We start from the raw sequence: 144,179 nt of genomic DNA on the forward strand, positions 1-144,179 counted from the left end.
GTCAGCAGAGTCTCTGGATTCCAGTATCTGGATTCCTCACTGCCTGCTGGCCTCAGCAGCAGTGGGCTGACATTTGTAGAGTTGAAGGGCTCCTCATTTGAAGGACTGTAATAATGAAATGACAGGAGGGAAAACAAAGCAAAAACCCTGATCCTCTCTTTGTATATTTAGAGATATGTTCAATGCAAAATACCAGTCATTTGTTCATCTAGTGACAGACATCATGAGGACTTTTTCTGAATTGTCCGTACTCAAACCTGCTGATATTTGTGTCTATTATCTTCAAAAGACGTGTTTTATCAGTGGGCTCTTCAGGATTACAGGGACGGTCCTCTCAAACCAAACAGGACAGAGCGACATTTAGCGAGGAGTGGAGTTTTCTCTGGAGGTAAAGGTCAGGAGAGACGAGCGCAGCCGCCTCTCCTCCGCGCTGTAAAGACTTAGTCCAGCAGCTTCACGGCTGAAGGGAGGCGACAGCAGACCGTCGCCCTGCTTCACTCCATTCTGCAGCTTTAAATAAGAATCTCCCTCTGAGCAGAGCCTCTTCCTGAAGCCTCTTCCTCTGAACTGACTGACCTCTTTTCCAGTCCCATTCCATGTCATACCATGTTCTCTGCTCCCCAAATGTCAGGCACGCTGTAATCCAGATTAAAAAAACAATCATCCCCTAACCTAGAATTAGTGAGGTATTGGTATAATTAACATGAAAATCAATCCAAAAATAGACTCACTGCAACAGTCGAGTATTTATTTTAGGATCATTCTGCTAGTACCTTGTTTCCTTCTTTGACATTACAGAGACAAACATGTCTTCAAATTAATTTGACATAATTCTAATTCTACTAATTCATTTTTTTAATCAAAATATCTGAGTGAAGCAGTCCGGAGTCGGGAAGTGTCTCGTACCAGTGGGGGCGGAGCTCTGACCCTTGCAGCTCTCCACCGGCTGCTCTCCACTGGCGGCTCACCACTGCTGCTCTGCTCTCCACCGGCTGCTCTGCTCTCCACCGGGCTGCTCTCCACCGGCTGCTCTCCACCGGCTGCTCTGCTCTCCACCGGCTGCTCTCCACCGGCTGCTCTGCTCTCCACCGGCTGCTCTCCACCGGGCTGCTCTCCATCAGGCAGCTCTCCACCGGCTGCTCTGGTCTCCACCAGTTGCTCTCACCGGCTGCTCTCCATCGGCTGCTCTCCACCGGCTGCTATCCACCGGCTGCTCTCCACGGCTGCTCTCCACCGGGCTGCTCTCCACCGGCTGCTCTCCACCGGCTGCTCTCCACCGGCTGCTCTCCACCGGGCTGTTCTCCACCGGGCTGTCTCCACGGGCTGCTCTCCACCGGCTGCTCTCCACCGGGCGGCTCTCCACCGGGCGGCTCTCCACCGGCTGCTCTCCACCAGCTGCTCCGGCTCCACTGTTGTCGGCGGCGGCGAGGGACTGGAGACACGGGGAGCCAATTTGGAGCTGCTCATAACTCTGAAGCCTCCTCCACATCGAGCAGAATCCCCAGGAAACCCGGACCCCCCGCTGGGCGCCTGCTGCTCGCCATGCATATTTCATGAAATCAGCGGCTGATTAACGGAACGAGAGCGAAGAGGCAAGTTCATCAAAACAATCGCTCAATATAAGGAAATATCTTTTTACTTAAAATATAAGTGGAGCAAAGTTTGGGATGAGATGTGACATTTTGCTGCATAAATCTGAATATTTAAGCGGGGATTGTTTGAGCACAGCGGCGCTTTAACATTTTTAAGCAAAGTAAAGTTAATTTGCTGTATTTTTCTCGGTGCTGGAAAAGTCAACGGAAGTTGTGTGAATTGAATTGTCTCTCAATTCTTCTCTTCTCGGGTGTAATGAAAGGGTGAAACGATGAGACCAGTTCACATCTCTGCAGAATTAGAATAACATTCATCAGCTCCTCATTACAGTAAACATCGCAGATGGCCGATTGCTGATGCCCTTAAAACGAGTCGCATTCTCTGAAAGTTCAGATTTTAACTGCAGGAGTGGATTCCAGCCTGCTGAGTTTCTGCAACTCAGATTTTAAGTGAAACAAAAACCAGAATTAGACACTTCTATTAAAATTAACAGAATAAGAGCATTTCTAGAGTCCAGGGTGAAACTTGTGTGTGTGTGTGTGTGTGTGTGTGTGCGTGTGTGCGCGACTGTGCGTGTGTGTGTGTGTGTGTGTTGTGTGTGTGTGTGTGTGTGTGTGTGGTGTGTGTGTGTGTGGTGTGTGTGTGTGTGTGTGTGCGTGCGTGCGTGTGCGTGCGTGCGTGTGTGTGTGTCCTCCAGTGTCTGGCTTCTCTCCAATGGTTTCAGGTTCGGCAGCGTTTCTTTCTTTGAGGGGGTCTGAAAGGTGGAGAGAGGAAACACTCTTTCTCCTCTTCCTCCTCCTCCTCCTCCTCCTTCTCCTCCTCCAGGTGGAGGTGGTCAGGTGGTGTGGTGCTTGGTTGGACGGTGTTCTCCTGGACGTCCTGAATGTCTCCTCCTCACACGTCTGAATCTAATATTAAAGCCAGACTGAACTCTGCTCGGTTTCCGTGTCCTGCTGGACTCTCAGAGGGACCGTGTTCAGAACCCGCCTACATCGAGGCGTCTTTCCTGATTTGAAGACCAACATGTCTGGGCGAAAGAGGACATACGGTTACAGAGTATCACAGCAGGGTCTTCTCTGTGTTCCATAGCAGCTTTCTGCTGCCATGCAGTGACATCTAGTGGTCACACATGGTATGTTTTGACCAAGTTTCTTCGGGATGAAACTTTCTTGACCAGCTGAACAATCCTGTAGCCACTTCCTGCCAAACTTGATCAGCATGTGAATTAGATGAGAAGGAGGAGTCCTGGACCAGGAGAATAGAATGATCTTTATTGTCATTGAATACAACGAACAGCACATTGTAAAGCAACGAAATTAGATGTGGCTCTCCATAAACAACATAAGAATAATTCAGTAGATAAAATATAATAAAAATGTTATTTGAATAAAAAGTAGGTTAGCAGCGACATATTGCAGTTTTGCTCCGGTTAGTCACAGTTATGTGAGGTAGTTAGGTTGGCTTACACCACAGGTTGGCTGGGAACCACTTGTTCACTTTCTCGTAGGGGAGGAGCAGTTTAAAGCTGTTGATTGGGCGCTGCGCATGTCTGTCAGTCTGGGGCGGTTGGAACCCAGAGCCAATCGTGTCAGTTCTAGCCGCTGACAGCAAAACCAGGAAGAAGAAGAAGCACTGCTGTGTTTACGTCTTTTGCAATGGCGCCGGACGATTATTGCCGTTTGTGTAAAGTAAATGTGAGGGAAGTGGACCCTGCATTTATGCACACTCAACAGATATGTTTGTGTGTGTGTGTGTGTGTGTGTGTGTGTGTGTGTGTGTGTGTGTGTGGGTTGTGTGTGTTGTGTGGTGTGTGTGTGTGTTCTTATTTATCCTTGTCGGGGCCAAATGTCCTCACATGATAGCAAAACGTGGAACGACGTGCCTTGTGGGGACCTTTTTCCGGTCCTAAGTAGGAGAAACAGTGTTTTCTTGACCATGTTGTTGTTACTGAAAAAAGTAAAAGTGCAAAAACATTTCTTTAGGGTTAGGCTTTGTTGTGGTGTGGGTTAGGGTTAGGGTTAGGGTTAGGGTTAGGGGCTAGACATGAATGGGAGTCAATGGACGGTCCCCACAAGGATAGAAATACAAGACTGAGTGTGTGTGTGTGTGTGTGTGTGTGTATGTGTGTGCGCACAGTCGCTTAGTGCCCGTCATTGTCTAACTTTACCCCCCCCCCCGTCCTGTGATTGGGTCCCGGACTTAGGGACAAATTCTCCCCTTGGTCGCCAGATTGCCCTGCAAATCGAAATGAAATGAGGGCGCAGGCAGGATGGGAATTCCTAGGCCATGAGGTAGTATTAATCACCCGAGTATTGCACAGGTTGAAGAGCATATTTTGGGAGGTTCACAGTCATTTGTGCTTATTTACGGTGGTAATGGCTCTTGGGAAAAAACTGTCTCTGAGCCTGTTAGTTCTTGTTTTGTGGGACCTGTAGCGTCTGCCGGAGGGCAGCAGGTCAAAAAGGCAGTGGCCAGGGTGGGAAGAGTCCTTGATAATGTCATTAGCTCTGCTGAGGTAGCAAGAGCAGGCACTGTCCTCCAGACTGGGCAGAGAGCAGCCCATGATTTTCTGGGCTGTATTGACTCTCTGCAGGGTTCTTCTGTCTGCTGCCGTGCAGCCAGCATGCCACACCGTGATGCAGTATGCCAGGATGCTCTCCACAGTGGCTCTGTAGAAGGACACCAGCAGCTTTTGTTCCAGATTGTTTTTCCTGAGCGCTCTCAGGAGATGGAGTCGCTGCTGGGCCTTCCCCACCACTGCTCTGGTGTTGGCAGACCAGGAGAGGTCATCGGAGACGTGCACCCAGGAATTTGAAGGAGTGGACTCTCTCTACACGATCCCCTGATGATGAGTGGTGCTGGGTCTGTGCTTTTCTTCCTGAAGACTTCCTTGGTTTTTGTGGTGTTCAGTATGAGGTTGTTCTCTGAACACCACACTGTCAGTTTCTCCACCTCCTCTCTGTATGCCGCCTCATCCCCCCCAGAGATAAGGTCAACCATAGTAGTGTCATCGGCGTACTTGACAATTGTGTTGGAGAGGTGGGTCGGTGAGCAGTCAGAGGTGTAGAGGGTGAAAAGCAGAGGACTCAGAACACATCCTGAGGGGAGTCAGTGTCAGTGTTAGGTGGAAGAAACGTGGTGGCCGAGTTTAACAGACTGCGGGCATTTGAGAGAAAGTCCATAATCCAGTGGCAGATGGAGGAGAGCCCTAGGTGAGAGAGTTTCTCCACTGGATCTCCAGGATAATGGTATTAAAAGCCGAGCTGAAGTCTAGGAAGAGCATCCTGACGTAGCGCCCCCTATGCTCCAGTGGCTCACGCGTGTGAAGTGCAGTGTTTATGGTGTCATCAGTGGAGCGGTTTGCCCTGTAGGGAACTGATGAGGGTCCAGTGTGGGAGATACGGAGTCCTTGATGTGCTGGGACACCAACCTCTCAAAGCACTTCATGATTACAGGTAAGTGCAACAGGCCTGTAGTCGCTGAGGCTGTCCACCGCTGACTTCTTGGGGATGGGGATGATGATGGAGGTTTTGAGGCAGGATGGAATGGTGGCCTGTGACAGGGACTGGTTAAAGAGTGTGGTGAAACCCCTGTCAGCTGGTCAGCACAGTCCCTGAGTACCTTCCCTGGAACTCCATCTGGACCAACCGCCTTTCTGGGGTTTACAGTTCTCAGCGCACGTCTCACTTCCTGTCCTGAGTGTCAGTGTGCTGTCGCTGGGTGCTGGGGGTGTGATGTGACTGCTGGGGGCCTACCAGCTTCAAAGCGGGCAAAAAAGTGGTTTAGATCCTCTGCCAGTGAGGCATCTGCACCAGCAGTCCCCAAGTTGTAGCCTCTGTATTTTGTTAAATGCTATATTCCCTGCCACATCCTCCTCGAGTCATTGCCAGCGAAGTGATCCTCAATCTTCCTCTATAGGCTGTCTTGGCAGCTTTAATGCCTCTCTTCAGGTCAGCCCTGGCCGTGCTGTAAAGGGCCTTATCTCCTGACCTGAAGGCGGTGTCACGATGCTTGAGGAGAGTTCGGACTTCACTGGTCATCCATGGTTTTTGGTTTGGAAAAACCCTGACTTTTTTGTTGACTGTGACGAAGTCCATGCAGTTTTTAATGTAGGAGAGTACAGTGTCAGCGTACTCCTGGAGGTCGTGATGTTCAAATACCTCCCAGCATATCCAGTGAAAGCAGTCCTGCAGCTCAGAGAGCTCCCTCAGCCCATGTTTGTATTGTCCTTGTCACCGGCTTTGTTTTCCTCTGGAGGAGGGTGTATGAGGGGGTGAGGGACAGACAGAGATGGTCAGATCCAGCCAGGTGGGGGAGGGGGGTAGCCCTGTATGCATGTTTGATGTTACTGTAAACATGATCCAGTGTTTTCTCCCTCTTGTTGCACAGTCCACGTACTGAATGAAATTAGGGAGTACAGTCTTTAGGCACGCCTGGTTGAAGTCACCGGCAACAATAAAGGCTCCGTCAGGGGGGGAAGCTGGGCAAGACGGAGCTTGAGGCAGGTTTTCCCGGAGTCTGTTTGTTCAGGTGTCAGTGGGCTGTGTGGAGGTAACGGTCTGGTTCATCGCACTGCAGGCCTGGCAGAGGCTCTGCACTGACTGCACGGCCAGACAGGATGGGTCAGCCGGCGATATGGTGGTGTGACACGCCGGCATGAACAAAGCTGTAGGGAGCTGCACAGAGCTGCAGGGAGCTGTACAGAGCTGCACAGAGCTGCAGGGAGCTGCACAGAGCTGCAGGGAGCTGCACAGAGCTGCACAGAGCTGCAGGGAGCTGCACAGAGCTGCAGGGAGCTGCACAGAGCTGCACAGAGCTGCAGGGAGCTGCACAGAGCTGCAGGGAGCTGCACAGAGCTGCACAGAGCTGCACAGAGCTGCACAGAGCTGCAGGGAGCTGGTATTAACACACCCATTCTCCCAGTCCATCCAGGTTATAACTCAGTTGACTGCCTCCCTGTTCCAGGTATGGAGTCCTCTCAGGTATGGAGTCCTCTCAGGCCTCAGCCTTCTAAAGTCTTCTTTTCAGCAGATATCCTTCTGATGAAGCGGTCCGCTGACAGCGTGCCTCGCCGTCGGCCATGTTTGGTCCCCCATCAGACGGAGCGGAGACGTGAGGCCGGGCCGCTCCGCCCCCTGCAGTGCCAGAGACTTTAACGGAGGTTCCAGAGTGCAGCACCACCCTCTCCCCTCTCCCCAGATCAGGGTGGACGACCCTGCAGAGTGAAGTCCGACCAGGGATAACACCCCCGTCCCCGGAGCCCGCCGGGGCCGGCGCTGTCTCTCTTCGCCGTCTGCAGGGTCCAGTGGAGCAGCAGTCCAGTGCTCCATTCATGCTTTGACTTGACCGCATATTACAGCTGATTACAGCCAGCCTGAAGCAATTTAACACACTGATCCAGCTCAACTCCAGCCAGCAGCGCACACACACACACACACAAATGGGAGCATCATCAGGCGCCTGAAGTTCCTCCGCCTGTAGCTGAAGGTCATCTGGCAAGTTTTAGATTTATGACTGTTTACACATATAGATATTCAAGAAGAAATGTGTCTTTTTGTCTTCCAGATGGACGATTTTCAGGATGATCTGCTCTCTTTTGTCTTTAAATTCATACATTCATAAGTTGCCTACACGCCAAGCTGAGTTTATCCTTTAAGAATTATTGAAATTTTGGTGGTATAAAAATGCAGTAGACAAAATTAAAAAAACAAAAAGCTGTTACAGAAGGCCTATTTTAAGGTCATTCCTATATCATGAACGCATTAATAATATATGGAATGTTGTAGCAGTTGTAGCTGTTGTAGCAGTTTTCATAATAAATATCCTGTTTCTTAAATAGCTTTCATAATTAATGTTATTTTGGTGGTCTAATGTTGAAGTAGACAAAAGTAGATGAAATGGGAATGTTTGCCAAAAAGCTTGTAGACGAACTGGGAGTAGACGGAATGAGAATTTCAGAGCAGACGAAGGCCCCGTCCACACGAAGACGAATCCAGAGCAAAACTCAAAAATATTTGACCAATTCACCCTGTCATCCACACGAATTTAGAACTCCGTGGATCTGAAACCGAACATTATTGAAACCAGGTCCCAGGGTGAACAGATCCAAAAAACTGTTGAATCCATGGCTCTGTATTTACTCCTCTTTTGGACTGTTTCCTGATACGCTGGCGTCGCGCTACGTCGTAACAAATGCACAGAACACTGTAAACAACAATAACAACGGCGCTGTGCAGTGCAGCAGACGTCCTGCTGAAGACTGAAGCCTTTTGCTGCTTTTACAGCAAAATGTTGCACTCCTTCAGCACCACCGGCTACAACAAATCAACATGGAGAGAATTTTTTTTGTAAATATACGCGTACATGGCAAACATTATGCCAGGGGGACACAATAATCGATCAGTTTCTTTCAACACTTCAAATTCTCACAGATACTGATAGTTTTTACAGCCTTTTTGTTTTCAGAGTCTTTTAACATTTTTATAAGACAAACAACATTTTGAAGTGGGGAAATGATGGCTTCTGCCTGCTGTTTTTGCATTTATGATTAAAGAATTTTGATTTTCGGATTAGTAAATTGATGATAAAAAAGCCGTCCTTCTTTACCTGTTTTCTGAAGAAACAAAAAAAACACATTTTCCCACCTCAAAGTAAAGTCCTTGTCTACATTATTAATTACAAAGCGACAGAAATCCTTCCAGAAGATCTTGGAGTCCTCACGTCCAAAAGAGGTGTTGAGTTGTTTCAGGGTGATTTCCACAGAAAGAACAGTTCACATCAACGTCCCTTTTATATTTTGTCATGAAGCGGTCAGCAGGATGCTTCAGGTAATGTTGGATCGACCACGAAAAAGATCACCGGCGGTTGTCAATGAAGCACCACCTAGCGGCCTGGCATGTTATTGCATCATTTCGGCCATTTTGAAAACAGTCATGTGGACGGTCATAAACATTGAATCACTCCATCTTTACGGGCAAACGTTTTTGGAACTATGAGCGTTTAGGCTTTGTGTGGATGAGGCCAAAATGGGCATAAACTGCTAGTCTGCCACCTTTTTCTGGCAGATCTCTCAGCTCAGGTCTCAGTGTTGTGTTGTCTGTTACTCTTGGAGAAATGTGCTTTAAAAAATAAAGTATGCTTTATTTTGAATTGTGGTGGTTTGTTGGACTTGATTGAAACCATACTGTGCCTATTTTGGCCCACAAACCTGGTGTTTAACACCCTGGTGCATTTACGTATTGATCATGCACGTTTTAAAAAGGGGGAGGAAAAAGGAAAAAAGGCAAAAAGACATATAAAGGTGGTTTCAGATGCTTAATTAATCAAATAGTGATTTTGGCAAAACAAATCCAAAAACCAATAGAACTTAAAGAAGAAACTGTACATACAGAGTTATTAATGGAGGAAACAATCTCATCTTGATGCATTTGGCTCCAGTGATATCGTCAGTCTTTCATTATACTAGAGTTGTGTTGCCAGCACAGAGTAATTTCTACCAAACCTCCAATTATTCAGTCAAGAAAGTATCAGAAACGTCAATCAGTGTAGAAAATCCTCTTCAGCTGAAAGGAGATGATGATGAAGGAGAAGTTCTCACCTCCGTCCACTTCCATGCACTGCTGCTTCTCTGGCCCCCTGTTAAGTCGCAATTTGTAATAACGGTGCATTTTGTAATAAATATCCAAAATGTAATATTCCTGTCATTTCATTTTGTAATAAAGCGCATTTTGTAATAAACTGCCCCAACACATTTGTGTAATAAATGTTGCTGCATTATGTAATAAGTTATTACATTTTGAGAAGATTATTACAAAATGCACTTGCAACTTTTTATTTTCTGCAAAATGTAATAACATGAAGCATTATGTAATAATACCTCTTTTTATTGTTCATCAAACAATGAACTTAGACAAGAGTGACTTGGAAGGTTACAGGAAGCTTGAGGCAGCCATAGCACTGCTTCTGAACTGTGTTGTTGGGACAGTGATGTGGAAAAAAATTGCATCTCAGTAGCAATTCTACAATATAGAACATTCCCCTCTCAGTTTAGGATTATGACCATATATGGAAATGCAGGTTCGACAGCAGCCCTCACCTCACCTCACCTCCTCACACTCGATCCAGAGTTCAGCGTGCGACCACAGCGATAGTTCAGAATCTGTTCAACGTTCCGTGTCTCAAAAGCTTGTGTTCCTAGTGATGGAAAACAACAACCACAGCGAGAACATCATGTCCCGGGTTCAGTCCCTGCACGAGGCGCTGTTTTACTACGAGGATGAGGGCTGAAGGCAACAAACACTGGGAGGTGCAGTGGAGCATGCTGAAGGAGAGGGCTGCTGAGAAGCAGGAAGCTCTGGTGAAGAAACACCAGCAGCAGGTCACCCACTCCAGACTGAACTGAGGACTGAGAAAGAGGCTCTGCAGGTCCAGAAGACAGAGCTGGAGGAGAAAGACCACCTGCTCAAAGAAGCCCTCACAGCGAAAGACCTGGGCAGAAGAAATACCAGCAGCTGAAAGCCCTCGGTGAGAGGATGAGGGCCGACAGCACCAGACACTGGAACCTGCTGAAGGAGGGCTGCTGAAAAGAGAAAGTTGTGACTGAACAGACGGGGAGCAGGTGGCCCAGCCGAGAGCAGAGATGGCTTCTCTTAAAGAGCAGCACAGGCCGGAGACTTTGGCTCTGTCTGAAGCCAACCTGGACAATAAGGCCCAACTCATCAAGGTAGAGACCCAGTCTCATTCATTTGACTGGTTTTTTTACATTCCACTCACCCTCAGCCCTTTTGTGTCGTTTGCAGATGAACTGGTTTGGAACGACGGTTTAGAAAGTTCCTCACTGAACATTTCACTATTTTCATTCCAGCTTACAAAGACAAACGGTGACTTGAGGCGCAGACACAAAGCCCAGGAGGCTGGTCTGGAGGAGGTTTGGCTGAAGGACAGCTACAACAAGAAGAGGAGCTGCTCCAACGAGCCAGAGAGGCAGAGCAGAGGAACCAGGACGTCAAGAGAGAGACGCTGGTCTGTGGCGCTATAACGACTCTGGTCCAGCTGGTTTCTCTCCAGCAGGACGGTTGGGACCTGAGAACTGTTCTACAATCAGAACCAAACAGCGTCTGAGTTCAATACAAACACTCCAAACATGATGTGACAGACGGCTTTATAGCAGCCAAACGAAGCAGGAAGGGCCAGAAATCAAGAGACAGTCAACACTGGTCTACAGCCTGGATTCATTACCAGGCTTTGTCTTTTAACTCGTGTTTTCTCAGAGTGGTTTTGAAGGTTCTCACTCAACATGAACGACACGGAAAGGAAAAGTCAAGTAGAAGAGGATTTACGAGGAGCAGACACATCTGCTCCTACATCTCACAGCTCCAGCCCTGCTGCGTGTCCTTCAGGAGGAGTCTGACGCCAGAAAGGTTCAAGAAGTTAACGGCATGTCTTCCTCATGTCAGATGATCTGCAGGCCTGAGGGATCGTCTCTGACAGAAGACTGCTGCGTTTCTCTGGAGACTGAATCAAAACCCTGCTGGCTGGAAGACTTGGAGCCATGAAGCTGTAAAACACTGTCCGTGTTATTAAACCGGTGTTTGGTTGAATTGTGGTCCCACCATGACGACACACTGAGGGATGAAGACTTCTCACAGCTCCAGCAGTAAAACGCTGCAGCTCAGCCGGACTGAGAGGAGAGAAGCTTCACCGTCACACCTCAGGCCGGAGACAACCTTCTGTCTTCACGGGTTCATAAATGGATTCACTCAACAAAACAGAGGATTTTTGTGTTTGACCTCAGAGTTTACTGTCCGTGTTTCTGAAGTCTGCAGTGACAGAAAATACTGTGACCCACTCATTTATTTAAAGCAACACTGAGGAACTTTCAGTTTTCGTTGATTTTGGCGGCGCCAGTGGACAAAGCGGTAGTGTTTTGCCTACTACAGTTCCCATGAGGCCTAGCGCGTGGCGTGGTAACATGCTGCTCCCGGTGGCGTGCTGTCGGACTGAACTCGCCGACATTTGTTTCCAGTGGCTGTGTGAAGGATGGATAGCGATGAGGTCAGGAATCTAATGGCGGCTAAACAATGTTCTATCATGATGTGACGCACCGTAAAGCAGTCCACACATGTGGAGTGTTTCAGTGAGCAGGGTTCCTACCACCCTCCTCACAGCTGCTCAGTCCAGTGAAAGCAATACTGACGCCCTCAGCCGTGACGGAGGGTCATTCAACTAGCTGTAAGTCGATGTATCATCACAAAAGATAGTAAAATGTTTTATTAAGGTTGAAAAGTTCCTTAGTGTCGCTTTAAAGTTACTCAAAAAAATGATTAATTGGATGAACACAATTAAAATGTGTAGGATTTCTATCCAAAAATATATGTGGCAGCAACTCAAATCCAAATACATATACACATGACAATACATTGAGATTGTTCAACTTATTTTGTTCCTTTAGATCCAAACAAAACTGAATTATTCTGTGTAAACCAAAATAATTGAGTAGTTCAATCCATTTTTGTTAAACAAGTCAAATAATTGGCTGCCCACTTGTAAGTACTTAAAATTGTTTTGTTTTTAATTCAACCTTGATATTATGATTATTCAGAAATATAATACTGTCATGGCCCATGTGGGCTGATGCTGCACAGGGAGTCTCAGGCCTTTTCTACAACCAGAGGCACTGGAGCTTTTCTGTTAAGAAGTAATGTTGGAGTAGTAGCAGGAGCAGATTAAATGCTCAACATTCCAGGTACGAAAGAAAAGTAACTGAAGTATTTAAATTAACTGAACAACAAGAACACAACATGAGCAACTACCAGTAACACTATTAACATCAGATCATCGAAATAAACCACAAAAACAATGTTTAAATCTTGAATATTTCATCCCAAACTCCCATGATGCATTGCGGCACTACCATCATCAAGGCCTCCACGACAAAGCCCCTGTTCAAACACATTTATTTTGAGTTGAAGAGTGGTACGGGGCGATGGGGGGCATAAATTACAATTAGGTCACATTTGGGAAGCAGATTTAGGTTTTGTTGCTTTAATTAGGAAAACAAAATGTTAATGTGTCAACTCCAAGAGGGGCTTGAATCAGCTTCCGTAACACCTTAGGCTCCATCAGTGTTTTAACTGAAGTTTCAGAATAAAAGCACTGTGAAGGTGAAAGTGTGAAACCTTGGTGTAGTGACGGGTTCTGACTTGTTGGCGTTGTGGCGGTCACGAGGACATCCTGGATTCTAAGCTGGACCAAACCTTTCCCAGTGCTGCCTCCATCTTCTCCACTGTGTGACAGATGCGTCAGAGCTGTGGGTGTGAGGTTGATTCCTGACCTGGAATGCCAGGACCTGGAGTCGCTCCACACCCCATCGCCCTGAACAGATCTCAGAGACTAAAAAACCCCGGATGAAATATCACTCATGTCTTGATTCCGCTGTATTCTGATGAAGGACAACAGCAGCTTGAAACCAGCAGTCTGAAGAGAAAGAGTCGTCTGAGCTGTTGATACAGTGACTGATGTCCAGTGATTCTGAGAATATCTCCCCGATCCTCTCACAGCCGTTCCCTCCACTGGTCCCAGATCAGGCGGCAGTGACGGTCGTCTAAATAAGGCGGTCAGCAGGTCCTCCTTCCTGCCCTCTCCGGGGGGTCGGGGGTCTGCAGGATACTGTTCACGACTAAACTGAGAGAGACAGTCTCTCAGGAGAGCTCTGTGATTTCCTCCTGGCTGAACTCGGAACAGCCCCCTCCAGGGCCTCCAGATGAGAGATCCTGAAGGAGCGCTGCTTCACCCTGCGGCTCCACCCGCCTGACCCCCTGCCCTGGACTGAACCAGGACCATGATCCCCCTCTGCTCCACTCCTGCTCAGCATGGTGATAGCAATCTGAGAAAACTGGAACACCGTTATTCAGAAAATACTTTTTTTTTTTTCCAATTTCCATATCAGACAACATCTGAACAACAGAATAATTAGCAGCAGAGGAGGAGAGTCTCTGCTTCCAGCAGAAAAGGAAACAGCTTGACTGTGTGTTAACAGAGTGGAAAATAATCTGACCTGCTGAAAGTGTTCCCAGCCTGTGGTTCTCAGGGCGCCGCCGGACGGCCTCGAGGAACGGTCATCCACCCCGATCGGGTCTCTGATTCACCACAACATGAATTCAGTTCCATTCAGCTTGATTTCTATCGCTCACAATGTAACGGTCATCTCAGAGCACAGAGGAAAACTCACCTGGTAGAGACAGTGGAACCAGCTGGACCAGACCCAGAGGAGACTTTCTGCAGAACCAGACTCTTAGACTCTTAGAGGTGGAGGCGTTCTGCTGTTCTGGTTTGAGATTGAAGGACAGAAAGAGAGAAGCTTGTGAGAGCACCTGGATGGCAGTGAGTGCAGAGCCACATGCTCCCCGCTCGGCTGGCCTCCCTCCGCCTGTTTCAAAGGCTCTGAGTCTGCGGCTTTCCCCCGGAGATCACACTCAGACTCCACAAATCTCACCCCTCTGCCGACGAGTCCCGCCGCCACCGCTGCAGGTCGGAACCTGACGGCAGACTCTCCCTCCCTGCCTCTGATCCCGCCAGCAGCTTCAGACAAACCATTTAAGAGATACATGCGAGGTCTTTAAACACGCGGCGGCGGGTGACAGGGGAGGCTTCCTCTGGAGGCCAACAAGCAGCCTCCGAGGGGTCAAGAGGTCAGGAGGAGGATGCAGCTGGAGGGTCGGAGAAGTTAGCATCAACAGCGGCACAGCGCTGTAACAAGCTCTCTTCACTTTCACCTTTCCATTTAGAAAGTCAAGCAAGTCCTGAAAGAGTCTCTCCTGACCCCTGACCCTGACCTCTGACCTCGGTCTTCAGGCTGAAGCAGTGAAGGTTACGTGAAGTGAGAAGCTGCTGCTTGTGGTCAAACACAACCTTCAAAAGCCCAGTGGCTGGGTCGTCCACACACACACACACACACACACACACACACACAATGTCCACAACACACACACACACACAACACAGGTTTTGTATTTCTAGCCTTGTGAGGACACTCATTGACATAATGCATTTACTAGCCTCTTACCCTAACCCTAACCCTGACCCTAACCCAGACCACCACACAGCCGAACCCTAAAGAAATGTTTTGACCTTTGACTGTTTTCAGTAACAACAACATGGTCAAGAAAACACTGTTTCCCCTCATTAGGACTGGAAAAAGGTCCACAAGGCACATCGTGCAGGTTTTCCTATCCTTGTGGGGACATTTGGTCCCCACAAGGATAGAAAAACGCACACGCGCGCACACGCGCGCACACGCGCGCACACGCGCGCACACACACACACACACACACACACACACACACACACACACACACACACACACACTCTTCTGCAGGAAGCCAATCATGACGGTGACAACATTAAAAAAGGATGTTATCTGAGTGTTATTGGCATTTCTGAGAGGAGAAGCGAGCTCAGAGTGAGATCTGATCGATCAGATGGAGACTGTCGAACCAGATATAAAGCAAAATCAATCATGAGAAAGAGAAGAGGCCCGATAATGGATCCTTGAGGCACACCGTCTTTAATCTTTGATCTGTGAGAGTCCAGACGTGCTGCTGGTTATTACAACAGCCTGAAAACTGGATTTATGAAGTTTGAATGAGAAAATGTCTTTGATGGATCCAGAAAACAACGACTGCAAACACACGTTTATCCAGACGAGTGGAGGTGTGAATTCTGGGATGTGAAAGATGTTAAAGCCATGCTGCCGTTTGTTCTGTTTCGGTTGTTCGTAGAGCAGAAGGGCAAAAGCTCGCTTGATCTTGATTTTCAGTATGAGTACAGACCGTGAAAGCGGGGCCTCACGATCCTTCTGACTTTTTGGGTTTTAAGCAGGAGGTGTCAGAAAAGTTCCCACAGGGACAACTGGCTTGTGGCGGCCAGCGTTCATAGCGATGTCGCTTTTTGATCCTTCGATGTCGGCTCTTCCTATCATTGTGAAGCAGAATTCACCAAGTGTTGGATTGTTCACCCACTAATAGGGAACGTGAGCTGGTTAGACCGTCGTGAGACAGGTTAGTTTACCCTGCTGATGTGTTGCTGCAATAGCAATCCCCAGCTGACCTCAGCAAACCAGAACAATGGGTGGGTAACTAGTGAGAACACAAGGGTCAACATCTTCAAAAAGAGGAACTGTGGCTGTTTTTAGAGACAAGGAGCTCCACGATGTTCCCAACCGAGCTAACTGTGGCTAAGTTAGCGAAAACTGCCAGCTGACCCCCCTGAAGATGGTAGACGAGCTGACTTTATGATAACACTGGCGATGGATGAAGAAATATAGTCGAAATCAGCGATTTTGCAGAGATGATGTCCCGCGCTGAAGCTCCCTTGCCGTGGCCCCCGCTAAATCGGTTGGATCTAAATAACTTCTGGAGGACTCCGAGCTGCACCATGTTTGTCAGAGTGAGTATACGAGCATGACACCTAGAAATAAGGTCCAGGTGTCAAAAACCAGAGTTGTCCTTTAAAGGCGAGCCAGAACGAAGAAGGATTCAAGGAAACATGCCTCACATCTGCGGTGTGGTAGGACATTGAATTACACAAACATTAAAGGGCCCCAACAACGTTAAAAGAACTTGAGCTCACAGAAGAAAAGAATAAGAGACAATAGAGATAAAACACATTTAAAGGATCCTTTCTTTTTTGTGTGCAGTTATTTTTCATACATTTCATACATGTCCAGGATGCGTTATGTTTTCTAAAAATGCCTTCTGTAAAGTCATTTACAGAACCCTAGTTCTGTCCACAACCTTTTTTGTGTACTGTTTGCATTGTAATGACCGTGGGGTCGCCATGACGCTTTGCATTTCGCAAGGCATGCTGGGACGGACTGTTCTGGGGCCTCACCTGTAAAGCTTGCGGCGCACAAAACGATCCCCAAACTTTGCGCAGCGGCTCCTCTGCGCCAAAGCAGGTTCCTATACAAATTTTGCGAAGGGAAAAAATGCACGTGACTTTGCGGTCCTCACCGCCAACAAAACAGCTGCTGTACAGGACCGCACAACTCAGAGAAACTACGTGGAGACGAAAAAGCAGAAGGAAACGGAATTGAAAGTCCTTTATTTGTCCCGCATGGGGAAACTGCAGGGCTGCAGCAGCAAGAAACGTAGAAAGAAACGTAGAAAAATACAAAGCCCAACCATAGAAGGAGAAGTTCAATATAATTTGTATGTAAAATTTGTAATTGCATAACAGGAATATACTGACCGACACAACAAATTATTCAAGTTAAATTAAATATAATGGAAATACAAATCGAAGACACAGATAATTAATAATAGATAGAAGCCGACAGATATAAATCAAACATAATTTACACCAAGATCCAAGACAGATATGATGAAATAAATAACAGACAGAGGTTCGATATAATTTAAATATACATTTAAGACAGACAGTGAGGGTGATGAGCACATGAGGGGAGACACTTTGAGGAAGTCATGTTCAGAGGCTTTGGAATGTTTCCATCCTGAACCCTCACCTTTCTACATCTTCTAAAATAAACAAAATAATAGTTCAAAGGGAGCAATCAGACACATCACGGAATAAAATACCTACAATGTCTTTGTCTCTGCACTTACAAATACCGACTGTCACTTGTAATGACGTAATTCTTCTCATGATACACACTTCAAATTGTTCTCAATTAAATGGCAAACTGACAGAAAAAATGCTTGCTATTTTGCCATGGCCATATCTGACGTCGGAACCCCGAAGCCTCTATGTGCTCCAGCGCATTAAAACCGTGTTGACTCAAGAGGCAATTTTGATAATGCATGGATGCACAACTGTGCAACCAATTTCCACTACATTTTATGTTATGTTTTTTTTTTTTTTAAAGGGCAACTCCGGTTTTTGGCACCTTGACCTTATTTATAGGTGTGTGCATGCTCATATACTCACTCAGACAAACATCGTGCAGCTCGGAGTCCTTCAGAACTTATTTAGATCCAAACGATGTAGCGCACTAGCGGGGGCCACAGCAATGGAGTGTTAGCGCTGGACATAATCTCTGCAAAGTCGCTCATTTCGGCTGTATTTTTCCTCCATCGGCGCTGGGTTGCCTTTCGGTCGGAGGGGGGCCTCCGGCGGTGTCCCGCGGCCTGGTTTGGAGCGCGCATCCGCCGGGCGGCGGAGATCTGGATTCTCCCGGCAAGGAGAGAGCTCCGGGCCGTCGCGGCGGGCCGTCGTGCATCCCGCGTCCGGCGTGGAGCGCGCATCCGCCGGGGAGCAGAGATACCTTCCTCCCAGCGAGGAGAGAGCTCCAGAGCGCGCATCTGCCGGGGAGCGGAGATACGCTTCCTCCCGGCGAGGAGAGACATCCAGCGGCCCAGCGGCCGCGTGTGAGCCGTGCGTCTTCGCCGGTGTCCGGAGCCTCCGTGGAGCAGCTGAGGGCCGTTTTCCAACTCGGCCCCTGGAAGTCAGACGGCGGGGTACCGTGACAGCCGAGGCCGACTCAAAGTGCCTCTCTGCTGGGGAGAGGAGCGCCGCAACGTTCCCATCCGAGCTAATTGTGGCTAAGTTAGCGAAAACTGTCAGCTCTTCAGCTGACCCACCTGAAGACGGTAGATGAGCTGACTTTATGATAACACTGGCGATGGATGAAGAAATACAGCCGAAATGAGCGACTTTGCAGAGATTATGTCCCGCGCTAACGCTCCATTGCTGTGGCACCCCCGCTAGTGCGGCTACATCGTTTGGATCTAAATAAGTTCTGAAGCACTCCGAGCTGCACGATGTTTGTCTGAGTGAGTATATGAGCATGCACACACCTATAAATAAGGTCCAGGTGTCAAAAAACCGGAGTTGCCCTTTAAGGTGTTTCTGCAGTGTTGAGACACTATGAATTATGACAACTCACCTTCAAGTCAGACCACTTTTTTTCACTTCAGCAGTAGTGGCCCGATGGCACTGACCACGTTGTGGTCATCTGCTCCCACTCCACGTGTCTCTGTTTGTCCCTCCACTGCTGTGTCCTCCAGAGAGGACAGCAGACCGGCTCTCCACCTCACCAATAAGGGGCCGCAGCATCACCTCAAACCTCCACAGCGGCAGATCCACCTGCATGCGGCGCGTCTCACCTGCCGGCCGACACTTGTCTTCTGCAGCGAGACGCTGATCGCCTTGAAAAGGAAAAGCTGCGTTACTCTGCTGAATGTGCGATTAAATTGTAATGCCATGATTATGCACACTTTTGCTCGTTTGGCTGATCATAAAGTATTTTTCTATCGTTTTTGTTCGTTTCTTTATGTTTGGAATAAGATTTAAAATGTTGCTTTTATTTGAATGCTGCAATCACAACCCGCCCGAATGTCATTAAAATCTTAATTTTTGACACGTCATCCGCCTGATCCACTGTTATCTGCAGGCTCCGCGCTGCGCCGCACCGTCTAATATACCCAAATTTCATTCATGAGTTCATCTGCATACCCATATATGGTGCCAAGGGGTGGAGTTGGTGGGGATTGTGGGTGGGATCGACCACCGTCACGTTCTCCGCAGGATTTGAAACTGTGACTTGGAAATTGCGAACAGCTGTGCGGCAGACTTTTTTTTGGCTCCTAAATTTTTTTTGCAGACAGAAGTTTGCGTTGCGTTCCCACGCACCATTATTGTCAGATTTTCCCACAGAGTTTCATAGGTGAGGCCCCTGGACTTTGGGGGTGTTTTAGGGAGCTGATCCATGTTTATGTGAGCAGCTGGATCACTTCCTCCTGCTGATCCAACAGTTCATAGAACTGACTTTCCAGGAATTGACATCCAGCCATCCATCCATCTTACAGATTTGTGTGTCAGATTATTTTAAATCTCTTCATCTGATTAGTTAAACTGAGTTTTTGACATTCTTCCACCAGAGGGCGCTGCTCTGAATTAACAAGGAAGTCAGCTGTACCTACAAGGTGCCAGCAGCTGCTCACTGACCATGAGAGACAGAGTCATTCACCATGACACTCTTCTAGAACTCCTGCTGTTTAAGTTGAGTTGTATCACTGAGTCTGGATCTAATCCTGATTTGTCCTCCTCGTCTCTGCAGTGGACGGAGGTCACCATGAGAGTTGGCACCCAGAGTCCTGTCCCTGTGCTGCAGGCCTGTGGACGGAGGGTGAGGAGAACTCTTTCAGGCCAGTGGATGGAGCGTGGAGATGCCCACCACCTCCTGATGGATGTGTCCATCGCCCAAGAAGAGGAGCTTTCGGGGCCGCTGACCCCCCTCCAGCTTCATACGTCCTTCTCGGTTGTTGTACGGATGTCTCGTTGGGATTCACGACGTTATTTGACATCCAGAAGACGTCCTGGAAGGAGCCAGAACAAACGGGTCCTGGGTGGTCCTCGGTCGCTGCTCTTTCAGGACGCTCTCTCACTGGTCTCCTCTCATACTTCATCTTGGGTCTGTGTGCAGCCTGCAGGGTCGGCTGCTACCGAGCAGGGGGGTCTGGAGGAGGGCCGGGCGGGCCCCCAAACAGCAGGACCCTGGAGGAGGACGCCGCAGTCTGCCAGTGCTCCCCGGGTTTCGCCAGTCTGCTGGGCGACCCCGAACACCTGGACTGCACCAGTAAGGACTGCTGAAGAAATGCTTGTGGCGCCTCCCTCTGGTCACAGTGTGAAACGACACAGCAGCCAGAAATCCAAAAACCCATAATAATTGTGATGATGATGACGATCACTGTGCCGCTGCTGGTCTCGTCTGTCTCCGTCTCAGAGTCCCCCTCCGCCCCCGTCAACCTCACCGGCCAGCGCCTCAACGCCTCGGCGCTCCTGCTGACCGGTGGCCCCCTCAGGACCCGGGGGGGCACTCGGACCTGACGTACCGGGTGACGTGCGAGGAGGAGGTCGGCGGCAGGTGGAGGTCGTGCGGGGTCGGGGTGGTCTTCCGCCCGGGAAACACGTCCGTCGTCGTCCAGGGACTGGAGCCGACTTTCTGACCTGGAATGACCCCAAGAACGACCTCAGCCGTCACAGCGACCCTCCTCAGACTGAGAATAAGAGTCTGTAAACAGAGACGGTATGAAGCCATTAAATAAAACACACTCCACATGTTCAAAGGCAAAAACACACTGGTGGTTCTCGTCTGGGATCCACAGGTCACATCTGGGGAAATGTCATCAAGCTGAGGCGACTTCTTAAAGATTACCTTTACTGCTTCAAACTCCAGGACTACTGCTCTGTCCAGTAAAAGATAATGGTGTGTGTGTGTGTGTGTGTGTGTGTGTGTGTGTGTTTCATCACAGTCAGCAGACCACGCACAGTGTGTTCACAATATGTTCACACACTGTGTTCGGAGTGTGTTCAGTATTTTGACAGTGTGTTTAATGAGTTCACACACTCCCTCCTCTGCCTCCAGCAATGTCCCGCCCACAGCTCGGTCTGATTGGTTGCACTCAGAGCTGGCAGGGCTAACAGCCAATCAGCAGTGAGAGCTGAATGACGCGGCTGGAGAACCACAGATATGTGTGCATCTCAGCTCCTGCAGGAGATTTAAAGCTCATTTCTGTTCGTACCTCAGTCCAGCCGGGGTTTCTTGGCAGGGGAGGCGTCGTCGTCCGGGTCTTTTTCGTCCCACCTCCTCTTAAGTGTCAGTCAGTGGACGGACGGATTGAACTGTTCACAGCTCTGTCGTCTTCTGAAAAACAGAATCCTGTGTTGTAAACTCTGCAGCTGGAACATCTGAGCTCCTTCAGGAGATTTAGAGCTCACTGCTGTTCTTACCTGAGACGCTGTCTCCCACCCCTCCATCAGGAGGCGGCGTCTCCCGGGATGGCTCCTCCTCCTCATCCTGCAGCTCAGAGCTTCCAGAAACAAGACAACAAACAGCTAGTTTCTCCACATTTCCTGCAGTAAAGAATCTCCACAGGGAGAAAGTTCAGATCAGTACCTGCTGCCACACCCCGAGTCTTCGCTGTCCCCCTCTGTCTCCTTACTGCTCCGATCAGAGCCGCTGGAGATGGGAGGACAGTGAGGAGCGTCGTCTTCCTCCTCCTCCACTCTGCCATCGGAGCAGCTCCTCATGAGCTGGCTGGACCTCTGCAAACTGAAACACAGTCAGTCACTGAGTTCAACAAGGTGAAGCGGCAGACGTCTGAGAGACTCTTACTAGCTGCCATGGCGGCTGCTCAGATGGCTGAGCGTCAGGAACGGGTGGTCCAGGATGGCGGACGGAGCGATCCGCTCACTGGGGCTGACGCTCAGCATCTTGCTGAGGAGGTCCACGAAGCTGGCCCGGTCCTCCAGCTCCGCCGGGACGTCCTCGGCCGGGGTGTCCTCAGGAACCTTCAGGGACGGAAGAAAACAACCAGAAGTCAGAAAAGACATTCAGACCATAAAAACAGGAGTTTTCCAGGAGACGCTTGATCACTCACCTTCAGAAGATCCCCGAGAGACGTGATGGGGCTCGTCCCGCTGGTGCTGGACTGAAGAGAGGAAACATTTCATTTAGTTAACGTGTCGATGATGGTAGTTTGGAGAAAATCTCCTCTGATCCAACAGCGTTCAGAGAGAATGGAGTGAGTTTTACCTTCAGAGTCCAAGCTCTCTCATCCCGGATCAGCGATGACCTTAAAGAACTTCTTGGTGTAATTCCCGAAGTTAAGCACAATGTCCGGGAGCATCCCAAGAACTGATACGATGACTTTTATCTGTGGGAAAAACACAGAGTTAAATTATACTTTCTGAATTCAACATCGTCATCAGAGCAGACACTGCAGAGCTGACCAGCTCCACCAGCTCTGAGTCCAGCAGGGAGAAAGGATGATCTGTATCAGAATGAAATATGATCCTACCATATCAGCCTCCGTGTCCCCGTCCAGCAGACGAACCCCGGGCAGCATCTGCGCCGCGACGCAGCCCAGCGCCCAGACGTCGATGGCCTCGCTTGAAGGGAGCTCCAATCAGCATCTCCGGAGAGCTGAGGACGACACAAACACACTTCAGTCACTACGAGCTGCTCAAACGCAGCTGTCAGCCTGCGCTGCTGACACAGAAGTTCCACATCTGGAGAACAAAGTTTGGTTTCTTACATGTATGGGAGGGTTCCCAGCAGCCTGGGGGGTCGCTGTGGGCCAAACCGAAATCAATGAGCTTGACCTGAAATGGCTGCTTGGCGTGATTCACGAGCATCACGTTGTCGGGCCTCAGGTCGGCGTGGATCAGCCCCACGCCCTTCAGGAACGAGAGGGCTTCGCTCATCTGAAACAGAGCGCAGAGCAACATTAAAACCTCCAGCATGTCCCGGACTCCAGGGTTCCTCACTCATTTCACAGAGCTGAAGACACACGTGGATCAATCATCAATAAACCTGCTGCAGCTCTTTACTCTGACTCAGAGAACAAAACTGTCTCAGGATGTTTCAGCTGGAATCATGAGGAAATCAACACATGAGAGAAAAACAGAGCAGGACACATTAAAGAAGGAAAGAAAGTCAAACCTGATGGACGATTGGGCGAATTTCCAGCAGTGCCAGAGAGCGATCGGCCAAGAAGTCACGGAGCGTGACCTCCAGCCGCTCGAACTCCAGGCACTGACGCTCACCGGCCATGAAGGAGTCTCATCAGCTCATCAGCTTGAGGCGGGACACCTGGAATCACAGCAGATCACAAGAAGCCTCGGGTCAGACTCAGTGGTTTAACGAGAGGAAACAGGAGAAATGTGACAGACTTTTCTTTTAACTCACCTCATGCTGAGAGTCGGTGATGGCTTTTCGGTCGCTGATGATCTTCAATGCGACCGAGCTCCGGTCCGGCGTCTTGGTGCAGAGGGCCACCGAACCGAAGGCACCGCTGCCCAAGATCTGCTCCAGCTGGTAGTCACAGGTGGGGGAGGAGAGGACCTCTCCAACCACGGCCATGGTGGATTGGCCTGACCTGCAAGAGAAGAGTTCGTTATACAGAGACACTGAGATCACAAATAAAATTCATTCAGCTTCAAATAGAAAAGATTCGTTCAACCAGAACAAGCTTGTTTTCAGACATTTTTTTCCTTGTGTGAGCGCCTGGCTCTGACATAGGTGAAGAGCGATACCTGTTATACCCAGACCCACTTCTTTTCCTTCTTCTCATTATATTTCTTTCACCAAAAATATTTTTTGACACATTGTAACTACATCTGGTACTTCACTGATACTTGTTTCTGTATTACTGCTACTTTAATTAAACCCTCCACTGTTACTGTGACTTTACTGATAATGTACCATGTTACTGGTACTTTATTGATGTTTTTAACTATTAGTGCTATTTTATTTGTACTTTTCTGCTGTTATTGGTGTTTTATTGATAGTTTTTCACTATCCCTGCTACTCTATCCTTTCTCCTGTATTGCTGTCATTAAAAAGGATCCTCGTCACTCTCTGTCAGACACGCTCATACAGTTAGTTTTGACGTTTCTGGGCTGGACCAAGTGGTCCATAAAGATCTGATAAACTCACCACCAGTCCCTGCAGAGCAGGAAGTCAAACAGTCTCCTCTGGATGATGCTCGGAGTGACTGATGGAACGAGGAAGGTAGCTTCCTGTGTGCAGCTGCCAAGAATCGAGAGAAAAGGAGCAGTCAGTTTTAGGACTAAAGAAGAACATGTTACAGGATATTAAACAAGTGTTTGACACCGGCTACATCTCCACATTAACACTGTACTTCTCAGAAAACTTCACATCCACACATGAGTTTTGGTCTTTTCTTGTCTCGAACAAGTGGTTTATAAAGTTCAGGTGAGCTTACCAAACTGTCTGCAGCTCGGAGGTCAAAGAAAAAGGCTGAAAAGCGCACACCAGGCTAGGCTAACACCGTAGCATTAGCCAGCTAGCAATATGCTCATATACACACACACATATACATATATACACACAATATATATATATATATAATCTATATATATATAATATAGATATATATATATATATATGTATATATAAACTGAGTATCAAAGTTATGAATACTGTGTATTACTGGTGTATACAGCTGTCATTAATATAAATACGTCAGTCCACATCCTCCTGAAGCGTTCATGTGTCCCAGTCTGCTTTAACAGTTAGCCTTGGGACTCCCGGAAGCTAATTCTTAGCGAGCTAGCTAAGCTAATGCTAGCACTCTTATGGAGGGTGTGACACAGATAAACATATTTTAACAATACGAGGCGAACATAATGAACTTACCAGGCAGTAAAAGAACAAGACTGCTCCACCAGGCTGTGCTCGTTGCATTTGAGGTGGGGGTCGTGGAGTTTGTCCCATTGTCCTTGTTAATATTGTGGATATACTGTTCTATCTTCACTACTGTGGATCCTAGAACACGGCCCATGATTATAAGGAACATTTGATCCATTCTATGAAATAATAAACTAAAAATCTGCTCTGACAAAGAACAATCATCATTCAACAACCTTGTGGGTTTAATTCTGATTTTTAATACAGGCAGTCACTGGAACACCTAGAAATTCCAACGTCAATTTAAAGGCAAGTTTCTCCAGGTCCTTTTCCCTGTCAACTCATACCAATATCAGTTATCAATAATGTGGTAAATTCAGAAACATGAATGACAGTTTGATTTTTTCAAAAAATACTGCCATACTTTCAAAAATACTGCAGCATTGGTTAAATGCCTTAATTTATAGTTTTATACTGTAAAAAAGACTTGCACTGTAAAAAAATGTTATGATATAGTTATATACTCTCACAGCACTATCAGAAAGTCCATGGACTTTCGAAAACTGCATGATTGATAATTAAGTCATGTCAAAAACACTACAGTACTGCTATAATACTATAGAAATTTGACATGTTTTTAAAAAAACTACAGTGATGTCCAAAACTTTTTATATACAGTTTTGTACTCTCAAGATTACTAAAATATTATCCAAGAGACCATGAAATGTAGTTTAAAACTTTCATCAATACCATGGTAAATAATATTAGAATGTAAAATAACTAAAATGTAGACTTTAATACTGTGAAAAGGATCATTGAAATGTTGTGATATACTGTGAACCTTTTTACAGTCAAATTACCAGGATGTAGTTTATTACTGTAAAAAAAACTCAACAGAGTTGTTCAATAAAATACCCTTGCATACAATATAAAATATATCACAGCATTTTGACAGTGTAAAGCTGTATATTCAGTGTGTTGGTAGTGTGTCGGGTGGGAATCTGAGTCCATCCTCCCCTCAGTGGAACAGATCCCTCTGGCTCATCACGCTCAGGATTCTGGGGGATTTGGGGGCGATGATATTGATTTCCTGGAACCGTTCTGGCAGATATCACTTTTCTGACATGTAGTTCATTCATAAAGTCAACAAGTCAACATGGTGATAATTTTAGAGAAATTCCAGGAGCAGGAAAACCTTTAATGTGGAAGTTTGACCATCCAGATTATGGAGCATCTTCCTCCTCTAACATCCAGAGCGACTTGACTGAAGGAGACAGACACAGTTCACGTTAGACATGGAAATGTTAGCAAATCAGTCTGAACTCTTCGGATATTCTGTCATCACTGAACCAAACTCTGAAACATTTGCACCTCGGTTTGGACTGAAGGCCAAACCTTGAAATATTTACATTGAACACACTGTCCCAGCCTTTTTGGAAGAGGCACTGAAGCACATCGTGCTCATCCTCACTGTTTTTCAAGTTACGAGACTGCGAGCAGAAATACAGCGTGTTTGACCGGGAGTTCTTGACCCTATTTTTGGCGACTCAGCACTTTGGTTTTCTGTTGGAGGGTCGTTCTTTCACAGCTTACATGGACCACAAGCCGCTGACGTTTGCCATGTCCAAGGCGACTGATCCTTGGTCGGCACAACAGCAGCGTCACCTGGCAGCTATTTCTCAGTTCACTACTGACAGACGTCACGTTGCTGGGAAGTCTAACGCTGTGGCGGATTGTCTTTCACGCGTGTTGGTGTGCCCTGTGATTCTCGGAACTGATTTTTCTGATATGGCCAAGGACCAGCCCGGCGACTAAGATATCCTTTCCCTTCGTTCTGTCGGTTCAGGCCTGAAGCTTGAGGAGGTGGTGATACAGGAGGGTGGTCCTACCCTCCTGTGTCGGCGGCGCGTTTTTGACTCAGTGCACGGTCTCTCGCCTCCGGGTGTGCGTGCGTCGGTTAAGCTGGTCAGTTCCTGCTTCGTGTGGCCCGGGTTGCGCAGAGATGTTAAGTTGTGGGCAGCTTCTTGTGTTGCGTGTCAGCGTGCCAAGGTGCGCCGGCACACCAAAGCCCCCCTTGAACCTTTTCCCATCCGGGCCAGGCGCTTTGATCATGTTCATGTGGACCTGGTAGGACCCCTGCCACCGTCGAAAGGTTTCACTCATGTCCTCACTGTGGTGGACAGGACCGCCAGGTGGCCGAGGTGGTTCCCCTGTCCTCCACTACTTCTGCAGACGTGGTTGGCGCTTTCCTCTCGGCGTGGGTTGCCCATTTTGGTGTACCTTTGGCCGTTACTAATAGCTTTAAAATGAAACTTTGTGCTTGAATGGAATATTTTAAAGCCTTTGTAAAGAGAGACAGCGTTTCCATCACTCCCAGCTGCTAGCATTAGCACCAGCGCTAGCTAAAGCTAATGGACTGAAGGAACTGCTCTGTTACTATTCCATCAAACCGCTGTTTACTGAAAGAAAAACATCATTATTTGAATGAGTCTGTCCTCCAGACCAGCTCTCAGAAACATTATCCTCAGCCTGTATTAACATTCCTACATCAATAAAGATGTGTTTCCTTCGTTGGGTTTTCTTCTCAAGTGGTTTTTTTTGCTGCTTCTTGTATTATTTCATAAATAAGAGAGCCAGATCAATCTTTCTGCTGTCTGTTTGACTTCAGCAGCTTTGAATAAAGCACTTTCCCTCACAGAGGGAACTTCTGTTTTAAATCGTAGATTTAACTGATTCTACAGTAGCTAATAGAAAACTCCATATCATGTAGGACGAGAATGGAAACCAAGCCTGATCGGTCCCGGTCGTCTCCCTCTGCTCGGTCCTAAAACCCTGGAAAGGTTTCAGCAGGATAAATCCAAGAGAAGCCTGTCCATGAGTCTTGAACAGGATTTTAAAAGGTTCTTTTAGCCTTTCTGCAGCCACATTATGACTCCAACATGCTTCAGATGCTGAACCACATTCTTCTGGCATCTCATCCACCACCTCAGCCTCACCACAGCTTCACCTGAGTGTGTTTCAGGTCATCAGCTCCGGCTGTGGAAATGCTGAACTCTTATGAGCCGGACTGAAAAGTAAGACAAACCCCTGGAGTCTGGGCGATGCAGACCCTGACACTTCAGTCTAATGTCCTGTTGAACTCACTTTCACTAAATGAATATAGTTTAATTTTTCTTCCTGTTTATCATTTTAAGAGGTGTCCTCTGAATCTCCTCAGCATTAAATGCTGATAGTGTGTGGGCATAAATGGTAGTTAAAATTCACTTTAAGAACCTGTCATCAAGTATTTCCTGGGATGTGGACAAAGGTTTCATTTTTCGTCTTACATTTATTCAAATTTATTCATTTTCACTTGACCACAGTGAAAAAATAAGTTGAGATACATAAATACAGTGAAATAATGACAGTTGTGGTTAATCTTTTTTTTATAGATTTTCTGTGTATTTCATACTTGTCCGCTCTTGGTTTCACATCTTAGGTTCATTCAAAGCTTTTCAACTTAATGTCCTTTTGGTAAAACATATAAACTCATTTTGGGAAAACTGAGAGTGACAATATAAATTTAAATAAATGAATAAATGAATATTTTACAAACTTGGAAAATACTACTAATCATTTCAGTGCAGAGGTGCTGCTGTCGTCCAGAGTCAGAGGAAATCTTGCTGAGCCTCTGTTCCTAATCCTTCAGACCCCCCCCTCCTCGGGTGGGCTGGCCTCCGCCCGCTCAGCCTGCTCCTCATTATGAAGGGATCTCCCCCGGAGCAGGGGGAGCTTTCCGTCCCTCCTCCCCCTCCCTCGTTTCCCCGCCCGGCCCCGGCGGCCCGGCCCCGGTCCGGTCCCGGCAGTGCGTCTCCGGTCAGAGCGGCTGAGAGGAGCGGCTGTGCGCTGCGCTGCGCTCCGGGACGCTCCAGGCTCCAGGTAACCGATTTTCTGGCACTTTACTGAGCTGAGAGGAGTTTGTGGGGAGCTCAGGTGGAGGAAGGTGGAGGAAGCAGACTTCTCTGAAGTTGGGTTCTGGCGCAGATGGAGGAACAGTAACAGTGCAGTAACTTTCAGCACTGAATCAGTCAGACTGTCTCGGTTTGTTTAAACATAAGAAGTATATGCGTGCGTGCGTGCGTGCGTGCGTGCGTGTGTGTGTGCAGAGAGGTTTTTTTTTCTTTTGTACAGAAGCATTATTTTCTTCCATGTTGGAAGAACTGCATGAGGGACTGCTTAAATATCAGCTGTGTGTGTGTGTGTGTGTGTGTGTGTGTGTGTGTGTGTATATCAGGATGTCTCACCTGTGGAGCTCCTCCCTGGGGGGTTGGATCAGTTTCAGTAATGCCCCCGCTCTTCGCTCTGTGCTGCAGATCTCTTGGCTGGAATGCAGAAACACATCGGTGCCAGACTGTATGGGAGCGGTATGGGGCGCAGAGCGGGCCTCTCAGGCTTTACTGGGATCAGAAACAGTTGTTTTGTGTCGTGTTTCCAGCACGAGGAGCTTTCAGGCATTAGAACGGCAGACCTCGGTGCTCTGTACGTCCTGCTGTATGTGAAGGATTTCCTCCTCCTCTAACTGTTCTTTGATTCAGGACTCAAGAAGAGGACGGGGCGTAGATTTCTCTAATAGATTGATCATCATTTTTAGAGGGCATGTCGTGTGGCTCCAGGTGACTTGTCTTTGATGAGAAGTGGAGAAAACGTCTCTTTGGTCTTAAAGGCTGCAGATGTGAGTCAGACTGTCCAAGGAGGACTCACTGACTGCACACCACCTGCTGAGCCGTCAGCACTTTCAAAATTAATCAAAATAATAATTCAAGATAAATTAAATATCAAGAAATCCTGATTTTTCCATTAAAGTTTTTTTTCTTTGAATCAGTGCCTCTCCTCGTTGTACCAGCCATACTTTAAACTCCACAGCCCGTCTGAGATGGCGACTCCTCCCAGAGGATGCGGACATGAAGGTAGTAAAGCCCTCATGACTTCATCCTGCCGTCGGAGGGAAATTGCTCGTTCCGTCATTTGGCGCGAGGCCTGAGTCGGCCGTGAAAGTGCTGGAACATGACGAGTCGTAGACATAAATCCATTCATTAGCCCCCGACCCCCCCATCATCATCAACAGCTAATTACTCCAACATGTGTGTGTCGTCTGGTGGAGCGCTCCTCTCTCAGGAAAGCAGCCTCTAATTAAGGATCTGGGAGTCTGGACCGTCACCAGTGTGACGCTCTGGATGTTTGGCTTCATGAAGACTGATGGAAACACGTCACTCATGGTGGAGGTCAGAAACCTGCAGACTTTCCACCAAATATACCTGCCTGGAGCCACAAAGCATGTTTTACTGCCATAATCAAGGTGGTGCAGCTTGATGCAATATAGAACAAAGTTTGAGCTGTAGTTATTGTTGAATTAAAAAGCTAATTCAGAACTGAGGACTTTCATCGTCTTTCTTTCGGCTCTTGTAGCTGTTTTACTGGAGTTGTTCTCTTTTTGCAGTTTTAGCTCTTTTAGCCATTTCAGATTTTAGTTCAGTAAATTGTTTTATTACATTTTACTTGCTTTATTTTGCACACATTTAACTATTTCAGGGTTTTTTCATCAGTTTTCATTGAGCCATTTTAATGGTTTTAGCCATGTGATCTGCTGGACTTGTTTTGGGATTGTTTTGTTATTTGAAGCGTTTTAGCTGCTCAGTGCTTTACTCTGACATCGTGTTGCGTTTGTTTCAAAAGGGAGTTTCTTCTTTCCACAGTCTCCTCTGCTTGCTCATTTGGGTTTTTTTCTGTGAAAGTGTCTAGAAATGTCTCTGTTGTGTACCTGGCACTGTTTAAATAAAGCTGAATTGAACTGGATTGACCTGCAGTTTCAGTTTTTGTGCTTTAAACCTTGAAAAGCATCAATGAGATGAACTGCAGAAGAGATTCGTTCCCTGCTCCGGTCGTTCCTGCTGGTTGTGGTTGGTTCAGTGTTTCTCAGAGACGAGTCCTCTGCCCTGCGTGATTTACATGTTGTCCCCGTCCCTGCTGGCCGGCACACAGGAGCCAGACCGAGCCACGTTATCGGGCTTCTGCAGGGCTTGATGATGAGCCAGTCGGCAGGTTGACGGTCGAGCAGGGCGGGCGGTGAAACCAGTGGGCAGTGAAACGCCGGCGTTGGTCCTGACTGAGCTGGATCCCCTCACGATGAGCAGCGCTTCGCTCATTCCCTGCAGATTTATTGACTTTTGACTGCAGAATTCATGGAAAACCTGTGTCAAATTCAGCACTTGGCCATTTGTTGCGGATGTGATTCCAGGAACAGGACGGTCTCAGTTGCATGAGGGTGTGTGTTTGCTTACAGAGATACCTAGAAGGCTGGAGGAAAATATGTCTAGCATTGCTGCTGACGAATTAGATATGTCAAGAAGGAATAATGTGTCCTTTTTGGATCATTATTCTCCGATGCAGAGCAGGAATGGGAAGCAGATTGTGTCGCCCAGTCTGTGTTTTAATGTTCTGTTTTGTTTTTACACTCCTCCTGTATCGTGGGAAACATTTGTTAAAGCAGTCTTAAGTAATTCAGAGAAGGTACTTTCCTTCAAGCGCCATCAGTTTCTCAGCAAAATAAGCAACATGAAGCATTTTGTTCGCAGTCGGGCCTCAGGGTCAGTAACAACACCAGATAAGAATGTGGCCGAGCGCCAGGTTTCATTATGAAATCCTGCATATTGATTTGAATCACTGTTCTCTGATGAGGACTGGAATGCAGTAAGAATGTGACCAGAAGTTGATTCTGTTGAGGAATGACGTCTCTATGTGTTTCTTCTTGAAGGTGCCATCCTTGAGGATCAGCTGAAGACCTTGGATGCCCCCTGTTCTTTATCCATAGTCTGACTTCCACTGGCCGCCATGTCTCCAGCCCAGGGAGTGCTGTCAGGATGTACTTGCTCTTCCTCTGCCTGAGACTGTGTCTGAGCCAGCGGGACTGCACCGGCGTGGACTGTCCTCAGCTGGACAACTGCATCGAGGAGGCTCTGGAGAGCGGCGCCTGCTGCGCCTCGTGCCTGCAGAAGGGCTGCACATGTGAGGGCTACCAGTACTACGACTGCATCAACGCTGGGTTCAAGAATGGCAAAGTGCCCGAGGGGGACTCTTACTTTGTGGACTATGGCAGCACCGAGTGCTCCTGTCCGGTGGGAGGGGGGCGGATCAGCTGCCACTTCATCAGCTGTCCCGAGATGCCGCCGAACTGCATCGAGGTGTTGGAGCCGGCGGACGGCTGCATGCAGTGCCAACGGGTGGCTGTGTTCAGAACGGGCAGAAGTACGAGGCGGGACACTCTCTCCACATCGACCCCTGCCGAGTCTGCCACTGCCCCAACGAAGGGGGGCAGCTGATGTGCTACCCTGTGCCCAACTGTGATCCCCAGAAGGTTGATGCCCATGCTGGGTGCCCCAACTGAGGACAATCCACCAGCAGGCGAGATACTTACCCCTACGGGTTTGATCTGCACCCCCACACAGATCAGACCTCCACGGAGTATCGCCCTCTTGTCAATGGAAACCTTCCTCTCTTCAAATTGTCACCACTGGATAAGGAAGAGCCAGATGACTACGATATGATCCTACAGACTTCTAGAGAGTAGTCCTCAGTCCCTGGTCCTCCCCACTCTATCCTCCTCCTCACCCTCTGCCTCTCACCCTTTAAACAAGGTTGTGTCTTTGTACCGAGAGTCCGTCAAACCCAACAGGACCTCTGAACTCCAAAGTCCTCCCAGACCCGAAAAACTGGAGCTGAGAGAGCGATATGGAGTTCATGACCATGCGGCAGGCGGTGTGAAAGAGAAGGAAGATCCTCTGGGAGTGGAGCGGAGCACTGCTGGGCCACATGTGGATACCACCACACCTGAGCGAGGAGACCGTGCCTCAGCAGGGACCGACTACAAAAATCCATCACACGCAACAAAGACACTGGACAGTGTTGTCTTTCCATTAATCAAAGAAAGGGTGAGTGTGGAAACCCAGAAGACCAGCATGAAGATACCGAAAGACTGTTCCCCTTTGGAAGACACTGAGTCCAAAGCACACCGTCAAACCTCATCAGAGGTTCCAACACCCCAAGGGTCGGACGCTCTGGTCAATGAGGGCCGTCCACTGAAGAGTAGAGACAGACAAACTGATCAGGAAAAAGCATCAGCTGAGGTGCATATTCCACTGTATGTTCCAACCACAGAACCTGCAGTCCATCCCCAGACAAGTCCTGCTGGTCCAACAGAAAGTCTGAATGTTTATAAGACTGATGATGAGGAGGAGGAGGAGGAGGAGGAGGCAGAAGAAGAAATTGTGACTATTGAGACGGTCACCAAGGCTAAACCTGACAGGACGAAGCTGCCACACACTGAGAGAAGTCATGAAGACGAAACGAGCTCCCCTGAGTCCGGATTCCCCGAAACCCCGAGGATATCCGAGTACCAGACGACCCCGGCCATCCCGTTCCGCTCTACCACCGTCCAGACATCGGTCGGGGTCGAACCAGGGGAGAATCGGCCCAGCGAGACGCCTGGAAGGAGCCCAGATACCTTTCACAGTCAAGGAAAGGAGAAGAAGGTGGAGGAGGAATGGGAGCGCCGCCCGGCTGTATTCATCAAATACGACGAAGGTGAGTCAAACACAGCCGACGACACTGCAAACCAGACCTCATTAGAATATTGAAATTGGCTCTTCTACTAATCCTCTTAGATGATTTGATGTATATCGCTATACAAAGTCCACTGGCGGGTGGAGTTAGATGACAGCAGTCGATTCATCCCGGTGGAGGAGGAATTACTCTACATAACCCAGTAACTCATAGGAGCGTGTCCAAAGCTGATGAAGCGTCTGTCTCTTACTTTACTTATTCTTACTTCGAAGTCTGAATGGATTACGCCACCCTCAATAAATACGGACAATATATATTGTTTTTTTCCAAACGTAATGAATATGAATTTCAGCAAATTCGAGGTAAAATGAGTGAAGCTGGGTGAAGTGAGTCCCGGTTGTAGCAGTTCTGGCTGTTGGGTTATCATGCTGCCCTGACAGTGGCTCCAGGTGTACCTGAGTGTGTCATTAAGTCGTTGACAGAGTCCCATTCACACTTCAGACATGAAAACATGCTGTAGAAAGCAGCCATCAGCTGAAGGTTATCAGATTCTCTGCGTTTTATCTCATCTCCAGCGGAGTGCAGCTTCAGTGAACCCATGGTTAAAGTCCAGGTGTCCATTTGTCTGCTCGGCTTTTCTCTGCTTCACCTTGCTGCAGTTTGCTTTATCAAGATGGAACCTTTCTCACCTCAATTATCTGTAAAAACTAGGAGCTACTTGCTGATACCGAGTACGAGTACACACAGCAGCTATCGGACTCCATATCGGTATCGGTGTATCCTCGGCAAAACTTTCCGGGCGGTTCATTTGAGATTTTTCATTTTCATTTCAGTGTTTCCAAGAAGGAGCTTTGGTAATATGTAAGTGAAAATGAGAGAAAGTTGAACAGTATGGCAGTCTGCCTTCCAGAGATTCATACTAAGATTCATACCATCTTTTATTGAGCCATTCCCCTAGAAAATGGTGGATTTGCAATTTATATCAGCATATTTCCACATTCAGATACTGTAGACGATTAAGGACTTTTTAGGGGAAATGTTTTTTTAAGTAGGAGTCTATAAATCCAGGGGAGGCGAGCCTCGTTTGGATGGATGTCCGGTTCATTTTAGTGCAGACAAATCTGAGTACAAAGGTGGAATAATAATGATTTTAACACCCCTGTGAGATAAAAGAAGTAAAAGTACATTATGAAATCATCATTTAATGAAGCATTCTTCACGGTTAATGATACAAGTTTCCCATTTGTGGATCTGCCTTCATGAGAAATGAGAGGATTTGGATTTTCAGTGAGAAGAGTCTGCTCTTGTTTGATGAGCGGCGTGGTTTCTGTTGTATCTCTGCTCTCTGTGAGCTCAGTACAGCAGTAAAACTCTATTTTACTGTACTGTGTGGAGTCCAACAGGTACATAAGGTCTATCAAGAAGCTTTCATGGGACGAATCAGTGATCAGTGGTCGTCAGAGGGAACACCAGCCTCTGGTTGAACACCTGGAGAACGACCACGGCTGTTTGGTTCTGAAGTCTCACATATTCTGTAATAACATGAGTGGAGTGTCCTGCAGTGCTCACATGAAGGCAGTCAAGCATTTAGCGTCCCGTTTTGCGTCCTGACGGCGAGCTGCTGTGAACCACGCCGCCTTTCTCCCCGCCCCCCCCCCCCCCGAGCTCTGAGGGCTGTTTTTCATCGCGTCGGTCCCCAGGTACGATGACAGGAGCGTAAATAGTGAGCCGGGGTTGTGTCTGGACCCGGGGTCCAGGGCTGGTCCCATGGTGACCGTCCAGCTGTCAGCAGCAGCATCCCCACCTTCAGCCCCCCCCCATAAATCCCCTGGCCTCTGCTCCGCCGCTGCCTCGGTTCCAGGCGTGATTCTGGGATGTGAAATGTTTGGTCGAGAGATTTACAAAGCGCCGCTGAGCTGTGCTGAGATGAGAAACCGATGATTTTCTTCATCAGAAACAGATTCTGAGTGTTTCACTGTTTCAACCATAAATATCTGGCCTAAGCAGTTTAGCAGTCGGGTGTGTTCCCAGTGATCTGAACACAGAGGAGGTTTTAGAAAGGTGTGTGCAGCAGGTCCAGCCGGGTCTGGACACACTGAGCCTGCTGTGTGTGCATGCAGCCAAACAGCTGGCTCGACATAGTGTTCTAATATCAGCCTGTTCATATTGAAAACATACTCTTAAAATAGCAAGAAAGAATTTACAGCCATAAATGGAGTGAATCCTGCAGAGTCTGTCTCGTAAACAGTTGTTTTTGAAAGCATCGGGTATGAAAGTGTTAGTTTTATCAAGAAATACCGTCAAGTTTATGTGTTATTAAAGTATTAGCTCCAGTTCTGACCTCTGAGGTGTGTGTTCAGGTGACCTCTGAGGTGTGTGTTCAGGTGACCTCTGAGGTGTGTGTTCAGGTGACCTCTGAGGTGTGTGTTCAGGTGACCTCTGAGGTGTGTGTTCAGGTGACCTCTGAGGGTGTGTTCAGGTGACCTCTGTGTCCGCTCTCTGATACCTCCAGGGATGTGTGGTGTTTAGCAGCTGATCATTTGCCCTTTGACCTCTCCTCTGGAGGATAATCTGCGGGGGGTTATCTCGGGGAGCGGCAGGGACTCTCTCCCTCCTGATAAAGTGCTTCAGACCGGCCGTGGATGACAGACAGGCGGCTGCTTTCAGTCCTCCAGCGGAGACAGAGGGACGCTTCGCCCCAGACGGCTGATAATGAGGCGTTATCGCTGCTGATGGCGCCCCGTCTCAGGAGAGCACGCCTTCCAGAACGCCACATCATTATTACCTTATTCTACAGAAGCAGAAACTATACTGTTGTGTTGCGGTTCAGGCTGCAGTGCTGGTTATTTGTGGCTGTGCAACAGCAACAATGAAGACATTTCTGGTGGCTGCCGCCTTGGACCTGCAGTAATTTGATGAAGTGCGCGCCCCTGAAGAGCTGAGCTGAGCTGGAGCAATTGATAGCTGTGATTATCTGGAAGTTATAAGACTACAAATTACTTACATTTTCAGTTGTTCTTCAATCCATAGTGTTTCAGTCATGTAATAAAAAGCCACAGTCTTTCTCACAGTGTTGTGTGTTTAGTTGTTTAACCTCCAAATCAAGACGGAGACAAATGAGGGTAAGTGTGAAGTTTAGTTTTACTCATTTCCTCTAAATTACCTCCAGATTTACGGACTGCCGGGAGGGAATTGTCCCCCCCCCCGTCCCCCCCGTCCCCCCCGTCCCCTGATCACAGCGTCTGGCTGTCGGAATCAAACCACAGCATTTCTTGTCGGGGAGCCGCTTCACACTCCGGCTGTCCGGACTGTCGAGGGCGCCATGGCGATAGATCAGAGCTGTCTGAGGAGTGTGTGTGGCTCTGACCTCCATCTGTTCCGGCTCCACTTTGTTTTGTGAGTCATGGAGACATGGCAGGTGGGGGGGACAAAAACAAAAACTCAACCTGTTTGATAAAATGCTCCAGAACACCTGCTAATGTCGCTTCTCACTGCGGCGCCCGCAGTAATGCTGATCAGTCAGAGCCGTTTCAGTACAGCGGCTGAAACATCTGCAGCAGCTGTGAAGCCGCCATGTCCGTCCGTCTGCAGCCACGAGGCGTTCAGAGTCTCCTCCTATCCTCTAATCTTGAACCGAGGAAGTAATTCAGCGTATCTGGAGAAGATCTGCAGCTGCACAGGGAGAACATGCAGACTCCACACGACACACTGCGTCACTGATCTAACCCCCCCAGTCTCAAACGACATAAGGAAACAGTTTTATCTCATTCCTCTCAGCACAAAAGGAACAGTCATCTGGATTTTCCACAAATATCCCGATCTTTTGGTCTCAGTGGATCAGTAAATAAAAGTCCTCGGTTTGAATCCTGCCTGTAAACCTGTTACCGCAACAACCGACTGGAGCTTTTCAGCCTGAGGATCAAAGTCAGTGATGCTCTTCAACGCGTCTGCTGTGGGAAGATAATGATGAAAAAACAATCAATCAATCTGTTCTCTGAACTCCAAGACTGGAAACACAAACAGCAAACATTCACCTCAGTTTAATGGTTCTGTCTGACTGGAGACGTTTTAACGAACACCTGCTGAGTGAGAGCGTCCTCGGCCTTTTCCAGGTGAGGTAACCGCTGGAGTCACGGCGCTTCAGTGAAGGCGTGCGCCGTAGAGCTGTAAAATATTAGTTCTTAAGGTCTATAAAAAGAAGACGCAGGGCTGTTTCCTCTCAGCAGGGAGCCTGTTAGTTCCTGGACTCTGTGGTCCAGATTCAGGCTCAGGAAGAGTCCCGCTCCTGGACGTCCACACTCAGAAAGGTTTTCACACCAGTGTCTGCCAGGTCTCAGAGCTGTGGAGGTATTCCTCATGTAAATGCCACTCGGAGCTCGCCGTCTGCCTGAACACTGCAGCGCTGCTTCATGGGATTTGAGCAGACTCTGGAGGCGGTGCGGTTCTGAAACATGGCTTTGATCTGAGGTTTGGGGGAAGAGCAGCCAGGCAGGTCTGCGCTCCGAGCTTCAGAAAGGAACTTCTTGTGTGTGCGGAGCGCCGGTAGAAATGTTTACGTTGTTTAAATGTTTAGCGGGAGCAGGAAGTGATCCAGGCCGCGGCGTTTTCAAGTCATCTGACGTTTGTCTTGGACATTAAAGCCTTTAAACCACAGCGATAACCAGGATCGGCTGCAGCATGCTCACCCTCACCCACATTTAGATGACAGAGGTTCCCTTTCCTGAACTCTGGCCCCAGAGCCTGAACGACCTTCACTGAGGCTGAAGCTTTCACCGTCGCAGCTTATGGGATGTTGCTGCCGGCTCATATGAAGCAGCGGCCAGTGTTCTGACAGCTTCAGTCTCACAGAAGCAGTTTGAGTCTCTGCTTCATTCAGCTCCTGCTGCTCAAATCTAATATTACGACTGTTTAACCAAACTGAACGTATTAAATAACTCTGTTGTCATCTCTTTCAGTTGTACAAATTACCATTTTTCATTGCAGGTGCAAACAAACAGACCCAGAGGAGTCATTAGAGCCACGGGCAGCGCTGTCCTTGACTTCGTGTTGTGTAATCTAAAGCAAGGCTAGTTTCCTCACCCACTCGCTTCCTGATGCTGATTACAGCCTTTGTTTTCTGCTTATTTATACAGACGAGCTCAGAACAGAACTGAAACGCAGCAGAGGTTGAGGGGGAAACAGCCACAGTTTTCACCCAGAACCATACTCCTCCTCCGTTTCCTGACAGGAGCTTGGTCTTCTTGGACCGAGCCCTCGGTGCACAGAGGTCATCAGTTTTATGTTTCCCAGTACTTTGGAATAATTGGGTCATTTGCATGAAAAGCAGTAGCAGCTCTGGCAGGAGGGATGAAGAGCAGACAGTGAAGACCTGAACCAGGTCCAGCCGCCTTCAGCCGGGATGTTTTCACTGACCTGCAGGATTTATTCAGACCGACGCTTCATGTTCCTCAGTCTTTCCATCATTCTATATGTCTTATATAAACGGGCAGTTTTAGTGGTAAACTACATAATTTTGGTTGTTGTTGTGGTAAATAAATGACCTTTACTGTCAGAGACGGTGTGAGAAGTGAGAAGACTACAGCGAGGATAAGCATGAAAAACAGTGAAGCTTGAAGAATGTGTTAAAAGTAAATCTTCTAGAGTCTGAACATTCCTGCATCCTGCTCTGCGTCTGTTTAACAAATATCCTGTTCCTGAGTGACGGGTTGCTGGACTGAAGCCGCGAGGTGAGTCAGTCTGGGAGGTTTACCTTTCTAATGCCGGTTGGAGGGGTTGAGGTGGTTTAAGAAGCAAACATGCTCATCACATTCCAGAGGACTTGGCCGGCTTTTGAGAATGCTCCTGTTTCTGCACCGCCTCTGGCCTGCCGCTGTCCTGCTGCCGGTTCCTTCTCTTGAAAGATGAAGAACTCTTGTTGAATCACTCTGAGATGTTGTGGGGAGGATGAGGCTCTTAGTAAACCTTCAGAGGTCTGGGTGTCCTGGCCACGGACAGTGATCACGTGACGCTTGGTGCACATCTGGACCATCGAGGTCAGACTGCTGACAGTTAGCCTCTGGATGCTAACGCTGCTTACTTCCTGGTTACTGTTCGCCTGCTTCCAGCTGGGCAGCTGATGTAAAACAGATCAGAGAAACAATCGGCTGGATTTGCCGACACCTTATAAATCAAAAATCACCAATATCTGATATCCATCGATCCGATCAGGTTCAGTACATGGAGGTTTGGGAAATGCTGTTTCAACAGCGTCATTTTAACGACAGATGCCCTCTTCTTCCTCTTCTTCCTCTCACTGGCTGGAGCGAGAAACGTTAGTCAGTCACTGTGTTGCAGAGCAGAGTGCATTATGGGTCTATTTCTCTGTCTTTGCTTCAAGGATCTCTGCGTGGCTACATTAGAAACCTCATGGCGAATGACCTGAGGTGGAGAAGTGGTAAGTTAACCATGTTAACCCTGACCCCTCCTCCTCCTCCTCAGCCATTCGCCACTAGTCCAGTTAATCCCTGGTTAAGGTCTAATTAAAGGCTCGGTTTTGAAACAGAGCTGGTTACTTTCATTGCTGCTGCTTGCTGGATCTGATGTTTTAGGAGAGAGCGCCCCGACAGGCCAAAGAAACCCGTTCTGAGCGCAGTCGATAAGCTCTATTATCCTCTGGCCTCGCTTGGAGATCTTGTCCCTTCTTGACACTCCTTCCAACAAATTATTCCTCCACAGCGATTCCACCGACAGTCTGATCATCCGATAGTGAAAATGAAAAGCCGACTATAACTGGAAAATGTCAGCGTGTCTCTGCAGAGTTCCGTGGGGAGAAAAGGCGTTTGGTGTAAAACTGTCTCTCCATCGCGCTGATAAGTTTCAGGAATCGTCTGACTTGAAAGGAAGTGAAACACAGCGGCGAACAGGGGAAAACAAACAGCCGTCAGATCCTTCCAGATGGTGCTGTAATCATCTCTCATTATCCAAAATGATTTCTGCTGCATTTCGTTTGGCACTTCTGGCTCAACCCCTCTCTAGCAGGGCTCTTCCCTCAGTCTCGGCTTCGCCGCTTTCACATATCTGCATGGAGGTAATGGTTCTCAGGTGCGGCATTATGCGCTCTCCCAGGTTGGATGATAATCTGCTTGTCGAAAGGTTGCAGGCACTTAGCAGATCTCCGAGATGGCTTCACAAACAGCAACCCTCCATTTAGCCAGACTCTCGTTTTGTCAGTCGTCCCAAAAAACATCTCCGTGTGTTTCTGAGGTTTGCCTCTGATTACAGGTAAATGTTTGTTCCAAACCGTCAATTAGAGGACTCCAGCCTTTCTCCAGGACGGGACGTAAACAGAACGTGACGGTGAGGCAGGAGCGTCGCTCTGCATCCACCCGTCCGCTCAGCGGCGGCCCTCCATCAGCCCCCGAGAGCCGACTGTCCTGCTGGCTGGGACATGGGGCGTGGAACCTGCAACCTCGAGAGAGAAATCTGTCTGCAAGGCCGCGTTTCTACAGGAGCAGCCATGATTTGGGCAGCATGTCGACGGCCTGTGCAGAGTTTGCATGTTTTCCCTGTGTGAGATTTGTTCAGGGATTCAATCTAAAAACCAGCTAATAAGATAACCTAACTGGTGAGGGCCTGTTTTAGCCCTGACAGGATCAGCAGCGTCTCAGTGCAAATGGACAACATTTGCAAAAAGAAGAAGAGTTTTTTCATCTATTTTTGCTTAAATTTGCTTCAACTTTTCAGTTAAAGAAGTTAAAAGATGGTCCCATTCAAAGAGTGACCTGCTTCCATGTTTCTGTGATACAGGCGGCCTGTTTCTCCTTTGAAGAGTCTTGTTTAAGAGCCTTTTGTCTCATCAACCCTTGAATGCCACAGGACGGCTTTTCTCTGAGTGCGGATCAGAACTCTGCCCCGCGTGATCAATGAGACGCTTCAGTTACTGCGTTGGACCGAGGTCAGACCTGCCGGTGAACTCTGTTCAGGACCAGCTTCTCTACACCTTAATGTGTTTTAGAGCCCGAGGTTGTTTGACCACAACAATCCAAACAATACAGCGGCGGGCGGCGCAGACTGCACTGAGAGCGTAGAGCCATCACTGTCCCAATATTTAAATAGCAGCCCTGAAAATGAAGGAGCTTCTCCATTTATCTGCCTGGGTCGTCCTCGATTCAGATGAATGTGAAATACACAAGGATGTGTGATCTCGTTATCTTTCCCTTCGCTGTGGAGAGGGTTGTGCTCTTCTCTTCACACAGGGTTTTCTTTACCATGATATTATTCCCAGCTATGAAGAGCATGTCTTCCAGGATGTCTGCTTTACCAGCAGCCGGCGTAGATACGCTGAATAATGGATGGCATTGATTCCCATCTCCGGCTACATTTCTTGCATATAACTCTACTTGATGGCTTACTTTTACAAATCTTAAGTGGATCTGCGGAAGCTGGCGGCTCTCGGCGTGCTATCTGGCTCTCTTTGTTCTCAGACGTTATCCGAGCCCTTTGGCTGGCGGGGTCTCGACAGCAGGAAGCAAACGCTCTAAATAAGAGTGAATAATGAAGTGGGCGGGTCCCTGGTCTGGCTCTTATCTGCGAGTGTGGAGAGACGGCCGGTTCTGCCTTTGTTTTCGGGCCGGGAGCAGTGATTTCAGCCGGGAAAGTGGGGCTTCCAGATGCTAATGGGGCTTTCATGCCTGTTTCGTGGGACTTAAAGCCTGAGACAAAGTCAACAAACACTCCGATCCGCCGCCTCAGCGCTGAAAAGAAATGTTTGTTTCTTCTTGAGCAGGAGTGGTAATCACAGCAGCGGAAAACTGGCGTTTTGTAGAAATGATCAAGGCGACAAGACGCCTTCCAGTTCAGTTCTGGTCAGATCGATCAACTCAACATGCTGCAACACTTCCTGGACCGGTCGTCATGGGGCCGGTGTGGACGGCGTGCTCTGTTTGGGCTTTGTGATTTACCATGAGGCCTCGGGGCAAACGTGCAACATTTTGGTCCAGCTGGGAAGCTCGTCTAAAATAAGTCATTTTTATAGCTTCAGAAAGAACCATGATGGTGCAGTTTGTAAAAGGCAGCTAGGTATGAGATCTACTAATAAACACAGAATGGAGGCAGTTTATCGTCTGACCTCCTCAGGAGACTGAGGAGGAAGAAAAAGACTTTCAACCAAGAAATCGGCTCTCATTGTAATAATTCAGTAATGCCACACAACAAATGCAGCAAAACCAGGCAGTTTTTCAGAAGCTAAACAAGTATTTTGGATGTGTAAACAGAACCGAAGTGAACGTTTCCCAAATAAAATACCCGACGTGTTTGTCCTAACCCTCACCTGAAGTGAAGTTTGTGTGTTTTGGATGTTCGAGGACTCTGCTGCTGCATTAAACACAATATAATACATGAATGTTCACCGAACTACAAAGGAAATGGTCACAGTTTCACAAGAAGCATTGTTTTTTTTTTTAAAACTGCAGTTCTTAAGCATAATGCTGAGTATCAGTGATGCTGCCATGAAAACTCACCAGCTGAAATCAGGAAGTATAGCTCTTCGTCATCATTGTGGTTGTGTTAAAACCTTCTTTGGGTTTGGGAAACTAGCCTACTGTCCTCAGAAAATCTGCAGCCGAAAGCAGATCCACCGCTGAACATCGTTCTTGGATCTGAGGAGTTATGGAATTCCTGAGCGGCCGTTTACACCACAAACACAGTTTTTCATGTAGAAACACCTGTCCCTCTAGATAAATGAAGATGTGGCTCTCAGGCCGAGAAAAGGAGTGTTTAGCTGTTTTCACCTCAAGGGCAATAAAGAGGAGGAAGAATTCTGAACTGTAGGTCAGAGCCTTATTTCATCCTTCACCACTGAGCCGTGACAGAGGACGACCTGGAAGCATCAATCTTCAGTTTGTAGAATCGCTGTCTGTAGGATTATTCTTTTGAAGGCCTTTTCACTTTCTGTTGATTTATTCCTGCCTGGCTGCTGGACTCGGCCATATAGGGTTTAAAGATGGGTCAGACACACGAATGTCCTGAAAGAGGCAGAGATATGAAGATCTCTGCTCGAAAATCAAAGCTTTGACGCTCAGAAAAGGAAGGAACTCCTCCACAGCTCCAAACCACTGGGAGAAAATCTCATGGACACAGTCCGAAACGCTGCTTGACCTGATCAGGAAATCTCGTCTTGCCTTCATCAGCTCTTATTTTATTCTTTGCGTTCTTCAGCTCCTCTATCATCCATGTCATGCGCCTGCCTGTTGTCCTAAAGTTCTGTTCGTATGGACACGTCTGGACGGATCAATCCAGACTTCACCTTCACAAAACTAAATCCTCAAGTCTGTGAAATCACCTCATCAAGTCCTGTGCTGTCCTTAGATTCAGTGAACGAGTTGACCAGAACTCTGCCCCCTGTTGGCCGATTCAGCTGCTCTCTCCTGCTGGTGAGCGCTCTCAGGTCAGAGGTCGTGCAGTTTGCATGTTCTCAGTTGGCTTTTCTGGAGTGTGTTCCTCCGGTTTGCTCCTCACTGCGGTTGTTTTGCAGTAGAAGGATTTATCTTTGGCTCATCAGCTCTGTGAAGGATTGGTTTCCACTGCTGTCAGCTGACGCCGCCTTAAATCCGAACCCCAACTTGATGAAGGTGGAGAGGACGGGTGGATGGCAGCGTGAAACTAGAAAGAAAAGAACTTGGACTGTGTGTTCGATATATTTTTGCAAGTCTAGATTTGGATAATGAGCCAACTATACACTGATTTGAAAATTACATTTTTGCAGTTAATCCAATAAGCAGGAGTTGCTGATACCGATACTGACGATACATCTTGCATCCCTAGAGCCAACCTGATCAATGCGGCTGGAAAGTTCAGTGGAAAGCTGAAACTGAACGGATCGCTGAGAATTGAAGACTTCGACCTCCTCATGCCGGTTTCTTACGGTCGAGGTTCTCGTTCTCGGGGTCATACAGGACAGCTTCTCGTTTCACAGCCTCCTCTTGCTTTATTTCATTTGCTTTATTTGCACAGGAAGTGTGTTGATGAATGGCGGTCGTGTGTTTCCCAGCCTGCCACTGTGTCAGAGTGCCAGACACGACGGCAGTTAGCATCCTTGCATTGTTCTAAGTCATTACCCCGCTCGTATTATTGTTATTATGATTGCAGAGTGAATGCGGGACTCCTCGAGAGCCTGGGCAGCCCATTCACAGCGCCTGCACAAACAAACACCTGGAGGGGGCGAGCGCTCTGAGGAACGGCGCCATCAATCTCGCTTTATGGCTGTGAAGGCTCACGAGGTCGGAGGAAACTTTGGGAAACAGTAGAGACAGTGTTGTTTGTCTCCATTCAGCCTTTATGTTTTACTCCTCACATTGGTCCATCCGTCAGTCTGAATGAGAGTCCTCAAAGCCTTCCCACAAGCGACCGGCGAAGGCTCGGCTTCGTCCTGAACCGGTCAGTCCTTCACATTTCATCCCTTACATTCCAGTAAAACTCCTCCGGAACCTAGAACTGCAAACCGGAATCAAACAATTATGTTTCTTAATGAATATAATCTTATAGCAGACCTACCAGACGGAATGGAAGTGCGAGAGAGGAGCAGCTTTTTAGGCTGTCTTTCGTTTACATTGTGTAGAAAACATTGAACACGCCTCTTAAAACACAAGCTAACCTCTGATAGCCTAGCCTAGCCTAGCATAACAAACAATTTCAACATGGCTGCTTTTAGTACCTTCCCATCCTGTCCATGCTTTTCCTAAACTAACAGTAAATCTCTGACTGATATCATTCGTGAATAGATCTTCATGCAGAACAAGGAGCCGTTTTTCCTCTCGCTCTCAGCCACACCTGACTGAGGATTCACCTCAATGTGTAGCTATGTGTTCAAAACAGCTGCTCTGCTCTGCGCGTGCGTGTGGTGTGTGTGTGTGCGTGTGCGTGTGTGTGTGTGTGTGTGTGTGTGTGTGTGTGTGTGTGTCCAAACCTCTTCTGCTTATCAACAGCTGATTGGTTTGTGCTATAAATATAATAAATAGGATGAAACCCTTGGAGAATTTATCCAGTTTAAAATTTTAAAAGTAGAACCAATGATCGTCTTCATCAGCTTAAAATCTTGAAGTTATTGAAATATTGATTAAACACAACGTTTCTCTTTTATTGTTTTTCTAACTTGAACGGTCAAGTTTGAATGAACATATTTAAGTGAGCTGAGTGACTGTAGCTGCCTGCATGCTGCCTGAGTTGCGTCCTGTAACATCCATCACACTGACGAGCTTCAGCGTTACTTTAATACCTGCTTCTAATGAGCTGGCCTCGCTGCAGGACGACTCCGTTCTCTGTGGGTTTAAACTTCCTGTCATCACGCGGGCTTTTGATGGATGGATCATGTAAGACACGTGAATCCATGAAGCTTTGATCCGCGTCCGATCCATCGGTTTGACGTGAGGCTCGCCGTTCATCAGCGTACGAATTAAGAAGTAATTAAGACATTATTGGAAGTGGCTGCTGCGTCTCTCGGCTGCTATCGCTCACATCTGGAGGGGACGCTCCGTCACCCGGCGGTGGTCCCTCCTAATTGGCTGATGTTGGCGGACAGGCGTGCATCGGCGTGATGAATCGCTGGCTGGGAATGTGGTCACCTCATTATCCGCCGGAGCAGCTGGAAGACGCCGCCGAGACGCTGCAGACGGTCACCACGAGGCGGCGGCGGCGGCCGGACGCCGGGGCTCCGCCGTGTTGACGTGGCCAGACGGAGGAATGACGGAGGAGCGGAGTGTGGTGTGGCGCCGTGCAGAGGGCGGATGTCCGCTACGCCCCTCCTCACCTACACAGGAGAGCTGGATAAAGCTGACGTTTCACTGTTTTTCAACTACCGCAGCGATCGACTTCCCCCACTGAGGGTCAGCGTGGGGAAATGAACATGGAGCCTCCGTCCAGCTCCGACCTCGCTCTGAAAAACAACCAGGAGAGCAGACGAGAAGTGAGAAGTGTGTGAAATAGAACAGAGTGACGTCTCTTAGTGAGTATTTCAATGTGTAAATCCCCACAATAAAGTCCACCGTTGAACTCTTCTTTTTTAGATTTTGTGGATTAAAAAAAGAAAAAAATAATTCAAACATTTAAATGGTGAGCAAAAAAAATCGTATTAGTATTTAAGACATCTTAATAAACATTTTTGATAAATAAAATAATCCAGTTTCTAAACTAATACAGTAATGAATTCACCCAAACATATTGAGACTATATCAATGAACGCTCAGAAGCTGTTATTTCACATTTCTATCAGCATCTGGACATTTAGAAGGGGCGGGGCTTGGTGATGTGGGAGGTGTGGTGCTCTAACGGAGGGGGTTAAACAGGAAGTGACTGACTGCCGGACTTTATTTTGAAAGGACAGCTTTAATCCTGTTTACTGATCTTCTGATCGTTACAGTTTTTTACAATTGCTTAAACACGATATTGAAAACAGGGCTCGGAATCAAAACACTACACACAGTTAGCACAACCACACACACAGTATGGAAACACTTCTCATCCTGTGCAAAATGAAACACTATTGTAAAACCTATACAGTATACACATTTACAAAAACCATACTATGTTACCATATGAAACACACATTTCATCAGGCTGAGTTCTGTTTGAACCAGTTACACACTGCAGTGTTTAACTTAAAACACTGTTGGCAGTTCTCCCTCTGGACCTCTCAGTGAATAGATTACTGTAAGTGAAATACAGAGAAAGTGCAAATATACAACATAGTAAATTCAAACACATCACAAGATCCATGCTGCAGACTTTTGAAATTATGATTTCATTTTATAACCATATTTAGTCAACATAGACAATCACAAGAAAGCACATCCCAACACTGTAAACCCACAAAATAGACAAATAAAAAGACTATACTTCCAGTACAGGTTAAAAATATGTAAAGAAATGAAGAAAACATAAAGAAATCTGAGTAAAGTAAATGAAAAACTAAACATCTCTTACAGCACTTTCTCCGCCGCCATTTTCTTCTCCAGAAGAACGGCGGTTGCACAGGGCGGTTGCAGGGCTCTCTTAGGGTGGGGGGGGGGGCTTTCCTGAGAGCTGGTGGTCGATCGAGATAAGCGTGTCTGGCAGTACGGGAGTTTCCATATCCCATAGTGAGACATCGAAACGAATGCTATGAATGAAACTTTAGGTTACTTAACGTAGCCCCGGATCTCAGAGTAGCATGAGTGAGGTGTCTCACCAGACAGCCCCCGTTTGCTGGGCGAAGCCAGATGAGGTGAAATCAACTTAAAGGAAAGTCGTCAGCAGAACAAACTTGAATTATAACAGCACAACTCAAAATGCTCCACAAACTGAAGTGCACTTAAAATAACGGAGTTATTTCTAAAACAATTCACTTGTGAGTTGCAAGGCATTCATCACAATGAGTACCTTCAACTCTTCTTGATTATTGAGTTATGTGAAGTTATTTCTTTTGTTAAGACGTGCTGTTAGGTTTTACAGTGCATATGTGTCTTCTGTTTTTATTGTTTGATTAAGAATTGAGTCAATAATCTTTAGTTTCCTTTGAGTCAATAATTTTTATTAACCTTTATTTCTTCTTTCTCTGTTTTAAAGTTGACCATTGTTATCTGGATGTTGTTCTGACTTTATCATGTTTTTTTTTCAAGTTAAGACATCCATTTTGGTGGTTTATTACATAATGCACCAAATTATTGCTTTTTCTTCAAAAACATTTTTAACACCCACATTTTGTAAAACCGGTGCAGTATGTAACAACCTGTTACAAAATGCGGCGCTATTACATAATGATGTGAACATTTCTTACATTATTGGACCATGCGGCGCTACAGGGTCGACTGTGGGGACATCAAGGCTGAAAACCAGTTGCACTCTGGGTGAGGCCAAAGATTCAGCACCACGATTCCGTTGAAGAAGCTCCGCCTTTCAGCAGAGCCACACGTTGGACAAACCTCCACCTTAAACCCAGAAGCAGCCTGGACTTTAAAGCGTGACTCACTCAGTCATCAGGTGTCCAAACGTCAGTGAATGAAGTGATGAGTTTTCCTCCCTGCCGCTCCGTCGGCGCTCTGCCTTCTCGATAATCCGTCCCTCTTCTCGCTCCAGCTCTGCCAGAGCGCTTCATTCAGAGCTTATCTCCAGCCGACTTCTCCTCAGAGCTTCAGGAAGAGAGAGTCTGCAGCCGTGAAGCCAGGCGGCGGTATCCTGCCCGCCGCTCGCCGGCCGCCGTGTTGTTTCTGTCTCCTATACGCTGAACGCCGCGGCTCGGCTTGGTGGGACTGATGTTTTGTGTCTTCCTGCCGCAGGTCCGCGGTCCAGGGGAGGACCCGGTGTCGGGCTGCTGCGCTGCCGGCCAGGCCTGGGCCCGGCGCCACCGCCGCTGCGACCGCATGGCTCCGCTGGACGCCGACAGGAAGTCTGTCTGCAGGTGAGCTTCGCTCCGTGAGGAAACTGAAGCATCATTACTGGCTTTATGCAGAGCAGCGTCAGTAAATCCCAGAATAATGAGGACTTGGGACAGGGGCGGTGGTAAAGTACAGTTTGTGCTCTGAAGAGGCTCTGGAAGTGATTAAATGAGTTTATTTAAGTGAATAAAGAGAGATCAAACCTTCCTGGACAATACAACAACACAGAGGCTCCAGACTGAGCGGGAAACCCCGGCGAGTCCAGTTCCACGTTGGATTCAACTCTGAAGGCTTTAAAATCCAAATTATTTTCACAAAACAACATCTGAAGTTCTGAATCTGTGAAAGACAGAGCACAACTTCAGCCACCTGTCAGACATTCAGCAGAAAGAAAACACTGCGCTTTAATGACCGGTTGACTCAACTGTTTAGTTTGAAGTGTGTGAATCACGGTTTGAGTCTGGAGTGGCTGCAGCGAGCAAACACAGGGAGGAAGCGTCTCTTCACGGCAGCGGTTTGGAGCTGGGGCGTGTTTGTTTCTTCAGCCTCTCGGCTGGAGTCGGGCGGCCCGGGCCGCGGACTGACCGCTGTGTCGGTGTGTTTCAGCGTTGCTCAGAGGCAGTGCTGCCTGGCCTCCGTCCGGGAGGCGCAGTGTGAGGCCGGCGTGGATTCAGCCAGGAGAGGACGCCTGCGACGTGGCCGAGGAGATGTCCTGCGAAGACGGCTCGCAGCAGGTAGACGCCAGGAAGCCCCGGCAGGGAAGTCGGCTTCCCACTCACACTGAACCCTTAGCTAGAGGCCTTTTGTGGCTCATCCACCAATGGGAAGCCAACTTCAAGCTGGCATGTCACCTGGATATTATTTTACGAATTCCAAAGCAGAATATTGAAAGCTTTATTTGACCTTGGAGTGGTTGAGCTCACCCAGCCCAGCCGCTCCAGGGCCGGCTCTCAGACAGACACCGCACTGTTTATGTGACTCATTGTTTCAAATGACTCCGGACAAGCGAAGCTGTAATCATGTGTAAATCCTTCACCACAATCACACAGCGCGGGCCGAAGCAGCCAGTGTGTTAAACATCCCGTCTTGTTCAGGAGACGCCGGAGAGGGAGAGGGAGGTCACGCAGCCTGTGTGTTTGTTGGCAGGCGGGAGGCCGAATCAGCCAGAGTCTCCCGTTACTATTTGCATCCTTCAAGCAGAGAACACTTCCACATGGAAACGGGGCTCCCCTCCGAGAGGAAGCTCAGTGGTTTGGCCCGGGAGCCGAGTGTTCTGGCCGAGCCAGAGGATCCTTCCAGGTCCTGGGCTCTCGCTGGCGTTCAGAGGAAGCTTTCAGAAACAGAGCGCAGCGGCGTCTGGTTTCTCAACACGTGGTTCGGCTGGAGGACGGAGTGCTGATCGGAGGCTGACGGAGCGCCGGCTGCCTGTTCTTGGTTTGTCGCAGGTGTGCTGCAGCTGCTGCGCTCTGGGCCTGCGGCTGCGGGCCGAGGGCGGGGCTGCCACGCCCACCAGCACCTGGGATACCCCTGCGGACACGTCTTCCTCACCTGCTGCGAGGAAGACCGGCGCCCGGGCCAGTTCCCCCTGAGGAGGAGGCAGCGGCCTCAGCCCACCGCCCGGCCCGAACAAGGTACCCTGAATCAGCAGGTGGAGGGTTCAACGCTGAAAACACCACTGGCACTTTTTGTTGTTTTGTTTTTTTCTTCATAGTTTCTTAGAATTTATTATAGTAAATTAATCACAGCTGTTTTTAACCTTTTTTAAAGCAGTTTTTATCCAGTTTTGGTCATTATTTGCTGCAGTTTGATTTAACAATATGAGCTGTTCCGACATTTGAATCTTTTTGGCCAGCGTAGCTGTATTGCACTTCTTTACCAGTTTTTACTGAAAGAGAGTTTGGGATATTCTCCTTTTATTGTGGGTTTAGCTATTCCACCTATTTTTAACCAGATTAGCTCCTATTTTACTCTCTTTAGCCCTTTTAACCCAGGAGATAGAGTCTGTAAAAAGTGCAGTTATAACGAGAATAAGATTGAAATCTTAATTTGCATGTAGTTTGTTAAAGCTTGAAGGAGTCGTTGCAGAGCAGATACAGACGTCCGACTCCAGATCTGTGGTTTTAGACCAAACCACGTCTTGTAAACAGCACAGAACCAAGAAACTTTGATTTTCCAGCTCATTGCTGTTGAAGACAAACATTTGATTTGAACACTCCTGACGTGATTTAAAGCTCCTGCTTGTGGTTTGGACCCCGAACCCTCAGAACCCGCCATGCGAGCCGCCGGTGTGCCGCTCCCCCCAAGCCACATGCTAACAACATGTGGCAGCTCACATTTTATGAGGACTAATATGAGGTATCTGTACGTATTAGCACACATTTCCATCATAGACTTGAGAGTTGGTCTTGAGCGGCCCCAGGTCCTGACAGTCCTCCTCATGAACTTCCCCAGGGGTCACTGGTTGTTTGAGGAGCCTAATTTACGACCCTGCTTTCTGGAGCGAAGGTTCGGGGAGGTTGTTTACTCCCCTGAAGGTCCCCGTGGACGGGGAGAGCCACTCGGCCAACGCTTCCTCATCGCGCTGCTGTTTTCATAACCTGCACACAGCAGGACTTAGTGGATTTAGTGAGCTTGAGTCTCCAAGCAGAAATCCTACTCTGGTAGTTTTAGGACGGCTCCTTCACTCGCCATCGATTGGCAGCGTGTTTCCCCTCCGAGTTCTCGTAAAATCTATTCCTGAGAGGAAAAGCCATCACCTGGCTGGCGGAGTAGAACGGTGGCCGATGCACAGAGCTGAGTCTGCTCTGCTGGACGTGAGGGCGAGCAGTGTGGGACTGTGAGAGTGGAACGGTGACATTTCCTGTTACTAATCCAAGATTGTGATTTGATCCAGTTGGCTTCTGGATGAAGTCGGTGTGCTGTTGATGTGTAGAGGATTTCTCTCTCAGGTTTTTCTTCCAATATAATATCTTCTGTTCTGTCTGAGTTCAGAGGCAGGACATGTCTGTATAATCCATTGTAAGATTGACTGGAACAAAACACTGCACATTCTGAATGAGCTTAGAAACCAAACTCCTCTTTTTTCATTATCAGAATGTTCTTGTCTTATTTAATTCGATAATAGACTAAAACAGTGAGGATTTTTCTTTCCCTTCTTGTTGGATCTACAGTTCTAGAGTTGACCCAGGAGCTGCACTGGCCTGATCCGGGTCTGGTAGTTTGAGCTCTTCCATTCTGGCTCCTTGGTGAAACGGCAGCGTTCATCCTGGACCAGATGTCTGAGTACCAGAGGACAGACTCTGCAGGCGCAGAGTTGGAACGCAGACTGGTTAGACAACGTTCCTGCTGGGTTTCATTAGTGTGACATCAGTGCGATCCACCGTCGGCGCAGAACCCACAACCTGTCAGAGGCTTCAGCACCGGTTCAGTTAGGCTACGTTCACACTGCAGGGCTTAATGCTCAATTCGGATTTTTTTGTGAAATCCGATTTTTTTGCGAGTTCGTTCACATTTACAATAAAATGCGACTTATATGTGATCTCCCGTCTGAACGGAATACCACCCAAAAGTGTCCCGCATGCGCAGAAGAGGACAGAACGACGTCACGCAGCAGCGCGCTTCAGTGTTTGCGGAACCCAGAAACAACATACAGAATCTGCAGCTTTTCAAGCGTCGATGATTTATTTAAGAACAGATCAAACACGTATTCTCACAATTGAATAGTGAGCAATCATTTCAGTGCTGCGCTTCTAATCAGCCGCGCCGAGCTCCTTCTGTGTGTGTGTGTGAGAGAGAGAGAGACAGGGGGAGAGAGAGAGAGAGAGAGAGAGAGAGCGAGAGAGAGGGAGAGAGATTGGGAGAGAGGGAGAGCGCGCGTATGGATATTATTATTATTTTTCCTCCCCGTTGTCCTGGCGCTGCAGAATTTAGCGAATGAGAAGGAAGAGAGCCAAGTTTTTGGCCATGGCGTTTTGTGGGCAGTGGCAGCAACAGAGAAACGCAGCCAGGAGTGGTGGGACAGTGATGAGAGGCTTTAATGATACGGAGTTCAATAATATTTTTCGGATGACAAGAACTCCCTTAATGTGCGTCTGCGAGCGCCTTTTTAACACTCACGGTAAGACGCACGTCTTCAGCCCCACATCGTGACGTGCAGGTCGGATAATGCGACCTGGCCGTTCAGACTGAAGTCGCATGGCAAAAGATCCGTACGTATCGGATTTAGGACCACATGTCCAAGTGGCCCTGGGTCGCATTTGAAAAAATCGGATCTGTGTCGTTCAGACTGTCAGGAAAAGATCCGATACAGGTCGCATAGGGGCAAAACAAATCGGATTTGGGTCACATCAGCCTGCAGTGTGAACGTAGCCTAAGACGTTGAATCTTCTTGATTCTGCCTCTGGAGCCTGACTTGCTGCTGCTTGCTGCTGGTAGCGGGTGGAGGTGGAGCGGGTGGAGGAGTGGCGTTGCTGCTGGGGCTTGATGGGGGCCGATGTGGTGAACCAGACCAGATGGCAGCGCAGGCTGCAGCTCCTCCACTCCCTCCGATCAGCTTTCCTCCGTCTCTGCGTCCGTCTCGACGCTCGGCCCGTCCAGCCAGCGCTCCAGTCTGCATGGGTCCGTTCAGACCCGCTGGTCTTCCTGTCTGGGTCCTGGTCCTGGGTCTGCTGCCCTGAACCCTCGTGTGTGCGTGAGGTGCGATGAGTCAAATAAGGACCTTTTTATGTGTTTGTGCTCAACTCTGCAATTAGAGAATTAAATCATCTCTATAAAAGCACAGACCTCGTCCCGGCTCTCTCTCGCTCTCTGGAGCTTTTCATGGTCTTTAAACTGAGCTGCAGCTCTGCGTGAGGCAGCCTCGGCGGCCGTCCTTTAGCGGGAGTCGTAGAGTCGCTGCGTCCAGTGACGGTGAGGTGAGGCCGGCCTCGGCCTGGTGTTCCATTCCTCTGAATCCGCCCGGTAACGGTCCGGCTGCAGCGCTGCTGCTCTGGCTGTCAGCGGGAGACGAGAGATGATGTCAACGTGAAGAGGGAGTCCATTAACCTGCTGACAGCTGGGACAGATTCACACACACACACACCACACACACACGCACACACACACTGGCTTTCTCAGGATGCTTGGCGAGACGTTTTATGGTTGAAGAAAACATACTGGTGTACTGTAATTATTTCCGAGGGGCATATGATGTTTTCAGTCGTCAGACTCGCTGCCTTTTCATTAAAGCGAGGAACACTTAATGACCTCACTCTTTGAATGTGAACCAGTAATAACTGGAAACCAAACTCTGGATCCACTGTTCAGTGTTTAGTTCAGTTAGACACGTTTGCTCAACCTGGGCTCTGCTGTGATTGTATTTTCCTGTCCGTCATGTCAGACTGTGGTGATTTCCTCCGTCCTTTCACGTCGCTGTAGCGTCTTGTTCGTCCTTACCCTGCTCTCAGAGTTAGCCAGTATTCATTCACCTAAATACTCCAATAATTGTTTTAAGGTCCCATATTAATAATATGAATCAGAAAAATCCCTTTTTAATGGTTTTCTAACAGTCACCAGTGTCCCCAGGTTAAACCCATTGTTTGAAGCTTTTTCAAACAAATCCTTTCTTTCAGTTTCAACCTGCACTTTCACAAACATTTGAGCAATATTATATCATTATGTTCTTGAGAAGAAAGAGAGAAAAGAGAAAAGTGGCGTTCATCTCTTGCCTATCGAGGGTCTATTAGGCTTCATAACTCGTCACCGGGGTCCACCTCATGCAACCACACCTTCACGCCTCCGCCTCGTAAACACTCCACAGGAGGTGGGACGGCCACGCTAACCCAGAGAGCTTCATGGATCCTGGGAGGCCTTTCAGGGCAGGAGAAGCCTCGAGGAGTCATTAAAGAAACGCCGATCTGGAGCCGTAAGCTTTAACACTCATGTTGACGGCTGCTCCATAAAAAGCTCACTGTGTCAACACGGCTGTACGCACTAATCTGCACTAATGCAGCACTCCGTTCTTTTGGCAATAAATAAGAGTCAGAAGAGTGGCAGAACGAGCGGTATAAATAACAGCAGCACTAGCGTGCAGCGTTTGAGGCGGTCGGGCGAGGAGAGCTCTCCACAGCAGCTCTTGGTTACTGAGGGTGGTCGTGGAGGCTGCAGCTCCCTCGATTCTGGAAGCCGGTCGAACTCGTGTGAGTGTTAACGGGCTAATTACACACCAGTCTGGCTCCCCTCCCATTAACACAGCCCCCCCCTCCTGTCACTCCCTCCAGTCTCAGACAGCAAGTTCCCCAAGGAGGCCTTCTCCATCAGCGCCACGACGCCGCCAGCCAACGCCGTGGAGGAGCGTGAGGAGGTGGACGAGTGCGGCGGACAGCTGTGCCAGCACACCTGCAGCGGCGGGAGCGGCTCGTAACCGCTGCGGCTGCCACCCTGGCTACATCCTGCAGACCCGCCGGACACTCCTGCGCTCCAGGTAGCCCCGCCCACCGGCCGGAGGGCCCCCAAGCCAGGACCCAGATCCAATAAAGGGCTGTGCTTCTGGCCGACAGTCTAAAGGAACCAAGTAACACTCACTGTGAAAACAAATGAATATCTTACTATTCAAATTAAACGAGAGAGTTGATTTTAGACTTTAAAACTTTCAAATTTTCCAACTTAAATTGTAAAATTAAAGTAAAATTCCAAAGATTGAAACAATGTTTTGAGGAAGCCACCAGAGAACACACTTTATCAAACCAGTACATCATGTCAGCTCACAGAGTTATCGAACCCGGACCTGTCCTGCCTGCCGCCGCCCTCCTGTCCGTCTCGCCGCTCTCAGCCTGGACGTCCAGGACGCTCAAGTCTGAAGACGTCGTCCGTGACTTCCTCAGTGAACCTCAACTTTGTCCAGCTGGTGTTTTACAGGCGCAGAGGAGCGAGGCTCTACATGCTGCTCAGACTGCGCCGCTGTTTACTGCCAACAACTCGGCCTGCTGGGAACTGCAGACGTATTGATTTCAGGAGGAAATATAACCGAAATAACCAGCCTTCTGCTGCTCTTCAGTCGAACATCATGACTCCTGTCAGACGAACAAACCTGCTCCTGCTTAGAGCGGGACCCCCGCTGGAAGCGTAGTGTTTTGTCTCTTGGACGTGGAGCCTTTCAGTTTTTAGCGTAAAAAAGACGGTCGTCTGCAGCAGAAACCAGATCACCGGTCAGGTCTGTGTGCCGACCAGGAGTGTTTCATACTGAAGTACATCCAGGACGCTGGTGTTCCTCTTTTGTTTCACCTGTTCTTCTCAGGTGTGTTGGTTCGTCCACTAGTTATTTTCCCTTCTGCTATTTCCGGGTTTAAATGAAGCTTCCTGCTCGAGGGGAGCCTCATATTTTACTCTAAGATGAATTCCTGTTGTAACTGGTCGAGGCGTCTTCAGCAGTAATGGAACGATTTGCTATTCTGGGTATAAAATGATCACAACTTTTAAAACATTCAAATTCAGTTAAAAAGAAGCCGTGTGGTCACTCTGGCGAGGCAGGACGGAGAACTCCACTGCAGACCGGGAACCAGCCTTTCAGTTGACATTCCTGCTGCTGAATCGTTTGTTCCAGACAGGTTTCACATTATGTGATTTGAGGATTTGATTCCTGCCTTCAAATTGACCACAGTGATGTTTCATCGTCCGTCTTATTGGAGTTTGTTTCCATGGGAACCTGAGTGGAGTGTGTGACGGTTTTATCAGGCGGCTTGATCTACCTCCAGGTAAAAGAACAGATTTGTTAGAAAAAAATTAATCCCCAGAGAAAAAGAAGATGCACAAAGTGACCAGTGGTCAGAGTAGTAATAACAGCAAGAAATAAAAGGTGTCTTGTAGATAAGGTCACTTGAAGGTCATTTAAAAGTTACTGGTCTGTGTTTCGTAGTAGTTAATAGCAGAGGGGACGAATGACTTTGAGTTGATTCGTTTTCCTTTGGGTGGAATCTGCTCTCTTGTAGAACTCAGGCTGTTGTGCTCTGAGATGAGAGTGAGGATTGCAGGTTCTGTGGTTGCTTTGATTTCACTGCACTTCTGAGAATGAACCAACCTGGACTGCGTCAGACAGGTGAGGTTAAAAACATGATGAGAAGGCCGGCTCTTTGGCTGGTCCGGACAGAAAGAGGAAATCCCTCACCTTCTGTGAGCTAGCAGCTAGCGACTAGCTCTAAACTGGAGGCTCCCCTGTTCTTTCACACTGTCCGCTGATCAGACCGGAGTTCACCTCTTGGTCCGGACCAGAGTCCGGGTGAGCTTCACACCTGCCCAGACACAGCGGACTCTCCCTGAAACGGTCTCCGGTCTGGACCAGACACTTCTGGAGTGGCACCCGTCTCTGTTTACCAGGCACACATCACACCTGGTCCGTCCAGCTCCTGTCCTGAAGCCGGCGGAGGCTCAGAGGTCTGCTGGACCCCGATCCAGGACCACACTGAAGGACTGAAGGATTTCTCTCTCTGGCCTGTCTCCATCCTTCGAATGCTGAACTGTGGATACTGCTGTTTGCAGTCAGTACACACAGATGTAGGCAGAGCAGACACCACTCCCATGCTCATAAATGTCGTGACTTCACCTGGTAAAAATGGCGTTTGAGGACAGACGATAGGACCGCAGGCTCTCAAGAGGCTCAGGAGTTCAACACTTAAGCTTTTCAACGTTCCGTTTGGTTCTCCTCCTGCTTGTTTTCCTCTCCAGCAGTCAGATGTGTTCAGAATCCTGTTATATTAAAAAAGGCAACTGAGGATCGATTAAACTGGAATATTTCACTAAAAGCTGTTTGCTGGTTCTCATGCTGTGGTTACTCTGTGGTCAGAGCAGCGTCTGATCTCATCGCCGTCACACTGTGGAGCCACTCTGATGGAAAACACTCGTCAACATTCCCCACAGCCTCAGATGAAGCTGACTGATCGAAGGCTCTGCTCTGCTCTATAAACGAGTGAGAAATGAGCATGGAGCAGGGTTCAGTCCGGTCTGTTAAATCCTCGGTGGTGATGTTTGAGATCCGGCCGTCGCTGATGAACCTCTGTCTTCACCCCGCAGTGGATCCTGATGTGGACAACCGGCTCCGAGAGGTGGACAGACCTGCTCCGGGACCAGTGAGGACCACCAGCCCCAGCCCCCGGACCAGAACAACCACTGTGACCCCCATCAGGGCCGACCCCTGCGCAGGTAAACCATGCAGACTCCCGTTGCTCTGCCTTCTGTTTGCAGGTGAACGTCCTCCTCCTGAGTCAGCCCGTCAGACGCCGCCGTTGTTTTTCTCCTCGATGTTCCACTTCAGCGGGGATGTTCCTGAGGGGATTCACAGCTTCCTGTCCGCTGTCAGCCCTCAGACCAAACCCTCCTGGTTTGAACATCAGCTCAGACTGTAGCAGCAGCTCCAGAGCAACAGTCTCCATGGCCCAGCAGAAGCAGGGACTGAAGACGTTTAAGGGTCTAATCATGTGATGGAGCCTCTGAGCGACAGGGGATTCCTTCCACACACTCCACCAACGCTGAGAACAGAATTCGGACTTTGCTGTGAAATTAGTTAAAAATATAAACAATTCTGACCTCAATGAAGCGGGCACTTGCTTACCCTGGTGTGTCAATGGGTGAATGTGACCTGCTGTATAGGTGCAGCTCACCTGACTGAACTCGGAGGTGTTTTGACGGATGCATAGAAACCAGTCAGATTTGCTGAGCAGCGGCAGAACAGCTGGAGTCCAGAGCGCGTCCTGCTGAGACGCTGTGTGTCTGAACGCTCCTGTGTTCAGTCTGTGTCCAGACAGTGTGTCAAACGGTGAAACTTCATCTGAAGTCTGGGTGATTTAAACCAGCATTAACCAGCTGGGATTTGGGCGCCGTCCGCTGCCCGGCTGCAGGAACACCAGCCTCCCCCCGGCTCCGAGCGTTTCAGGGCTGTTATGAGGATGACGATCCACGTGGAAGCCTCCTCTACCGGATGCATTCTGCTCAAGACATCAGCTCGTCTGTCTTCGCTCCACCCGAAAAGCAGCCAGAACGCTCTGCCCTGCAGTGGACGGGCTGAATCCAGGACAAGGCTCTGTGAGCGCCGGACTCTGTCTGGTCGCAGCGGATCTTCTGAGTGTCCAGCTGAATGGAATTCAGAGGTGCAAACACAAAGTCCTGACGCCCTCCACATCCAGCTCCCGGAGCCCTCTGAGGGGAGGAGGGGTCACGAGTTCCTGGTCCCTGTGGGGCTTTCTTCTTCCAGCTTCCACCGCCTGCTGCTGGATTCCGACATACTCAGCAGCTTTCAGGGACTAAATCCCTCCTTCCTGCTGCACTACTGGCTTCATGCTGTTATCCTGCTCAAAGACCGAAGAGCCTCACCTGGTCTACATGTTCTGGGCTTGGATCGGACATTTCCCCTCTAAAATGGCTTTAAAATCATTTTTTAACAGTCCGACAGCTCCAAGTACCAAAGCAACGCACAAGCATGATGGTCCCCACCATGTTGCACCGTTGGTAGGCTGGATGTTTGTTTTTGGGCTTCGCTCGGTGAGAAAGAAAGACGTCCCGGTGTTTCCAAATAGCTGTCATTTGATTTGTATTGCCTGTGAAACATGGTCCCAGGAGGGACTGGAGTCCTGCTGGCCGCCGTGTCTTCTGTGCCTTGCAGACTGAAACGGCTCAGAATGAAACTTTTTCCATTCCAGGAACCCTGAAGACGGAATGACTGCAGCTGTTCATTTTACTGTCTGTGGAGCTTCTCTAATGCTCTGCCAGCTCCCTCTAATGAAGTCCCACCTTCATTGTCCTTCCCGTCAGGTCATGTGGTCACTGGAGGTTGATCTGAATAATAATTTTCTATCGTGTATTGTAAATGTATTTAAATACAATCAAACGAGTCCCATTAGCTGTGCTCTGCTTGTTTTTTAACAGACATTCTGCTCAGGATTGTTGTTTCGTGCTGTTTAAAGTCTCTTGTCTGGCTTAATGCTCTTGTCTGCGTCCTCTTGCAGAAAATAATCCGTGCGCCCAGCAGTGCACGGCGGTGGCGGGCCGGGCTCGCTGCTCCTGCTTCCCGGGTTTTCCGACTGCTGTCAGACGGAACGGACATGGTGAAGGTAAGAGAGAGCGCTGTCTCCTTTAGCTGCGGTCGTCGATCTGGAGCTTCTCGGATCAGCAGATCAATACTGACTGAAGCTACAGCAGCAAACTGCTCGATTTTTAATTGGATTCACTCGTTCAAGAACAAATAAAATGCAGGTTCTTGTAATGGAGACGTTCGCCTGGAGCATAAGTCAAGCCTGGCAGCAGTGGAATCAGTCACCCGGCGTTCTCACCGCTCCTGTTCATGCACGGCAAGAAGGTCTGTGGTTAAAGTCCAGGTTGGTTTTGGGGGTTTTCTGTGTGCAGTTTGCATGTTCTCACAGTGTCCGTGGTGTTGAAGGTAATTGATCACTCTAATGTGAGTGTGGTTAATTGTGTTTTGCACCATGCTGGACTGGCCACCTGTACATGGCGTCCTCTGCCTTTGAGCATCGAGCACCGGGATCTCCTCCAGCCCCTCGTGGCCCGCATGGTTGAGAGATGTAGAAAATAAATAGATATTATTGGCCTGTTGCTTGTTTTAAAGCAAAAGTGTACACTTAACTCCCAAACCTGGCCTCGTTATTCTCAACGTTTGCACAAAAAAACCCAAACAATAACTCCAAAGTTGCACCTTATCCCGTGTTTCCCCAAAGGATTCATGTCAAGCAGTTATAGTGCGTCTATTCATCGCATACAGCGATCATTGGGTAAATTGCAGGACACCCCTTGTTAGTTCAGCAGTCTACCACAGGAAACACCCACACCACTGGCACAGTGAAGAGGTCAAATCAGACTGAAATGTTGCTCCATAGAGCAGGATTTCAATTGTGAGAGGAAAGCAAAGTGCTAACATGAATACTGTGCAGGGTATAGAAGGTGAACATGCTCTGGAATCAACCCCGAATCTTCTTGTTGTGAGGCAGTAGAGCGAACCACTGCAACAGTGTCACTGCACGGTGGTGACGTTAATCTGAAGTGAATCTGATCCTGAGGCTGATGAGGAGTAACGTGAAGAAATAAGGAAAGTGAAATGCTGAATGCCGTGGTGAAAACACTCCGACCTCTGCTTCTGCTGCTTCCTCCTGTGAAGCTGTTGACTGAAGAAAACCAGCTTCCAAGATCACACGTTAGTGGCAGCTCTCCTTTTACCATCCACAGAGCTCACAACACACAAACGACTGATAACAACCGTCAAACAACCAACACCAACATGTCTGCAATCCGACTTGATTAAAACAGATACTGAGAAGAATTTTACAGAAACAGGAGTGTTGTCAGGAAAAAGAAGGTATCAGGAGCATCAAAGAAGAAGAAAAGATCCAGAGCTGATCCACAGCAGGCAGAAGGGAAAGCTCTCTGCTAGAGATGACTGGGAACAGACAACAGGATGAATCGTGACGACAAGAAGAAACTGGTGAACACAATCAGTATGGGATGCAGGAATCTCACCTCCTGACAGAACGACAGCAGGGATGTGCCCTTCATCAAGCTGAGCCACTTTTATAACAAAAACTCTTAAAAAACCCTGAAAAGCCACAGAGGTCTGATGAGCGTGAGATTATGGTTGGAGAGAGTGCTAGCAGAGGCGTTGGTGAAGGATTGCTGCAGGAGCTGGAAATCAATGTCAAATGACAAATGAAAGCCCCACATGAGCTCCAGCTTCATATTTTACCTCGATAAGAGCCAGCACACGGCTCATAGATGTAAAAGTCCCCCAAAAAGAACATTGTTATCATGTCGAAGTCCATTTCCCAGGGATACCCTCACCGTGAGACCTTCGCAGCAGTCATTAGGAAATCGATACTTGGATCAGGAAAAAGAGTAAAATCTTGGCAGCAGGAATGATTTATGAGCCACCGGTGGAATTCAATACACTTCAGGTTGGCATTGCAGACAGAATGAGAGGAGATACATAGACGTGAAAACACTGGAACGGTCAGACGGCGTTCCCCCGGAGCCCTGAAGGCTGCAGTGAGAGACCGAGCGAGCCGGGCTGGGCGAGTTTCCACGCCGGAGTTTATTTAATCAGGTCTGTCTGTTAGCAGAAGGGATAATGCCTCTCGATAGCTCAGCGCTGTACAAGAATTAGAGTCTCAGCTCCGATCGGCTCATTGGGCGAGCGCTCACTCTGCTAAAGCGTTCCCACATGTGGGTGGGTGGGTGGGCCCGGTCGGCTTCAGGCTGGCCGGAGCAAAGCAACAGCCCGGCGAGAGCGAGCGGCTCACACTCCAGCAGCACACTGGAATAAACCCTGGATGTGGAAGACGCATGGCGCAGACCGTGAAAACCCGGTGGAAACATTAACACCTGGAGCGGCAGCAGCTCGCCGCCGTCCGTCCAGCCTCACTGCAGTTTGGGTCGGCTGGAGGAAACACTGGAATCAGTCTGTTTGGCTACGGGTGGACAGATATGACTGTTACAGTGTGGACATACTGTCTTCTTATGGACATTTATATAAGCGAAAAAAAAAACCCAATGACATTAGAGAACAGATGTTTGAAATGTTTCCAACCATCATTGGTTCAGAGAGCGAGAGCAGCAGAAGGATGACTCCTGTTTTCAACTCTAGGAACCACTTTTCAGTCAGTTTGGCCTCAGATCCGACTGCCTTGATTTCAGGAATACGATTTTACGCAGACGATACCATTATAGTCAGTTTCCCTCGGTCCTGCCGTAGCCTGGTATTACCAAGCTTTTCTTCAACTCAACATCCAGAAAACCAAGAAAACATGCATCGATTTTAAACAGGAGCTCCTCAACAACAGTCAAAATAAAGCCATTAAAGTCCAGACAGCAGAGACGGTCCTCAGTTATCAATATCTTCAGATGACAAGCTGACATCCACCTGTCTTTCACAGAAGATAACTGGTCGGTGTGAGGAGACTTCCCAACTTCTAGATCCATCGATCTCTGATGGTTTTAATCGGCAGATCCTATACTGAACCTCTGCTGAGCTTTTCTCTCCTCGTTGGTTTAGTAATCTCAGTATTAGGATATTGATGCACTAAGCAGTGACATATAGACGAGTGGTTAGATCAGAGCAGCTCACATCAGCTGATCTGTTCAACAGGAACAGAATCACGAAGCCAAATGAAGCATCTTCTCCCTCAGCTCCATCCTCCACATGCTGCCTCCAGGCTCACACTTCCTCATATGAATATCTGCAGGTACAAGCTCTCCTTCATGCCTGACGCCACCTCCCCTCTGCATACAGCTCAGCGTGGAGGAGTCGGACCTTTGATTTGGTTTGATTTGTGGCTTCTCACCAGAGGCAGGAGCTTCTAATCTGCACTGATGGCTCTTTCACTGTCCCTGATTTCACAGCTGACAATCTGTTGAAGCCGACCTATTTCAGATTATATTAACATTCGACTGAGTCACTAGTACTGATGTTGTTTCAGCACACACTATTCCCCGTGCATGTTATTTAAGTCTTGAACTTTGCTGGAACTGTCAGGAATGCTCTTGACCCAATGTTCAGACCCGGGCTGGATCGGCAGGAGACGAGCCTTCATAGGTGTTCAAGAAACAGTGATTGAGCGTAGCGCTGCAGAGCTGAGCGTGAAGAGCTCCCAGCATGCCGTGTGTTTGACTCGTTCATACACAGGCAGTGAGAACTGATCGTACACAACAGTCAGCCTTTCACCAACTGAGGCCCGAGCGGAAGAGACGCAGACATTTCCTGTTGATTGAGCGTTTGTCGTTTCTGTGTGTGGTGTTGTGTGTGTGTGTGTGTGTGGTGTGTGTGTGTGTGTGTGTGTTGTGTGTGGTGTGTGTGTGTGTGTTGTGGTGTTGTGTGTGTGTGGGGACATGAATAAACTGACCTGAACTGAATGCTGACTGTCTAAATGAAGCCAGAAGTTTCCAGTGTAAATATACATAGACGCTGCAGGCAACATTTTTTAGCCTTCTCCCTACGACCACATGCTAACGGTCCTCTTCTCGTGAACCCTCCTGCGCTTTAGAACCAGCGCTCCCAGTTCCGCGTGCACTGACGCACTTCCACTTCCTGCAGTAAATGGAGCTGTGAAAACACTGAGCTCCTCAGTGAAGGAGTATCTGGATTGCCGACACACACGAGGCCAGGACTTTGCGTGAAGCTAATGTTTGAGGGTCGCCCTCGGAGTACGAGCTGGATACTGAAGGCATTGTCTTTCAGTTTGTACCTACTGAATATACAAGTATTATTCTCTTAATTCAGTCCCAAACACCACTTCAGCCGTCATGTGCATGTGATCTGTGTTGATGCTGAAGGTACGTCATTAAATGAACCCTGGTTTGATTCCAGTGTCAGTGTGGTCCAACACGCCTTCAAAGTGTGCATTTTGATTCAGAATCAGGCTTCATTTCATTCAGTAACTCGTATCGGTGCTCGTGTCAGCAGGTGGGCTGATTAAAAGCTTCAGATTGAAACTGACCGTCAGCAAATTTAAGTACAAGTTAGTTTAATCACATTCCACAAAGAGGTCCACACACACACACACACACACACACACACACACACACACACACACACACACACACCACACACACACACACACACACACACACACACACACACACTGTCATGCCAGCTCCGTCCCCAAAGCGAACCACCACAGGCAGCTGTGGATTTGGTTTGCATTCCTCCAGATGTTGCACGGAGCTGAGAGCTGGAGTCATGGAGCGAGGGATGAGCTCTGAGCAGATAGCGAGCAGCGCCTGCTGCCTTCTTCCTCTCTGCGCTCACATTGCTAACTATCTGTTTGGTTTCCATGGCTGAGATCGTCCGATATAATTCTGCTCCACCTATCTTCTGAATGCCCCCCCACCGGGACCCACTGAGGCCTCATCCAGGCCAAAGGTCACACCCTGCTGGACTCTCATCAGTCCACACACACATTTCAGAGAATGGAGCGGTGATCAGGTCCATGCTGCTGGTTCTCATGGAACTGGGATTTTCACAAACTTCTAATTAACAAAATGAAAATACAGAGAGAGGCTCTGGTTGGAACAGCCTGGCTGTTGCGGTCACATTCGTGTCCATTTCTGTTTTTTACAGGCGGATTTTGCAGACTTCGATGTGGGTGTGCTTCTTCTATGACTCATTCATAATCAGAGCGGTTTCTCTTCTTCCCTTTAAAGAGCCGAGGCCCACTTTCACTTCGCAGTATATTGAAGAAATCTGGCTTGTGTCTGTTTCTGACCTCCAGACCGTTTGAAGCAAGTGTTTGAATTAATTGGCAGAGCTGTTGATGTTTTGATGTGCGTTCTTGCTGCTCTGTGAGGAATTTCCTTTGTTTGGAAACATGCGGTCCAGCGTTCGGTTGAAGTCTCCGCGGTTTCCCCGCCCGCTCACCAAAAGGCTGCGTGGCTTCGAGGTCCACTTCCTCCAACAATCAGGATGTTTTCACGTCCATAATGAGAAGCAGCCTGGAGCAGCGGGTCATTCCAGTTGAGGCTCCAGCTGCTGGCGTCCTCAGGAGGAGGCAGCAGCTTTCTGCAGGTTCTCAGTCCGCTCATCCAACATCCATCCATCCTCAGCACCACCTTATCCAACCAGGACCGTCGGACAGATCGCACCGTGGACAGTTTTATCATGTCTAAAAACATTCAGCATCCAGCTGTGGGGTAGGAAGTCGCTTGTTTTTCTCTCTTTATTGATGCTAAAGTTTCCTCATGGAACCACTTCAGGTAAAGCCAGTCTGCACCTGTAGAACTGGACGGAAGCTCAGGAAAGCTGATCTCTTGGTGAAAACACGCTGTGGTCCAACCTGAAGGCGTCATTCCAAAGAGAAGCATCACGGTGAGCCGGCTTCGTTCAGTCCCGACGCCTCCCTCCTCTTCACGGAGTTATCTCAGCGTCTATCTGCCGGCTCTGCCCGACCGGGCCTTTCTCAGAAATAAACTCTGTGTTTCCGCCTGGCGTCAGCTGACTTCCCTCCTCTCAGCGGCGTAATGCTGCCGTCCCGGGGGGGGCGGATGCTGGGGGGGCGCTGGGGGACGGTGGAGGCACTCTGAGGAAACAGCAGCTTTTTTCCCTTCGGAGTGACGCACTGGAAAACAACGCCGGGCGCCGGCGCTCTGCCACTTTCTGCACCGGCGGCGCTGGAAGCCGTCCCGTTGGTCCCGGGGCCCACAGGAAGGGGCGGGGCAGGCGGGCTTCACCCCGGGGGGGTTGATATCCTCCCCACAACAGGGACAGCAGACGTGTCAGACGGAGGACGTTTGGAGTTTGTCACTGGAGGTTTTTAACGGCGTTACAGAAACACACTCCTCTGATCAGCGCTCGTCCCTCATCACACTCCTGCTGGGGAGGCGCTGGAAGACGCCATTCCTTCACGCTCCCCGCCAACAGAAGGACGTACAGTACGTGAACCCTCAGGAGAACGCCGCCCCCCCCGGGAGGCATGTTTTTAAAGCACTCTGTCTTTGGATTCTGGGACATTTCGGGGGCGATCCTCTCGCTCTGGACGTCCGCCACGCCCTCGGTAATCCCAGTCCCGGCCCATCGGCCGCTCGGCCTGATAAGGGAATGCAGCCGTCTGATAAAGAGGAGCCCCGGTCCTCCGTCTCGGCGCCGGCCGGCCGCCGCCATAAATCAACAGCGCCTGTTTACCGGCCCGCGGTGCCGTTCCGCCGATAAAGATTTAAACATCCGCAACCGTGGGCTTTATTTCAAACAAACATGCACAACAAGCAAAGCATCACTGAGCTTTTTGCCCAGATCTGATTCTCCCAAACTGCCGAGGGGTTTACGGAGCGGCGGCGGCTCAGAGGGGATGTGGCGGTCCTGCCAGCTCTGCGCTCCACAACACATGGTGTGAGCGCCGTGTCAAAACAAACCTGCATTCAGGGAGGCTGAAGTGAAGCCGTTTCCTCTCTTGGTTTGGTGTAAACTTTACTTCACCAAATTAGAAAAACGTTCCCCGAAACATTCAGGACTTTACAGCAGCGGGGAAAATTAAAATGTAGGAGATTCCAGTCAGACGATGCTGTGACCAGAGTCAAGGAAATAATCCTTCAATATCTGTGGATCAATGGACAGCAGCTGTATTAGCCTTAGCATTAGCATTAGCATTAGCATTAGCCTGACTCCGGTGGATTTGGGTGCAGACGGAGCAGCAGCCTCACTTCGCTCCACACCTGATTCTACTGATGCTCTGAGGATAAAAACTCAGAGGAGGATGGTTCCACGGTGGAACCAACAACTGAGAACATTAAAGATGGGGAGAAGAGACGTCTTCTAACTCACCTGGGAGTGTTTTATTCTGCCCGGAGAGAGTTTCATCTATTACAAAAAGAAAAAGCAGAACTCAGACTCCCACCCCCCTCGCCCCACTGAAGCTACAGCCAAGCTGCACTGCTGATGGACTGCTGGCTTTTTGGCTCAGATTATTATGTTCTTGAGTATTTAGGCTTCCTGTAACACGGACCTGATCATTTATGACCCGACTGTCAAACAGCGGTAGCTAACAGGTCTGTAAATGAGACCTCAGAGGTTATTTTTTAGTGCTGAACACGGTGCAAACAAAGCAGCTTATTTAACTTTAACGCATTCATCAGCGGGCTGAGCGCTTCTTATTTACACTTTCTTTTAGCTCGAAATGAGTTTGCTTGAGGAAAAATACATTGATCTTTATACTTTACTTTTAATGAGCTCGAAGTTGTTGTTGTTTTTTTTTTAAGTGAATCACAAAAGAAATTTAGGTTTTAGACTGAAAGATAGTAACTGTAATGAAATCCACAGCCTGGTAGACCTGCTGTAGTGTCTGAGGCGTTGTGAGCATGACGGAAGAATTAATCAGATTGTTTGAAGGGCCTTGTCCTCTGAAGACGGCCTGGTCAGTAATTAATCTCACATTACTGCAGTTTAGTTTCAAAATAACAAACCTGAGCAAATCTAGATCATGAAGTTTTCTTTACCAAATTAAGATTTTATTTTATTAGCATCATCCACACCTGCCTGCGAATCACTTCAGCTGCTTAATGTGAGGAAAAGACGTAGATTTGTAAAGAGCTCCATGTTGTCACATTTGTTAAAAAAAAAAAAAACCCTCTGTTTTTGTCCAGTAACTGAGTTTCTCTGAACTCCAGCTGTTCTCTTTCTGATTCCATGTTTCTTTCGGGGACATTGTTCTTGCTGTCTGTCAAAGGTTTTTCTCTCGCAGCAGCGTTTCTCTTCTCATGCACTGAGAACAGAACTCTCTCCTTAATGAGTGGAATTAGCAGCCAGCAGCTGTTTTCTCATCACCCTGGCTCCCAGTCGCCCTGCTGTCTCCGTCCTGACTGGACTGAAGACGTCGCTCTGTGTCCGCCGGTCCTGATCGGTTTGCTGCTGCTGGATTCCGACTCCTTCAGCTTGAGGTCTGTCTGTCTCTGGAAATGACTGAAGCATCCAGAGAGAGGAAGGGGCAGCTGTCGGTTGTAATTAAAAGGTGTATTGATCAGCGCAGCAGACTGCAGCCCGGCTCAGGCTCATTCTCCTGGTCTGAGATGCTTCCAGGTGGTTTCAGTCGTCAGTGTTCCAAAGAGCAGGCCAGGCTGTCGCGTTTAGTTTGGCACTGAATGTTTTTGAGTTACAGGAACGTTAAACTGAGAAACGTAACTGTATTTAAGAAGGAGCAATAGTTTGTAATTCAGCCTTCAGTTTGTAACGTACGAGAGGCTGAATGATCTCTGAAAACCACATCTGGATTTGAGAACTGATTTTATATGGAAAGACTGAATTGTTACCAAAAAGGAAACGGCACAGAGGGACCATCCATCGATTTGTCCGTGGACTTTCAGTGCTTTCTGAAGAAATGGCTGCTTCTGTCTTCAACATGCGTCAGAGTGTGTGAGCGTCTCTTCACTGCTTCCTGTTGAACACGATTTAAAATCTTTCTCAGCAGCCAGACTCCACCATCCAGCTGTGGTTCTGCAGGTTTCCTCCTGCTAAAGGGACTGTTTCATTCCCTTCATCTCCTCCGTTTGCTCATTTGAATTGTTGTTTTTCTTTGTGAATGTTTTTTTGAAATGATTGTGTTGTGTTTGGCGCTGAATCGAATGTCAGGTTCTTTGTTGTCGTTCGTCTTGCTGTTTGATTTGTTGCCATCTGGAAGTTTCACGATGTGTAAACGCGCCCTGCACGGCCGCTGCCTGCTCTGATGTGTGAATGTGTGTGTGAATGGGTGAATGTGAACTGAATGTCGCTCCCTGGGAGCCTACCAGTGGCGTTCAGAGGACCGGAGCAGAGAGGAAGACCCTCGGAGACCTCTTCGCCTGCCGCGCCGTCACAGCAGCAGAGGAGATGAAGCGGCTTCGCTTTCGGCTCGGCTCACTCTCCTCTCGCCTCCTCCTGCAGACGTGGACGAGTGTGTGAGCGGCGCCCGCCGCTGCCGGCCCGCCGAGCGCTGCGTCAACACGGCGGGCTCCTTCGTGTGCGAGCTGCAGGTCGGCTGTCCTGCCGGCTTCCGGCCGAGGAGCGGAGTGTGTGAGGGTGAGCTCCTTCAGCCAAAGACCCAGAAATCACTGCTTCTGTACATTAGTCCGTATCTGCTTTTCAACATTGATCAGTGTGCTTCAGGGGTTAAATCTCTCTCACTTCTGAAACTCGACTCCTTTCCTTTATTTAAACCTGCCTGGGATGTTTTGTGTGACGTTGTGTCGTGGCTTTGTTCAGAGGTCACTGTGTCAGTAGATTAGTGGCTGTTAATGCCGTCAGCAGGAGCAGCACTTTCTTTAATTATGCACATTTTCTATTACACAATTACAGCTGTTTATTTTTTTATCCTGCAAACTGATTGTATTGTGGTTAATTACAGTCCTTCAGAACGCGCCGCAGCCTCTGGTGTTAAACGTTAATAACACATCTCCTTCTGCACTAAGTCACATTAGCAGAGGGAATCTAATTACCATCACTTAGTTCACATTTAAAAAAACTGCTAACAAGTCCCACATAGATAAACCAACCCAAAGCTAAACCATTATTACAACCAGGACCAAGTGAAACAGCAGCTCAGGCTTCAAGACGTCGTCCAGAAACCACAGCAGATCCCATCTGTCTGAAACCAGTCCAAACCCTGGGAGGTCAGTCACAGATCTGATCAAACCGGGGTGAAAACTTCAGTAAATCGGTTCCAACACAGTCTCCTCCAGAGAATGGAGACTGGAAACCAGTTAAATCCAGTTACACACTGAGCTCAGTCCACAGAACCAGCTGGAAGCCTCCTGAACACAGGTAACAACTCATGGAAAACCAGTGAAGAACCAACCTGAGCGAACTCCAGAAAACAAAGAGCTGCTGCAAACCAGTGAGAACAACCCATAATCCAAAACACAATCAGAAAATAGACTGGGAGTAATTATATTAAAGAACTAAACTGTGATGAATGAGTCTGAAACATCCGATCCAGTGAGCCTGTCAGCTTTACTCCTCCTAAATGGTTTTATTTTAGAAGAAAATAAGAAGTAATATCAAAATTGTTATTGGTTTATTTTCTTTATCTCTACCTTTGAAATGAATGCTGTAATATATCATGTTTTAAATCACAGAATTGTGTAGTTTTGTTCCTTGAAGTCTTTCTTCATCAGTGAAGGTGTTAGTTCATACTTTGAGAATGACCCAGAAGGCCTTCAAAGCTGTGGATTCTGCTCAGCGGCAGGCTGGTTGTCCTTGCTGGTCTTCCTGCAGCGCAGTGGCTTCATGCCTCACTTTTCCCTCCAGGTGAAGCAGAGTGCTGGAGTCTGGAGCCACAGTGCCACCTGCTGGCGAGCTGCAGCAGCTGCTGGAGCCCCCGGTCGGCCCTGACGTGTCTCTTCCTGTCTGTCCTCAGATGTGGACGAATGCCTGCTGGGCAGCCATGGCTGTGGCGTGGGCACGGTGTGTGAGAACACGGCGGGCTCCTTCCTCTGCAGGCCCAAACACAAGTGCATGAGCGGCTTCTCGCAGGACGACCACGGAAACTGTGTCGGTAAGAGAGTCGTTTAGCCCATCCATCAGTCTGAGGTGAATCCAGACACAGTGATGGACTCATGGAGGAGAAACTCAGAAGCAGAAAAGTCATTTCTTCTTACACTTTGTCAGTCAATTGAATTTATTATCAAAAATAATGCAGAAAACTAAGTGTTGTTTAGAATGCTTGATTGTTGGCAAGACGACAACAATCTGAAGATGTTATTTTTAATAAAACTGCGATGGCGAAAGGCTCATCAGCTGCTGTGTGCTGCTGCTCGGAGGCTTGATGCTGTGCGTCTGATCCTGCAGATATAAACGAGTGCAGCGGCCTGAGCGACCCCTGCAGCCCGGGGTCGACCTGCGTCAACACGGTGGGCTCCTACACCTGCCAGAGGAAGACGGTGGCCTGCAGCCACGGCTACCACGCCGGCCCCGACGGCGCCAAGTGTGTCGGTCAGCTCCACCGCTCTCAGCTCTCTGGAAAACAACCAACGCAGAAACCTTGAGGCGCCGTTTAAAACGAGAATGAAAGCAGAAGAAATTTTATGGATCTGAAAAACTTCAAACTCTCATGTTGAACAGGTTGATTCAACTTCTCCTGTGGAAGCTAACGGAGGGACTTTAATGGATGTAACAAGCTGTAAAGATCCAACACATCTAGCGTGAACACACGCTAATGCTAATGCTAATGCTACTGACAGGAAAACTTTTCTTGGTGCTGAATTCGAGTCAATTAGACAGGAGCTTAGTGAAACAGTAACTGAAACAGTGAAAAGCATCCAATCCGTCATCTCTCCTTGTGAACCTTTATGGCGAGTTGTGACTTTATAGCAGAAACAGGCTCCAGCTCCCCCTTGTGGCCTGGCATGCTAACTACACCATTTTCAGGATTTCTGCTGTAAACATGAAACTCTCCTCTGGTGAAAACGCTAACACTTGTTCACTCTTGAAATGTTGTCACGTAAACCGGGCCTTGATGTGGAAGCCACAGTAAAAGTGAGCTCGATTACAAAGAGAGAGAGCGAGAGACAGCAGCTCTGCAACTTTTGTTCTGTCAAAGTAAAACGGAACAAATATTCAGCTCCAGTAAGCTTCATCATCATATTGCTGATGTTATCAGAATCATTGGTGAATAATTTGTCTCCTCCAAAAGTGGTGTGTGAAGTTTATGTCAGTAATATTCTTAGCTAGCAGCCGCGACAACTGAATAACTCCTTGGTGACCTTTGAATAGAATAGAATAGAATAGACTTTATTGTCATTGCACTGGGGGGGTACAACGACATTTCGTGGGAGCTCATGTGAAGCTACAATTCACCTCGATTAAAATGTCAAGGACAGGAAGACTTAGGACAAAAAACATCAGGGACAAAACAGAAAACAACACAGGCATTTGGTGAAGACAGAAAAAAATACAAGGGCAAGTATAATTTGCGTAACCGCATCCACAAGATGCAAGAATAATAAATAACAGTGTAACAGAGTGGTGATCATGCCACATGAGGCACAAACTCTTTAAGTGCGAGGAGGTAGTTGGGTGATTTAGTCCATGGGGGGGGGGGGGGGTTATGGGAGACTGGTCATAAGTGAGTGTGTGTTTCTGTGTCCGTGGGTGTTTGCAGTGCGTACGGCCCAGGGGAAGAAGCTGTTTGTCAGTCTGCTGGTGTGTGATTTTATTGACCTGTAGCGTCTACCAGAGGGCAGAAGGTCAAACGGGGGGTGGGCAGGGTGTGCGAGGTCTCCTGTGATGGCTTTGGTCCTCCTGAGGCAGCAGGATGTGGAGATGTGCTCCAGACTGGGCGGGGTGCTGCCGATGATCTTCTGGGCAGTGGTTATGACCCTCTGCACCGCCTTCCTGTCCTCAGCGGTGGAGCCTGGTTCACACTCAGACAGGACGTCAGCACGCCCTCCACAGAGGAGGACAGAAGGCCAGCAGCAGCTTTGTGCTCAGGTTGTTTTTCCTGAGCACACGGAGGAAATAAAGCCGCTGCTGCGCCTTTTTGACCAGGGCTCTGATGTTGTCAGACCAGGAGGGTCTGCGGAGATGTGGAGCCCAGAAACCTGAAGGTGGTGACAGTCTCCACCTGTTCTCCATTTATGAGGAGGGGTGTGTGGTCCTGTCTAGTCCTCCTGAAGTCCATGATCAGTTCTTTAGTTTTTTGGACATTCAGGGTCAGGTTATTTACTGAGCACCAGGCTGAGAGCTCCTCCACCTCGGCCCTGGACGCTGTCTCGTCCTCGCCTCGGATGAGTCCGACCACGGCGGTGTCATCCGCATACTTGATGATGGTTGGTTGGGTGGGTGGGAGAGCAGTCGTGGGTGTACAGGGCGTACAGAAGAGGGCTCAGAACACAGCCTTGGGGGGGAACCAGTGCTGAGTGTGATTGTGGATGAGTGGTGGGGACCGAGTCTCACAGACTGTGGGCGTCCAGTCAGGAAGTTTTTAATCCAGTAACAGGTGAGGAGGGGGATTTGTAGTTTGAGCAGTTTGGTGGTGAGGATGTCTGGGATGATGGTGTTAAATGCTGAGCTATAGTCCACGAAGAGCATCCTTACGTAGCTGTTCTTGTTCTCCAGGTGGCTCAGCGCTGTGTGGAGTGTGATGGCGATGGCATCCTCTGTAGACCTGTTTGGCCTGTAAGGCAAACTGGTGAGGGTCGAGTGAGGGAGGGAGGGAGGTCTTACAATGATGGTCAGAGCACAAAACCTCCAACGTGAAAAATGCAGTAAGCTGAATTACTGGTTGTATTTCTTCTGGAGACTCCACTCGTCTTTAGATTATCTCTACATACTTTCCACATGGCGTCCGCTGGGGTTTGGACGTGGGTTCCAGGTATCGTGACTCTGGTTCTCTGTGTCCAGACACTGACGAGTGTCTGATGGGGACGCACCGCTGTGGAGCCGGACAGATCTGTCACAACCTGCCCGGAACGTACCGCTGCGACTGCCAGACGGGCTACCAGTACGACGCCTCGCGGAAAGTCTGCACCGGTACGTACGGCCGCCGAGGTCCAGACGGCCCCGCCCACCCTGAAAACAAAGGCTGTGCTCCTCTCAGGACATTTAAACATTGAAGAAATTAAAGCTGAATTAGTGTTTGGCTTGTAGTTGACGGTTTTAAAGTGCTGTAGGCCACAATAGTTCGTTCCAGAGGAGGTTAAGCGGTCTTGCGGTCCCGGGTTTGGTTCTGGGTTGAGCACCGGGTCCGGGCCGAGCCGTCCGGTGACTGCTGCCTCCGTCCTGACAGATGTGAACGAGTGCTGGCGCTACTCCGGCAGGCTGTGTGCTCAGACCTGTGAAAACACCCCGGGCTCCTACCGCTGCGCCTGCACCACCGGCTTCTCCCTGGCCCCCGACGGCAAGAACTGCGAAGGTAAACCCTGAAGTAGTGTTATCTTTAACAACGTGGCCGTGCACGCCGAATCGCACGGGAGGCCCTGACGCCTGGTCTGCTCACCCAGATGTGAACGAGTGTGAGAAGCAGCCCTGCAGCCAGGAGTGTGCCAACATCTACGGCTCGTACCAGTGCTACTGCCAGCAGGGCTACTCCCTGAGGGAGGACGGACACACCTGCCAGGGTACGCCGCCGTCCGGGCGCCGCCGCGACAGAAACACAGTCCTGAGGAGTCTGCTGAACAAACGCCACACCACAATAAAACCCGTCTAATGCGACCTCTGAATCCAACACAGCTCTAATGTATTTAATACTGGGACCTCAGTTATTTACAGTGAAGACAAATATTCACTTTGCAAAGATGAGTTAGAGAAATAAATTAGTTTAATAATCTTTCTTTAGGCCACTTTCACTCTCATTGACAGTGTCTATTATCTGTCTGAGAGAACCGGATGATGAATTTTTACTGGTCAGTGGTTTTCAGCCTTCCTTCACACTGACTGGAACTAACTTTATTCACTCACCGTTTGGTGTATTCATCTTATTTCAATTCAGTTTGAAGGTTGGGTAACACTTTATTCGAAGCACCCGGTATAACACATTATAAGTAGTTATAAACAATCATAAATGATCCCAATGCTTTATAACCCACTATACAGCATAGGGTTAGGGTTAGGTCCTGGCATTGTGATCATTTATGAGTGTTTATAACTATAGGTATACAGTGCTATAATGTACTTATAATGTGTTACACAGGGGTGCTTCAAGTAAAGTGTTACCGAATGTTGAAACAGCCAATCAGGGAAATAGGTCTAAACCTGCCAATTCCACATGTAATTCATAAAGAATAGACTTTCTGCAAATGTCTGGTTTGGCTCGCAGCAGAACCTCAACATGTGCTGCACATGACGGGAACTGAAGCACGCTAATAACGGAGAGCCACTGTGATCAGTTCCATCCCATCTACACTGCCCTGGATCTAACAGACATGAAGAGCTGCAGAGCTGCTGTCTCTGTCTGGAGGAATTTACCCCACAGGGTTTCTCTACCTTTCATTTCTAATATGAAATGAGTGTAAAGAGGATGAATCAAAAGAAGACTGTGTAAATGAAGGTTTTTTTTTCTTCAACTTCATAAAGACTCAAAACTGAAGATTTACGTTAAGTGAGATAACTAAAACATGAGTAAAAAGCTTCATCATGGAATAAAGTATCTTCTGCCAGCCAAATAACAGATCAATTTTCACGTTTCACTTTTTTTTGAATAATTAAACAAAAAAATGTGACACAATGTTGTAAAAATCTTCTGTTTTCAGAGAAGAAATCAAGCTTTTTCTTTTTTTCATGCATGCAATAAAATACCCCCACAAAAAACAAACAAAAAAAATCAACAAGGATTTTGGGGCCAAATCAGAAGCAAAATAAATAAAACAATTGAAATTTTCATGAATTTATGAATGAATTTGCATTTACAATATTGATAAAATACTGATTTTTATCGCTGTAACTATACTCAAACTTTTTTTTTTTTAAGCTTGTGTAGTTATTGCCTATTTAAGTGTGTGTGTGTGTGTGTGTGTGTGTGTGTGTGTGTGTGTGTGTGTGTGTGTGTGTGTGTGTGAGACAGACATCGATGAGTGCTCGCAGGGCCTGGGCTCGCTGTGTGCCTTCCAGTGTGTGAACGTGGCCGGCAGCTTCCGCTGCTCCTGTCCTCCTCAGGGTTACGTCCTGTCGGCTAACGGACGCTCCTGCACCGGTGAGGCTCCTGCCGGGAGGCGCCGAGGGGCAAACCGGGAGGAAACTGCCCTCTGATGTGTGAGAAACAGTCCTACTGATGTCCTGTTTCCACTTCTCCGTCCAGACGTTGACGAGTGCGCCGCAGGAAGCCACAACTGCTCCGCCGCTCAGACCTGCTTCAACCTGCAGGGCTCCTTCAGGTGTCTGTCCTTCAGCTGTCCCCCCAACTACAGGAAGGTGTCCGACACGTAAGGCCCTCTCCACCCACCCCGAGGCTCTCTTCACCTCCACATCCAGCTTTCACCACCTCTGTATGTGATTAGTGATTCCCACAGCGTCCCCTGGTGGTCCACGGCGGTACTGCAGAGGGGAATAATTAGCTCATAAAAGGTTTTCTTTGTAAATGTGGTTGGTATTATGACCAAAAAAATACATATTTCTGTTGAAAAATGATAATCCAGGTGATTAAATTCTACCATTCTTCATTCTTATCTGACTGATGTTCACCAGTTTGATGTTGAAGTTAGTTTCTCCTTGGGAGGGTGGCTCCCTGTGACCTAAACTCCAGCTGGCTGTGAGTGTGAAGCAGACTTCATCTCTAGACCGCAGATATAAAGCTAAATGAGTCTGAACTGGATCAGCACAGAGAAATGTGGAGGTTCTTCTCAGTGTCGGGGATGAATACTGTGAAATAACTCCACTCTTCTTGAGTTTGACTGTTTGGTCGAGGATGGACTGCTGTTTTCTGCAAAAAGTTTTGTGGGGTTTTTTTTTTCTTAAAAATCAACTAAATCAGCCAGAAACATGAGTTTCTACTGTTCAGTTTATTTTGAAGTTTTTCTGCCCTCTGACCTGAAAGGGCAGACTCACTACTTCACCTGGTGGCACTAAGAGGTATTACAAGGCAGGGTGGGAGGCCGTTTTGCCTCTCACGTCACTTCATAACGTCTCAGTGGTTCAGGGGAGTTTAGGAACAGAAGGAAACCGACGTCTGCGTCTACGATGTTCTCAGGAGGAAAGAGAGTGAATATTTAGTGAAAGAATCAAGATGTAGCCTCTACGATTGACTGAAAACAGTGTTTTGGCTTTTTTTTTCCTTTTCTAAAAGGTTTCTAAAATGATTGTGTTTATGACGTGTTTTGTTTTATTATACAAATACGGTTTTAACGTGCATTTTCAACCGAGACGGCGGTTTGGGCTGCTTTCTGTTGAGTACAACGGGTTTCATATTGTCTACCGGGGATAACGACAGATCTGGCAACCTTCTCCAGCGGACTGCAGAGACACCGTAGGCGGTGTGAATCACAGTACTGCGGTAATTCCGTTCCATAGACGGAACGCAGCCGGAACGGTTTTTCTGTTGTACTGGATTTTTCTGCAGGCCGTACAAATCACTGACTTTCAGAAGGAAGACCGACTCTCCGCCATGCTCGATGTGCGCGCTCAGAATAACAGTTCGCGTCGTGCGTTACGGAAGCCTCACACGGACAAAAGTGCGTCAAACGAGGAAAGTTGGCTCGACCCAGGGAGCAACTGTGTTCTCACTGCATCTAAATGGAGCCGGGGTCGACCTCTGACCTCCTGCTCGAAGCGGCCCTGGCTCGACCCAAAAGTAAGTCGAGCCAATGTGAAAAATGTGTTCACACTGCCGCTCCCGGCTCGACCACGGGGGGCTGCTATGTCAGTTAGGTCGAGCCAAATACCTGTGGTGTGAACACAGCCTCAATTCAGAGGAGAGAACGCTGTGAAGGCCGAGGCCGTCTGCTCCTCGTCAGGGTTCACTACCCTGAATATGTCTCCACGTACGCAGATGATGGTGTGAAGTAAATGCGAGAGCATATTCACTTCGTTGAAGAGTGAACAGCATCAACAATCTGCTTCTGTCGATGTTCTCGCTCACGTACAGAAATATTTCCCGACAGTCGTCCTCTGCACTCCACAAGTTCTGATGAACATCCTGAAACTGAAGTTCCCTCCTCTTGTTCCTCCGCAGACGTTGTGAGCGGAACAGCTGTCCGGTGAACTCCCCGGACTGCCAGAACTCTCCGGTCCGGATCACCTTCTACCAGCTCAGCTTCCAGACCAACATCGTGGTCCCGGCCCAGATCTTCCGCATCGGGCCGTCTCCCGCCTACTCCGGCGACCACGTGGCCATCAGCATCGTCGGGGGCGACCGGGACGGCTACTTCAGCACCCGCAAGCTCAACGGCTTCACGGGCGCCGTGTACCTGCAGAGGGCGCTCCGGCAGCCGCGGGACTTCCTGCTGGACGTGGAGATGAAGCTGCTGCGGCAGGGAACGCTCACCTCCTTCCTGGCCAAGATCTACGTCTTCATCACGGCCGCCGCCATGTGACCAGCGCACGCGCGCACGCACACACACACACACACACACACACACACACACACACACACACACACACACTCGGACTGGACGCTTCATATGGTGCTAAACCTCCACTGCGGCACATTTTTTTTATATTTGGGCTTTTTTTAACTTGACAGAAGGATTGTGTAGAACGTTGCCATCGAAAGGACTATTTAGTTTGTGTTTGTTGAACTTGTTGAACCAGAAATACTTTGTGTCTGTTTGTGCTGAACCTTCATGTGTTTCTTTTTTGTTGTTGTTGTTTTGATTTGATTTGTTTTATAAAGTTTTAAGTGACTCTAAATTCTGGGTTATCAGTTACAGTAATGGGTTGTGGAAGAGACGGACACACACAGTTACATTAATGCACATGTTAGAATCTCTCGTCCACCTCATAATCAGGATTGTGGACAGGAGGAGGAGCTGGAGCAATCGGAGAACACAGGGAGAACTCAGCCACTTCCCTGGCCCAGAATCTAGTCCATATTTATAATATTGTCTGTTTTATATCAACATTCGGAATGCAGTTTGAATGAAATGTCTCATTTCTTAAGCTTTTGATGTATCAAGTTTGTTCATGAGCTGAAAGAAGTGTTGATAGACCAAGACATGTTAAACGTCACTTTCGAATAAATCTCTTGGCTGGTTAATTCATTCTCTCCCCATTTTGTACCTGAGGGGGGAAAAAAAAGTATTTGGCATTAACAAATCAATGGAAACGTACTACAGCACCCTCTGGTGGATGCTGGACGGAAAACACCAGTCTCCACCACTGCAAATCCAAAGCAAAGCAGTCATGAAAAAGTTTTCATTTGAGGTAACATTTAAAGGCGCTATCCACGATTTTAAGTTAACCAGGAAGAGAAAAATGCTTTTTACATCATGTACTACGAAGTCCATGCTACATTTCTGTGAAAAAAACCCCCACATTGATCAGCGTGTTTTAGATATCTGGCCCCGCAAAGCGCTGCCTGAGGATTCAGCGTGACGACCTCTCTGCTCCACTGGCAGCAGCAGGGGGGGCGGGGCAGGGCGGGGGCGGAGCCAGGCCGTCTTCAGCGCGTGCACGACAGCGGTGAAGGAGCGACAGGGAAATGGCTGTACCTCCACTTGCTGTTACAAATTCATTTTTGCAGCTACTTTCTGCATTGAACATGTGACAAGGTAACATCTGGTTAACTGAGACGAAGGGGCCGTTTATTTTGAAGAAAAAAGAGCCGAAGTGGCTTCTGCTGTGTTTCCTCCGGAGGATTGTGCACGCGTATGGGATGTGCATGTAGCGTCGTGCACGCTGAGTGGGAGCAGAGCGGAGGGGGAGGGGGAGGGTTTTCTCAACGTGAGGAACCAGTCAGAGAGCTCGGGGGCGGAGCCAACCTTTCACACTGAAGTCAGGCCTCAGAACTGTGCAGAATCACAAACAGCTCCTTTAAGTGTTATTATTGTGTGACTCTGTCCTCATGTGCATAGCAGCACACGATGGATCCTGTACGGTGGCCCAGAAGGGTCAATATACAAGTTCCATCACAAACACATGATCCAAAGACACCATCACGGAAGTTACTCAAAGTCGGCAGGCGTTATGAGATGGTATCGTGTGTGTGCGTGTGTGTGTGTGTGTGTGTGTGTGTGTGTGTGTGTGTGTGTGTGTGTGTGTGCGCGCGCGCGCGTGCGTGCGTGTTTTTCTATACTTGTGGGGACAGGAAAACCTGCACGATGTGCCTTGTGGGACCTTTTTCCGGTCCTAATGAGGGGAAACAGTGTTTTCTTGACCATGTTGTTGTTACTGAAAACAGTAAAAGGTCAAAAACATTTCTTTAGGGTTCGGCTGTGTGGTGGTCTGGGTTAGGGTTAGGATAAGGGTCAGGGTAAGGGTCAGGGTTAGGGGCTAGTAAATGCATTATGTCAATGAGTGTCCTCACAAGGATAGAAATACAAACTCTGTGTGTGTGTGTGTGTGTGTGTGTGTGTGTGTGTGTGTGTGTGTGTGTGTGTGTGTGTGTGTGTGTGTGCACTACAGAATTACATACATTGGAGGCACATGGCGGTCGCATTGAGGTGTCTGTATAAAATGTCTGTGCTGTTTTTTTTCACTGATACGATAAAAGGGGAAAGTTGTAATTGTTAGAATTAGCCTCTCATCCAGCAGGGGGCGCTGGTGAACAACACATTATTCTTATATATAGACGTCTCAATACTGCTGGACCATAACCCAGCCTCCATCTCCATACCTGCACCTGAAACTCCTTTCACTGATCAGAAGCAGCTTCAGGTACACAGACAAAGATATAAACTTTGCCCAACAACCAATATTGGATTTATGAAACCTTTATTATGTTAGTGAATATTATTATTATTATTATATAATATATTATTATTATTATTATTATTATTATTATTATTATTATTATTATTATTATTATTATTATCATTATTATTATTATTATTATAAGGCACATTTCACAGTATTTTTCAAAGCTAGAGCACTTTGGACCAGATCTGAAACCATAGATTGTTAATATAAGTCTGAAACCAGCATACTGGACTTCTCAGATCTGTACCAGATGATCCTATAGGAACACTTCATGATTGTGACAATTCTCACTTCAAACTTTACACAGAAAGGGGAACATTTTAAATAAATGACTGGTTTATAAAGCGACTTTGTCGTCTTTGAGTATGTTTGGTCAGCATCTCCTCGAGGCTGTGTAGGGTGTCCTCTTTTCAGGTTTTCACAATATAATCGAAGCAGAAGAAAGCATTTCCCAAAGGGATTAATAGAGTCTGGTCAGTGTTTGCTGATGTGTCCTGGAGAATGGGAGCTGTTGACAGCGGCTGTCTCTGCTCTCTGGATGAAACTTCCTGAAACTTTCTCTTTGGATTCATAGTAATTCACTGCTGGACTGTTTCATTTCTTCCAGTGGCAGGATGTAGAACAAACCTTCTGCTTCGGAGAACCAGGTGACTTCCTGTGAAAGCTGTTCAGACCTGGAAGGTTCTGTGCTCCCTGAGGAGAAACTCCACCAGCAGGTCTCACCAGCCGGATCTCCACCAGAGCAGCACTTCTGCTGTCTCACCAGTAGATGGTAGTAGAGCACCAAAGACTGAGCATTCTGGAACGTTTGCATTAGTGCTTTAGGTGATGCATTGATTTCTTCAGATGAAGTTGTCCACATGTTTTCACTCTGCTGTCTGTCTGTGGAGAGCAGACCTGATGCTGGGAGGAACCTCAGAGATGTGAGGCAGCTGGATTTTCTGTAATGGAGCTCCCATCAGGGTTAACCCCGGATTTTCCATCCTTCCTCTTTAGGTAAAGCACCTATGGATAAACCTATGAATTATCTCAGTGCTCACTAAAACACATTCAGGCTCATCTGTCAACGATTTCTCAGAGAATTAGTTCTTTAATGTACTCAGGAAAAGTTTTAGTTCTTTCAGTTCAGCTCATTAGAAACGGGAGCAACAATAAAAGTGTAACAAAACAACAAAAGAGACACATACACACACACTTTGATCAACCTGACGGCAGAGAATTCTTTTACTGATAAAATGTCTCCATCTGCTGGTCCTTGCCGTCTCCACCCGCCCACAGACTTTCCTGTGTTAATTATTAGAAAATGATGTTTCTCACACTCCGAGCTTTTCTTATCTCACATGTTTTTATTCCACGCTCAGGGAGCGTCCCGCCCTGCGTGGTTTTCCACCCGGAAACAGTGCAAGGCGTGCGTCGCTCAGCCTATTAATAAGCTCCAGTTGATGTCCTCTCAGCTGGAAAACCGAGGTGGAGTCCGCCTTTAAACAAACAGCGCTGATGCTCCCTTCCACTAGATAACCTGGATATTCTGGGCCTATAAATCTACTAAACGCAGGATTCAGAGAGGCTGACGGTGGCTCTCAGTGGAGTTCCACCTATTTCAGCATGCGTTGGTTTAAAGGTCACTAAATGAAGCCCTGATGGAGAGGTCATTCTTACATACTGTGAAACACGGTGGCGGTACCATCATGCTGTGGGGCTGCTTCAGCGGCATACGGCATCGACGTTATCAGAAAACTGACAGACTCTGTGTCAGAAAACTGTTTTGAGGTGAAACGTTTTGGTTTTTGGGCAGAAAAATGAGGCAAAAGCAAAAAACAGGCTGTTTTCAATCAATCAATCAATCAATCAATTTATTTTTGTATAGCCCAGTATCACAACAACAGTTGCCTCAGAGGGCTTCAAGATGTTACATTTGTCGGTAAAAGTAAAAACAGTGAATAAGCATAATGGTAATATGTCAATATTTACAGTAACGAGACAGAACGAAGCAACCACCGCCTTCGACCCTCACATCCGGCAAGAAAAAACTCCAAAAACCCAGTGGGAGAAGAAGAAATCTTGGGGAGAACCACAGTATGGAGGGATCCCTCTCCCAGGGACGGACAGCTTTGGCAACAGCTAGCATGAGACAATAAGAAGTAAAGCCTAGGACTATGTTGAGGACAGTCCGTTGGACGGTCCAGCACAGGAACCACGGATCCCAGCAGTAGAACCGAAGCCAGTCCACGGGCAGGACCGACAGGGGTGTCCTCCCGGTCCGGACGGAGCTTGTTCATAGGCCTTCGTAATAGTGGAGTCAGCAACTGAAACTGGAGAAGACTCCCCCTCGAAGGGGGGGACAGCAGGTGAAAAGCAATGAACGGACTAAAGGGAATAACATTCAGACATTAGAGGACAGGGCTCAGTGCACCGTACTTCCCACAGCATTCTAGCTCCTGGGGCAGCTTTGTGGATACTTAACTGTTTAAACTAGTATTTAGTTAGTATAGTTTAGTTTAGTTTAATTTAGTTTGGTTTAGTTTAATTTTGTTTAGTGTAATTTGGTTTGGTTTGGTTTAGTTTAATTTAATTTAATTTAATTTAATTTAGTTTAGTTTAGTTTAGTTTAGTTTAGTTTAGTTTAGTTTAATTTTGTTTAGTTTAGTTTGGTTTACTTTAGTTTGGTTTGGTTTTAAAAAGAGCCGCAGCGAAAACCCATCAGGAAACTTTCCCAGAGGAAAGAAAGCAGAGCAGGAAGAAGCTCTGCAAACAGAACAGGGCGTGGAAGCTGCAGCACACAGAAGCTTCTGGAACCGGGAGGAGCTGCTGTGAACACCAGAGATCCCCATCACCATCATCATCATCATCATCATCATCATCATCATCATCATCATTCAGTTCTAATCCGACTGTTTGGCTGCAGGAGGTTCAGTCTTTTCACGGCCTGCTGGAAGTGAGTCATTTTAAAGCAAAGATGATTAAACATTGAGTTTTTTTTCCAGTTTATCGATGACATTGGACATTAAATCTCCTACAAAACCACACCGTCAGGATCAGAGACGGTATTACAATAACGATTCTCCCTGATCAGCTTCAGCAGAGGAACGTCAAGTTATTATAAAAGTCATTATTTGTTGTGTAGTAAATGATTGAAAATAGCATTATTTCATTATTGAAGCATTATTTTAATAAAGAAAACAAGACTTGTTGCTTTCCATAGTTATTTACATATCAATAAGATAATTATTTCATAATTGAAGCTGTAAAAAATATCATTTAGAGTTCAGACTTGTTTGATTTTTACCAGCTGAAAATGACAAAGACACACTCACAAGCTCGGAATCACTTTTCTAAGATAATTTAAAAATAATGACCGCCTCCACGGACCAACTGTCACAATTCACTTTGAGAAATCTTAAAACAAGGATTTGTTTTCTTAATGTGTTGATTATATTGCAGCGTGGAGAAGACGTGTCAAGACAGGTTCACCAAGATTCCATGGTAGAATGAACAACACAGATTTTATTAAATTTGGAAACACTCTGCAGAAAACAGAGTTGTGACACACCCCTCCCACCCATGAGGAGACAAGCAAGTCCAGGAAATGCCATCCCATGATGCCTTGCCCTGCCCCATGTGGCCGTGCCTCTGACAGCCCGTCAGTACCTCAGTGTTTCAGTCCTTCAGTGCAGCGACGGAGCTTCACTGAGTTCGCTGTGGCTGTATTGATGAAGAAGTGCTGCGTCGGTCCAGAGCTGACCCAGCGGTGCAGTGGGAGGCTCCACCTCCACCTCCACCTCCACCTCCACCTCCGCTCCGCTCAGCTCGCCGCTCCGTCCGGGCGGCGCCCACACAGCCGGGCGTGACCCTGATTACCAGTCTCAGCTTCAAAGGGTTATCAAGACACCTAAATATAAGCAGGGAGGAGCCGTGATGTCTCTGTAGCAGGAGAACAAGCAGACTTCCACTCAGTCGACGCCCAAATGCCAACGGCCTCTGTTCTGGAGGACGGAGGAAAAGATGGAAAACACTCCGAGTCATCAGTGTTTGGGCTGTGTGGGGTTAAAGGGTTAAGGGTATAGAAGTAGGGTTATAGGTTTATAGAGTTGGGGTTATAGGGTTAGGGTATGAATGACCTCTTTCTTATTTCAACATGTGCAAAATAGTTCATCAATTTGGATGAATTGAAATGAATGGGCGTGCACAGTTTGAACCAGCTGTTGATTTGCTGAAGTTCAGTTAATGTCTTCACTGTCAGAAAGCTTCATGTGGAGGATAAATGTTAACTGAGCACATTGGGCAGGCTGTATGGACATGAAGTGACCTGCAGGGACAGAAAGCCCCCCGGAGCAGACCCTGGTCAGAGACCCTGATCAGAGACCCTGATCAGAGACCCTGGTCAGAGACCCTGATCAGAGACCCTGATCAGAGACCCTGGTCAGGGACCCTGATCAGAGACCCTGGTCAGAGACCCTGATCAGAGACCCTGATCAGAGACCCTGATCAGAGACCCTGGTCAGAGACCCTGATCAGAGACCCTGATCAGAGACCCTGATCAGAGACCCTGATCAGAGACCCTGGTCAGAGACCCTGATCAGAGACCCTGGTCAGGGACCCTGGTCAGAGACCCTGGTCAGAGACCCTGGTCAGAGACCCTGACGCAGGGCGTTCAGGTCAACTTTCCTCTCAAACAGAGATGTGAAGGAAGTGCAGATCGCTCGCTGAGCAGAAGCTGTGTGTGTGTGTGTGTGTGTGTGTGTGTGTGTGTGTGTGTGAGAGAGAGAGAGAGGAGAAATCGGCTGGTTTTGACTTCAAACAGCAGCAGACTGAGGCCAGGTTTACCAAATACACTCTCAGTGCACACTTGACTGGCCGAGTGGCGGCGTGGCCTCCATACATGGGCTGGAACCGCAGCTGACACCCAAACAACACCGGCACTCAGCTTCAGCTTCATCCTGCTGCTTCCAGGCTTCAGCGTTCATCACAGAAGATCCAATTCTGAGCATTTTAGTTGAGCTGAAAAAACCAAAAGACGGCCTGAGGACAACTGTGGAGTTTTCTCTGAAGCATCGTGTGTCCATCCTCATTCACACTCTCCTTAGAGCCCAGTTTTAACAGCAGGGCTTCATAACGGACTTCACAACCATTCATTTATTAGTGTGTGTGTGTGTGTGTGTGTGTGTGTGTGTGTGCATGTGTACTTTTTTCCCTCATTTAATTGATTGTGTGTAATCACTTAATGTCACTTATGTTGTTTCTATCTTCATTACCAGATTTTTTTTTGTTTTTTGTTAAAATTTCAGTGAAAAATACATTGATGGCTGGTTTTGTTGGATGTGTGAAGGGGACCATGATCGACCATCCAGACATCGTCTTATACCAGTGGGAACTGTTTTCGAGGGATAATGTTCATCTAAGCCACAGGTGTCAAACTCTGGCCCACGGGCCAAATCTGGCCTGCAATGTAATTACATTTGGCCCGTGAGACAATTCCAAACTAGACTACAAGAGCTGGCCCGCTGGGCTTACAGTCAAGTCGGCCCCATGCAAACCCGCAGGGCTCTCAAGTCTCACTCACTGAGTGTGACAGTCACGCATTTCGGTCTTTTGCCAGGCCTCACGCCACACGTTGGCCCTCATTTACCAATCCGTCTTTCAAACGGGTGTATATCTGAGCGGTGTATGACGGGGCTCACGTGGCATTACAGAAACTTCCGTACCTCGCTGATTTCAGCGTTTGAATGATAAATGACCTGGCAAAAGCCATCTTGACATGAGCAGCAACGAATTGCTTCACATGTCAATCTGGGACTTCACCCGGTGAATCCGTTCGGTGAAGGAGGGACTTGCTGTAGAACTCTTTGCGTTCATTGGATGGAAGGACACAGCGCGCCGCCCGACCATGTTTGGTTTCAGCCAATCACTGCAAAGAAAAAACCTCCTGCTGATCGTTTTTCAAAGACGCAATAAAGGATTCATCCAAAATAGATTTAATCGCTGTCGGGGCATCCATTGTTTTCGCTAGCCATGCTAATATTATTAGCAGTCCGTCGCTTCCTGCTTCCGTCAAAGCTTCATGTCCCGCCCTCAACGACGCGTGATTGGTCCGACCGAAAAAAATCCGAGCCCAAGTGCATTAGCGCGAGCGTTGCAAGATGGATTCTAGTGGTGTGTGAGAACAAATACCGCGAGAATTCAGCTTGCTGGCAAGGTTAGTTGATAAATGCAGCAGCTGAATCTGATCGTCATTAACATGTTACGCCCTGAAATATTCACAGTAATGAAGCTGAGGGCAAACACGGAAAAGGAGCGATTTTGGAGAAAAAAGAAACTTTTGGGAGCTGGAAATGGATCCTGTCAGGTCTGAGGTGGAGGTAAATCAGGAGGAGCTCTTTGGAAGAATAAAAACTGAAATTAAAGGAGAATAGAAAAACGCTGTCTGGAGGACGATCACGGCAGCGGTGAACAGCGTCGCCTGGATGAACGACACCGGCTGAGGTCTGAACAGATTATAGATCCGATAATTTAACCCTGATATTACAAATAATGAGGCTGACTCACGTTATACAGCTCATACTTTTATTGTTTCGTTTAGTTATGTTTCAGAGTCTGACAGCAGCGACACCACCGCCATGTCTCCTCCCCACAGCGGGGACGCTCCCACCGAGACACACCCAGCACCGGACCCGGCGCCGAGCAGGACCCCGGACCGAACGGGACACAGGACCGAGCAGTACCTGGGACTCAGGCCACCGAGGGCGACGCGTGCCACCTGCTGCCGGTGCTGCTTAAAGCTCGTGTCCGGAGTTTTGAAAGAGAGAGGTTTTTTTTAATCCAATGTCTCCCCTCCCTCTGCTTTCATGAGCGACCAAGCCACGCCCCTTTAATTGTGCACGCTATTATCCGTCGGGTGAAAATGAGAGCCTCCGAGTCCTACAGCATCCTCCATGTCTGGCTGTTTACGGTGGATGTTCAGCAGACGGTGGATATATCCGAGGTGAGCGCGGCAGCTGCTGCGGAGCTAACTCACCTCTGCTGGGCGAGCGGCCGTGCTCTCTGGCTGCATCCACACTTTGATTGACAGCACGAGAATGCGGAAGCTCGAAATCTATTGGCTGAAGCTGACCGGCGATTTTTCGGATAACATGGGGGTCTATGAGACGAAGGCGGGGCTCATAAATAAATTTTTATATTGCTTTATGCTAATAGTATATTTTGGTATCGAACCAGACTGACACAGTCTGTTGAAAAATGATACATACGTTGGAAACGAACGGAAACTCCGGACACGAGCTTTAAAGACAATTTATAGAAGTCTTAATAAAATGTTTGACTAAACGTCCTCTGTCTGTATTTAATCTCCCTTTAGCTCATACGAGGGTGTACCCAAAAGAATCCGGAATTTGACTGTAACTTTTTATTTCTGACATTTCAAAATAAAACACCACCGTCGCCTTCAAAATAATCTCCATCCGCATTAATGCAGCGCTCCAGCCGTGTCTCCCACCTCACCAATGCGTCGTCAGACCCGTGCGTAATTGTGCCATTTTTTGCCGGCTGCGATTTTTCTGTCACCTCCTCCACATCTGCAAACCGCTGTCCCTTCAGCTGCTTCTTCAACTTGGGGAACAAGAAAAAGTCACTGGAGGCTTCATCTGGCGAATCAGGCAGATGGGAGAGGAGATTCATCTCATTCTCCACCAGAAACTGCGTGAGGCGCAGCGCCGTGTCCGCTGGCGCTCTGTGGTGGTGGATCAACCGGCTCCACTCCGCCACGACGCTCTGCTTCCTCCTCACATCCTCACGGAGCGTCTGAGGACTTCCTGTAGTAGTCCTGATTTACAGTCTGACCTGGAGGGACAGACTCGCTGTGGACGATACCCTGGACAGCCAAGAAGCAGCTCAGCATTGTTTTCACGGCTGAGCGGACCTGACGCGCCGACATCTGGCCCTTCTCAAACCCCCGGACCACTCATGGACCTGAGTCTTCCCCAGAGCATCATCCTTGTAGGCTTGCTGCAACAAGCTGAGTGTTTCTGCTGCTGTTTTTTCCAGCAAAAAGCAGAATTTAATGTTTGCGCGCTGCTCTGGCTTCCCAGTCAATGTCGCCATTTTGGAAAAAATCGCAGAATGCAGCTGCACTCTGTTACTATAAATAGCGCCTGACAGGCGTCAGTGTCACTCTGGGAGCTCAGATTTCTCACAGATGTGCATGAGGCTTACCTGCAGCACATCTGACGGCCAGAAGTCTCCGACTGGACAACATGGCGACTACACAGAGAGTGGAACTTTGGATTCAATCCGCAAAGTGGTTAGTGAAGCAGTGTCTGCAGGGATGGTAACGCTCCAGACCGAGCTGAGAAAAGACCTCTCGGAGTTCCGAGTGGGTTTTCGGGAGGATATAAAAAAGCAAATGGACGAATTCACGGCAGAAATTAACAAGAAAATCCAGTACACAACAACCCAGGTGGACGAGGCGGTGAAACGCATGGGAGACATCGAGGACAACATAGCCAAAATGGAACGCTGGGACATTGGAGTTAAAGAGACGCTTACACAGCTGCTTTGCAACCAACGTGAGCTACAGGAGAAAGTGACCGACCTGGAGGGGCGTTCGAGGCGCAATAACGTGCGGATTTATGGCGTCCCGGAGGAGGCTGAGGGAACGTCAGCAATGCTATTCGTAAAAACCCTGCTCACGACGGAACTGGGGGGTGATCTTGGCCCGGACTACGACCTGGGGATTGAGCGCGCTCATCGCGCCCTGGCTGCAAAACCACCGGTGGGTGCTCCGCCACGCTCGCTGGTGGTCAGGTTCCTCCAGTTTCCCGTTAAAGAGAAGGTACTTCACGCAGCGTGGAAAAGAGAGATTCGGGTCCAAAATAAGCGTATATACTTTGACCATGATTATGCAGCGGAAGTACAAGTCAAAAGACGGGAATATATACCCGTGAAGAGGGCACTGAAGGAACATGGAATACGTTTCCAGACTCCTCTCACCAAAATGCGCGTCTTTTACAACACGGGTACGGTCATGTACAACAGCGCAGCAAAGGCAGCAGAAGACTTGCGGAAAAGAGGATTCGAGGTGGAGGAAGTTACCCAGGGGAGAAAGAGCAAGGCCATTACGGAGGAAACGCTAGCCCGACTGCTACCATGGGAGATGACAGATACCCGGTCCCGGAACGGCGCTGATAAGACCGGTTTCCAGCGACAGGTTCGGGAGAGACTTAAGGAATACCGCAGCACAGGACGAATGAGTGACACCCGTGGATTAACCTGACCATGACGCTGGAGCTGCTATTATGCGGGGAATAGTAGGTGAAACTTAATCCATATCCTGCATTTTTTTTTCTTTTTCCTGAAGCAAGACGTTTCTAAGACATATAAAACTGTTTTTCGTATGCCATTTTTAATTTTTTTTCACTTCAATAACGGGAGGCTGGTACGCCACAGACTTCTTGCCACAACTTTTACTTTGTGTAACCGAGGGGCCCCACCTAGTGGCTAGTTCCCCTCACTGTTAAAGGCTACAGTATACCTTTATCTATGGGAGTTCAGTTCATTGTCCTGTATTATGATTTCTTGAGTTCGTGTTCTTGTACTCTGGTTCTGTCATTTGGGATCAAGGATGCTGTATATGTAACAATACTATCCAAAAATATATGCACTGTCAATATTACAACATAGTTTCTCTTAAGGTAAATGGGCTAAATAGTCCTGTTAAAAGAAGCAAAATGATTGCAAAATTTAAAAGAGAGAGGGTAAATATTGCATTTTGCCAGGAAACCCATCTTTCAGCAGCTGAACATGAGAAGTTTAAAAAATTTGGTTTTAGAAATACCTTCTTTTCATCGTATAAAAATGGGGAAAAACGGGGAGTTGCTATTTTGATTTCAAATTCTACGCCATTTGAATTAATATCAGAGATAAGTGGTAAAGAGGGTAGATTCATATTGTTAAAAGCAAAAATTGATCAAAAAGAGGTAACATTTCTCAATGTGTATGCTCCCCCAGGGAGTCAAATGAGTTTCTTTGAAAAAATATTTGATTTGATTGCCTCTGAGACCTCTGGGACCCTTGTTTGTGCTGGGGATTTTAATGTTCTTCTCAACCCCTTCTTAGATACGAGTAACAAAAACAGAAAGAGGAATTCCACAGAAAAACGTGTAAACAGAGCTCTTAAAGAACTAGGATTGATTGATGTGTGGAGGTCCATACATGGATCCACCTCAGGATATACTTTTTACTCTGCTCGGCATGCGGTTCATTCACGATTGGATTATTTCTTTGTGTTCAACAGAGACTTGCATAGAATTAAAGACTGCAGACTAGGTCAGAGAGATCTCTCGGACCACTCGGGGGTTTATTTAACCTTACACCTGGATGGCAAACAACGTAAAACACTGTGGAGGTTGAATACAGGATTACTAAATGATATAACTTTTAGAAAAGCATTGGAGGAAGACCTAGCTGAATATTTACAAGATAATGACAATGACGAGGTAAACTCGTGTATATTATGGGACGCAGCAAAAGCTGTCCTTAGAGGAAAGATTATTGCTAAGACAACCTTGTTGAAAAAGATAAAACAACAAAAATTCCAAGATCTGCAAGAAAAATTAAGAGATCTAGAACAAACACATCTTATTAATAAAGAAATATCAATAACAAACCAAATCAGAAATGTCAAACAGGAAATAGATAAGATTTTAAGTGAGGAAGTTGAGAAAAACATTAAATTCATGAAGCAAAGATATTTTGAAGCAGGTCCAAAAGCCTCAAAACTCTTAGCTTGGAGGCTCCGAAAACAACAGGCAGCAAATACTATTCATAAAATTAGAGATCCCACAACAGGACAGATTTCTAACACCTTAGAGGGGATACAAAGGGCATTTGAAACCTATTATAAATCTCTTTACTCCCAGCGTAATCAGACTAATAGACAAGCAATTGATGCCTTCCTACATTCTTTAGATCTCCCCTCATTAGGTAAAGAAGCTAATGAAAAACTTACATCACCAATTACTCAGGATGAAGTAGATAAAGCAATCTCAAATTTGAACTCTAACAAATCCCCTTGCACAGACGGGTTCCCCCCTGAGTGGTATAAATCTATGAGACAACCCATGTCGCCTTTACAGGAATCTTGTTTTAACAGCATTTTAGAGGGAGCTCCTCCTCCTCCATCCTGGAGAGAGGCCTACATATCAGTCATCCCCAAGGAAGGAAAAGATAGAATTGATTGTAAAGGATATAGACCCATCAGTGTCTTGAACACAGACTACAAACTATATGCTGCAGTCTTGAACAAAAGGATGGAATCCGTAATGCCTCTTTTAATCGATGAGGACCAAACCGGGTTCTTAAAAAACAGACAGACTCAGGATAACATAATGAGAGCATTGCATCTTGTCGAGCAGATTAATAAACGGAAAATTAGTTCTGTTGTCCTTAGTCTAGACGCTCAGAAAGCTTTTGATTCCGTTGGTTGGGAATTCCTCTTACTTGTAATGAAGAGATTTGGCTTTAGTGAAGAATTTATACATTGCATACAGGCACTTTACTCCTCTCCTACTGCAAGAATAAAAGTAAATGGTAGTCTTTCTAACTCCATAATTCTCCAGCGTGGCTGTAGGCAGGGATGCCCTGCTAGCCCTACCCTATTTAATTTATTTATTGAACCCTTGGCCCAAATGATACGGCAGGAATCAAACCTTAATGGTATAATTGTGGGCGGCGATGAATACAAAGTAAGTCTCTACGCGGACGACGTGTTGGTAACTCTAAGGGACCCAGGATCAAGTGTGCCTTTATTGATGAAAATGTTGAAAACATACGGGGAATATTCAGGGTATGTTCTTAATATACACAAAACTCAGGTTATGATATTTAACTATACCCCTACACAAGAACTCATTCAAAAATACAGTTTTAACTGGCATTCCCCCCATATCAAATATCTCGGAGTAAATATCCCTAAAAACTTGTCCCTTCTATTTGATATAAATTATAAAGACATTAGTCAAAAAATATACAACAATCTTGATGGCTGGGACCTGCTCCCCCTGGACTTTGGCGGCAGAATTAGAGCAGTTAAAATGAACATTCTCCCTAAATTATTATATCTCTTTTTATCACTTCCAGTGGAGATCCCCCACAAACAATTTAGGGATTGGAACAAACATATTTCCAGGTTTATCTGGGGGAAAAAAAGGCCAAGAGTGAGGTTCGCCACTCTTCTGCTGCCGGGGGACAGGGGGGGCATGGCTCTCCCGTCTTTAAGAGATTATTATGTGTCAGCCCAGCTAAGACCACCTGTATTCTGGTGTAACCCATCTTATGTAGCCAAGTGGAAGAATATTGAGCTTAGTCTGACAGACACACCCATACAGTCAGTGCTTGGCCGCATAGACAAGGAGAAAGAGATATTCCAAACAACAAGTAAGTGGGTTAACCTTTCACTTAAAGTCTGGGCAGACACTGTAAAGCATTTTCAACTCCACAGAGAAATTAAAATTCTTAGATGGCCAGCATATGACTCTGACTTTAAACCGGCATCACAAGATTGCAGCTATAAATTATGGACTTACTCTGGTATCACCTCATTCTGCAATATTATTGAAAAAGGTCAATTGATCTCATTTGACAGAATGTGCCAAACATTAAATAGATTTGACTTTTACAGATATCTACAGCTGCGAGATTATTTTTGCAAAGAAATTAAAAACAATAACCCTTGTGAGACACAAACTATCATAAAAATATTCATAGACGCGTATAATTGAGGAAACACAAAAGGTCTCATCAATAAGCTGTACAAAGGCATGACATCATTAAACAAAGACAATACAGACTATATTAAGCAAAGGTGGGAGAAAGAATTGGACATAATGATATCAGAAGACATGTGGAAACAAACTTGGGAAATACAACTATCGTCCACCAACTCTTGAACCTGGAGAGATTTCTGCTGGAAAAACTTGATCTGATTTTTTATCACACCCAAGCAGAAAGCAAGACAAAGCGGAAACCCACTGCCATGCTGGAGGGAATGTGGAGAAATAATGGCTGATCATGCTCATATTTTTTTGGTCTTGTAGCATCATCCAACCTTTTTGGAAAGAGGTGGCAAATATTATTTCAGTAATTCTTGGCTTTCCCATTCAGCAAACTTTCACATCGCTTTATCTTGGACATGTTCCTGATGGATTGAGTAGAGATGATGCCTATCTCCTGAAAATTCTATTAGTATCTTGCAAAAAGGCCATTACAAAAAACTGGCTTCAAAAACAACAGCCAACTACTCATCTTTTTATCAGCATTGCTGAACAATTACATACATTAGAACAATTAACCTACTCTATACGCCTTCAAAAAGAATTAGGAGTTAAGAGATGGAAGAAGTGGTATCTTTATTTGGCCCATATCAAAGAGACTTCATGAGTAATCTTTTTCTTTTTTATTATACAACTTCTTAATTCATAACTTACAACACTTGGTTTATGTCTGTGAAATGCACAAAAATAAAAAAGTATATATAAAAAAAATAGTACCTACATACTGCAACATGTTTTCTGACTTAGCTGTCCATAACAAATAGAACAAATAGCTCAGTACTTAATTTCCCTATGATGTCTGTCATTAATCAGGACTACTGTATCTGCGGCATCACCAGGGCTGAGGTGGAGCAAGGCGCACTCACACACCTCCACAATGAAGTCCCGCAGGTCAGAGGGTTCTGGGGAATTGGAGGGGTACCTTGCCTGTGTGTCAGAGAGCGTGGACTTGCTGAACTCCTTCTTAAACATTAGGACACTGTCTCTGAAACTCAACAGAGCCTTCCAGCCTCAGCCGCCTGTGAGAGGCTTTTCAGTTCTGCCGGGTTGCTCTTCACAGCAAAGAGAGCAAGACTTACTGCAAACAACTTCCAAATCAGCTGCTGCTGAAATTCAACAAGAGCTTTTGCAGTCTAACGGAGATTGTGGACAGAATTGTGGGATCCTGTGGGCATTTCAGTTTGTTTCTATTTTGTGTTTGGAATACTTTAATTTCCTTTATTTCTATCATTGTGATGTCGGTTGGACAAAACGACTAAAATAGTTTGCACTTTACAGTAGATTGGGACTGTCCTTGTTATCTTGTTATCTTACTTGTTAAGTAAGAGAATAATGTTACTGAGCTCAGTTGAGCTTTTACCAGTGTGGTTGTGCAGTTTAATAGACCTTGAAGTTGATTAAAACGTGCTGGATGTGATTCATGACTCATCCTTTCTTTTTTTTTGCTTTAAATAATTGAAAGTAACCAAGTAACTTTTACTCAAATTACACTTTTAAATGATGTACTTTTGTGTTTTTACTCCAGTAAATTTTCAGATGGGTACTTTTACTTTGAGTAGGATCTAAGCAAAGTAAAGATATTTTTACTCAATTACAATTTTTTTCTACTTTTTCCACCTCTGATTGTTACACCTCTAGTTAAAAACACACAATAACAGGACACTAAATGAAGAGCCAGGACAGAACGCGAAACTACTGGAAAACAAACTGACCAAAACCCTTCAGCATCTTATTCTTCCTTTTGCTTTTAGTCTGGCGTATTTAAATGGCGTGGAAATAAATCAGGTCTTCTTAGACGCATGTGTGTTGCTCTGAGCAGCAGGCCACGCCCCCTCTGCCTGACGCTTCAGGTGTGTCTCCACCTGACGGCCGCTGAGCAGCCAGGTGGAAGCAATCTGCTATTTAAAGGAGCTGGAGGCAGAGGCTCAGATGGCTGTGAGGCAGTGTGTGACGCAGCGTGAAGCAGTGTGTGAAGCAGTGTGTGACGCAGTGTGTGACGCAGTGTGTGACGCAGCGTGTGAGGCAGTGTGTGACGCAGCGTGAAGCAGTGTGTGACGCAGCGTGACGCAGCGTGAAGCAGTGTGTGACGCAGCGTGACGCAGCGTGAAGCAGTGTGTGACGCAGTGTGTGAGGCAGTGTGTGACGCAGCGTGTGAACGGTGGTTTTAGGATGCTGCAGCAACTCGAGCTTGTTCCAAACAAAGAAGCAGCCGGTGAACTCCCAGTTCTGTTTGCAGCTTGCATTGACCTGATGTGAACTACAGACTCATTATTCATGAAATGGAAGAAGTTTGAAACAATGTGGGTTAAAAAAAACAAACAGATAAAACAAGTTTGTGAGGATAAATCCTTGTTTAACTGTGCTTTAAATATGACTGTTTTATCCTTATTTCAAGATTAATGTCTCAGAGTAAAAGACTTTAATTTTGGAGTAATTATTTGCAAAATGCACATTTTTCTTCTGTTTAAGGCTGCTCATGGTAAACAGATCAGAAAAGTGCAGGATCTATTATTCTATTGTTCTTGTATTCTTGAATACTTCAGTTTGACTCTATTCAGCCAGTAATATTTTTCCCCAAAAACCTGTCTTCTGTCTTCTGTTTCCACCGTTCCTCATCCGCCCGGTGGGTCAGGATCCCAGAGAGCAGCAGACAGGTCCCAGGAACGAGTGGAGCACCGGGCATGTCCAGGTGTATTCTGGGGATGAGATGAGGATCATTAAAACAGAACAGTGACGACGCAAAAATGAAATGGCATTAGCTACATATAAACTCAACTTGTTATATTCATGTCTTGTCATACTGTCTTACCCTCTTCTTTGTTTCTATATTTTTTTTTCATTAGGGCGTCATGCAGGCACAAAGTGCTCAAGTCTTGAGAGCCTCTTTTCTTGAAAGTGAACTTTCTTCAGGTCCCACCGACTCTCCTCCATTACGTCCTGTGGAAAAAAAACAAAACCTTTCACCTCTTAAGACCCGAGCTCTTGTCTGATGTGCATTGTCAATTCCTCTTTGCCATTTGGGCTTATTAGACCCTGATAAGTATAACAACCGAGCACAATCTTTTTACATGATGTAGCTTCTGAGAAAAATAACGTCCACATATGTTGACCTTCAGTCTGGATTTCCTTAAAACACAATAAAGCCATGAGTGTAACGTGTTCGTGCAAAACTCTTCATTTCCACTGTTAACAAGGCAGCAAGTTTTGAAATTCAGTGCAGAAAACACAACTCACAGTAACATCTTTGCTCCTTTTGGACAGTCAGTCACAGCAAGACATCATTCACATGCTTGGACCAAAATATAAAACACTCAAAGCATGTTGCATTGTCACTGTTGCATGTAAATAACACACACAAATATATTTTTAACATGTTTTGAGCGTCATAGTACACAGTGGACAGTCACACCGACAGGCCACGTTACAGTTGCGATCAGCTTGCAAGGACAGGACATCAAAATACAGGCACCAAAAAAATGTTGAACCTCATCTACTGACGTGTTGAGTGGGTCCCCACTCCTGGCTAATGACATGGCATTAGAGCAAGCTGAAATCATTTTCATCAAATCTTTATCAACATACTGCTCAAAACAGTTTAGTGGGGAAGATCTATCTTCAGATAAGAACAAATGCCTTTATTAGTCTGTCCCTGAGGGCCTCAGCATTTGAGTCCTCAGCTTCAGTCGGCTACGTCTGGGAGTCTGGGATCTGGCAGCATCGTCTGAACCTGCACTTGTCCCTGAATCTGTCAACAAGGGCTGTAAATCAGCATCTTGCTACCAATATTAAAAGGTGTGTGTATTTCCCTTTCAGTCTTTCATCCAGCCTTGAATTTCTGGGTCTTTGCTGAGCATTATTGTCTCGCTGGAGACGTTTAGGTCCCCTGGTGTGCTCAGAGGGAACGGGGTCTTCTTCACCACTGCTGCTTGGATCCCGTGGAGAGGGCTGACAGTCAGCGTCCAGGATGGCGTCATCATTGTCTGACAAATTATTCAAATCTGACTTGTCTCCTTTTTATTAGTGACTTTAATTTTTTGGCACCAGCGGCTTTAACTTAGCGCCATCTTTAAGAGTCCTGTTAGTCGTGTAGGCTGATATGATTTTATGATTCTCTAGTATTCCCTTACATTGTGTTTTGTATTGTAGTGGGTCTTAAGTTGAGCTTGAAGTTTGCTATTAGGTGAGGAATAGTAGGTAATAATAGGAATAATTTCCTTATCATTTATTTATTTGGAGGTCTTAAAATTCTTCAGTGTGTCTGAGAGGACCTGGAGAACCTCCAGAGAACCGTGAATAAGGTTTTTGTTGCCTTTCAGAACTCTTTTTCTTCCGTGCAGATTCTATGGAACCTCAAGAGTTGTGACTTGATCAGGCCTTTAAAAGTGTGCTGCGGATGAAAACCTGATCTAAACAGCAAGGCGTGTGTGTGTGTGTTGGTTTAAAGTACACCTTTGTGTCCAGTAGGCGGTCCCTCTGAAAGCAAGGGCCCTTGTAAATAGTTGTGTCCAAAAAGTCAATAGATTGATTGTTTAATAATTTTACCTTAATAAAGAGGTCATTGGTATTAAGAATGTGTATAAATTCTTCAAATTGTTTGCTTGTGCCAGGCTAGACTCCAAAAATGACAAATATCTGAAGTATTTCAGTGGTTTAATGGGGCATTTTTTTAACACTTAGGATTCCCAATTTGTCATAAAATATTAGCATAAGCTGGGGCAAATCTCTTTCTCTTGGCAGTCGTTTTAATTTGCAAATAGTATTCTGAATTGAATAGGAAATCATTCCTGTAAATTGCAGGAGTTGATTGTCTGGGCGTTTGGGATCTGGGTACATTTTGAATATTTCTGCGACTGCTGCCAATCCTGCAGGAATATCAGTAGCAGTGTACAGGCTATCTATGTCTATTGTGAATAACAGAGATCATTGGATGAGTCTAATTTCCCTCACACACTGTAAAAAGTGGTATGTGTCCAGCAGAGGCACATTCTCTTCTTCTTCGTCCTTTTCCGGCAGTCTGGAGGCCTTTCGGCACATCGCTGCCTCTCGCAGGTCCTTTGCGGTACTTCAGTCCACCAGTTCAACAATCCAGTTGAGATAATGGAATCTATTACCACCATAATCTCTCCTTCATTTTCTTCTGGGTTGAGTAGATGTCTCAGAGTTATTGTTTCCAGCCTCCTGAACTGAGGAACAGTATATTGTTTCTTTCTTTGCTGCTTGACGACACATTCTCAGCCCCGCTCAGAACCCCAGCTGAGCAGGGACCAGCAAACACAGCAACAGTACAGTCATCAGTGTCATTTTATTATAAAACAGAACCAGACATAAAGAACAGAAGACAACACAGCAGACCAGGACAGAACATTTCAGAATTGCTCATCAGAGTCGCTGCCATCAGGGGCCTCCTCATCCCACTCCTGCTCCTCCTCCAGCAGGGCAGTGGCTCCACCAGAAGCTTCCTGTTTGTAAAGGTACTGATCAGTATCCCAGAGTGTATCCATGCTCTCAGTTCTTTTCTGTCCTGGCAGCAACAGAGTGTTTCAATTTAGACGTATCTGTACTGAATACTGTCTGGAATCACAAAGGAGAGTTGAGGTAAATATTTCAGTAATGGCATTAATGATTTTTATAGGTACCGTGTGTGGAAGACCGGAGAGCACCGTATATGAATGGTCGTGTCAGTCTCAGCATGCATTTAGTATCTGTCCTGTTTTCATTTTTATATAAACTGAATAGAAACTGAAGTACCAGAATCCATGGCCAAATAGGGAAGTCCTGACTTAAACCTGCATCTGCTGGACCAACAGTCTCGGTTTCCGGCACAAGGCTGTTGTTAGCGGCAGTCGTCTCCTCCAATTTTCGCTTTTCCTTGGCATCGAGCTCCCGCTGGGGCCTGCAGTCTTTATCTTTAGATGATATAGGATACAGAAAAAATAAAGTGACAGAAATGAGGAAATAAAAACAACAATTTGTACCCACCAGTGGCTCTGAACAGATCTACTTTCTGGGACAAGCCCCTCCATAGCCAACTGCAGTCCCTGATGGTCCTGGAAGTTTGTAGACTTTGGACCTCAAAAAAAAAAAAGAAAACACACACACACACACACAATGAATTAATCAATTAAAAATGAGTTACTCTGTTGAAACTACATGATGTTTGGTTTTAGAGGAGAACAAAAGACTTGAAGCAGCCCACTCCTCAGCGTCCTTCACACACTGCTTTATTCCTTCTTCTGTGGCCTCCAGCGTCGTCCTGAGGTCCTGAACATCCGTCTCCACTGCTGCAGTCCTCTTCTTAGTCTTCAAATGTATAAATGAGTATCTGTCATAAAGAGGCAGTCAATCTGCTACTCACTTGCTTTGGACATAGACTCTGTGGTTCTTGCAACACGAGAGAGATGTGCACTGATAGCTTCCACTTCTCCAACCGTCAAACATATAGCAATTTCAGACACACTTTTCACTCACACACACAAACACACACGCTGACTTTCCTATCCCTTCCAGGTTGGGACCACTCCATCCCACCTACCAATATTCAAAACAATGACTGAAGTCAGTTGAAACATGAAAGTGAAAGCTGAGTGACCTTTTGCAAGCATCACTGCCAGAAATGGACGCCTTTGTAGGACATACTGTGGCTCTGGAAGGCCTCCACTGCTCTCTGTACGTAGGGACGGTATTTGCACATGTCTGTGCAAACAAGCTGAGCTTTGCACTCTTTTCCAGGAGCTTGTTGTACGTAGAGACGGCAGGCAAAGATTTCCCCGCGAAACATATGAAGACCTGTATTCAAGATATAGAAAGCCTTCCCAGAATCAAAGAGGTTATTTCATTAGTACATTAAAGCCTCGTTTCCATGGCTCCTCATTGGAGGTCTGGAGAAACCCAGGCTGGTCCTGAACAGTCTGGTCCATGTATTGCTTCACACTCAGTCGTTTCTACCAACCAGCAGGCAGCACAGTGTTGTGGCTCCTCCCTGTGGAACCGATACCGGAGCAGCAGACTTTAGTTTATTACTGACCAGTGTCAATTAGTTTATACTGTTTTAACACCTGATGTCAATGACACAATAAAATCTTACCATTGAGCAAAAAGCATGTCTGCAGACCGACGCCCTCATGGCCTCCTCATCTAGTCTGGGCTCTGACTTTCTGCAAACTTCCCTGGCTGCAATTTGAAGGTTGACTTGCCACAGGATGGGCGCCCGGGTCCCTGTTGACACAAGCAATGCAGCCATTTTGAAATGACATGTCATGCGTTAACCGTCTTGCATACCGGCAACTCTAGCAGATAAACATTATTATTATCAGCACACTTCAGATGAACTTACAGAGTTCTCTCTGTTTCACTAAATCTTCTACATCTCTGTTTTTGGTGATGAAAGTCCCTGAGAGTATGAGCATTCATCAAGCCTGTGAAGGAAAAGAATTAAGTCGTGAATAAAGTTTATAAAGATTGTTGTCACAACTCACCCTTTACGATTGAAGTGATGTAGTTTTCTGTTGCCATCGAGGCTCAGTGCGACCATCTCATCTCCACAGGCTGGACATGGAAGATGGTCCTCATGACGACTGTATGTTCAAGAAACCGCTTCGGAAATTCTCACCGGAAACAATGCCAACCTGAGTGAATACATAATCAAAGGCTATGGTACGAAAACGTTTAAAATGACCCTGCCAGCACGAACTGAGCGGCTCTAAAGCGTTCTGGTGAAAGCGTGCCGACTCAGACCAGAACAGCAGATTTTGAGGTCTTCACTTGTCCTGAAGACATCAATTGTAAACACCGTGTGTAAATCCCTGGCGCCCGGCCCGTATCCATTCCATATCTAGTCTTCAGTGGCAGTGGCCGCTCTCACAGGTCAGAGGAAGACAAAGGTCATAATGACCTGCTGAGAGAAACATTAGTCAAAATCTGGGAAACTAGTCAAGTGTATGTTTGTACCCAATGAAAATACTTTATCATTGATGTTACTGAATATTATTTTTTGTCCAACACCAACTGACAAAAACTGTGGATCACAGCTGCACATTCTCCCAGGCAAAGACAATGGCTTACGACGAACTATTTAAAAGATAAATTGATTACTGTTAAATCAAACAGGCTAACGATACGTTATGGTTGGACACAGAAGCTATTTTGTTCAACCGGTCCTTGTGTACGTGGTTTACTCAGTGATGGCTCACCACTTGCATCTTCAGTTGCAACAGGAGTTTGAGGAAGGTTTCTGCAACAGTCTCTTACAACCATGCGTCTCCTACGGAAACATTTTGCTGATGGACGGCAACATCGCATTTAGAGCAACACATTTGTTTTATAAGACAATCTGTGCAACAAGTCACTGCATTTTCCACTTTACACTGCGGACAGAGACCTTTTGGGATCTTTCCTGCTTTAAGCATGGCTTCAGCAAGCTGGGGTCTTGCTTTCTGCCACTTTTCACTGGCCAAAGCTTGGTGAACCGTCCCGGTTCGTCCAGAGGAGGCAGATGTGGCTCCGGTTGAACATCTGGCCACATCGTCTTCACCTGCATCTGGCAGGCGGTGGAGTTGTTTATGTGAGCCTTGATAAATGAAGATCACAGGTGATAGTGCAGTGGAATTGACTGTGTGTGTGTGTGTGTGTGTGTGTGTGTGTGTGTGTGTGTGTGTGTGTGGGTGTGTGGGTGGTTGGGTGTGTGTGTGTGTGTTGGAGGGGGGATGCTGCTGTGACTTCTGTCTGTGAATTTCATTTTGGAAATTATCAAAATAAATATGGTGGTGGTGTGGTGGCGATGGTTCATTTAGAAGGAGTCTTACTTACGTCTCTGGAACGTCAAAGCTGAAAGTGCCTCCAAAGCAACACACACATGTCATTCATGACAACAATCAACCAAACACATGTTCTTTGTTTTGCTTCTTTTTGGAAGCAACTCAAATGGGTTTTTTTGTTTGTTTTTTTTTTAAGTTAAAAAAATGGCCCCATTCACAAAGAAATCAAATCAAAGCCTGACACCGCTGGAAGGGATTACTGTCTCTGCTCTCAGCAACACACTCCTCAGAAGTACTAGGCAAATCCAAATGACCAGATTTTTTATTCCGTTTGACAAAAGGTGATACGTATTCATTTTTGGAGAACAAGGAAAAAGGTCATTAGTTATTATTTGTCTTTATACACCTTTAAAAGAACCGCGCCTCTGTCCAATGAGCCCAGACTTGTCTCATTTCCTCCAATTCACAGGAATTCTACTCTCCTAATAATTAAAAGTAGTTTGTATGTCGCTCAATTCAAGGCAGAAATTTCAAAGCAGCTTTCAAAAGAAAAATCCCAATAATTCCAAATGAGCAAGAATAACCGAGTGTGAGCAGTGGAAAGGATGGTTCAATAATAGATAGAATCATATTTTCTCATATCATACTTTCTTACAGAGTCCAGGTCCAAAGAGCAGAATTTTAATTTTTTATTCTGTTTAAGCAACAGCAGGAGAAGCAGATCATCAGAGCTGAACTTCTTACGTTCATCGTTTTATTGTAAATAAATTATAATCATTATATAAACAGCAGTTGAATCTCTATCTCTTTTTAGTCTTTCCCAATAAATTGTGCACTATGAATCTAATAACGTTTGAAGTTCAACAACACATGCTACAGGACGAAGAGTTAGATTGTTTACTAAAACGTGGTCATTAAACTGCAGACCGTGGCCGCGGTGGTGGGAATCAGTCAGGCCGCTGTCAGTTCGGCCATACATGCAGTATCTTCCAGTCTAGTCCAACATGCAAATGAGCACATAATTTTCCCACGTACACCCGACAGACAGCTGGAAACTAAGCGAGGTTTCTTGTTAAAGTGTGGATTCCCCGGGGTACTGGGAGCCATCGACTGCACACATGTGCAGGTGCGTGCACCAGTCACCCAAGCCATCACTTATGTGAACCATAAGGGAGTCCACTCCATTAAAATATCCAGGTCATCTGTGATTCTGACTGCCTGGTGACAAATGTGTATGCTAACTACCCAGGGTCAGCTCATGACTCATTCATCCTGGTGAATTCCATCATCTCTACAGCCTTTCAGGGGGACCCCCCTCTGGATGGGTGGCTGCTAGGTGACAATGGATACCTACTTAAAACGTGGTTGACGACGCCATACATTACACCATCAACAAGACGCCAGCGAGGTTTTAACTGCGCTTTCAGCTGTGCCAGGTCAGTCATCAAACGTACTTTTGGGGCACTCAAAATGCGTTTCAGATGTCTGGACCGTACAGGTGGTTCATTATCGTACAGCCCTCAGAGAGTCAGAGCTTTCTTTGTGGCATGCTGTGTCCTACACAATATAGCCTGACGCCATGGACATGTTTGACCTCACGGAGGAGACATTACAGGACTGAAGACAGACAGAGGCTGAACTGCAGGTGCCGTGTCAGCAGGGAGAGGAGAGACCACCTGGCCGCTCAGCTCTGCCCTTAATGTGAGTCTTAGGCTGCCGTTTGTGGTTTGGCCACAGTTTAATCAGTCACAATAAAGATAAACAAAGTCACTCATGAAATAATCATGCAATGATTTTTATTTAGCTCCGTGTCCCTCTTCCTCTTTCCTCTCCCTCTTCCTCTTCCCCCAGCAGGGGAGCCTGAGGTCAGCTGTCCTCTCCTTGTTCTTGACCTCAAAGGCCACCTGTGACTGGTGGGGATCGCGGACGTGACATGCTGGGAGAGGCATTCGGCCGCCTCCGCCTACCTGAGGAGGCTGGAGTCCAATGAGGTGGCATGTTTCTGAGTGTGCTGTCCATGTTCCTGAATCTGCTGTCCATGTTCATGACTGTGGTCTCCAGTCCTCCTACTCGCCCACTGAGCTCGCCGAACTGCCCCTCCAACATGTCAACCCCCCTGCTGGATGTCAAGGAAGGGCTGGTCCTCGTTCCTCATTGCTGTGGTCTGTCTCAGCCTGCGCCTCCTTGTGCCCTCCACCCCCTGGGTCACCGGGCCGCACGCCTCCTCCGTCACCGGGCCGCACGCCTCCTCAGTCACCGGGCCGCACGCCTCCTCAGTCACCGGGCCACACGCCTCCTCAGTCACCGGGCCGCACGCCTCCTCAGTCACCGGGCCGCACGCCTCCTCCGTCACCGGGCCACACGCCTCCTCAGTCACCGGGCCGCACGCCTCCTCAGTCACCGGGCCGCACGCCTCCTCCGTCACCGGGCCGCACGCCTCCTCAGTCACCGGGCCACACGCCTCCTCCATCACCGGGCCACACGCCTCCTCAGTCACCGGGCCGCACGCCTCCTCAGTCACCGGGCCACACGCCTCCTCCGTCACCGGGCCGCACGCCTCCTCCGTCACCGGGCCACACGCCTCCTCCGTCACCGGGCCACCCGCTTGCTGCTGGTCCTCTTCATTAACTGAGATTGGAGGCAGAAGCTGGTTATGTTGCAAATAAACAGTGAATCAAGTGTATTCATGTCTTTGGTTTTGTGTCATTAGGAGTTACATGCCAAAATGATCACGATTCAATCGTGTAAATCAGTTGAATTTCACAAGCGCACAATGACGATGCGTCATTTCAGCGCAGGAGCTTCTGATTTCATTGCCATTACGCAGTTTATTCACGTTGTGTCCACACCACTGTCCTTTATTATGCAGCTTTCAAATAAAGGTTACTGATTGTCTCCTTTAAAAAACACAAATGCTTGCCTTACCCTTAGTTCCCACTTCCGCACTCCCAAACCCCTCCACGCCTACGACGGGGAGGGTGGAAGATGCGATTTCCTCGACCTCATTTAATGTGAGGCTGGTGTAGCGCCCCCCAGTGGCCCCCGCGTGCCTCCTGTGCTCTGCCAGCTTTAGCTTTGCCCTGCTCCTCTCATCATTGAACCGTTTCCTACAATGGGCAACGGTTCTCAGAATGTCAGGGCAAACCGCATTTACCATATTGGCGACCTCCTCCCAGGCGGCTCTTGCTTCATCGGCCCGTGGCGGCCTGCTGGCAGTACCATGTATTCGGGTACTGAGAGCTTGGACCTCCCGGACCAGCACATCAGTTTCCTCCTGGGAGATGTTTGGCTGTCTGCCAGTGTCTTCCATGGCTGTTAAGTGAAATTTGGAGTTGCAGTGAATTTAAAGGCATCCATTTAATTGATGATTAGAGCTGTGTTAAACTCCAGCCTTCCCTCCTCTCCCTTTGCCTCTTGCACGGGTGGGCGGGACGGAGGCGTGGCTGAGCGCTTGATATAAACACTCTGCTTGGGGCTAGAGACTGCTCATCATCAGAACCTGTGAAGTGGGAGAGAGAGCTTATCATGTCAGATACTGAATAACGTGCTTCACCTGGGAGGATTGAACCTGGATTCCTTTAAATACAGATGCTTCTGACACAGTTGTTTTCAACTGGATTGGAAATTTCGACTGGATAGGAAAAAAACACCCACGTGTCATGTCATAATTTATCACCCGCAATATGACTCATCAAACCCGCAGCTGTTGGCACTGTGTTTTTCCGGTCTATCCCGAGTGAGCCGCTCGCCCGCGGCGCTTGCTACGGCGAACCATGGTCCATTCTCCATTATTTTCTAACATGGCCTAAGCCGAAGTCTCGGGAAAATTAAATTATAAAGGGTGGTAACAAGAAAGGAACGGAAAAAAGGGCCAAATCTGAAAAGAAATAAAGTAATCCTTGAATGCGTGTTTTTACGATCGTCTCTACAAAATCAAACCATTATACACAGACATAGTGGCTGCCTATATGGCTCATTTTCAGCCATATAGAAACATCTGTATAGATGAGCGGATGGTAGCATCTAAAGCTAGAACAAGTATGAAACAGTACATGAAAGACAAGCCCACAAAGTGGGGGTATAAACTCTTTGCCCTTGCAGACTCTGCTACTGGATATACGTACATGGAACTTTTCAGTGTATTCAGGGAAAACTGACAAACCTGAAGGTAGCACAGGTGGTCATGGTCTCAGCTACAGTTTAGAAGTGGATCTTTTGCCATTTCTGTTCTTGGTTCGGGCTACACCCTGTTTGTGGACAATTTTTACACCAGCCCTGCTCTCTTTCAGGACATTTACAGGAAGAACATTGCCGACTGTGGGACTATTCGAAAAAACCGTGTTGGTTTTCCCAAATACAGTTTCTAACAGCTTTCCAAAAAAACCAGACAGGGGAGACATACGCTGGATTAGGCGAGATCCTTAACTTTTTGTCAAGTGGATGGACACACGGGAGGTGGCAGTGTGTTCAACTTTCCATGAAACGTAATCCTTTTTGTATGGCTTTATTTTTATATAATGTGTTTATATATATATATATATATATATATATATATATACACATATGTAGTCTGGCTATGAGGTCGGGGGTTCGAATCCCGGTCAGGGCGTGTGGTAATCCAGTTGGGCCCTTGGACAAGGCCCTTAACACATACATGTCCACACCTCAGCATAAGCGAAACCATAAATGAAAGAGTCATACCGGCTCAGACGTCGCCCGGGTCAAGCAATTCAATCAATCAATTTATTTTTGTATAGCCCAGTATCACAACAGTTGCCTCAGAGGGCTTCAAGATGTTACACTGATTGGTATAAATTTCAAAGATTGATAATGACTTTGATAATAACAATGAATCACAGTGTAGTGTCGATATAAACGGTCCACAGACAGAACAGAGTGAGAATGTTGACATCAGACCAATAAACATAGTGGCAAACAGTCCACAATAGCTCGTCAGTGACTGAACTAAGTAATGTTATAATGTTAAAACAATAAAAACAGTGAATAAGCATAATGTTAATAAGTCAAATTCACAGTAACGAGACAAAACAAAGTAACCACCGCCTTAGACCCTCACATCCGGCAAGAAAAAACTCCAAAAACCCAGTGGGAAAAGAAAAAATTTTGGGGAGAACCACAGTATGGAGGGATCCCACTCCCAGGGACGGACAGCTTTGGCAACAGCTAGCATGAGACAACAAGAAGTAAAGCCTAGGACTATGTTGAGTACAGTCCGTTGGATGGTCCAGCACAAAAACCATGGATCCCAGAAGTAGAACCGAAGCCAGTCCGCGGGCACAGCACCGACAGGAGTGTCCTCCCGGTCCGAACGAAGCTGGTTCGTAGGCCCTCGTAATAATGGAGTCAGCAACTGAAACTCAAGACTCCCCCTCGAAGGGGGGGACAACAGGTGAAAAGCAATGAACGGACTAAAGGGAATAACATTCAGACATTAGAGGATAGGGCTCAGTGCACCGTACTTCCCACAGCATTCTAGCTCCTAGGGCAGCTTTGTGGATAGTTTAGTATTTAAACTAGTATTTAGTTAGTATAGTTTAGTTTAGTTTAGTTTAGAGTCCCTAGCTGACCTGATCATAGGCTGCATCGAAGAGAAACGTCTTGAGCCTAACCTTAAATGTGGAGACTGTGTCTGCCTCTTTTACCCCTTTTCGACCAAACTGGTTCCAGGGCCAAATCGGGGCCAGGGCCAAAGCGGTGCTAGCCCCGGGCCTCCTGAACACGGACTTTACTTTTCGACCGCCTCGGGAGCCACGGAGGCGGAGGTGGAGCTACGTCACTGCGTCACTGCAGAACGTCGGTACGTCACCGCGTAAGCGCCGCCCCGTCAGCGTCGCGCCAGTGTAAAAAGCCCGCGCAAGCCATCTCAAGCATACGGAGCAGAAATGGAGGACGCCGTGTTTATGTTGGCTGTGGAAGTCGCCGGAGCCGCCGTCCAATGCACGAGGCAGCTGATGGTGATGGCACATCGTCGCCAATGCGCCATGCAGCGCCGGAGGAGGGAGGTGAGTGTTCGTGCTTACTTTTTTTTTCACTACAGTGAATGCAGCTTGTAGCTCGTAGCTGCACCGGCAAAACGCCGCTATCATAAAAACAATCAGTGTGTAAGGATGTCCGTCTTTGTTTTCACAGATGGCCCGACGGTTTGCATTGCGGAACTCACCTACTGCCTGGGTACACCCGCGGTCACGTTAATGGTGGGATACTATTGTCCCGTGTTTCACCGCGCTGCAGTTCGTGCAGAACTTCCGTGTCTCACGGGAGTCCTTCGACTACATCTGTGATCAGACCCGGGGTCTTCTGGTGAAAAAGGACATGAACTACCGCCTGTGTATCCCTGTCCAGAAGCGGGTTGCTATCGCCATCTGGAAAATGGCCACTGGCAGCGAATATCAGACCATCAGCCATCTTTTCGGGGTCGGACTGTGCACTGTGTATAACTGTGTGCAGGAGTTTTGCGACGCAGTCATCCGGGTGCTTCTGCCTCTGCACGTGAAGACCCCCGACGCCCCAAAGCTGCTGGAAATGGCCACCTTCTTCAAAAATCGCTGGCGAGCTCCCCAGTGTGTGGGTGCCATTGATGGCAGCCACATCCCTATAACAGCACCGAAGGAGTTCCCCAAGGACTTCTTCAACCGGAAGGGCTGGCATTCGGTTGTGCTGCAGGCTGTAGTGGACGGAAAAGGACTTTTCTGGGATGTGTGCGTTGGTTTCCCAGGAAGAATGCACGACGCCAGAGTCCTCCGACTGTCCAGTCTGTGGGAGGTTTTGAGTGATGGGCAGCTGCTGGGGCAGCAGAAAGCAAACATCTCCGGTCGCCAGGTGGGCCATAACATCATCGGTGACCCAGCATACCCCATGCTGGAGTGGCTCATGAAGCCATTTTCAGACACGGGTAGACTGACACCCGCACAGAGCATGTATAACTTTCGACTGAGCAGTGCACGCTCTGTGATGGAGATGGCGTTTGGGAGGCTGAAGGGGCGGTGGAGGTGGCTCCTGAAAAGAAATGAATGCAAGCTCGAGTTGGCGAAGCGGATGGTGTTGGCGTGCTGTGTGCTCCACAACATTTGTGAGGAGCACGGGGACAATTTCGTGGAGGAGCACCTTGGTTCGTGGTCGGACCGCTGCATGTAGTCCAGCAGGTCCGCGGTGGTGGACCGCTTCCTCTTGCCTGCGTGACAATATCCAAACAGCGATAGCTTTTAGTAATGTCTGCACATTCACACAACCGACAGCAACAACGATCCCATGCCCATACAAATCTTACCGGGTCAGGTCCGTGACGACATGCCGGACGGGACCGGTGAGCTGCTGCTGCTGCTGGCTGGTACCGATATGCTGCGTTCACACCGGACGCGTTGCAAGCGTCACAGGCGTCACTGACGCCTCAAAGTTGACGCGTGTGAAGTGTGGAATTCGACGCGTGTTCAAATTACACACGACTCTTGCAACGCTGGCGACGCGCGGGAGTGGGAGGAGCTTGTGTCCTGTCTTCATGTTGACAATGGTGGAATCTGTGCCGAAATCGATCTGCTAAAGCTGATTTCACTTTAGCTCTACACTCTTCAAATGTATAACTTTATCGAGATTTTTTTTTTTTTTTAAATTAGGCGACAAAGTGGTCGTTTAGAGCCCGAGTGTGTCGTTTGTTTGTCCGAATACCAACGGTTTATGATTTTCTTCGGGCGAATTCGGCGAAATGTGAGCCAGCCGCAGTGAGCGGCTCCAGCAGGAGGAGGCAGAGAAGCAGGAGAGAAGCAGAGCGCACATGAAGCCTGGACCCGCCACGGAGGCCTCCGCCACGGCCGTTCCCCCGACCCAGCGGCCCAGCCTCCGACCGCCTTTGGCGGCGGGCGACGCGGCTCACACCGTCGGCCGCCCCCGCCTCTCCGACCAGCTCCCCGGCGACCCACAGCAGGACCGAGACACGCGGTCTCACCAAGCAGTCCTACGGAGCGGGCCCGCCGCTAGGGTGGCGGGACCTGCGCCGGACCTCCGTGACCTCCGGGCGTCGCACCGAGTCGGGCCCGGAGGTCCGGCGGTGGACCCCCGGGCCCCCCGGTGCAGCGCGCCACCCCAGCGGCGGGCCCGCTCCGTAGGACCGCTGGGTGATACCGCGCGTCTCGGTCCTGCTGCGGGTCGCCGGGGAGCCGATCGGAGAGGCGGCGGCGGCCGACGGTGTGATCCGCGTCGCCCGCCGCCAAAGCCGGTCGGAGGCTGGGCCACTGGGTCAGGGGAACAGCCCCTGTGGCGGGTCCAGGGTTCGTGTGTGCCCGCCGGCGAGCGCAGAGTTTCTCACACCCTCCGGGGCCGGACCCAGATCGCGGGGCCAGCGTGAGGATGAGGTTCGCTTTCGGCGGTATTTCCGCCTCTCCCGGGCCCAGTTTGACGAGCTTCTGGCCCGCATCAGCGCTCAGAGTGCTCGTCTGTGATTGGATGACGCGCGCGTCGACGCTTCGAAAGTTCAATTTTCCCAACTTCAGGCGTTGACGCCCGCAACGCGTGACGCACGGGACGCGCTTCGCCAACGCTCGAAACGCTCAGAAAGCGACGCTCGAAAAGCGCCTGATGCGCGTTAGGTCCGTTGAAGCTCGTCCACCATAGACTTTGAATGTAACGCTTGCAACGCGTCCGGTGTGAACGCAGCAATAAGCTAGTGGCTGGCGATGGTGACCTGCTTGCAGGAGACGGTGAGCTGCTGCCTGGGGACGGCGAGCTGCTCCGCGGGGAAATGGCCGGGACTGGCGTGCTACACAACAATGGCCCACGCTCATCAGCTGGACCGAACAACTCTGTAAACACATAATTGGCACAAATTTCAGCGATCTCCTGCCCCAAAATATCCACTGTAGCGTAGCGGCACAGTCCCATAAATATAAATACCTGAATCAGGGTCTCGGGTGTGCACGGAGCCCTCGCCCGCCATGGACTCCAGCAACGCCGCTGCTGTTATGGAGTTGAGGGCCCCCGTCGTGGCGTTGGCTGGCCGGTCGCCAAGGACGGAGTGCAGCAGGTCGAAGTGCGGACTCCTGCGCGGGCGACCGCTGCCGTTCCGTCCCTGCTCCTGCCGCTGGTCCCGGTACTCCTTCTTCAGCTTCTTCAGCTTGTTCAGGAGCTGAGCGATGGTCCTTGCGTAGCCGGCTGCGGCCATGACCCGCTGCAGCTGGACGAAAATGGGCTTCGTTCGAGTCGCGCCCTCGAGCTTGGCCTGCACCTCGGCCGAAGACCACAGAGCCAAAAAACACTGTGTCTCCTCCTCGGTCCACTGCTGCTTGTTGTTCGTTGACTCCATTTTTTGGTTAATGGAAAATCTAATGATTTGCGCAGGGAGATGGAGCTTGAGCCGATAGCGAAAGCGGTGTAATGGCGGCTTTCTTCCGTGTATCCGGAGATCTGCTGTTGCTGTAACCCCGCCCCCCAGGGCCTGACGTAATCGGGGCCAGATCGGGGCCTGGGCTAGCCCAGCTGCGAAGCGGGGCCTGAAAAGCCCCGGTTTTTGGGAGCCAGAGCCAGGGCCGCGGTTGGTGCAAACACAAAGAACCGGTTCAAAGTTGGGACTAGCCCCGATTTGGCCCTGGAACCAGTTTGGTCGAAAAGGGGTATTTGACACCACTTGGAAGCTGGTTCCATAAAAACGGTGCCTGATAGCTAAAGGCTCTTCCGCCTAATTTCCATTTAGAGACCGTAGAAGTCACCAGTAACCCTGCATTTTGAGAGCAAAGTGCTCTGATTGGTTGATAAGGCATTAAAGCATCTTGGAGATAGGTCGGAGCCATCCCATTTAGGATTTTGTAAGTGAGGAGAAGGATTTTAAATCTAACTCTAAACTCGACAGGAAGCCAGTGAAGAGATTTTAGAATGGGAGTAATGTGTTCGCCTCTTCTAGTTGCGGTTAATAATCTGGCGGCCGTATTTTGAACCACCTGAAAGTTTTTTAATGCACTTTTTGGGCAGGCTGCAAGAAGGGAGTTGCAGTAGTCCAGTCTAGTAGAAACAAATGCATGGATGAGTTTTTCTGCATCGCTTTTAGGTAGAATGTTTCTTATTTTAGCTATGTTGCGCAAGTGGAAACATGCCGTTTTACAAGCCAGGTTGATGTGTGCTTTAAAGGAGATATCCTGATCAAATAAGACCCCGAGGTTCCTGACAGTAGAGGAGGAGGATACACTGACATTATCTAAGGTGATAATCTGTTCAGATAGACACTCTCTCAGTTTATGGGGGCCTAGTATAATGACCTCTGTTTTGCCAGGATTAAGACGGAGATAGTTCGTAGTCATCCAGGTTTTAATTTCTCTGATACAGTCACTGAGTCTGTCTATTTGATTAGTTTGATCAGGTTTCATAGATAAATACAATTGTGTGTCATCTGCATAGCAATGAAAATTGATTTCGTGACTTCTAATTATGTTCCCTAAAGGAAGCATATACAACAGAAATAAAATTGGCTCAAGCACGGACCCTTGAGGAACCCCATAACTGACCTGGGAGCACGGTGAGGACTGTTGGTTAACGTGAACAAATTGGTACCTATTAGATAAATAGGATTTGAACCAGCAGAGGGCTTTTCCTCTGATGCCGACCTCACATTCTAACCTCTGCAGGAGAATATTGTGGTCGATTGTATCAAAAGCTGCACTGAGGTCTAAGAGAACCAGGATTGAGACTAGACCTGCGTCAACCGCCAATAGCAAGTCATTAGTGACTTTAACTAACGCAGTCTCAGTGCTGTGATAAGCTCTATATCCTGACTGAAATTTCTCAAATAAACTATTGTCCTGTAGGTGGCGGTGAAGCTGTTCAACCACGACTTTTTCCAGAACTTTTGAAATAAAAGGCAGATTTGATATCAGTCTGTAGTTGGCTAGAATATCAGGATCAAGATTAGGTTTTTTCAGCAGTGGTTTGATTACTGCGAATTTAAATGACTGTGGCACATAGCCAATTTCTAGAGACGTATTTATTATAGTTATGATTGTATTTAAGATAACTGGAAGAATATCTTTGAAAAGCTTAGTTGGAATTGGATTTAGAAGACAGGTCGAAGTTTTAGAAGACATTACAATCGAAGTAATCTCAGCCCCATCTACTGATGAGAAACTATCTAGTATTTCAGGTATTTCAGGTGGAGGCAGTGGCTGGATTCCCTGAGCTTGATCTGAGGAAAGCACTTCACTGATTTTACCTCTGATGGTTATGATTTTATCATTAAAGAATTTAAGAAAGTCATGGCAGTTTAAAGATTCTGGGATTACTGGTTCCACTACAGTATGACTGTTTGTCAGTCTGGCTACAGTGTTGAACAGAAACCGAGGGTTATTTTTGTTTATTTCTATTAAACAAGAGTAATATAATGTCTTGACTTTAAAAGGAGTTTTATAGCTTATCAAGCTGCATTTCCAAGTCTTCAGAGATTGTTCCGATTTAGATTTACACCACAGACTTTCTAATTGCCGAGTTTTTTGTTTGAGAACACGGGTTTCAGAATCAAACCATGGAGCAACGCACCTGGGTCGATTGGTTTTCAGCTGCAACGGAGCCACTACGTCAAGGGCAGATTTTTGCGAGTGCATAGCACTGTCAACAAACTGATCACTATTAGCACCACTGGTCAATAAGCTCATTTCTGTGAGTTCACAAGATAATGCAGCAAATGCAGGCTGGATCAATTCTTTGTACCGAGCCACAGATTTTTCAGATAATGTCCGTATCAGCTGAATTTTATCTTTTTGAGCAGAGTAGACTTCAATCAAAACCTGAAAAGTAATCAAAAAATGGTCTGAGAGTATGGGGTTCTGAGGGAAAACATTTAGGTCACTGACCTCTATCCCATATGTTAAGACCAGATCCAGGGGTGTGCTTGTGACTATGAGTGGACTCATCAACATTTTGAGTGAAACCGATGCTATCTAATACTGCAATAAACGCATTACTCAAACTGTCACCAGAATCATCCACATGGATGTTAAAGTCACCTATTATAAGGATCTTGTTATGAGCCAAAACTATATTGCTTAAAAACTCTGGGAACTCAGTTAAAAAGTCAGAGTAAGGACCAGGAGGTCGATACACAATAATTAATAGCACGGCTTTTTGATTCTTCGAATTTGGACAAGTAAGCGTTAGTATTAAGCTTTCAAAAGAGTTTAATTTAACATTAGTTTTGGGTTTAAGAAGAAGACTGGAGTGCGATATCACTGCCACACCTCCACCTCGACCTGTTGATCTAGCTGTTTGGAAATTAACATAGGTTGGAGGGGTACATTCATTGAGCCTCACATAGTCATCTTGCTGAAGCCAAGTTTCTGTTAGAGCAAGGAGATCAATGTTCTTGTCACCGATAAGGTCATTAACTAACAGAGATTTAGTGGAAATTGCTCTAATGTTTAGTAGACCACATTTTATGTATTTCCTACTGGAAAAGGTATTCTGTCTCGTACAGGTGTTAAGCTTTTTACCCATTGACTTTTTTCAAATGCTTTGAGTACTATGGACAGACACAGTCTCTGTTTGCCTAGGTAAACCTCCATGCTTGACTTGTAAAAATCCGGGAGCAGGATTAGTGACAGGATCAACAAGATCAACAGAGTAGCGTTCTACACAACTGCTCTGCGCCCGGGGCTCATAGCTGGTTTGTCAATTTAGAGTACTAAGCCGATCAGCCATATTGTGAGCTAAAAGGGCTGCACCATCCAAAGTTGGGTGGATGCCGTCCCTGCGGATGAGCCCAGGCTTTCCCCAGAAGGTGCACCAGTTGTTTAGAAAAATAACTCCGTTTTCCTCACTCCATCTAGACAACCAGCAATTGAATGATGAAAGTCAGCTATACATTTCATCATTGACCAAATTGGGCAGGGGACCAGAGAATATTACAGCATCAGACATCGACTTAGCCAATTCACACACCGAGGCTACTTGTAATTTGAGCACCTCTGATTGTCTCCGCCGGGCATCATTACCGCCTGCGCGAATCACGACTCGATGGAATCTCCTACCTTCCTGTTTTAAAAGCCTAAGGTTCCCCTCGATGTCCCCCACTCTGGCCCCCGGGTAACACCTAACCTTCACCGCTGGCAGCTTCACGTCTCTAACTATAGAGCTGCCAATCACCAGCGTGTCCAGTTCAGCCGGTGTGTCGTCGCTGAGGGGAGAGAACCTATTGCAGACGTGAACCGGTTCTTGGAGTGCTACGTGGCGGTGCTTAGCACTAGCCTTCCTCCGGACCGTCACAAACTGGTCCTGGTCTTGCCCCGGCTGCTCGGGACATGCTGCGGGGCTAGGCTTGCTAACACTCCTCTCACTGCAGGAGTGGGCAGCAGGCCCTGCCGCTACCTGGCTGTAGCTAGCGCTGCCCTGCCCCTCACATCTGCACAGCCGCTCCTCTAACTCGGTTACCCTGGCCTCCAGCGCTGTCAATACACTGCACTTTACGCAAATACCCCTATCGTCAAGGGAGGCAGGGTTCTGACTCAATATACGGCACACTGAACAGGAAAGAAAAGAAGATAGAGGGGAGGACGCCATAGCGGTCCCGATGGACTGAGCTAGTTAGCACGCTAAGCTAGTTAACACGCCAGTGGCGCTAACGGCGGAGAAGAAATGTAATTCATGAGGGATCACTGGTCAATCAGGGGCGTAAATAACCCCAATTTTTTGATTGTTTTGTGAATTAACAGTAATAGCAAGAGAGAGACAGCAAGCACTTCAGTCACTCGCAAGCTTCACCAACACGGAAAACACTCACCGGAAGTGACGTCAGCAGTTCAAATTAAAATGCCACTTCATACAGCTACTCCCGTTCTGTCTGTAACGGTGTAGTGAGACCTCAGGGCTGCTTTGGAGATGCAGAGTGCGAAGACACTGGGGTTGATGGAGTGGGTGGGGGTCTCAAACATGGTGGCTGTTCAGCAGGTGACAAGATGTCTGCAGTCACAACAGATGGTGATGACCGACTCTCTGTTGGTGGTTCTGTGTCTGGGATATTGTTAAGCTTCTTTTAAAGCTAAAGGGGGTTAGCTATGGTTTTATAACACGCAATATTGATTATTATCCCAAGGTTTATGTTATATCCTTGCTGTAGAGTGGTAAAGTTTGTCTTTTGTGTGAGTTTTATGTGTGTATTGCTGTTAGCAATGTTATCTTCTGTTAGCTCCACATGGAGCTCTGCTGTTCAACCCATAGTAAATTAATTATTGCAAATGTAAGTGCCTTCACATGTACTGTAACCTTTATTTTGTGTATTTCTGGATACTTATGAACCTAGTGTCTGTTTAATATGCACTAAAAAGCTATTTTGGGTAAAATTGAATATATTTATTCATTACACATGTGAACTAATTCAGTTGGTTTACTAGAAGATAGATAACTAATAATTAGACAAGAAAACAAGATGTACGACATTTGAAACCCATTTGAAATATATATATTTTTTTTTTTAAACAGTTACAGAGCTACAGTAATCATAGCATAAAGTCAGCTGTTGCTCTTGCGACCTATCCAACAGGTCAGGTTTTTTGGATTTGTATAATCCACTGGATTGCAGATTCGCGGATTCCAGAAGAGGATCGATTCTCTCCACTCCTCAACACACACATATATGCACAATACACACGTGTACACACACACATGATCTACAGTCAGATGGCCTGGCACGAACGATCAGGGGAAACGCCACCACTGGGGCCGTCCACACCAGGAGTCACAGGCTAGGACCACTGAGGGTGCCGGCGCCTGGCGCTCCCACCATGACAGACGAGGGGAAGCCCACATCAAGACCGAGGTCTGCCGGCATCCTGATGACCCCGTGACTCTGGAAGAAGACGCTCCTGCCATGTAGTCCAGTCCTGTGCCACTATGGGACACAGGTCCTGCTGGATCAGCTGGATGAAGGTCTCTGGTATTAGAAAGCCAAAACACATCAAGGGTGACGATGTGTCCCTGGATTTACATCGTTCCCACAACCGATCCAAAGCTCCGCCCACTCTCAACACCAAGGCAGACCTCATGGGAAAACCATGTGTGGCCTCAAAGGACGGTTTTACATCACGTCCCCTGTTTATTGATTCTACTCAAACTAATTCCCTGCATTTGGTCTGTCAGACGTTGCTACTGTAGAATGGACCTGGCAAGTTCAACCCCTCGGTCACATTAACATATTTCAACACAGTTGAATGTCAAAGGATAAAAGAAGAACAATTGTTGCCAGAATTACGGGTAAGTATTAAGGCAAGGAAAAAATATGATAGGAGGACATGCACTTCAAGAAAGAAGCTGTCGAGAGTAAATTCAAAACACAATATTGACAATGGATTTAAAGTAAAATCTTGAGAATAAAGTTGGCCTTTTCAGATTACAGTAGCCAGTGGACGTGAGTCCTGCAAACTGTACAGTACCTGAGATATCGATACTGAGAATCACAGGTGATGTGAGGTTCTGCTCCTGTAAAGCTGCCTCATATAAAAAAAACACGTATACGGTGTTCTGTTTGTCTGGTTGGGCCCGCTGGAAAACATTACTCCTGCGGGGGATTTGTGGCATCGTTCCATTTCAGAACACTGTGGTGAGCTGGTGTTCGACCTGAGGAGGAGCAGGGTGTCTGTGTCCCCGTCTCCGTCCAGGAGAGCAGTGTGGACATGTGGAAGAAGACAAACATCTGAGGGAGTATTTAGACCATAAACTGGACTGTGTTCAGCACATTGAAACCCCTAAAAACAAGAACCAGAGCCATGTCTATGTAGAGAGGCGGACGAGGTCCTTCAGTCCGTCGCACTGTGCTGGAGGTGTTTGAGTCTGTGATGGTGAGGCCGTCCCCGGCGCTGCAGCCTGCGGGGGCCGGAGGCGGAGTGTGGCCGAAACACACAGGCTCAAATAACTCTTCAGAAAAGCCAGTGATGTGTTGAGGGTGCAGGAGGACAGTGGCACGGTGGTGGTGGAGGTGGACTCTGATCAAACAAGAGCAAAAATAGAGTCTAACCTGGAGCTGTCACCACACAGAACACTAAGGCCAAAAGGAAACTAAGACTAACTAACGCAACAAAGGTTCCTGAAACCAAAGCTAAACCACAAAGAACCGAGTGCCTCAATGCCTGACAGAGTAGAGCCGACTACGAGGGACTCGTGGGCATCGCCGGTAGCAGCCCGCTGCCCGCCACCTTTGTTCCCTCAGGTGGCTTCGTGGGATTGGCTGACGGGACTGACGAGCTGCTCTCCAGTCAGGTTCCACAGGTGCAGGCGGTGAAGCAACATTGAGGTTCTGCTGCAGCAGCAAACCTGAGAACCGCACTCAAGCAGACACACACTAATTGAAACACTCACACACACAATACAGGACAATACGGTGACAGCCGTAACACTGCTAAATGTTTAACAGTTCCATAATACAGAATATGTGCTGACAGACTGTTTTTAATTCCATCAGGCTATTGATGATTTATTTGAATGTCATGGAGAAATGCCGTTAATCGTTATTCTAAATTTGATATTGCTTCTTGGATGTTCCTTAAATGAAACCTATTTTGCTCAGTTGCACAGTTATACTGACGTGTCTGTGCCTTTTCTTCACAGTGCGTCTCAGAAGGTTTCCTCAGCCAATGACAGCAGAGAGGAAGGCAGGACAGATCGACGTTCTAAACCAGTAAACTAATCTACTAAATGAAATACTCATTATTATGATAACCTGGTGACTGAAATCCCCACATAGCTAAATTAGTCTGGCCCAGTAGTGGGCCACACATCTCACTCACGCTTGGCCCACATATCGCAATGAATTACGGCACTTGGGAGGCCACCTCTGGTTGCCACATATGGCCCATGACTTTGCCATGTCTCAGCCACCTGTTCAGCCGCATGTGGCCCTGTCCCGGCCCAGTGTTGGGCCAGATAAGTTTTAGTTTTTCTTACAGATGTCAACCGGCTGTATGACCACAGCTGGCCCGAAGTAGGACCAGACGAGTTTCATAAATGGTTCCAGATGTCAGCCTGAACTAAACTGTAAGCAAGCCACTTCTTTAATACACTCACTTGCCGTATTTGGCCCAGAAAACAAAATGCTCCAACAATGGCAGTATCAAATATTTATTTATTGATACAATTACAATATAATCTTAAAACAGTGTATAAAATTAACAAGTTTAATACTATAAACTTTTAAAAGCAAAGCAAAAGTTTTATACAACATATAATAATAACAATAACAATAACAATAATAATAATAATAATAATAATAATACATTTTATTTGTATAGCGCTTTTCAGGACACTCAAAGTCGCTTCACAATACACCAACAAAAATAAAAAACAGCAGCAAAAAATCAACAGCAGTAGAAAACAAACATTAAAAGCACTTTTGAACAGGTGGGTTTTGAGTTCTTTCTTGAAGGTGGGGAGGTCGGAGCGGTCACGGAGAGGCTGTTGCGGCGATGGAGAAGGCTCTGTCTCCCCAGGTTCCAGCAGGGTGGAGGAGCGGAGGGAGCGAGATGGAGTGTGGAGGTGGAGCAGGTCTGTGAGGTATGGAGGGTGGAGGGGCCTGATGATGGAGAGCTCTGAAGGTGATCAGGAGGAGTTTGAAGTGGAGCGCTGAGGGACGGGGAGCCAGTGGAGCTGGTGGAGGACCGGGGTGATGTGTTGACGGGAGCGGGTGTGGGTGAGGAGGCGGGTGTTGCCCCTTCGAAATGAACACCAAGTCCGTAGTCCCTTGAAGCCTTTATTTTGAGCTCAGTTTTAAAGGGGTTTTTTTGTACAAGTGTCAACGAGGAAAAAGTCCCGTCTTAGCCACAATCACATTTCTGCAGGCCACAGTCTGATTTCTGCACCACACGCCAGCTCGCCATGAACCGGCTGTGGACCTACCCTACATAACAAGACCACACCCCGAGCTTGGCGTGGACCAGGCGGTCACGTGACACGGGTTTCCTGAGACGTATCAAAATAAAACTAACTATAACGAAGGTAGTGATAATTGCAGAAGTTCCAAATAAACATATACGAGGGGGTACCCAAAAAAAAACGGAATTTGGTCAGAAAACAATAATAATAATGAGTTCCGACTTCTGGCCGTCAGATGTGCTGCAGGTAAGCCTCATGCACATCTGTGAGAAATTTGAGCTCCGAGAGTTACACTGACACCTGTCAGGCGCTATTTATAGCAACAGAGTGCAGAGGCGGTCTGCGATTTTTTTCAAAATGGCGACATTGACTGTGAAGCCAGAGCAGCGCAAACATTAAATTCTGCTTTTTGCTGGAAAACAGCAGCAGAAACACTCAGCTTGTTGCAGCAAGCCTACAAGGATGATGCTCTGGGAAAGAATCAGGTCCATGAGTGGTTCGGGTGGTTTAAAAAGGGCCAGATGTCGGCGCATCAGGTGCGCTCAGCCGTGAAAACAATGGTGAGCTGCTTCTTCGCTGTCCAGGGTCTCGTCCACAGCGAGTTTGTCCCTCCAGGTCAGACTGTAAACCAGGACTACTACAGGAAGTCCTCAGACGCTCCGTGAGGATGTGAGGAGGAAGCAGAGCGTCGTGGCGGAGTGGAGCCGGTTGATCCACCACCACAGAGCGCCAGCGGACACGGCGCTGCGCCTCACGCAGTTTCTGGCGAAGAATGAGATGAATCTCTTCTCCCATCCGCCTGATTCGCCAGATGAAGCCTCCAGTGACTTTTTCTTGTTCCCCAAGTTGAAGAAAGAGCTGAAGGGACAGCGGTTTGCAGATGTGGAGGAGGTGACAGAAAAATCGCAGCCGGCAAAAAATGGCACTTTTACGCGCGGGTCTGACGACGCATTGGTGAAGTGGGAGACACGGCTGGAGCGCTGCATTAATGCAGATGGGGATTATTTTGAAGGCGACGGTGGTGTTTTATTTTGAAATGTCATAAATAAAAAGTTATAATCAAATTCCGGTTTTTTTTGGGTACACCCTCGTATACCGTTATACTCAGTGAACCAATAATATCAGATAAAGTGCAATAATACATATGAAAAACCAGTGGACAACACGGGCAGCGGAGTTTTGAATGTACTGTAGTTTATTGAGGGTTTTGGATGGTGTACCGTAGAGAATGCTGTTGCAGTCGTCGATTCTGGAAGTGATGAAAGCATGGATTAAAGTTTCAGCAGCAGAGAAGGAGAGTGATGGGCGGAGTCCAGCTATGTTTTTGAGGTAGAAGAATGCAGTCCGGGTTCTGTGTTTGATGTGGGGGTCGAATGATAGAGTGGGGTCGAGGAGAACACCGAGGTTGCAGATCAGTGGGGAGTGTGTGGAGTTATCCCACACTGAACACAAATGCCCCCCAAAAGTGAGATATGTAGTTGAAAACAGTAATCAAGCAGCAGAAGTAAAGTTTGGAGTAAGTGGAAAACTTGTGAAGGACTGAAAAAAGCGGAAGTTACTCTTTCTGCAATGAATACAACAGAAAAAGCTCATCACGGGCTAAACGTTAGATGGCCACAACTAGAGGAACAATTGCAGTATCAAATATTTAGTTATTAATACAATAACAATACAATATTAAAGCCGCGTGCGGCGATGTTAGTGCTTCATTCCCTGCTATTGCCGTCAACGTCTCGCGCTCGCTAAATTGACATTAACACCACACACTGCGGCCTCCAGAACATTACCACCGACTTTATTTGCTGTCAGTCAATCATGCACAAAATCACATGAATTTATGGAGTCATAATCTATCATGTATGTCTGTGTGCTCCTGTAGGTGGCGCTGTAGCACGTATCACGGCTAGTCATATATTAATGTTATCAATGTTATGTTGTGTGTAATTGATAGAATTTTCAGCTTGATCATGTAAAGTATTTTTAATGCATTTGTTGTTGGGTTATTTTTCACTTGTCTTCAGGCACAGAATTTTGTCTGGTTACTGTGAAATAATATCCATGCTTCATGTCTACGGCAGGGAGTGGTATAGAGTTGAGTTGTTTTAAACTTATAAATGAGTTGTGTTAAACTTATGACTCAACTCTGCTCTACTGTACACCACTGTACTGTACTGTACAGGCAACATTGCCTCCCTGTCAGCTCTAAGTGACTGTGTGACAACGATAAAAAACTGGATGGCTAATAACTTTCTGCAGCTAAACTCTGATAAAACTGAATTTCTTATCTCTGCTCCTCCCAGTCTTGTGCCGAGGATCAAAGATGGTTTATGAATAGAATAGAATAGAATAGACTTTATTGTCATTGCACGGGGGGGTACAACGAAATTACATGGGAGCTCATATAAAGCTACAATTCACCTCGATTAAAAAGTCAAGGACAAGAAAACTTAGGAAAGACATCAGAGACAAAACAGAAAACAACACAGACATTAGGTAACAACAGAAAAAATACAAGGGCAGGTATAATTTGCATAAGCGCATCCACAAGATGCAAGAGTAATAAATAACAGTGTAACAGAGTGGTGGTCATGCTACATGAGGCACAAACTCTTAAAGTGCGAGGAGATAGTTGGGTGATTTAGTCCATGGGGGGGGGGTTATGGGAGACTGTTCATAAGTGAGTGTGCGTTTCTGTGTCCGTGGGTGTCTCCATACCTCCATGATTAAACCCTCCGTTAAAATTCTAGGTGTCACTGTAGACCACGCTCTGACTCTGGATCAACATGTGAAACTTGTGATCCGTTCTTGCTTTTTCCAGTTGAGGAACAGACAAACTGAGGCCCATTGTGTCTCAAGCTGAGATGGAGATCCTTATCCATGTGTTTGTATCCTCACGCCTGGATTACTGCAACTCGCTGTTTACTTGTGTCAGCAAAACATCTTTGGATCACCTGCAAGTGGTCCAAAACGCCGCTGCCAGACTGCTGACCAGGACACCCAGGAGGTCCCACATAACTCCAATCTTATCTGCTCTTCACTGGCTCCCCATTAAGTCTCGAATACAATATAAAATCCTTGTGGTTACGTACAGAGCTCTGCACGGCCAGGCACCGCTCTACATCACAGATCTGTTACAGCCTTATGTTATGAGGGGGGGGGGGGGGGGGGGGGGGGGTGCAGTTCAGAGCAGCCCAGAGTGGACTGGTGTGGCAGGAAAATAAGGCATTTTTGAGGGCTTGTTATGGGGAGCCTGAGCAACAGATCAAAAAAAGCTGGCTGATTATTGAAGGTCAGTGTGTCTAGATGCAGCATGCTGAGTTTGGGCTCATTTGGACCAAACACCTAGGAGTTCAGTTCATTTGAAAAATTGGAAGCCAAACGACATTTCCACATCGACAATGAAGCCTAGAGTCAAAACCATGGAAGCTACAGGAAAGAGCTGATTGACTTTTCTGATCAGGAGGCCACAAAGGAATTTTCTGTCAAATATGAAAAAGATTGGTAAAAGTCGGTGTGGGCGATATGGGCTAAAATTTATATCACGGTACAATTTGAAACTTACACGGTGGACGGTATATATCACAATAAAAGCCAAAATTTCCGCTGGAATTTTCCAGTTTGATATATGAATTTCAGCATAACAGTCTTTTAATGCTTACCATAGCACATGGTGAAACAAGGAAGCAGGAAGTGGTTTTTAAACTATTAAATAACATAAGTCAAATTACTTTGAACCCAAACCAAGTCCAGATTACAGATCAGGGGTCGGCAACTTGATTTGGCGTCTGGCCAATTTTTTTTGACTGATCCCCATTCGTCGTCATTGGCTAACATAAGTCAAATTTTTACTGACTGTAATATTTAAGGAAGACCACCTAATTACTATAAATAATATTTTTACTTTACTTTTTACCATTTTCAGTAAGGAGGGTTCATATTCTGCAGCTGCATCTGGACCCCCGGGTCCTGATTCGACGGGGGTCCATTTACAATCTCACACCGGCAGGCTGAGACCAGCCCTTGATTCGGTCTTACAGAGACCAGGCGGTCCTTAACAAGCGACCCCTGGTTTAAATTCTTCATATATTTTCAAAAAGTACTTTTGTTTTATTATTATAACAAGTGAATTTATATCTGTCATCTTGTATTTTGTGATGAGATTTGGAAGAACCTAACCTGTCCAGCTGTCTTAACCTCTGAGCTCCAACAGAGGGCAGCAGACCCCTGGTCCCGCCGCTCGGCCCCCCTTCCTGACAGGAATGCCCACTTGCACAACCAGCGCGCTTGCATAACATGTCTGAGCATCAGCACATCAAACGTACGCCTACGTTTCCCATTCCAGTGCGTGTGAGCACAAACACAGTGTTCCTCCACCTCCTCGCCGCTGCGCCGCCACTTCCTCCACCTCCTCCTCCACCTCCACCTCCTCCCGCCGACCTGCCCGTTATCAGACGCTCCGTCGTGACTCATGGTCTCCATGTGGAAGCTCTGGCTCGGTTCTGGACCGGAGCAGAGACAGGTGACGTCCTCTGGTCAGTGAGCCGTCCCGGAGCCGGACTGAAGACAGCCGTCTCTCTGTCCCGTCAGTCGCCGCTCGCCGCCGTGCCTCGTCTTCATGACTTGTCCTTTGTGATGAAATGCTGTTGCAAGTAATCTGCTGTTGTTCTTGGACTCATTATAGAAAATTCCCCCTCATTTCGACTGAATTGCTAGATTTGCGTTTGTGTTCTGCAGAGATGAAAATCAGTTGTGGAATGTTTGATGTGGCACATTCGACCTGGTCGGTTTCCAAACCTTAAGAGCCGCAGTTCTTCATCTGCTCAGCGGGTTTCCATGGTTTAACAGCCGATCTCAGCCAGAGGAAGACGTCAGATGCAGCCGGAGAGTTTCTGCTGGCGGAGGAGCGTGAACAGAAACACACTGAGAGGATGTTCGTCTGCTGAAGGCTGAAGAAGTTAATGCAGTTTGTAAAACATCAGAAAGCACAGAAGCGAACCGTGTTTCTCCAGATTAAAGCTGTGAGGATCCTGATGCGTGAAAGGGTGAAGCAGTGCTGTTCCACCTCCAACCTGCAGAAAGTGAAGCTGAACCTGCAGCTCTCTTCCTGTTTGAAGGGAGCTTTTCATTTCCATCTGCTTGCTCATGTGGAGTCGTCATGTTTTTCTCTGAAAATGTCATGAGATGACCTGAAGTGTTCTTCACGGGCAAATAAAGAAAGACCAAAAACAAACAAAAAAAAAACATTTAAACACTAAAACACACCATCTCATGTGAAATTCAGACATTTAACATTTTGAGAAAACATCACTGTTGGTTTTGGAAGAGAGACCTCACAGCATGATCCATTACCCAGAGCACAACAGCTCCCAGGTATCCAGACCTAAACATCCTGGAACTGACTCATGTAATTAGCATTCTTGAGATTTTACACTGCAGGAGAAACACATCAGACAGCAGAGGAGGAAGAGTGAGCCTGACGTTTCGGTGTTTGCTCTGTGGTCAATGAGGAGGGAACACACTGATTCCATGGACTGAGGAGGCGATCTGCTGCATTGTGTTACCTTCACCTGTTCTGTAGCTGCAAAGCGATTCCGTCCCTGGAGAGACGACCTGAGCTGCATTAAGGCCGAGGAGACATTCAGGAGACATTCTTTCTTCTGGCTGTTTGGGAGTAGCTTCCTGCATGGCGGCATGGCTGCTCCTCCTGGAGACGAAGGCTTCTCCCTCTGCTGAACATGCAGCGCTCGGTCCAGTCAGAGACGCCACACAGCTTCACTGCCGGTTTTAGAAAAGCTCCAAAACATTTTTCTCTTTAAAGAGCAGTGACGACGCTCAGCTCCAGACATGTGAATAACTCTGGTGCTGTGAACATTAGAGGTGAACACATGAAACCCTGCAGGTCAGCTGATGATGTCCTGCTGAAACCAGGAGGAATGAGTCTGAACACATGATGAACACGGATACGGGGGGGGGGGGAGGGGGGGCTCATACCAGCCTGACTGACTTCCCCTTCGGCACTGACAGTCTCAGACAGGAGGGCCAGAGACTTAACAGCCCTCTTCATCATGCTTTAACATCTTGGTTTCCGGCCTTCGGGGAGGCTGGCTGACACTCACATCGCTGCTTTCTTCTTCTTCTTCTTCTTCTTCTTCTTGTTTTTACATGAAGACCGTCCACCTCTCCCTCTGCACCAGCACATTCCCCTCAAAGACAAATCAGTTCAGCTACCTTCAGCATCAACTCAAGCAAAGTGTGCTTCAGTGGGAATAAAGGCCTGTTCACACAGCAGAGATGCTGATGCTTCTTTCAGTTACAGGTAAATGAAGCTTCAAATGACTGAAAACCATGATGTGTGAAAACTCCAGGCAAAATGGAGGTTTAGACCGAGAGAGACGGAGTTAAACATCACGGCGTCACGAACTCAAACACCTCGTTTAGGAGACGCTCCACTTCTCCGTACGTCCAGATGACCGTAACATTTTGGACAAAGTCCTGCTTCCAGCTCGGTGTGTGCTCCAGCGGGAGACCTGGACTGGTCTAGAACCGGCAGGAGGAACCAGAACTCAGGTCTTGTAACCTGATATCAGTGACGAATGAGCACAAATCCACATGGAAGCACTCCGAAATGTTGTGGAGAACCTCTTAAGATCAGTGAAAGCTGTTATATCCGCAAACGGAGGAGATTCACCTGAAATCAGATCATCTCTACATGTCTCTCTGGAAGTATATAGTCTTACTTACATTGGGTCATTGTATAAAATAAATTTATTGGTAAATAGCACGATAAATCATTCAAAACCTTCCTGCTGAGACACTCGGCGCTGCTGCTGAGCTCCACGCCGCCCAGGCCGCTGCTCGGGGCTGGAAGTGAGGAAAATGAGCCTCTTCCAGCTCTGAAATGTTTTCCTTCCCAGGCTGAGAGAGGAGGGCCTCTGTGAGGGAGCGGGCCTCCCCCCGGCGGGGTGCGTGCTCAGGGGCACTGTGGCAGCGGCCGTGGAGGCGCGGCGCGGAGGGAAGGCGTCAGGTCAGTGCGTGGCTTCAAACGGGAGGAAGGCCCGTCTCCGCCTTTCATCCCAGCTAATCAGGTCGAGCGTTTGAAGCCGTCCAGCAGTGTGTCTGAGGGTTCGGACCGGGTGCCGCCGGCTTTGTACTCAACAAGTGATGCTCGCACAGGTACGCAGGGCGGCTTTGATCCCCGGGTGGGGTCAGCTGATCGGCCGCGGGTCAGCTGTGATCATCGGCTCAGAGCTGCAGGCGGACGGCTCGCCAAGCGGCTTCATCCACCGGCAGGAGCTGGAAAACGCTCCGTCTATTGATCGAACAAAGACACTCTCTGACCGATTTCCACTCACGCTAATTCATTTCCTAGATATCAGTGAGGAAAACGTAGCTTTTTTTGACCTGTTCAGACCTTCAGGATCAATATTCTACAGTAAAGAAACATCTGTAGAAACTCAGAGGATTGATTTATGTTTCAGTTTGCAAAGTTTTCAAGTGAAAAAAAGATGGTTCTTTGTGCTCTTTAGTCTCTTCTGGCTTCTGCGATTAAATGCTGAACATTGAAATCACGAGACGAGAAGACACTGAACAGGACTGGAGTTTCCTGAAGTCCAGGTTTCACAAAACCTCTTCTGCTTCACCTGAAACCCAGACGACGGCTGTGACCACCTGGCACAGGGCTGATGAAGACGATGAGGAGGATGGGAGGTTTTCACCTCCGGCTGGTTGGATGTGGCGTTCGCCGCAGACAGAATTCCAAACTCCGGTCCAGGATCAGCCCTGCTTTACCAGCAGAGTGAGGACTTTTCCTCCTGACGGGTTTTAGCTCCTTTCTGTCAATCCTGCTTCGTTCTGACTGGAGTTTGGAGAGCGGCGCTGGAGCCTCTTCACCCAGCCGGAGCCTGGAGTCAGTAGATATCGATCTGATCTGATTAGAAAACAGATCCACATGTCTCATCAGAAACAGAGTCTACATTTAACTGAGTATAGTTTAAAAGGTGTAAGAGGTGTAACCTCTGCTCTGCTGGCTCTCTGCTCAGTTCATGAAACTGTCCTGAAAATAGGATTAAACACACTTTTTTCTTTTAAATCTGAACATTAAAAGAATTCCTAAAGTTTCTAAGTTAAAAATACAGAAATGTAGAATGTAGAACTGCCACAGTACAGAAAATAAACACTTCTGAGCTTTTTCTCAGCTTCTAAGCCTGGTTCTGCAGGTTTCTTCCTTTCAAAGGGAGTTTTTCCTTCCCACAGTCTCCGACTGTTTGTGATGATGTGGATCTGTTGGGTTTTTTTCAGTAAAAGGGTCCAAAAATGACTGTGTCGTTCGTGGTGCTATATAAATAAAGTTGAATTGAATTGAAATGTACTCATTTTTCTTGACTCTTTATTAGACCTGAAAACTTGTCAAATGATTTTTTTGTTTGCATATTTTTAAATATTTTTAAGCTGTAGATATAAAAATATGAAAACTTTCGTGATTTCTTTGACTTGGAAGGCATCTAAAAAAAGTTCAGCATTGGCAGCATCTTTTGGTGTGGAGTTTGCATGTTCGTCCTGTGTAGAACGCCGATATGAGATCTGAAACATCGGTGTTTAACTCCTGCCAGTCAGACGGTGAATATCCGCCCTGCTTCCCCACCGCCGTCACACTCTCCTCCACCGCTCTGGAGTGTGTTCAGTATCACTTCATTTCATCTACAAGAAGAAGAAGGGCTCTGTTATCACATGAAACACTTTCAAAACATAAGCAATTAAAAAGACGATTAATCAGGCCTGTCCCGGCCGATCTGTTATCGGTCCGATTCATGTTGAAATACTTTCACAGCCGAGCGGCAGAGCTCGGGGTCCCGCGGGAGCTGGGGGAGAGACAGGTACGGAGCTGCAGCCCGGGTCTTATAGGAAGCGTAGTTCTGCCCTGAAGTGTCGGGGCATTCCCCGCGCTCACGCTTGCATTGATGCGGAGCTCGCAGTGTAAATGCTGCAGATCGCTATCGCTGTGCAGGAGATGAAAGGCTGCAGCTCTTCAGATTTCACCTCCTGGACGGGGAAGCGCTCAATGCAGCGAGGCGCTTTGGCTCCGGCGCAAGAATGCGCCGGAGAATCAATGTGATTGAATTTGAAGATTTGAATTTAAAGAAAGGTGTGACGGACGACATGTGGGCCACTGTGAGAGCGATCCAGACTCCATGCTCAGGGGTCTGTAGTTGGAGTCACATTTATTATCTCTGCAGTCTAAAGAAGAAGTAGAAAATAAACAAAAACAATTCACAAAGTCCATAAATAAAAGCCGTTTGGAGCCAGCTGAGGAAACGCCTCTGATCTGAGCTCCCCAGCTGGATTCTGGGCTCAAAGGCCTTTTCTTTTGGGTTTACTCTGGTTTCCTCCACGATCACAAATCACAGCAGGAAATTCAGGAAAACTCTTGCTTCCCTGCCTGCATGTTCATCCTGAGAGCACACACACCTGTCAGAGTCCGCTGGACGGACCAACAGCTGGCTCTGGCTCGACTGCAGCTCCGCCGTGTGCTCCTGGAACAGGGAACAGCTAACGCCCTCCTCCAGCCAGAAACGACAACTCCTACCCTTCAGTAGGTCAAGTCATTAACAGCTTCTCCAAACAATCAGTCACTATAACTAATGACTTCGTTTTATTGTTATAAAAATAAAAAACTGCATTATGAACGTGATGGCATTAATAAAAACCGATGAACTGCCTCGTGAATGAGGTTTATACAGCAGTCAAACTTGTTTTATGTTAATATCAGACAGATGAACCAGAGCTCCATGTGCATCACTTTGAGAAAATGTTCATGATTCTCATCACATCCTTGGAAAAAATAACAACAAAAAATGAGCAACTTCTCAAAGAAAGAACTGCAAAATCAAAATAAGCTCCTTCGGGGTGGGAGGAGTCAGTTCATGGACTGTGTGTGTGTGTGTGTGTGTGTGTGTGTGTGTGTGTGTGTGTGGGTCAGAGAAGCGACACCTGACCGGTCAACAAAGCCTGAACCAGCTTCCGTTCCATCAACGCTCTTTCGACGCCCGACTCGCCGCTTCCTGTTAATTCCCCTCCCAGACTCGGCGCGGTGGAGTCCTCGCTCTCTGAAGTGGCAGATTTGTTTCCGCACTCGCTGTTTCATAAACAAAGAGGGCTGCAGGATCTGTTTCGTCCACCTGACAGGCTCACACAGCAGGTGATAATGACTGGAGGGGTCAGGCTGAAGACGGCGGACGGTTATGAAATGCCACTGCTGGACGTGACCTATACTGAAGACGCAGAAGGCAGATATTTGGAGTGTGACACACTGAAAAGAGGAAATGTTGACTGACTGTTGCAGCATCCACAGAGCAAACGGGGAGGCTGGCAGAGGAGCGTGTTCTTATTTATCTTGGCTGTGGGCTTATCAGGAGAAAATGCTGCTGTTATGAGAAACATTTTTGTGGGTGGCCTCTCCTGCATTTGTGGTTTGGAAGGAATTAAATTCAGTCTTGAGGTCTGCCGCTGTCCTTCTGCACACTCGATCCATCACCCTCGTCCTGAAGCTGGCAGGCTTCAAGCTTTTTGAGCTTTAAGACATTTTGACGAGAGAGCGATCAGCTGGAGGTTGTATTGCCTCGCCACGGAGCGACTAGACGGACTGCTGAGACCTCACAGGTACAAGAATGTACTGCTGACTCTGTTGGGGAAGGAGTTATTAATTTGTCAGAGCAAGACAGAAAATATATCTGAATTTGGAGAGGAAATGCAATGTGGATAACAAAGTCAAAGCCTGAGGTACAACAGAGACAATATCTTATAATAGAGTCAACAAATAAAAGCTGTGGAAGGCCAGTTGAGTCAACGTCTCTCAGCAGAGCAGCAACATCTCGGCTCAGAGCTGAGTGTCTGAAACAGGTGCAATAAAAATCAAGAGTATTTCCAGGGAGTCACATGGGACACTGATGCAGGAGACACTCCCAATAATCCATATTCAGGGGGTGAGAGTGGGTGACATGTGGTCTCCTGCTCGTAGAGCAGTTCCCCATCGCTTCAGTAATCTTCTGATCCAGATGTCTGAAAACTGCATCCTTCCTTTGAAGGAATAGATTGTCGAAGTTCTGTGATCTAAAGAGAGATTGTCATAAAGCAAAGCTCTGACTCTCACACCTGTTGACAGGAGAACCTCTGGCAGAATTAATGTGTTCAATCTGCAGAACTCCAGAGAGACGGCATGGTGGTGGAGTGGTTAACATCCTCATCTCATGCTGGATCCTCCACACTTCAAATATGGATTCGTCTGAGGAGACGTATAGTTTAATGTTCTAACTGGGTTGTTCTCAAGCTATTGTTCCCACAGTCTAAAAAACATGAATGTGATGCTGACTGGAGACTAAATATTATACTGAATGGAAGAGTCTGTCAAAGGATTGATAAACATGGATGGATTGATGGATGGATGGATGGATGGATGGATGGATGGATGGACAATTGAAGGATGGATGGCCGAGAAGGATTTTCTGATTGCATACTTTTTCAGCTTTGCAGAATTGGTAACAAACCTGAAATTATCAAGCATTCGGTCATATTTTCTTGCAGGAACATGAAGCTGCTTTGGAGTTTTCATCATTCATACTGAGTTTAAACTGGACTGGATGTGTTGTGTCTTAATAGAACTCACAGTAAATCAGAGCGTCTGAAGCTGAACCACACAGAGACCATCAGAAACAACGACCTACCAGAAGCTATGACATTCTGTGTGTGTGTGTGTGTGTGTGTGTGTGTGTGTGTGTGTGTGTGTCTTAGAAGCCACTGAAATGATTTTGAACATCTGGCAGCTTTATAGAAGCGTCTCAAAGTCACCTTCACAGCCACATGGCATCAAATCAATGATGCTGCAAAGAAGCACAGAAAACAGATTGAACTTGTGTCTTTGCCAAAACTCCTGACGCCAACAGAGAAAACCACTTTCAGATAATTGAAGTTTTTCCCAAAGTAATAACTCTCATCCCAGCCTCAGGTGTTGTTATTAGCTTTTCTACATTAATGAACTGAAATTATAGGAAATTTTGTGCAAATTCCTACAGTAAAAAGTCATTATGAAAGTAAGTTTCACATTAATTTCTATCGTCCTTCTTCAACAAACATGTTACTCATACATTCATGAACTATTGCGCATATCAGCTTTGTCCATTCAATGACAGATTCACCCATTACGTTCACCTGAAAGGACAGTATTTGGAGGAGGAAGATGCTCTAAATCTGTTCAATCTGTTCAATCTGTTAAAATCTGTTCAATCTGTTGATGCACGCTCACTCGTGCCTTGATGTAGTAAAATCTGGCGTTTCCATGGTAACGAGGCGAACGGCTGTGTGTCTGGGAGAAAACTGAGCGCTGGCTGCACTTTAACCTGAACTTTCATCGCCTGACGTAGGCCGGTCTGGCTACAACAAAGGATAATGGTCCTGATGACGGACGCAAGCGCTGGCTCGCTGTGTGGCATGCTGCACACACACACACCCACAGACACACACACACACACACACACACACACACACACACACACACACAGAGTCAGAGCTGGCCTCGTTTGTCAGTTAGGTGATTTATTTTATCCCAGGTAAATATTTCCACCGCGCTGCGATGCGTTCAAGTGAATCACAGGAGCAGGATTTTTGTCGTACCTACACGCAGGTTTAAAACCAGCAGCAGGAGGGTTTCTTACTCACTGCTGCTGAGCGCTTCTGCATGTTTGAATCATAACAGAGACATTTCAGGGAGATTCGTCATCCTCCAGGTGAAAAACTGAGCCTTCTCTCTACCGACGGCGTTGTGTTGAGCTAAACCTGAGGCCGGAGCTCAAACTGATGGAAAATTACCTTAAAATATCAATACAAGGGCTGTTATTGGTGAAAATATATCTGTAAAATTGCACTTTACACAGATTATCATGTTTTACCATAACTAACAGACAATCTGTCTGGATAAGAGGAGATAGTGAACATTGATTATCATTATATGCTGATGATGTTTCAGTATCTGAGTCTTTAACTTCTCTGCCTCATTTGATGGATACTTTTCAGTCCTTTAAAACATTTTCAGGCTTTTCCACTAACTGGAGCGAATCTGAGGCAATGCCTTTCTCCAGACCATGAGTCATTCATGGTGGAAAAATTTAATTTTAACTGGATTTAAAAAAGAATTAAATGTATCTGCATCGAACTTTCTGAGGATATCGACCAAATTACATTAAACTTAAACCCCTGACTCCAAAAGATAAAAACAAACCTTGGTAAGTGGTTAAAATTAAAATTAACATTGTGGAGGAAAATTAACAATATGAAAATGATAGTTGAGAAATTTTTGAGTTTCCCTGATCTCAGATTGAATTATTTAGCTAAACTTAGTGACAGGCTACAGAAGATGGAGGTAGAGAAAGAGATATGCTCACCTTTCCATGGAGGTTTTATCAGAGAAATCTAATACTCCATATCCAACACTCTCCTATTTAAGGGATGTTTGGAGCAAGGTTCATCAACATTCGAACTTCTTCCACATGCGTTACAAAGACATAAGGTCCGTCATACGATAAGCTGCGGCAGGAATTTCATTTGATGGGAAAAGATACGTTTTGGAAATGAAAAGTTGTATGACCTCAAAACCAAACAAAACTGTCGATAAAATGGTGAGACAGAGCGCCGTAATTGGCTGCCTGGGCGTCTTTAAACCCCATCAATTTCGGGTCTGGTACCTGCTGGACGAGGAGGCCTGAGGACCGGACTGGAAACTCCAGTCTAGACTGTAGAGCGAGACGCTATGGGTGAGGACGTGTGTTGGAATGGGGGAGGTGGAATGTGTTTCCGTCAGTCAGTGGGATGAGCCTGATCCTCCATCATAAGACGAGTCTGTAAACACACTGCTGGAATAATCAGGACTGACAGTGAAAGAGACACTCAAAGGGGAAAAAACACTTTTTGGTGCGCAGCTTTGATATGAGGTTCGACAAAAACGCCTTGCAGTCGTCATGGTGACAGTGACCAGGAGGATCTTCTAATGGAACACTTATTGGAGATTATGCGTTTACTTTAGTGTGTGTGTGTGTGTGTGTGTGTGTGTGATTACAAGACCCATCCTGATCCTGATCAGCATGACGTCAGTATTAAAATGTGGGAAACAGCAGAGAATTGGACAGAATCATCTACATGGATGCACCAAAGCAACCTGTTCAACAAAATAAGGAACTACTGTTCGGATGGGACACGATGTCAAGATGGAACAAGTCGTTTTGAGGAATGTACCAACTGGGAAAAAACTGAAAGACTTCAGTGGAAAGACTGACTCATGTTTCACATCACGCAGTAAATGTCTTCTGCTTGCTTCCTTCTGAATCAGTCTAAACAGTAAAACTCTGTTATCCATCGTCCTGATAAAAGTCAAACAGCAGAAGGTTGGTCTGGAGTTTGCATGTTCTCGCTGTGTTTGTGGTTCCTGTTGAATTCCTGTGAGGGAACTCAACAGGAAGTCTACAGGAACCTCACAGGAACCTGGAGAACATGCACAGAAAGGACCACTGAGGTTAAAGCTGAATGACAGAGTGTGTGTGTTGAGGGAAGTTTCTGTTGGTCTTCCACATTCACTTGCAATTATAACAGATCTTCTGTGGGATGGGCGGACTCTTTCAGGTCCAGTAAATTGTCCAGAAGTCCCAGAAGCTGCAGGACCGTCCAGACCTCGGTGATGAGGACCGGCAGGGTCTCCAGCTTCAGGACTCAGTGTCTGTTTGTACTGAGGGTTTTGTTTTCGTGCTTTCTCCATGTGCAGTCGTCATCAGCTCACAGGTGGTGCTGATAGCTGGACGCCCCCCCCACCCCACCCCGAAGGAGGACTACTGTAGCTTCAGTGTAGCCTCCCCTGGTGCCCCGGGCCGCAGGCTCTCCGGTCCAAACCAGCAACTCTTTCACTGCATGACAAATTGAAGGAGTGTGTGTGAAGGTGAGTCCTCACGGTGCCGGTGGTTGGTGGGGGGACGGGGGGGTGGATGTGGGGGGGTGGAGGTGGGGGTGTCAGGCCGGACAAAGAGCCTGGGGGGCCCATCAGCGGCTGCAGGGCACAGTAAGCATCTGGTGACAGATCCACCGGGATGCATGAGCACTTCACACCGTGTGTGTGTGTGTGTGTGTGTGTGTGTGTGTGTGTGTGTGTGTGTGTGTGTGTGTGTGTGTGTGTGTGTGTGTGTGTGTGTGTGTGTGTGTGTGTGTGTGTGTGTGTGTGTGTGTGTGTGTGCACGTTTCTGAAATTCTTCACCAGGTAACCTGTCTGTGCGTGGAGGGTCTACTTCTTCTTCAACCTGGAAACCCGAGGCTTCCACAGAAAAACACACACACACACACACACACACAGAGAGAGAGAGAGAGAGAGAGAGAGACAGTGATGATTCAGCAGAGCCATCCTCAAATATTCCTGCAAGCTTGTAAAAATTAAAGGACTTTGAAGCTCTGTGAAATCGATAGCTCTGATCGTTGGCAGTCTCAATTGCCCCCTCCACCCCCCCCCCCCCCCCCCCCCCCCACCTCCCCCCACAGCCTCCCACCTCCCTCCCCCCCCTCGCTGTCCTGTCTGGGTGACCTGATGAATCCCGCTATTGTGTCTAGACGGAGTGTGTGAGCGGGTGTCACAGCTGAAACCCGATGCTGAAACGTTCTCATTCATATTCAGACCAAACGTTTCAGAACAAACATCTGGAGACGCAGAACAGACCGACGTGAGAACAGCACTGAGACGCTGGGCCCACAGCACTTCAGCAGCCGTCGCCTGAACATCTTCACCTGCTCGTTTTAATGGGGAACGGTTCCAGTGTAGATAGAGATACTAGATACTAGTAGATAAAGTTACTGGAGGACAGAACTCTGCAGCTCTGCAGGGTTCCAGCAGAGGAAGGTGATCCAGGTCCTCCTGGTTCTGGATCTCAGCCCTCTTCCTGGAGAACAGCCTGGATCCTGTCTGGTAGAACCAGCAGTCCCAGGAGCTCAGCAGAACAGGAATACTGACGCCTCTGAACGACTCCTGAGAGGAGGAAGTGAAGAGAAGCTCAGATCGTCCTGCAGAGCAGGGAGAACGCCTCTGCCTCCTACCGCAGGGCGGAACCTGCTGGAGAGCCTGAACCTTCTTCACTCTGCTAACTGTTGGACATTTAGGCTTTCTTTGTTTTAATTCAAGACTCTTCCTAAATATCCACAGCGTATTAGTTTCAGTCCAGTAGGGATTAGTTGAGGCTGAGTTGGGGATCATTACCTCCGCCAAGGAGGTTATGGAATCACGGCGGTTTGTTGGTTGGTTGGTTGGTTGGTTGGTTGGTCTGTTAGCAACATTACGGAGAAAGTAATGGACGGATTGCAATGAAACTTTGTGGAAAGGCGGGTCTTGGGCTAACTTCGAATCCATTACATTTTGGTGATGATCCGGATCACTGTCTGGATCCAGGAATTTTTTAAAGGATTCTTTATCATTGAGAGATAGGGCAGTCTTTCACATAGTTGGGCAGGCCCGCCGACAGGGGGCCTATGCGGCATGCGGCATGCACGCTGCACGCCACACACCGCGCCGCTCCGCTCCGATCGCAATGTTGTTTTATTATATATGGTGTTCTTATTGTTGGTGACTGATTTGACCTGTGGTGGAGGTCTGCGCTCTCTGAGTGCCACATTCTAGTTAAAGAAGTGATCAATAGAACCGATGTTTCTGTTCCTGTTTGTCTCAGAGTCAAACCTCTTAAAGTGAGCCCATGTTGGCTCTTCTACCTGTGATATGTTCCATTTAGACCACTGCTAATCCAGATCTGATCATCTGGAAAACAGTGCATCTGGATCAGGATGATTTAATCCAATGTTACAGTAAGACGGATTACCTGATCCTGGAAAGCAAAACAGGGGATTTCCAAGTCCGGATCATTTTGATCCAAATAACATTTTTTGAACAACTGGCCCAAAATCATACTAATTGACTTTTTTGGACAAATTTTAAAGTTTTGGTTCATTTTCATCCTGAAATCCACCTTGAAATGCCCCCTGCTGGGATCAGGATCATCCCGTTGTTCTGGATCAAACTCATCCAGATCCTCCTGAAATGTTTTGAACAACCTAAGCTGAAGCTTTGATCCAGACTGACACTTGAATTGGATTGGATGATCTATTCTGATTTCAGAATCCTTCTTTCCATTTTGATCAACCCATTTTCAAGATCTGATCTGATCCAAGAACCAGAATCTGCTCAGATTAGCTCTGAACATCTGGCCCTGGCAGATACTCTTCAACACAAACACAGTCAACATCAAAACACCAGAAGGACCAGAAATCAGTGAAACTAAATAGCTAAAACAGCTAAAAAGCGTAAACCAAGGGAAAAAAATTCAAAACAGCTAAAAAGATGAAAACAGCTAAATAAACTTCAAATAAAAAGGTTGAAACCTCTTAAATAGCTGAAACCACTTAAACAGATATAATAACCACAATGTCTGAAATGCTAAATTATCCAGTAAAAAGTGAAAATATCGTCATTGTCTTAAAACGCAGCCTGAGGAAGGCCCTGTCTCACCTGGGCCAACGCTTCTACATCTCATGCTGGAGTCAGTGCCGACGTGCTATCTGCTCAGGAAGACATGGACAGTTCTTGGGACGGTCTCAGGAAGACCAGCCCAGTCCAGGAGGGTCAGAGGTTCAGTCAGGCCTGTCTGTTTGTTAAACCGAGTAAAATATTCAGTCACTTGAAATCTTTAAAGCCCGACGAGAGACACATTTCAATGTAACTTCTCAAAGGAGACTAAGCTGTGAGTGGATCAGACAAGTTCATCATTTACGTTTTGACCATCAAGCCAGAGGAACAGCGATATAATTAAGAGAGGGATTCTATTTGAACTCTGAAGTGATATCAGACGGTACTGGCAGGTGTGTTTCTGTGGTGGGAAGGATTTTTAACACACAATATTATTGGCCAACATCAGCGGCTGGTAACGCCTCAATCACTCGTTTGGCCGATCAGACCCTCGGAGGGGAACGACTGCAACTGAGGAGCAGTTCTCCTCCTGCCCGTCCATCACAGTTATTCCAGGATCGACTACTGTATCGTAGCCAACCGGCTGCTTCCATACTGATGGATTTAGTTCTCCCAGCTAAGGCAGAGCCTCAGCGATCCTGGCCTCTGGAGCCCCTCATTACTGCTGAATAAACATTTTACAATGTTCAAGAGGACAGATTTCTTTCTAGAAATTAATGACACTCTGGAGATATCACGGGGCCTTTAGTGGGATTCCCTGAAGGCCTACATTAGGCAGCAGGTTATTTCTAATGTGGCACATGAAAACAAAGAACGTTCAGAACAACTTAAACATGGTATAAAACCAAGGCAGTGCGAAAAGGAGACATGAGAGACATTATACCAGAAGACTCCTGGGAAAAATCCATCAACGTATACACTCTTCTTCTCTTTGTAGTAGATATAACTTGATCCCATTTAAAAAGGTCAATAGATTACGTTATTCTGATGCAGACTGTCCAAACTGTGTCCAGATGTTACACCAAACTGTCCTCTGTCAGTTCACCTCTGTCTCCTTGGGGCATATTTTGGTCTTGTCCGTCTTTGTATATTTTTTGGTCTTTGATCTTTCAGTCACTTCTGGTAATACCCAGCAAAGCACTGCCACCTGACCCCTGACCCTTTAACAGCGCCTTTCGGCGCAGTTGGGGATGAGTTTGGGTGTCCTGCCTCCACAGAAATGCAGTGGCTGATGACCGCTGCATGCCCGGCGTCTGGGACTGCTGAACGGGAAGGGAGGGAATCCTCCGACATATATCCACCGGGTCAGAGAGGTGATGCTGCTATTAGACCTAGAAATTAAATCCACACTTCAAGTTGGGAAAAGAAAAAGTTAAATATAGTTTAGACACACTTCATTCTGTGGAAAGTGACAAAAATGATCTTAAAGAGCTAGAAGGATTAGCACTGAAGACCGCTGAGAAAGGCGACAAACTGGGATTTTGTACCAGTGATATCTTCGCTCATCAGACAAGAAAAATGAAATGAATAGCAACGTTAGATGAGCTGCTTACTCAAAGGGAAGAGCTCATTTTGCGTGTGGAAGCTGGCAGAGTTCAAACACAATGAGAGGCTAATGTGAGGCTCGCTCTCCTTCCACTGCCTGAACCGCCACCGCAAGCATCCTGACATGTTTTAAATTGGATTTCGGTCCGAGGAGCGTTCTGACAACCGGCAACACGATCGGGTTCCTTGACAGCGCAGTGTGTGTGTCTCTGTTGGAGGCTGTTGGAGGTATCAGAGCCTCGGGGCGCAGACCTGGAATTCACCGTTTGCTTAGCGGATAAGAGCCAAGCCGCCGCCGCCGGCTACAGGGGGCGGAGCCTCAGAGTTCATCCACAGGTAAAAAGCACCTGAGCGAGCGGGGCTGACCCCGGGCTGCCTGATGGCTGCGGGGCTCACGGATGTGCTTCTGTTTTTAGAAATCAGCCAGTGTGAGATTCACTCCGGTGTTTTTAGATTTCTGTGAAACATGCAGAGAATTCCCAACCTGATGATCCATCACTGATATTGTTCAAACAGGGTGTGTGTACATCTGAAGCTCCACATGCCAAGGGCTTCAAATTCCTCAACTAATGACCCCTGGAAACACACACACACACACACACACACACACACACACGCGCGTGCGCAGCTGTTCATCTGTAAAACACAGCAACTTTCACACTGCAAAACAGGTAAACATCTCCTCAGTGTGTGTGTGTGTGTGTGTGTGTGTGTGTGTGTGTGTGTGTGTGTGTGTGTGTGTGTGACCCTGCAGGATGAAGATATCAGCTCCATCTGCAGGCTGATCACCGGGGTCTGGTTTCAAAGGGCGGCCATGCTGCTTCCTATCATTACTGCTGCCTTATAAACCTGTAATTAAGTCCAAATGAAGTCTATTAATAACCCGGCTGAGAGGTTGAGGACTTAATGACTTAATGTGGAGGTAGGATCAATGAGGGACGTCAGCCAGGACGGGATAATTTCAGGAGAGTCTTCATGCCCTCGCACTGACAATGAGCAGCGCGGACCAGGTGTTGAACTTCCTGAATACAGATATTCAACACGGACATGACGGCTGCCCCGCCCCCTTTCCCCACCGCCGACCCCCCCGCCGCCCGACCCACCCACAGGTAGAGATGTCAACATTTAACATGTCAGGAGTGGAAACTCATTCTCAAAAAGCAAGGTCTGGTCTTCTTCTGAAGCTACAGACATTAAAAGAGAATGAAAATGTGTGTTATTGAGCCATTTAAACCCATACATCCACAGGGAGAACATGCAAATACCACACAGAAAGGTCCAAATCCACGAGCTTCTTTTCTGGCGGTTCACCACCATGCGGTCTGAGCCGGAGTCACAGTCATGACGCTCGGTCAGCTACTTGGATTGTTTGTGTCTCTAGAAAACCTCTGAGGAAAATCTGGACGTTACCATAACGTCACAAAATGTCCTTTTTTTGTCTTCCTCTGGCTGGAGAGTCTTCCTGTTCTGGTCTTGTCCTGATGAGGCTTGCAGGGACTCAGTGGTCTACGTTTAGTTCGAGAACAACATTGTTGTTGGGAGGCCCAGGCAGTGATGTGGACCATGGAGGGCGCCATCTTGTGTGAGCGATGCCAATGTCAAATAAAGTCACAGCAGGAGGACAGTTCCAGGCCCTACCTGCTGCAGCAGGAAGAGAGAAAATGTGAAAACCATGTAGAGTGAGACGGGGCATGTGCGACGTCAGTGATTTCGAAGAAGATGCTGAAACTTGGTACTTTTTTCACGCCAAGGATTCCTGAAACAGTTGTGTTTCAGGTGTGTGTAACTCAGAGTCACTGGAAACATAACTTTTTGAAAGCTATGGTGGAGCTTTTCCACAACCCTCAGGCTCTGTAGCTGTGTGAACGGATGAAAACGCTCGGGCTGAGCCGAGTCGAATGGCTGCTACTGCACACGTGGGAGTGAATGGACAGTAACAACAATGGCCGCCTTCGCCGTTACCGTGGAACTCGAAGCTTTCCTGAAACAAAAACATAAAAACTGTGTTTTCATTTGAAAAATTCTCTCGTTACTGGAGCCTGAAGTTTAGTGAAACAGTGACCGTTATGTCCTCAGCTTCCAGTCATCTGACGGCTAATGCTAGCAATGCTAAGGCTGGCGGTTTGCTGTGCGCTGGACCGCTCGTCCTCAACAGTTTGCAGCTCGACAGGTGAAACAGGTGAGCTGCTCCCAGCAGCGTCGGGGTCTGGAGCTGTTTACTCATTTCCTGGAGGTGAAATCTTCAGCTGCAGTCATCCTCGTCGCTTCCCAGCAGAAACTCGCCTTGAACCGTTTTGCTTCTAATTTGTGGTGAACCGCCAACTGATGTGATGCCAGCTGCTGGCATTTCAACCCCGTTATTTATCACATTTATGAAGTTTTTATGACCTACTCTCCACACACACACCCCCGCCCACCTGACGGCCTGACAGCCGCTCTGCTGTCCTGCACCGCCGGACCCGGGGAGGTCTGGTCTCCCATCAGCCTCGGCAGGCTGCAGGACATCAGCAGGGGGCGGCGTCCGGGTCTGCGGGTCTCCTCGGTGATGTCCCAGCGCTCTCACACTCTGACTGACGGGGACGACTCAGTAATTTTCCCGCTGAGTCATCAGGACTACGTAAAGACATAATTAGCTTTATTGCTGTCAGGGGGCGAGCTGCGGTTTCAGGCTGCAATACTCATCACGTTATTTCACTTTTTACCTTCTCTTTGAAAAACAGGTGTGGATCTGCAGTGATTGGAAAGGCTGCCTGATTCATGGCGTCTCCGCCGGTTCACCTGCGAGCTTCCTTCTCTCAGCGCCGGCACTAATAAAGACGTAAATTCACCTCCGAGGCATCACTATGTGCAGGTGATGAGAGAACAGATAGAACGTGCCCTATAATTCACATCATTTATGTCATTAAGGCCACCAGGTGCAGAGACGAACTGTGACCCACAGAAGTCCTCAAGCAGCAGAGGAGCACTTCCTCTGAAACGTTCCTATCATCGCTTCAGCAGCTCGCCGTGGCTTTGATTTCTAACCCGCCTGAAGACAGGACAGAAGTGCTGGAAGCTTCTGCTTGGAAGATTTACAGGATCTGGAATGTTCTGAGCAGATGAAGCTGAACCAACTGGATTAAACTGTAAATCTCAGAGCAGCAAAAGAGTCCAGGCTGGCATGGTGGTGGCACCATCATGCTGTCGGGCTGCATTGCTGCCTGTGGTATGGGAAGCACTGAAGTCCATTTTCCTTCGGTTTAAAGCTTTTGCTGTGTGAAGGTCTGAAAGCTGCAGTTGAATTTTAGTTCTGTTGTTTGTCTCAGATTGTTTATTTGAATGTAAAATCATTAATTATAACATGTTTAAATCCTCTGCTCTGCCTTACAGAGGGCTGGTGAGTCATTTTACTGTCCAGTTTTAAAGGTTTGTCACGTTTTTAAGCTTTTACTGATGTGTTTATTTGTTAAAGTCAGACTGGATGCTCTGCAAATCAGCAGCTGGCAGCACTGTGCAGACAGTGATTCGTCTTTTAGGGTTCATGATGTCTGTGGGTGTGTATTTTGACCCTGTCTGACTGTGTTATTCAGTGTAAATGTAGTAAACCAAAACATTTTACATATTGTACCTCTAAACTGACCAAAATCCTGCTTGTAGAACCTGCTCTTCCTCTAAAGTTTCTGCTTTCTCAGGTCTTGTGAAAAGACATTAAACTAAATGTGAACTCTCTCAGTGTGTGTGTCTGAATAGAAAACACATGGGATTTATATTCCTAGAGTGTTTGTGATCCTGTCTCCACTCATCCGGTCCGTTCAGGGTCAAACTGGACTGTCCGTGACCCCCTGACATGGAAAACCTTCAGAGGAACACGGCCTGCAGATGGCGCTCCGGCTCCTGAGCTCCCTGAGAGGAAACCCCACTTTCAGAAGAAGCAGCATGAAGACAAGATGAAAATATGAAAACAAGATTCACGTTTAGCCAAAAACAGACGCGCAGTCTAGGTTTGACCCAGTTTTTCTCCGAGCAGCCAGAGGAGGTGGAGTCCAGGCCTCAGGTGAAATACCCGGCTCCCAGCGGAGCGCTGAATTAAATGTGACAGCAGAAAAAGAGCAGTGCACATGTGGCGATGTGAACTCCCGTCCTGTAACATGTAAATGGAGCCGTGTTTGCTTGTTTTCAGCGAGACGCATCCTGTGTCTTCCAGCAGATTAAGCCAAAGTCAACAGAGAGCTGAGCTTTAAACAAACTGTGCTTCAGGGCCAGTCAGCTGCTCGTAATCCAGCGCCAACGAGCAGAGAACCAGGATCCGCTGGAACATAAACACCTCGGTGCAGGGCGCCGCCGCACTAAAAATATCCGCGAGAGCATGCGCTAGCATCGGTAGCTCGTAGCTAACGTCGTAATGTTTGTCCAAATAAACAGCACAACATGTGGCGGATCTTCCTCCTCCACACATCTGCAAGAAACCCTCCCAGTTCAGAGCAACTCTGGAAGATTAGCAGCCCTGATTTCTGTCCTGCGGAAAGACTGGCGGTGTTACAGAAGTTACTGAAAATCCATGATTTCCCTATAAAAAGAGATGCAGTCATTCCATCATCTACTAATACTTGATAAAACATCTCTTGCACTACATTTACACGATGTCCGGGTTAGATACTCAATGATGTGTGAGTTATCTGAGCTGTCAGCAGGGATTCAGACAGTCTGAAGAATGACTGATTCACTCATGAAGTTCAATGATCTGGTGTTAGAGGAGGAAGATGCTCTATGATCTGGTGTTAGAGGAGGAAGATGCTCTATGATCTGGTGTTAGAGGAGGAAGATGCTCTATGATCTGGTGTTAGAGGAGGAAGATGCTCTATGATCTGGTGTTAGAGGAGGAAGATGCTCTATGATCTGGTGTTAGAGGAGGAAGATGCTCTATGGAAGATGAGGTGAACTCCCAGCAGGCAGACAGGTGTTGTGTCTGGATGCTGAAGCGTTGCAGCTGCAGTAAATCCAGAATAGCTCTACTTTCTGATAAAACTGTTGAGTTTAGAGACACTGAGCTCCTGATTGGCCACATCAGATCCCAGTCATGCTGATTCAGCTAGTTTCTCTCTAAAGCCCTAAGAACATTTAAACATTAAACATTTACCAGATTGGTAAATATTCTGACCTCCATAGAGACTGAGATCTGTGAAACGACAAGACTCCAA

General features: G+C 47.4%; 2 protein-coding genes across 2 annotated transcripts; both read left to right on the top strand.

The window, feature by feature from the left end:
• Nucleotides 1-28,574: 28,574 nt before the first annotated feature.
• On the top strand, nucleotides 28,575-78,872 carry fbln2 (fibulin 2). Its single transcript, XM_030092313.1, is given in 27 exon segments — nucleotides 28,575-28,684; nucleotides 31,557-32,020; nucleotides 32,023-32,337; nucleotides 32,340-32,357; nucleotides 32,360-33,386; nucleotides 34,909-34,919; nucleotides 48,659-48,767; nucleotides 49,351-49,425; nucleotides 49,427-49,478; nucleotides 50,190-50,229; nucleotides 50,232-50,375; nucleotides 55,002-55,141; nucleotides 55,143-55,187; nucleotides 55,189-55,204; nucleotides 57,787-57,915; nucleotides 59,715-59,794; nucleotides 63,828-63,842; nucleotides 63,888-63,900; nucleotides 69,113-69,247; nucleotides 70,584-70,721; nucleotides 71,015-71,158; nucleotides 73,568-73,696; nucleotides 73,953-74,078; nucleotides 74,167-74,283; nucleotides 75,726-75,854; nucleotides 75,960-76,083; nucleotides 77,829-78,872. Coding segments are annotated over 26 exon segments (3,990 nt in total). The 5' UTR covers nucleotides 28,575-28,684; nucleotides 31,557-31,662; the 3' UTR covers nucleotides 78,190-78,872.
• Nucleotides 78,873-108,088: 29,216 nt separating this feature from the next.
• LOC115388525 (protein ANTAGONIST OF LIKE HETEROCHROMATIN PROTEIN 1) lies at nucleotides 108,089-109,241 on the top strand. Its single transcript, XM_030091686.1, has 2 exons — nucleotides 108,089-108,109; nucleotides 108,339-109,241. Exons 1-2 carry the CDS (start codon nucleotides 108,089-108,091, stop codon nucleotides 109,239-109,241), a joined length of 924 nt encoding a protein of 307 aa, XP_029947546.1.
• The last annotated feature ends 34,938 nt before the right edge of the window (nucleotides 109,242-144,179 follow it).

Source organism: Salarias fasciatus, chromosome 5 (assembly GCF_902148845.1).
Source record: "Salarias fasciatus chromosome 5, fSalaFa1.1, whole genome shotgun sequence".
Lineage (NCBI taxonomy): Eukaryota > Metazoa > Chordata > Actinopteri > Blenniiformes > Blenniidae > Salarias > Salarias fasciatus.

Excerpts from the sequence above, each read along its gene's own strand:
- LOC115388525 (XM_030091686.1), top strand. The coding sequence starts at position 108,089 with ATGCAGCGCCGGAGGAGGGAG. Across the intron at positions 108,110-108,338 it reads TGCAGCGCCGGAGGAGGGAG|TTCGTGCAGAACTTCCGTGT; the intron begins GTGAGTGTTCGT and ends ACCGCGCTGCAG.